The sequence below is a fragment of the Oryzias latipes genome, chromosome 22 (assembly GCF_002234675.1).
Source record: "Oryzias latipes chromosome 22, ASM223467v1".
Lineage (NCBI taxonomy): Eukaryota > Metazoa > Chordata > Actinopteri > Beloniformes > Adrianichthyidae > Oryzias > Oryzias latipes.
In genome coordinates, this window is record NC_019880.2 from 8,200,874 (window position 1) to 8,303,049 (window position 102,176).

General features: G+C 39.2%; 7 protein-coding genes across 18 annotated transcripts; 6 read left to right on the forward strand and 1 right to left on the reverse strand.

Annotated features, from left to right (window-relative positions):
- Nucleotides 1–1,450: 1,450 nt before the first annotated feature.
- atg9a (autophagy related 9A) lies at nucleotides 1,451–9,624 on the forward strand. Of its 4 annotated transcripts, XM_011490102.3 has the most exons (20): nucleotides 1,451–1,663; nucleotides 1,912–1,972; nucleotides 2,379–2,524; nucleotides 2,617–2,660; nucleotides 2,747–2,811; nucleotides 2,935–3,084; nucleotides 3,865–4,006; nucleotides 4,115–4,255; nucleotides 4,344–4,464; nucleotides 4,605–4,780; nucleotides 4,875–4,997; nucleotides 5,138–5,325; nucleotides 5,944–6,097; nucleotides 6,399–6,578; nucleotides 6,668–6,880; nucleotides 6,967–7,187; nucleotides 7,278–7,395; nucleotides 7,489–7,747; nucleotides 7,894–8,039; nucleotides 8,123–9,624. In XM_011490102.3, the coding sequence occupies exons 3-20, from the start codon at nucleotides 2,422–2,424 to the stop codon at nucleotides 8,129–8,131; spliced, it is 2,553 nt and encodes an 850-aa protein (XP_011488404.1). In that variant the 5' UTR covers nucleotides 1,451–1,663; nucleotides 1,912–1,972; nucleotides 2,379–2,421; the 3' UTR covers nucleotides 8,132–9,624. The 4 variants fall into 4 exon arrangements, with proteins under 4 accessions (XP_011488404.1, XP_011488402.1, XP_011488403.1 ...); XM_011490100.3 differs by lacking the exon at nucleotides 8,123–9,624 and having other exon boundaries at nucleotides 7,894–8,099; XM_011490101.3 differs by lacking the exon at nucleotides 8,123–9,624 and having other exon boundaries at nucleotides 1,451–1,629; nucleotides 7,894–8,099.
- A 1,310-nt stretch (nucleotides 9,625–10,934) lies between these two features.
- On the forward strand, nucleotides 10,935–42,886 carry LOC111946865 (A-kinase anchor protein 9-like). 4 transcript variants are annotated; one of them, XM_023951919.1, is made up of 62 exons: nucleotides 10,946–11,122; nucleotides 12,446–12,475; nucleotides 14,678–14,839; nucleotides 15,236–15,376; nucleotides 15,727–15,876; nucleotides 15,978–16,903; nucleotides 16,997–17,320; nucleotides 17,818–18,199; nucleotides 18,329–18,745; nucleotides 18,841–19,056; nucleotides 19,164–19,259; nucleotides 19,335–19,478; nucleotides 19,684–19,873; nucleotides 19,957–20,036; nucleotides 20,115–20,388; nucleotides 20,722–20,822; nucleotides 20,975–21,086; nucleotides 21,319–21,445; nucleotides 21,629–21,748; nucleotides 21,831–21,900; nucleotides 22,002–22,106; nucleotides 22,187–22,298; nucleotides 22,387–22,439; nucleotides 22,526–22,660; nucleotides 22,753–22,852; nucleotides 22,957–23,101; nucleotides 23,179–23,632; nucleotides 23,722–23,919; nucleotides 24,018–24,089; nucleotides 24,626–24,730; nucleotides 25,023–25,175; nucleotides 25,842–25,988; nucleotides 27,281–27,441; nucleotides 27,518–27,690; nucleotides 27,800–27,981; nucleotides 28,089–28,251; nucleotides 28,372–28,614; nucleotides 28,718–28,747; nucleotides 29,736–29,968; nucleotides 30,167–30,274; nucleotides 31,097–31,117; nucleotides 31,483–31,719; nucleotides 31,798–31,971; nucleotides 32,170–32,322; nucleotides 32,487–32,672; nucleotides 32,766–33,788; nucleotides 34,520–34,690; nucleotides 34,777–34,966; nucleotides 35,591–35,925; nucleotides 36,007–36,109; nucleotides 36,843–37,015; nucleotides 37,100–37,363; nucleotides 37,552–37,706; nucleotides 38,041–38,170; nucleotides 38,262–39,053; nucleotides 39,133–39,339; nucleotides 39,437–39,646; nucleotides 39,804–40,030; nucleotides 40,212–40,282; nucleotides 40,363–40,504; nucleotides 40,600–40,727; nucleotides 42,462–42,886. In XM_023951919.1, the coding sequence occupies exons 1-62, from the start codon at nucleotides 11,075–11,077 to the stop codon at nucleotides 42,491–42,493; spliced, it is 12,306 nt and encodes a 4,101-aa protein (XP_023807687.1). In that variant the 5' UTR covers nucleotides 10,946–11,074; the 3' UTR covers nucleotides 42,494–42,886. The 4 variants fall into 4 exon arrangements, with proteins under 4 accessions (XP_023807689.1, XP_023807687.1, XP_023807688.1 ...); XM_023951921.1 differs by lacking the exon at nucleotides 12,446–12,475 and having other exon boundaries at nucleotides 10,935–11,122; XM_023951920.1 differs by lacking the exon at nucleotides 28,718–28,747.
- Nucleotides 42,887–43,310: 424 nt separating this feature from the next.
- On the forward strand, nucleotides 43,311–50,455 carry LOC101165680 (sentrin-specific protease 2). Its single transcript, XM_011490259.3, has 17 exons — nucleotides 43,311–43,650; nucleotides 44,214–44,275; nucleotides 44,359–44,471; nucleotides 45,057–45,123; nucleotides 45,201–45,282; nucleotides 45,387–45,561; nucleotides 45,709–45,815; nucleotides 45,900–45,982; nucleotides 47,173–47,221; nucleotides 47,292–47,364; nucleotides 47,466–47,621; nucleotides 47,695–47,826; nucleotides 48,126–48,344; nucleotides 49,108–49,187; nucleotides 49,294–49,378; nucleotides 49,452–49,547; nucleotides 49,724–50,455. Exons 1-17 carry the CDS (start codon nucleotides 43,472–43,474, stop codon nucleotides 49,784–49,786), a joined length of 1,821 nt encoding a protein of 606 aa, XP_011488561.1. The 5' UTR covers nucleotides 43,311–43,471; the 3' UTR covers nucleotides 49,787–50,455.
- A 406-nt stretch (nucleotides 50,456–50,861) lies between these two features.
- On the forward strand, nucleotides 50,862–54,008 carry tra2a (transformer 2a). 3 transcript variants are annotated; one of them, XM_023951232.1, is made up of 9 exons: nucleotides 50,862–51,030; nucleotides 51,516–51,774; nucleotides 52,122–52,255; nucleotides 52,344–52,506; nucleotides 52,626–52,814; nucleotides 52,901–53,016; nucleotides 53,103–53,249; nucleotides 53,325–53,389; nucleotides 53,505–54,008. In XM_023951232.1, the coding sequence occupies exons 4-9, from the start codon at nucleotides 52,474–52,476 to the stop codon at nucleotides 53,513–53,515; spliced, it is 561 nt and encodes a 186-aa protein (XP_023807000.1). In that variant the 5' UTR covers nucleotides 50,862–51,030; nucleotides 51,516–51,774; nucleotides 52,122–52,255; nucleotides 52,344–52,473; the 3' UTR covers nucleotides 53,516–54,008.
- An 877-nt stretch (nucleotides 54,009–54,885) lies between these two features.
- Nucleotides 54,886–60,319, forward strand: LOC105356914 (obg-like ATPase 1). Of its 2 annotated transcripts, none has more exons than XM_023951847.1 (11): nucleotides 54,886–55,007; nucleotides 55,301–55,398; nucleotides 55,488–55,631; nucleotides 55,706–55,833; nucleotides 55,916–56,091; nucleotides 56,165–56,245; nucleotides 56,362–56,459; nucleotides 56,546–56,686; nucleotides 57,679–57,775; nucleotides 59,111–59,233; nucleotides 59,324–60,319. In XM_023951847.1, exons 2-11 carry the CDS (start codon nucleotides 55,301–55,303, stop codon nucleotides 59,423–59,425), a joined length of 1,188 nt encoding a protein of 395 aa, XP_023807615.1. In that variant the 5' UTR covers nucleotides 54,886–55,007; the 3' UTR covers nucleotides 59,426–60,319. The 2 variants fall into 2 exon arrangements, with proteins under 2 accessions (XP_023807615.1, XP_023807616.1); XM_023951848.1 differs by having other exon boundaries at nucleotides 54,918–55,007; nucleotides 55,283–55,398.
- Nucleotides 60,320–62,292: 1,973 nt separating this feature from the next.
- LOC101157986 (transcription factor Sp3) lies at nucleotides 62,293–69,328 on the forward strand. Of its 3 annotated transcripts, XM_020713548.2 has the most exons (9): nucleotides 62,293–62,492; nucleotides 62,779–62,876; nucleotides 63,390–63,620; nucleotides 63,709–64,302; nucleotides 65,069–65,260; nucleotides 65,330–65,534; nucleotides 65,617–65,806; nucleotides 65,908–66,104; nucleotides 67,648–69,328. In XM_020713548.2, exons 2-9 carry the CDS (start codon nucleotides 62,808–62,810, stop codon nucleotides 67,899–67,901), a joined length of 1,932 nt encoding a protein of 643 aa, XP_020569207.1. In that variant the 5' UTR covers nucleotides 62,293–62,492; nucleotides 62,779–62,807; the 3' UTR covers nucleotides 67,902–69,328. The 3 variants fall into 3 exon arrangements, with proteins under 3 accessions (XP_020569207.1, XP_023807614.1, XP_020569208.1); XM_023951846.1 differs by having other exon boundaries at nucleotides 62,293–62,876; XM_020713549.2 differs by lacking the exon at nucleotides 62,779–62,876.
- Nucleotides 68,475–99,422, reverse strand: uggt1 (UDP-glucose glycoprotein glucosyltransferase 1). The gene is made up of 40 exons (XM_011490262.3): nucleotides 99,161–99,422; nucleotides 97,302–97,434; nucleotides 96,862–96,941; nucleotides 96,477–96,607; nucleotides 96,290–96,402; nucleotides 96,030–96,204; nucleotides 93,751–93,847; nucleotides 93,587–93,665; nucleotides 93,297–93,397; nucleotides 88,245–88,344; nucleotides 88,106–88,166; nucleotides 85,921–86,012; nucleotides 84,381–84,531; nucleotides 83,996–84,115; nucleotides 83,827–83,912; nucleotides 83,368–83,503; nucleotides 83,130–83,261; nucleotides 82,293–82,457; nucleotides 81,503–81,623; nucleotides 81,028–81,126; nucleotides 78,451–78,545; nucleotides 77,958–78,164; nucleotides 77,273–77,404; nucleotides 77,040–77,170; nucleotides 76,876–76,971; nucleotides 76,572–76,674; nucleotides 76,367–76,446; nucleotides 75,703–75,892; nucleotides 74,032–74,190; nucleotides 73,842–73,927; nucleotides 73,674–73,758; nucleotides 72,819–72,907; nucleotides 72,490–72,594; nucleotides 72,276–72,360; nucleotides 71,959–72,141; nucleotides 71,704–71,864; nucleotides 71,501–71,615; nucleotides 71,121–71,237; nucleotides 70,178–70,322; nucleotides 68,475–70,090 (listed from the first exon to the last, which is right to left on the reverse strand). The coding sequence occupies exons 2-40, from the start codon at nucleotides 97,424–97,426 to the stop codon at nucleotides 70,071–70,073; spliced, it is 4,548 nt and encodes a 1,515-aa protein (XP_011488564.2). The 5' UTR covers nucleotides 97,427–97,434; nucleotides 99,161–99,422; the 3' UTR covers nucleotides 68,475–70,070.
- Between the last annotated feature and the right edge of the window lie 2,754 nt (nucleotides 99,423–102,176).

The following is a 102,176-nucleotide window of genomic DNA, read 5'->3' on the forward strand; positions in this document are numbered from 1 at the left end:
TTTCCGTACAGTGAACTATGGCCCAGCTGCCATTCGTCAGGCTCAATATTCACATATGAATATTCATCAAGGCCGTGAATGACAGAAGGTGCACTTGGCTTTGCAGAGCATAATCTTTGTTCTGTGGAGTCAGCGCTGCTACTCATCTCTTTGTGCTGACAGAAATACTGTGCACAGGAAACACTTGACTCATAAGACCATTCTCCTTCTTTAGCAGCAGATCTGATAACAAGAGAACATTCAAGCATATTTATTTACATTTACAATTATTTGTTCACTAGTCAAAAATATTTGGTGTTGCAACCAGAAAAGTTGCTCTTAAATTAAAAATAGTTGAATACAAATTTGCCATCATATGTTTTAGTCATATCTTTTTAAAGATGGCAAATATTGTTTTATACAAAGCCTATTATTAACCTCACACATAAAAATGCATCTGTAAAATGTAGCTAAATTGTTTAATGTTATTTTATAAGGGGGGTGACAATTCATATTTTCAACAATTTGATGTATATTGTGTTTGCCGATGCAATTCATAGTCGATATTGGTTCATTTTTAACGATCCGATTCACTGACCTAGAATCGATCCAAATCATCTTTAGTCAGTGTGGCTCAGATAAATACCTGGGTACTGAACGGTGAAGTGAAGTTTTATAGATTCCCTTTATTTCTGGCAAGATAATCATGTGTAAATTAAATGCGTGCACAATCAATGTTGTTTTTCTAAATCAAAATAATTCAAAGGGAACATTATTCAAACATTCTGCCACACTGTATGTTCACATGTCTTTGCAAAATTCAAAGTGTTTCCACACAGTGGACTGTAATGATGGATTTATCTTTTTTGCCGCCATCACATGTGTGTTGCCTCTGTGATGTCACTTGATCGTTTTTATGTTATAGTAAAATAAACCAACAGTGCCTCAATCCGAATGGTATTTTCTGACATCGATTATACTGTAACTAATTTATTTTATTTAAGAAACAACTTGCCTCAGACAGATCAATCTGTTTGAATTGTAGGAATACAAAACAATTTTACAATTTATTTTACTAATCATTACACCCCTATTATTTTCCATTTTTTGTTTTTAATTAAATGAGAACTTCACTTGAAATTAATGAAACAATTGGTTATATTAGTTATACTAATATCTTATTTCTAAATACCTAAAACAGCTTTATGTATTTTTATGGATTCAATTATTATTTTATTACAATATCTTTATTGAAATGAATATACGTCAACTCAATTATGATTTGAGACAATTTGACAGAAATGTTTGTAGTATCACCAATCTACCATGTGGTGGCAGTAGACACCACAGGGGTTTGTCATTGAGACAAAACGCTACTCTAAATCCCCGCCTCCTTAAGCACGTGATTGGCTCAAATTTCTTTGAGTCTGGAATCTCTCTTTCTGATTGGACGGAGTCTCCGTCCTTCAAACCTGACAGGCATCAGTGTTTGCTGTTTCGAAAATGAAACTGGCGAGTGTTTGAGTTCAGCTGGGAAGTCGGAAAATCGAAATTAGGACCAAATCGCAGAAAGAAATTCCTCATGTTTGAGTGACCCAGGGGAAGAAGGAGAACCGGACGGTTAGAGCTTTATGCTGCGGGACGTCAAAGGTGTTTTTTTATTTTATTTTTTTGAGAAAGGCAGGTAGGCCCGCGCTGTCAAAACACGACAACAAAGCACGAACCATTCTGTGTTGTTTCCTTGGTTTGCCTAATCACAGATAATATAATGTAAAAATAAAATGTAGCTATGTCTGTATTTTAGGGTGTGTTAGCTTTAAATTGTTGTTCCCACGATGCGAAATCCGTCTACCTCCTATCACTACGAGGCAGCAAAGGATCTTTGTGTTTTTGTTTTGAGTTTTTTTTGTAATCATTCTTATTTTTCTCCAGCTGGAAATGTGGCCCCCATTCCCTCCCATAGCAGGATGGGTTGCACTACTCTGATAAGGATGTAAGTCAATTTGATTTATTTACCTGCATAATGAAGCATCACACTCATAGACTCATGTTTTCCAGTCTTAGGTTCCTGTTTTGACCCCAAAATGACTAAAAATGCTTGACAGGAAAAAAAAACCCTGATGAATCAAAACTCACATGTAGGAAACAGTTGATCTGACTGGGGTTAAGGGTTATGGTTATAGCATTGTTTAAGTACACATCTTTTAAGACAACGCCCACTTAGTTTTGGTTAAAAGTTTCAAGTACTTTCAAGTTTATTAAAAAAACTGAGACAGAAAAGTATGTAGAAACACCCCCACTGCTAACCTATTAGAGAGAGAAAGTATTTCATTATCAATTAGCTACATAAATCTATCCATCCATTGTGTTTGAATCTCTCTGGGCTCTGTTTTTGACAGTCTGTAGCAGTGGCTGCCCCGTGAGGCCGAAGCTGCTGTCGCCATGGCACACTTTGACACGGAGTACCAGCGTCTGGAAGCGTCCTACAGCGACTCTCCTCCTGGAGAGGAGAACCTGCTAATGCATGTCGCAGAAGGAGCCAAATGTATGACACCCCCTGGGTCAAACGTTAGACAAATCATAGAAACAGAGACTCGTCTTCATGATGTACTAATTTTCAAAACGATTCCATTGCAGCCCACTGGCACCACATAGAGAACCTGGATCTGTTTTTCCAAAGAATATCCTTATACTTAATTGTTCCAACAAATAGCAAATTGAAATTTGTTGTACATTTCCATTCAGACTTTTCCTTAATTACTTTTACGTCTATAACCTCCATCAGAAAAATGGATTCACCTGCATGCTGTTGGGAGAGCTCTTTGAGTTGGTGTACGTATTCTGCCCTTCAGTAGTCCAACATGCTGATTTGAAACCTTTTTATTTTAAATTCCAGTTTTTTTATCTTTCCCCCCTCACCCCTTTATTCGCCTCCGTACTTCTGTTTTTGTGCAGTCAGTTGCTGTTTGTGGTTTGCTTCACTGTGTTCCTTGCCAACTGTGTGGATTATGACGTCCTCTTTGCCAACAAGTTTGTAAACCACACAGATTCTTCTAAAGTCACTTTGCCAGATGCGTTGATTCCTATGGATGTTTGCAGTGCTCGGTGAGTTTGACGCTTCGTTTGTAAAGCTTTTTATACCGAATCATAACTCTAGCACAAATAAATGTAGCTTTAATCACTCGACTCCTAGAAACCAGCTTACATTACCCATCTAAATGTGATTTTGATAAGGTAATGGAATGTCACAACCATTTTTATTCCATCCAAATTTAGGTCTAATTTTCTTTCAAGCTCCTGACATTGGAAGAATCTTCTTTTTGGAAATCTTTCCTTGCAAATGATATATAAGACATGATAATCATGGTCTCAGTCTAATCTCTGCAGCATGTGATGTTTTAGTTTTTCCATGTTCTCTGAACCACTCTTAACAATCTGAGCATCCCAGGTCTGAGCAGGATCATCTCTCAGTATAAATGTATTTGACAAGAACAATTATTGTAGAAAAAGACTAATGTTTGTATTCAAATCAACTAGTTTTTACTTACGAACATTTGCCCAAATACCTAAATCAAGCCTGGATCATAAAACTGTTACCAGAGGCAACCACTATAGCTGTTTTTTTGTTTGTAAGCTTTATCTTTTATCATTAATTGTATAATTTCCCTTGGTTATTAAACCAAAAACTATTTTTAATGATTAATATTTCAAAAAACAAAAGTTTTATCTTGAAGGGACATTGCTGTCTTTAAAAAAAAAAAAGAGTTGTTGTTTTTAGGGGACTTTTAAGCTCTTTGATAAATATCAGATATTTTTAAAGATGAATCAATTTAGTTAATTTTCACATCTGTCTAAGAAAACTGAATTCATTCTTCTTATCCTCAGTATTCGAGATAATGGATTTGTGATCTTTGTCCTGATCATCTCCGGGGTATTTTGGCTCCATCGCCTGGTCAAATTCTTCTACAACGTCTGCTGTTACTGGGAGATCCGATCCTTCTACAAAAACGCCCTGAAGATGTCTATGGTGAGACGGACAAATGTTGGAATTTTCCCACTAGTTGCTGCGGGGACATGAGATGTTAACAAGCCGTAGTGCCAAACCTCTTACAGTTTTGGTGCTTTTGTGCTTCAGTCAGAGCTTCCCTACGCAACATGGCAGGAAGTTCAGGCCAGGATCATAGAGATTCAGAAGGAGCACCAGATCTGCATTCACAAGAAGGAACTGACAGAGCTCGACATTTATCATCGCATCCTCCGCTTTAAAAACTACATGGTGTGTACATTTGTGGTGGAATCGTAGTGAGACCTGTGTATGTTTTCAGTGACTTTTATAGCAAACTTTTATTCTTGTGCTTCTTCAGGTTGCCATGGTGAATAAATCTCTTCTGCCTGTGCGATTTCGACTTCCTGTTCTCGGAGAAGTTGTGTTTTTCACTCGGGGTCTCAAATACAACTTTGAGCTCATCTTCTTTTGGGGCCCAGGTTTGTTTGTTTGTGACTTTTATTTTAAAAGTTTCATGTTGGTTTATGACTCATGTAAATGCATCAATGTATTAAGGTCATGTTTACACTATTTACAGGTGAATAAAAGTTCTATTTATGCTGTTTTTGTTTCCCTGTAGGCTCTCTTTTTGAGAATGAGTGGAGTTTAAAGTCAGAGTATAAGAGAGGAGGAAACAGGCTTGAGCTTGCAGACAGGCTGGCATCCCGGATTCTGTGGATTGGAATTGCCAATCTGCTTCTGTGTCCGGTCATTTTGGTTTGGCAAATTCTTTATGCTTTCTTCAGCTATACTGAGGTAAATCATTTCCACCCACCAAAAAATAAACAGGAGTTTTTTAGTTACTTAGCTGGTGATTATTTTGAGCGTTTTTGTTTGTTTATGTGTGCAGGTGATCAAGCGAGAGCCCGGTTCTCTTGGGGCAAGATGTTGGTCTCTCTACGGTCGGTGTTACTTGCGTCATTTTAACGAGCTGGACCATGAGCTCATGTCACGCCTCAGTAAAGGCTACAAGGTTACGGCAGACTGATTACTGCAGACTTGCTTATTTAGTTTGTTTTGTTTTTTACATCTATACCATTGTCTTGTTCTTGCTTATAAAGTTCACTATATTCTTCATTTTCCCTGTTCATTTTGTGTTCCTCTGTTTTTCAGGCTTCCTCTAAGTACATGAACTGTTTTCTTTCCCCGCTGCTGACAGTTGTTGCCAAAAATATTGCGTTTTTTGCTGGATCTCTTCTGGCCGTTCTCATTGCTCTGACCATCTACGATGAGGATGTTCTTGCAGTAGAGCATGTGCTGTCATCCATTACTCTGCTTGGAGTGTGTATCACCATTTGTCGGTAAGGATCAGTTTGCCCTTTCAGATTTTCCTATCAGTTATTTTGTATTCTTTTTTTTTAAAGCTAAAGCTGGTTTGTAGTTCATTTTGCATTACACACAGTCAAATACTTAAGCAACAGTATCATTTAACTAAGGAAATCTTAATTCTATTTATTGGGATATCCTTTTATAAGATTTGAGGTCTAGAGGAAGACCACAGAGGAGGTTTATGGATGCAGTAAATGAGGACATGAAGGTGCTAGATTAGAGGATGCAGAAGATCGGGTTAGATGAAGGAAGCTGATTTGGCGACCCCTGAGGGGAAAATAAGAGGTATTATTATTAATCTCATGTTGGTTTATTTTCTAAAAGTGTTCCCAATTAATTAGTCATTTAAGAAAATTATTTAGATCTAAAGCCTTATTGTAAAAATCTTTTGAAATTTTAAAGTTTTAAAGATGCTTTTATTTTTCAGCTAATGAATAATCTAAAGTCACAAATTGAAAAGGAATTTTTTAGGACTTTTAGACTAAAACTTTGTTTCTCTGTATCTGTAAATTGATTTTTTGTTTAATAATCAAAAAATAGTGTTAATAGTTCAATAACGTCCATGTGGTTGTTGGTATGTTTCCCTACAGATCTTTTATCCCGGATAAGCACATGGTGTTTTGTCCTGAGCAGCTGCTGCGGGTCATCCTGGCTCACATTCACTACATGCCGGACCACTGGCAGGGCAATGCGCACAGATATGAGACGCGAGACCAGTTCTCACAGCTCTTCCAGTACAAGGCAGTGAGTTAGAAAAGCTCTTGCAACAAATATCAACACACACTGTAAAACATTTGACTTTTGTGGCTAAGTGACAGAGCTTTCCAAAAGGCATTGACAATTTTTAGATCCTTTTCGGGTTAAGCTTTAAATGAGGTGACTCTCATGAACCTCTTTTCTTTCATTAAAAACAAGATAGGAGTCAAATGAACTATCAACATGTAAAAGTTGGAGAGTTTAGTCCTAATTTCTTCTGAAAACTAATCTTTTCTGGAACATTTCCGTTTATATTGTTGCACTATTTTGCTGTTTCATTTCCTTCCAGGTGTTTATTTTAGAAGAGCTGCTAAGTCCTGTGGTGACTCCCATCATTCTCATCTTCTGTCTGAGGAGGAAATCTCTGGAGATCATCGATTTCTTCAGAAACTTTACTGTAGAAGTTATTGGAGTCGGAGACACTTGCTCTTTTGCTCAGATGGACATTAGGCAGCATGGACATCCTGCGGTGATTTTACTGATAAAACTCAATTGTTTTTTTTAAACTATAAATTGTGGCATGTCAAGATTAATTGTTGTTTTATTTTCCTTTATTAGTGGATGTCGGAGGGAAAGACGGAGGCCTCTATCTACCAACAAGCAGAGGATGGGAAAACAGAGTTATCGCTGATGCACTTTGCCATCACCAACCCACACTGGCAGCCTCCTCAGGAGACCACACACTTCATTAGCCAGCTGAAAGAGCGAGTTCACAGAGAGGCTGCAGGGGCCCCTTCTGAAACACATCCGCTCTCTCTGTCAGAGTCTGAAGTAAGTCAAAAAACTAAGATTCAAGCATATTTGTTTGAACCTAACCCTTTCAGAGGTATAATGCTCTCCTTTTCTGCATGTCACAGCCAAGGAGCCTTGTAGCAAACCTCTTAGCAGGACCCTCCAGTCTGGCCTCAGTTCATTTTGGTTGTGACAACTCTTTGATCAACCATGCAGTGGCTGGCAGTGATGGAGCATCTGCCTTGCGTTCCCTTTCTCCTGTCAGCAGCAGTCTTCATCTGAGAGGCAGTCTGAGTATGGCTCAGAGAGCTAGTGGCTTCACTGGCAAAGCAATGAGTGGTTCAGGGTGAGCAAATCTGCTAATTTGGCTGCTTCTTTAGTGCACAGCTTGTCCGGTTTTTATATTTTCCTCAAATTTTTCTACTTCTTTCCTCAGAACTGATGCTCACACTGTAAGCTCAGGCAGCAGTGCATGGGAGGGCCAGCTTACTAGCATGGTTTTATCAGAGTACGCCTCTACTGAGATGAGCATTCATGCACTTTACATACATGAGGTAAATCCCCTGCCGTTTATGAATATGTCACTCATTTGATCAATCGTATTACTTTTACCGGTAATCCCCTTCGTTGTGCCTTGCTCCCTGAAGCTCCATAAACAACAGTCTCGGGGTGAGCTGTCCCGCCACACGTGGCACAGACGAGAGAGCGACGAAAGCAGCGACAGCATCCCAGACGAAGTAAGAAGCGACCACAATCCTCAGTCGAAAAGTTTCCCCCGCTCGCACACTTTTCCCACCGTGGTGTCCAGCCCAAGTGCCACTTCAACTTCAGCTAACAGCAGTAAGCCCAAAGGCCAGGAGGAAGAAAAATCACAGAGTCAGCGGCGCCACAGTGGACCCGCCACAGGTATTCTGTGCTTTGATTATAAACAGCTTTTTCATTTTTTTAAAATGTTTTTCTTATAGAATTAACCGAACAGTATTTAGGTGGTATAAAGATCTATGAAAAATCCTGGCACTTCATCATTTTTTTGTCTTTGTAACTGTTTTTAGATCATTTCAATGCGGTGGGAAGACCAGTAAGGGTGGCTCGTGTACCTATGGGTGGATGGGCAGTAGATGGTCAAGCAGCACCAAGACACCACGAGGCTGTGCCTGAAGAGAGTTCTGAGGATGAAATGCCTCCTCACATCCACAAGGTTAGCACCCTTAATGCAATAGATATAACTGCTTTGCTTGCATGTGCTGGACCTCAATAAATGCTCTCTTTGTCTCATTTCAGGTTACGTAACCCAGCCATTTGTGGCATACTGTTAACCCAACTCATCCACATCCTGGTTCAGATGTTTCCCAGAACTGACATTTTTTCTGACAGAGATATATACGTGCAATGTCTGCCATCCTTCCAAAACTCAAGTGGGGTAGCCGTCTGTCTACGTTTTTGCAGGATTGGAAAATGCAGTTAGCTCATGTAATGATCTTAATTTTCATATCAGCTCTAATTACTACAGCATTTCAAGCGGCAGAAAAACCAGACACATTTTAACAAAGAAAATCATGGAGCTTCTAGAATTGAGGGTACACAGAACTTCTTTTTTTATTATTATTGTTTTGTGTAAAACTGTTAAAATTAAATAGGGGCAGGGTATTGTACACAGCCTGTCCTCTGTCTGTACTTGCTTTTTGCCTCATCTTTTTCCCCCCAAACATTTTGGATGTTTACTGATATTAAATCTACATGACATTTGAATCTGTGGCTGCACTAGTAAATGTTCTTGGCTGATTAATTTAGCTGAAAATCCTTTGGTGTGGAAATATGCTTTTGTAAAAGATAACTGACACAAATGTTTTTTTGATTTTACATTAATCACAAAACAGATCATGGATCTAATACAGGGATCTCCAAACTTTTATGCAAGGAGGGCCAGATTTGGTGAAGTGAAAACGTGTGAGGGCTAACCAATCATTCTTTGAATCCTATTTTTAGAATTAAATGCAATTGAACTATTTAATGAAAAACAGAATGCCAGAATTTGACCAATCACTGTCAAGAAATCGTACACACAATTTTTAGAAAGTGTTCGGGGATCACATATAAATGATCTCATGACAGGAGCCTGAGTTCCGATAAATTTTTGAACGCGGGCCACATTTGGCCCACGGGCCGGACTTTGGACATGCCTGATCTAATAAGATTCACACAACTGTTTGGCTACATTCTGTGTCCTCTAGTCAAAGAATTTCATTTTTAGCTTTTACTTTTACCTTTCAAAGGACTTTTTTCAGTGGTTTGTTTAAAGGTATTCTTATGCATGTCATTTTAATTTTGCCACTAGAGCAACTGCAAATTCAAGTGCATGAACATTTGCTCATTCATCTATTTGAAAGAGCCACCCCACGTTCACTTCTTTTATAATTACTTGACGTCAGATTTTATTTATATCATTCTTTAAGCCAATTGATGTTGATGGATGTTGTTGAAAAATTAAGCACTTTAATGATTTGTAAATCAAGAGAATGCGACTTTACATTTTATATTTTCAAATACATATTTTTAAGTTATTTTTACCTTAAAAAAGGAGTGTCATGATACCCGACAGCTGTGAGTTAAGTAAACTTGGACAGAAATAGGGAAGCATTGGTGCATTTCATGTAAAGGGATTTGATGGTTAAGGATGCAGTGATTTATTTTATTTTATTTTTTAAATATTATTGTTTTATAAATCCTGTATGATGCCATTTTGTACAGTTGTGAATTCATCTATTAAATGCACTGCAACTTTGTTTTTCTTGTCTAAATTATTGTATTAATCTCAAATTAGATAGGAAGTCTCAATTATCCTCATTTTAGATTAAATGACAATAGGTTGTTAAAAGTACCCCTCTGAAAAACACTACTATTTTATCGATGAAAAATAAGATTTCACCTTTAAAATGGCTACTATTAAATTTCATGTTTGTTGAATCAAATGTGTAAAATTCCCACTACCTTGGTGTGGGATGCCACATATCAATTACAGAAAAAACAAAATTACATTAAAATGTGTTCACCTGGCCATAGTTTGTCTGTGCATTCACAAACTACTGTATGTCTTTAATTTTGGCAATTCCGGGCTTTTTGCAACTGTAAGGATCTTTTAGATCAGTTTAAAAACAAACTTTACATACTTTTTTATGGTTTATAAAACAATATTTACCTTCAGTTTTTTATTTTATTTTAATATTTAATTTTAGGCAATGAAGCATTTGATAACTATTGGATTAATAGCATACATAAAGTCTATCAGGAGAAAGACACATTAAAACTTAGACATTATGTTTTTTTATTATGGTCTAAGAAGTCAGGCCTTATTCTGCAAAAAAGGTATGAACTAAATGCAATGCCTTGAAAATCTCATCTAAACTATGTAAATAAAAAGAAAATCCTTGGCAGCAAATCTTTTTGCAAAACTATTATCTCTTTAAATGTTGTTGTTGTTGTTTCCCTTTCGGCTTTTCCCATCAGGGGTCGCCACAGCGAACGAGTCGCATGGTAAACTTGGCAATGTTTTACGCCGGATGCCCTTCCTGACGCAACCCTCTCAAGGCAACCGGGCTTGGGACCGGCACGGAGGTAGAGAGGGGAACAGGGAGCAGCCCGGATTTGAACCTGGGTTTCACGGACGGAAGGCGCCGCAAACCAGCACGAGCTAAACCGGCTCCATCTCTTTAAATGTATATATTTAATATTTAAGTATAGAAGGACATATTCAATCATATATTTTTTTTTAAATAGAAAACTTTGTTGATCCCACAAAGGAGAAAACAGTCATTAATAACAATTTACTATTATTATTTATTATTATTATTATTATTATTGTTAAAGGGCCTAACTTTGAATTGGCTAAATCAGTCGTCTGTTAAAATCCGGCGGCTCAATTCACTATCCTTATTGGTTATTAGTGCTCTACTTCTGATTGGTGCGCAGTACAAGGAGAGTAAGTTGTCCTAGTATAGTCTATTTTAATTGGCTGAAATCAAAATATATCGCTATTTGATTGGTTCTTACTTCCAAACAAACCCGATAAGGGCGGAGTTGAACAGTCTTGGCGGCCATATTGAATCTTATCTATTGACAGTTGTGTGTAGCCATAGAGGTTCAAACATTGTTGAGACAAGTTATTTTGATGTGCGATTTAACTTTTTTATTTTCCTTTGAACAATGTCCTAACTGGTAGCCTTATAAAATCAAGTCATGGATGAAGATGAACGGCAAAGGAAGTTAGAAGCTGGGCGAGCTAAGGTTTGTGAACATTGAAGACATGCTAACACATTAGTGCTAACGGCTAGCATCACGTTTATTTACCACAAAGTTATTCATTTTCAGGGGTTATTGTACCCTTTTAATAACACACATAGTTGGTGCATTACAATTGTTTGCTTGCCGATGTCCTCTTCGGGAAATCGGTTTACTTGCTTGGGTGGTTGGCTAATAAATCGAATGTTTTCTTATGAGTTAAGGGTAATGTTTTGCATACAATATATACATTCACTAAGTTCCTAAATAATCGAGAAATCTTTTAAGCTAAAAAAACAGTTCCGAGTTTCCCGAATTTTTTTGTGCAATTTCATCTGGACTTTTCATAGTAAAAACTTTGGCGTGAGCCTTTATTAGACGATTATACCAGGGGTCTGCAACCTGCGGCTCTGCCTGGACTGGAGGCTTTTATTTCTCCATTGTGGCTCTTTGGCCTGGAATAAAAATGCATTTTGAATAAAAAATGATTTTTTAATTACTTCCTTTGTTTTAGTTAAACAGGCTTTGTCATATCTGTTTAGAATTTTATCATGGCATGTAACTTGGTTAAAAGGTTTAACCTACTTTCAGAGTGGATGATGTTATTTGACACACTGTATTTTATTTTGAAATGAACTTGTATGAGCTGCTGTCTTAAGTAAAAAGAAGTTAAAATTGTTACAAATAAAATAAAAACTATGTTGATGTTCAATTATTGTATTTAAAAGCTAAATTTTTTGAATTAATATTTTAGTGGCCACAAAAACATAAATAGTGTAGTTTTTTAACAGAGAAAGTGTGATTTGTGGCTCTGGCTGGGTTATGGTCTGTAAAAACCTGGGCCAAATGGCTCTTTTAACATCAGAGGTTGCCGACCCCTGGACTAAACTATCCGTAAATTATATTTGAGCAGAGCATAACTTTGGAGTCAAATGGAAAAGTAAACTGTAGGAAAACTTAACTTAACTGTGGTCCAGTCTTGAAAACAGTAAATTACCTTTATAAACGTTATGGTCTTCATCTTAACAATGAATTCAAGTGTATTAACTGTTTTGCAAACATTTTTATTTATTTATTTTTTTTTTGCATTTTCAATCTAAAAGGGACATTTATAATTGGCAAACAATTAAGAAGATATGCCTACTATAATTCTATGATCATGTTGATAATAATTTTACTATATGCATACTTCTCAAATTATTTCATTTAATATCTATCCTGTTAAATATGTAATGTATAGCAGTGTGCCACATTGGTATATCATATACAATTTTTAATCAATTTACACAAATATTGTGGGTTTATTTTTGTTTGTTTTTTGTAAACCAGAGTTCTTCTATTTTGCAACAACGCCAGTCAGTAAGTATTGACGATGTGTGTGGTTGGCAGAGGGATTTACAGTTGCAAAGCAATAGAACTTTATTTCTTAGTCTTCTGTCCTTGTTTTTTTTTTCTTTCTTAATCATTTTTTGGGATGCAGACCTGTCTCAACACCTTCATTCTGAATTTATGTGTGTTCAAATTCTTTGAAAGATCTTTGGAACTGACCACAAATGGAAATTTTTGATGATACATTAAGTCTCACAATGTCATGTCTGGTCAGTCAATGAAACATTGGTATCAATTTTGCTTCAGTTTCATAACATTGTTTCAATAATAATTAATTAAGAAAGAAGCAGAGAAATATTCAGACAAAATGGTTATTGAGACAGGCCTACTTAGGAAGATGCTAAAATTGCTTATTTATGTATTTTTTTCTTCTGCTTTATTCTTTTCTAAAATGATGAACTTGAAACAGAAACTTACCATTTATGACACACGTCACTTTACCAAAATATTTGTGTTCACATTATCAGCGATGTTAGCTGGAAGGAATTCTGTCCATTTAAGTAGTAACTGCTGTGTCACTGAAATGTGCGCTTTGTAATGCTGGTTTGGAGCCATCAGGTGGTGCACTGGGCTCATGAGATTTCACGAGGTTAAACTAATGTGCTTTAGCCCGGCAAATGATGTTGCTATGGTAATGTAGACCTGAAGGTTGCCTTCTGTTTGTTCTGTTAAAATCTCTTGTTCTGTTTTGTTTTAGGCGTCACAAATGTGTAAAGATTAGTTAAACACAGACTAGAAATGTGGCCTGATGAATTCAGAAATGTTCTTGTTTAGATTTTATCAACATGGGAGCAGCATTAAGCTGCCTGGTTACATCTGATTCCGCTGGAGTAAACTCTGAATGTCAGTGGTGTGGAAATGGCCTTGGGCTACACACAGCTTATCAGGCAGATGTCTCTCTACAATTTGATATTCTATGGCAGCCAGTGTGATGGCAATATGGAAGCAAATATACAGCAATTGAGTTATTTTCTTGGTAATTAAAGAATAAAAATACAAAAGTAATAGTTCCTCTTTGAAAATTCAATTCATTCAACCGAGAAATTTTTTTTTTGCAAACTAAGAAGGTCTTTCAAGATTGATGTGGGAGTAATAAATAAAGTAATAAATGTTTATCCCACGTCATCTCACATTGAATTGAGCGCACTGATCCGGAGCTGTTTTTATTACACGGAGGTTTGTCTCCTCCTCTCTATGAATGCATCTCTGTCTCCACCCTCTGTTCTTGGTCTAGACATATGCCTCAACACAGTTTGAAGATTTCTCAGCTCTGTCCATTTGCTTCAGCTGGGAATTTTAGGATATGATAGAGAGAAGACACTTTGGTTGCCAGCTCTCTGCAAGAACTGCATCTGGAGCCGTAAAAAAACTACATTTTTTGGATTAATTTACTGTTGTGCTTACCGATAGAAAGAAGTGAATCACTGTCAGAAAATGATCCAGTGTCTTTTGTCACAATGAGAACTGCTGTAATCTGTTTCGCGCAGACTATAAAGGAGACAAACCAGAAGAGAGCTGCAATACAACAAGAGGTCTTCAGCAGAGAAGGGGATTGACTTTGTGCTCTGGATTTCAGGCTATTTTACTCTGCTTTATTCTGGATTGTATTTTTGCTGAGGAGTAACGTCCCATGTCCACGTTAAGATGATTTTTGTAAAAGACTTCAAGATTATCTCAAAAGTAGCAGGCATCACTTTGATTTGGACTTTCCCCCCCCCCCAAAGATAGAAAATGAAAACTGGCAGAGATGTGGCTACTTTTCTGTCTTTTTCCATGTCTTGTTTGCAGAAGTTGTTCATTCTGGGTTATATAAAGCTGATTGTCATGGGGCTGCTGTGCTCTTAAGAGATCTGAGAATTGCTGGCATTTTCACCTCATTATGAAATGCATGTCTTTGCAGATTAAGGTGCTCTCTATTTTGGGTGTAATTAGGAATTTCTTCTTGCTTTGCTGGCTTTTTCATACTCTATTAATATTTCATTTCTTTTTAAATATACATCTATGTATAAAGTGCATAATAATGTTACAAGGGGTTTTTTTGGTTGCTTGAAATCTTAACTGGATAAGCTCAGCCTTTGCTCCCTGACACCTGAGCGTCATCATGCTCATAGTTTGGTGCTCAGTCGTCTTGACCTACGTGTCCATCTACCTCTCGCTGTCCTTCCTGCGCAGCTTGCTAGCTTCAGACAGAAGCGCGCGAAAAGCAACGCGGGGGAGGCGAAAAAGACGCAGAAGAGGAAGGGTCCGACTGACCCGAAGAATGACAGCCCAGCGCAAGACTGTCACGTAGAACAAACGCCTCCATCAGCAAGTGCCACAAAAACCAACCACAAGGTATATTCACATCAGACTCTTGATTAATATTCTTTGTGTTTTCGTTGATCACTTTTCACAGTTAACTTTTTACTAATATTTTCAAAATCCTCTTCACTTTATGTTGTAGTTCAAATCTGTTGGATGTTTTTTTTTTTTTAAACATGTTGCCTGTTCCTCTCGATAAACGTAGAATGGAGAACTAGGTCACTAACCATTATACTGTCTGTTGGGCATGTTGTCATAGCAACGTGACCATGATGATTAACTGAAGCTGTTTGTAGTTTCTTTTTTTGTTGTTACAAAGGTTCACCAACTTTAGTAAATCATAAATATAAGTTGGCGGAAACTAATGCTAAAATGACTCTTGACAAAATGAAAATAGGAGTTCTTTATGGTTTGGGTTCATTTCTCCAGGACGCCTTAAAGCCAGATGATTCAGATGTTGAAGGGGATGAGTCAAGTAAACAGCCTCCCACTCCAGAGCGCAGCCCATCTCCTGTGGAAGTTTTGGGAGAGGGAGAGCTAGCTGCCCTGACTGGCAAAGAACAGCTCAAGGTATCATTTTTGACTAAAATGAAAAATATTTTTGTCCATAGTGTTGCATGATTTTTTTTTATTCACTGTAACACATGAGATAATGTTTCATACAAATCTAAAAGTGGGCACATGGCAGTCCCCGGAGAAAACCCACGCATGCACGAGGAGAACATGCAAACTCCACACAGAAAGGTCGCCCATTGGTGTTCTGTTTCAGGTCCCCCAGCCGGGACTTGAACCAGGAGCCTTCTTGCTGTGAGGCAAGACCGCTAACCTCTGCCCCACCATGCAGCCCATTATCTAAACTTGTGGTGTAAATATAATCTTTTTGAATTTAGTTCTTCACACCTCCATCCTTGCATCTTCAGCAGTTGCAGTTGGCTGTTGAGAAGCGTAATGATATCATTGCCAAACTCAGCTCCAACCTCCAGGAGGCTCTGGCAAGTAGAGACCTGGTTCAACTGGAGGCCCACTCTCTAGCTGAACAGATTCGAGCTCTGCAAAAACAACTCCAGCAGGTGACAGCTTTTTTTTTTTTAATGGTAGTATTTTGGCATCTGTCTGAATTGCCATCATGTCTGTTTAATTCACTCTGTTTTTCAAATTGTTTTGCACCCAGACGAGTGTGGAATTTCAGCGAATCAAAGTTCAGTCAGGAGCTGAGGTCTCCAGTGTCAGTCAGCATCATCATTCACTTCCTTCACAAGATCTCAAAAACAACCTAGTTGAGGAACAGACAGAAGATCCGACACATGAAAGTTCTGGCTCTTGTGCTGTTCCTGAAGGCTTCAATCTTGATGGGGACTCTGAGATTGACACTATACTACATAAGTTAAGGTTTGAGTTGGAAGAAGAAAAAAAGAAGAACCAACGTATCAATTCAGAACTAGCAGAGGAGATAGAGAAAAAACACCACGTGCTTTTGTTACTGGAAAAAGAAAAGCAAGGCAGAGAAGAGGAACCAAGGGAAAATGAGGCAACGCTACAAAATCTTCAGACTCAGTTAAGCCAAGTACAAACTCAGTGCCTTGCAGTTCAGCAGCACAAAGAAGAGAAAGCAAAGCTAGACAGAGAGATAAATGAGCTGAGACAAATACTTCAAAAGGAAGAAAATGGGGAAAGGAGATCCAGTGAGGATATTCCCGGCTCTGCCCTTTACCTGCAGAACATGGAGGATGAAAGGCAGAGACAAGAGGAAGAGATGAAGAAGCTAAAGGAGGAACACAGAAGGGAGATTGAGCTTGTCCGTCGGATTTTGGAACAAAGAGAACAAGAACTTCAGCAAAGAGAGGAGGAGGTCAAAGTACTGAAAGATTCTGCAAATCATCCGAGTCACACAAATGCTAGTATTGGCTCTGAGAGGACTTCTGTAGAGGAAGCCAATGTTGAAAGAGGACTTGATCAGGACGGCATAAATGCATCAATACAAGGAGATATTCTAATGGAGCGATATCTGGCTTCAGCCCCCCTGGCATACTCTCAATCTTCAGTAGTTAATGAAAGTTCTGAACTGTGCAGTCAGCTGGACCTTTCTGCAGACTACAGGTAAGGAAAGGATCTGTAGGTTTTAACTTTGCATTTTAATTTAGGTGTGTAATATTGAAATCAACTGACTGGTTTTTGGCTTTGATTCAACAGTTTTGAGCTCAACAGTGATCCGTTTCAAGATCAACCACTGCTGTCTATTTCAAGCCGTCCCTATGAAGAAAATGAGCACTGGCAAAACATCTCATCCCAACACAGTATCAAGGAAGCTGGGGATCATCAGAACTTCAGTTCTGATGATCTGGACTTGAGTCAGATGTCACAGCAGCAGTTTGAAAAGACAGACTTGGAGAAGGACTTGCTGAACCAGCAGTGTTTGGAGCTGCAAGAGGAACTTGCTCTGAAGGAGCGGGATTTGGAAGTCTTAAAGGAGGAGGTCCTCCAGAGTGCTGAAGAGCTGGAGGAAGCAAGGAGCAGGTGTGTAATAAGATGTACTTTGCATGTTATTGTTTGCCTTCCATAATCTCTGCTTGCATATAAAATGTACAATTTAAAATCCAAACGACTTGTGATTCATTTGTTTAATTTTTACTTTCAAAGGCCATCATAAAGTTAGAAATATCAACTGAACTAACTTTTTTTTTTAGGATTACTTGTATACCTTAACAGATTATTCTAACTGTATCAACCTCATAATGATTAATTAATTAAAGCTAGTCCACATTAAGTTTATTCAGGTGCTGCTCTGCATCTGATGTCATGAAGGAAAAACTAGCGTTGGAGTTTTTTTATCGTGATTCAGTTTCTGATGGAAGTCTTTTAACAGCTTAGTCAACGTCTCTGTCAGGTTTGAGCCATTTATTGATTAAATAAATGTAGGAGTGATGTTGCCGTCAAAAATGAGAATTTTTTTAAAAAATATGGACATATGTCCAGTATTTGCTTGAATTAAATAATTATTAACTTCTTTCCAGGTGGGCCCAAGTAACAGAAGAGCTCAGACATGCTCTCTGGGAGCTTGAAGAAGAGAAACAGAAGAGAAGAGATATCGAGGAAGAGATGAAGACGTATAAGGAAGACCATCTTCAGGAAACTGGCACCTTAATAGAAAGAGAGGAAGAAGACGGTTCAAAAGCTATGACTGTAGAAGAAGCTGAGAGCTCTACCGAGACTTTCCTGCTCACCTTTGTAGAAGCAGATGATAATACGTTAGTGAATGAGGTCAAGGAAAATGAGAACAAATCTGAACTGGCTTATAAAAATGAGCAAGAGGAGCTATCAAATCTGCAAAATATGACCGCAGGCTCTTCTGAGACCCAGAAGATTGGAGACAACTTCAACATCCAAACTTTGCTGGTAAGACAGTTATAATTAGAGGGCTTTTGTTAACACCTTAACAAGTAAATAAAAAAACTTGACCTTTTTTGGAACTTTAAAATGGCAAAGAATATTCAAATCCTGCTTTTTCCCCTTTTTTTCCTCAAGGAGCACAGTGACTGCCTGGTGTCAGAACTGGAGAAAACAAAAACCGAATATGAAACCACATCAGCACTGTTGAGTGAAAAGACAATTGAGCTTGAGACTGTATTAAAAGAACTTGAAACGACCCGTGTTCAGGTTGTAAATGTCCAGAAAGAGGTGGAGAAATTACAGAAAGAACTGCTAAGCAACCACGATTCCTTGCAGTGGGCTGGAAAAGTCAAAAGTGAGCTGGAAGCTCAAATCTCATGTTTGCAACAAAACCTCGCTAGTTTGGAGGAAGCTGAAGCTCAATCTGTGCAACAGAGGGAGGAGGTCAAGGCAAAAGAGCAGCAGATGGAGGAACAGATCAAAAAGATGGAGCAAGTCTTGGAGGAGGAACTTGAGCAGTTTGAGAACATATTAAAAGCAAAGGATGCCGAGGTGAGATTCGTAAAGTAATAACTTGTGTCTTTTATACTTGATGTGATTTTTTTTCTTCTAACAACTAATATGATTCACCAAATACTTTTTAAAAGTTGGCTGATGAGAGAGAGAAATGGGAGACGGAGAAACAGGAGAAGGAAAAACTCCTTGATGTGACCGGTCTGCTGAGGGAGCAGCTGAAGGAGAAAGAAAATGAGGTGAAGGCTCTCCTGGAGAAGCAGGTCCTCGCTGTGCAGGAGGCTACCGAAAAGCTCAACTCCTCTCACCAGCAACAGATCAAGCTCCTAACTGAGAAACATCAACAAGAGGCAAATAAAAAGAACAATGTTTATTTTATCAGACTTGAATGCTCCAGTATTATTGTTCCTTTAATTTACTGTAATTATATCTTTATTTCATCTGCATGAATGCCTAGATTTTGGAGTTGAACGCTCATTTAGAGTCGGAGTTAACGAAGCTTCAAGTCAGTATGGAGGAGGAACAAAAGCGACAAATTGGTCTAATCAAACAGGTATAAGTTCTTGCATGTTTGAAGTAGTTTACATAATTTTCCCAAGTTTTTTAGCACTCATTATTTTCTCTGTAGGTCACTGAGCGTGAACATGAAAGAGTGATATCAGAGCTCACAGCCAAGAACAAAGAGGAGCTGAATCAACTAAGGGCTGAAGTGTCCTTGGAGCTGAGGGAAAGCATGGAAGCTGCTCACCAGGCTGAGCTGCAGCAGATACAAGTATGTCATTCACAGGCTCAGCTTCTTCATATTGAATTGTATTCGTATTGCTTCATTAGATATTTTTCTTGAATCTTTAGAGTGATTTTCATTAATCATCACTTATCAATGTAAATTCTATTAAGCCCGGTCCTATCCATAGCTCAGTGTTTTATTAAAACTCTAAGAAAAGCTGTCAAATGGCAAACCATCTATTTGCATTTAGGTCCAGAAGGCCCTGGAGCTCGAAGCCTTGCGTCTGAGCCTGACCTCACTGCACACATCTCACATGGAGCACTGTCAGGAAAACGTGAAGCAGGATCAAACTGCTGCTCAAACTCTGCATCAGCTGGATGTGGACCATAGCAAACAGAGTCAGGAACAGGAGGGGCGACTTCTGCACCAACAGAAGATGGGTGAGTGTAGAGGTTTGGATGCTATTAACATATTTTGATGGCACTTTTGCAACTAATGACCTTTTTCTTGTGTGCGTGCTCAGATGGTTTAGAAGAGCAGTGGGACATCCGTGTTGCTGAGGAAAGGGCATTCTTGGAGGAAAAGCATTCCAAAGATATGCAGGTCAAACTTCAGGACATTTTATTATTGCATTTTGGCTCTCATTTGCTTTTAATTTAGAAGTTTTGCTTATGTGTTTAGGCTCTCAAGGCTCAGTGGCAGATGGAGAAAAAGGCTTTCCAGGAGTCGTTCTCTGACATTCAAAATACTCTCACATTAACTCAGGCTGAACTGACCAGCACCAAGAGCTCTCTCACAGAGACCACAGAAGCTTTATCTGAAGCCAAAGCAACTTTGAGGGAGGTTCAGGCAGAGCTACAACAGGCACAAGCGAGAATGCAGGAACTCCAAACCTCCAGTAAGGAACAGCTCCATAAACTACAAGAAGAACTGAAGCAAGTTCTGAAAGAAAGAGGTAATGCTTCCTGTGACTTGCTTTTTTTTATTTCCCAATTTCTCCACGTATCAACTATAGTAAATATCCATAAGAGCCAACTAGTCAAGATGTTAATAACATTTTTTTTGTAAGCTGCATTAAAATACACATGGAAAATATGCTGACCAGCAAAAACGAGCAACTGCTTTTGGCTCGCAAGACTGCAAATTTATTGTCGTTGAAACATTTTTGCATTGTTTTTTTTATTTTTATTTTTTAGTGGAATTTGATGTATTTGTCACGTTAATCTTTGTAAAATTATGCTGGTTGGGTTTTTTCTTTTTTAAAAACATGATTTTTCATATTAATCAGATTCCTTTGAGAACTTGGTTTTGTCTTACAAAACTGAGCTCCAGGAGAAGGAGCAACATGCCCTCCGCTGTGAAGAAAAAGAGCGGCAACTGAAACAAGAGGTCAGAAAACTGTGCAAACCCTGCAGTTAAAAATAAATAAATACATTTTGTAAAATCACACTATAAATAGAAGGTAAACCCATTTCTTTAAAGAGAAATGGGTTTACCTTAAAAAAACGACCAATAAAAGATGATTCCTCTTTCTCAACCAGGTTGTTCTGCTGGAAGAGGAAAAGATCTTGCTTAAACAAAACTCAGAAGAAGAAATGGGTCAGTTATGGACCCAGCTGGAGAGCATGCGGGCCAGTCGGCGAGAGCTTGGAGGTGCGTACACCAGCAAGACATCTGCTTGGCTTATAGCTTTGTTGTCCTAATGACAATTTTAGTGATATTTAGAGAATGAAATGTACCTTTTTTTAAATTTTTTACAAAGACTAATTTTTAATGAAGAAAATATGAAAGGAATGAAAATAAAGAAGTAATGCTAAGACATCAAAGGGCTCTGTGCATTTCTATTAATACATTTTTTTACGTCTGCCTAATTTGTTGTCTTCAGAGCTCAAGGAGCAACTGTTGGCTCGCTCCTCTCATGTTGATGACATTGAACGCCTCAAGGTAGAATTTAATGAACAAAAGAAGGAAATCAAGGAGCAGAATGAAGCTGAGCTGGAAAACCTGAGGAGGTATTGGAGCACAGACATGGGCTTACACAAAAAAGTTTACATCAACTGCAAGGACATTCTATTCAATTATGTAAACTTATCTCGTCTAGATCTGAAGCTTAATGTAATTTATACTTCAGTTGATTTGCCTTAGTCATTTTACTTTTTCTGTTTATAAAACAATGGATGTTTGTCATTTTCCAGGTATTTTGAGAAGCGCTTGCATGCATCAGAAGAGAGTTACAAAGAGGAAATTGCTCTGCTACAGATGAGACTTGTAGAAAGCGCCTTGGAGGAGTCTGTCATTTTAACTTCAGAAGATTGGTATGAAGGTTGCATAGATGCATGTCTCTTCTGTAGTCTTGTATCCACCATGTAATTTCTCTCTGTTTGGTGTGTATTTTAGTACTTTATCTCAGGTTCAAGTTGAAGAGAAAACACATGTTCCCGATGTTGCCAAATTTGAGGAACAAGTGGTAAGAAATGTACATGTAACCTTTTGCCAGTCGTATTATATGTTTTATAGTTGTTTCTTTTGTCATTTGTGATCTGAAACATGTTACTTTGTTTCATTCAGGGAATACTAAACTCTTTGAAGCTGGAGTTGGAGGAGAAACACTCCCTGGAGCTTTCTAATATAACATCTTCTATGGCTCTCTCCTTTAAAGAGGAACTGCAGCAGGTCAGACTCAGGTTTATAAGTTATTATAAGCTAAATTCTTTACCATTTAGCCTAAGGGCTATGAATTTTCACTTGAACAGACCCGGTCAGACATCACTCATCATTATCATAAAGAGCTGCAGGAACAAAAGACGATGCACGCCCTGGAACTAGAGCAGCTTAGAGCCAAAGTCTCTGACGTTCATTTAAAAGGTTTCATACACACACACACAAACACACACAGTTTTATCTTAAATTTATGAGACCTGTCACAAAATCAATGTTCAAATATCCGCCATAGACTTACAGGAACAACTTACTAGAGCACAACTGGAGGCAGCCAGGCAAGCTGAGGTGAGAAAACTGATTTTTTATAATACTTTTTTTAGTTAATCCGGTAACCACAGACTGCATTTAATTATTTTTAATATTTTCTTTAGGTGGAAATAGAGCAAAGGATGTGGTGTCTAACTGAGGAGCTTCACGCAAAGATACGAATCATCCACGTTTTGGAGAAAAGCCTGGAGAACCTCAGCAAGCAGCATGATGAAGAGATGCAGCAGAATTCACAAAAGGCAAATGAAAGTCATTTGGATACAATAAATGTACATATTATATGATACATGAAGGGAAACTTTTGTAACATCTTCTCTCTAACTCAAAACAGCTCGACCAGCTTGAGAAAGCTCTGAATCAAGAAAGAGAGATCCTAAAAGCGCTTCAGCAAAAGACTAAAAGTGAAGTCTCTGCAATAAACTCAGAGGAGGGTGAGAATAAGTTTCTGACCAGAAATCCCAAGAAAGAAAAGAAGCTAAAGTCTTTTAGATCAGATTCTGATTTTTTTGTTTTGTTTGTTTGTTTTGTCTTCAAGGCCCACAGTCCCCTATGATGAAACCGGAGACTCGGTATGACATAGAACTGGAAAAAGCAAAGACCTGCATGTCTGCAGAAATCAAAGAGCTCACCATTCAGCTTCAAAAGCAGAGTGAGGAGAAGCTACACCAAGCCCAGCAGAGGTGAGATCTAATGGGGATCCAGGCCCATAGAGATGTGCTTGAGAACCTGACTTTTCCTCTGCTGCTTTGTTGTGCAGGTTTCAGGCAGAAAAAACAGCCCTGGAGCAGCATCTGGTCCAGAAATATGAATCGTCTTTGGCCGAACTTAAAAACAAGTGCAAAGCAGAGTGGGAGCAGGAAAGAATGGCACAACTTAACAATCACTCTCAAGAGATGGATGCACTAAATGCCACACATACTGCACAACAGAATTCACTCAATGCCAGCCACAAAAGCCAGCTTGCAGCTGTAGTGGCGGAGCTTGAATCTAAGCACCGTGCAGAGCTTGTTGCCTTGGAGGCAACACTCCATTCCAAACGAAAGGAAGACCTTGAACGCCTGGAGGCCGTTTTTCAGGAGACCAATCAGGTGCAGTTGGAAGCATTAGAAGCAGAATTGTCTCGCAAACATCAGGAAGAGACAGATGAGCTAGAAAAGAGGATGCTGGGTAATATGGACACTTTGGAAGCCACCTACTTGAAGGAAGTCCAAGTAAGTCTAAGGAAGAGGCCTAAAGAAACATTTTTTGATTGGTTTTCTAGTTTGTGTTCTTTTTGGTTATTATACAAAATATTTTTTAGGCACTTCGAAATGATATCGTTCAACTCAAGGAGAAGCATAAACAAGAGCTTATTGTCAAGGATGCAGAACACAAAAATATTTTGGAGCAACTTGCTAGAGAACAGCTGTCCATCAGAGAGGAACTGCGGAAAGAGCTGGCTCAGCTTCACATGGAAAAGTTTAAAGCCATGGCAGCAGAGCTCAGCTTCGTTCAGAAGGTGAGAAAAGAGAAGGGGCAGAAATCAATAGCCAATTATGAAAATAGCAGCATCCTTTGAATGTTTTGTTCTCATTTATTATTGACTTGTTTTCATAGAATGAACTAGCTTCTCAGAAAGAAGCCCTGGATGCTGAACACTGCAAGGCTTTGGAAGCACTAAAGAAGCAGGTACCAAATTAACTGCTCTTTGATTATATACTATAAAGTCCTAAGTCTTAGTTTGTGTTTATTATGACTATTTATTTGTTCTTTTGTTTTGCATCACTACTTCGTAGGTTTGCGTTAAAGACAGCTCCTTAAAAATGTACTTATATAAAGCAGAACCTTTTATTTCAGTGATTTTTTTTTTTAACCCCTTGACGGCTGAATTTATTTCCAGTGATGGAAAAAAATGAATTCCTTTATGCTTTTTTTTTTTCAAGTAGATGCTAAATTAAGGTAAATTTGGAACAGAAGTGGTTTGATGCATATTTGCATTAATAGATATCAAGGTGTTAAATTACTTAAATTTTAAATTCTGCTGAATTAGATGAAATATGATGGAACAAAAGTCATACTGGATGTGATGCTAAAATCTACAATGAATGCTGAACATTTTTTAATAAGTATTTGCTGATTGTATTTTTTTTCTGCTTCATTGGTGTTTCTGTTTGTACACCAAACATATTACTTTTTTTAATGTCCTGTCACTTTTTTTTCTTAAGGTTTTTGATCTGGAACAGCAGCACAATACTGCCCTGCAGGATCTGACAAACACTTACGCTGCGGAAAAAGACCAGCTAACCCAACAGTTCAAACTCCAACTTCAGGTGTACTTCATTTGAATGACCATCTACTGTCTTGTTTTACAAATTCATCTCCACATGTGTATGACCACCCAGTGTTTTGAGTTTTAACATTTGCCTTTTATTGTTATCACTGGTTTGACCCTTTATAGCTTTTATAGACAACCACAACTGAGTTATTCCTTCCCTTTTGTGTAGTAATGTTTTTCAGTGCAGAGGTTTGTTTGTTTTAGATTTTTTTGTTCTACCAGCAATGACAAAGGGTTAGACTCTTTGTCTGACTGCGCATCATTTTAAAAGAATGTTTTTGCCGTAGGAGCTGAGAGGGACATCTGCGCGGGAACTGCAGGCAGCTCGGCGGGAGCTTGAAGAGGAGTCGTCAAGGCAACGGCAGCATTACCTGGAAGAGGTGGAGCTTCTCAAAGTCAGATCAGAAGAGAAGCTGCAGGACAAGATTAATCAGCTGATGGTAAAACAGGCAATGATTTTAACTAATAAAATGATTACTGTACTAATTAAATTTAAATTAAACTTTTTTTATTCAACAAACAAGTTTTGCAAAAAGATAAAGAAGCAAAAAGTCTCAAGTTTGAGATTGTTTTTCACATTGCTGCACATTATTTGCATTGCAGTCTATACTTGTAATTCAGGCTGGGCGTTGGAAGCATTATGTAATAGCAGTGGATTATTCGTGAGTGCCATTGCTCTGCTTAAGCTCCAGCTGTACCGGTCTAGTGATGGTTCTCAATCTTGGATTCTGTCCCACTTCTGCTTCATTCAAACCCAGTTTCCCATAATCCTGCTGTCATACATTTAGAAGTGTTTACGTCAGTATGCTCTAAATCTGTGTGATTGTGGTTTGTGCTGCTGCATCTGAACAGTGGCTAAATGGGATGGATCTAAGCTGTTTATCCTTTGATGCAGAAGATTTTAAAGCTGGAGGCTTTTTTATTTTTTAATAGAGATTCACATTTGATCATTTGATTTGTACAAGTCTGTTGTCAGTTGGATATGAGAAACAAATGAGCCTACTGGTTACTGCTATTTCTGTAAACAAATCTTCTTCTCATTTTTAATATTTATTAATTCATCATTGACATAACCACATCACTTCTTCCTTTTTTTTTTTTCTAAGACGGAATTTGAAGACCAGAAGGAGGTGGAGCTTGAAGAGTTAAGGCGGAGCTTCGCATCTGATCAACAGGAAAAGGAACAGAGCTACACAAACAAAATGAGCCAGCTCACTGTTCAGCTGCAGCAACTTGACTCTGTGGTCGCCCAGGTACTGGAAACACAACAGCACATTACAACAATCTCTGTTTGTTCTACAACTACAACAGAGTTTTTCTTTAGGTCGCACAGATTTAAACTCCAGCAGTGAATCGCATGTTAAGTTTGAACCAAGTCTTTACAGCCTGAGATACAATATTTGCTTAATACTTTTGGTTAATAAAATAAAAACAATAAATTTGAATGTTTGTTCAAATTCTGTGTACCAACAAAAATACTAACATTTCTACAAAAGCAAAGCAACTATAGATTTGATTTCTCCTCTGCATCTAATTAGATTAATACTAGAACTAGAAGAAATATTTTGAGAGGTGATTAGGTTGTTGTACTTAGTTTAATGTTACCTTTGCACTATTTCCCATGTCGATATTTTTTTTCAATTGCTTTTTGGGGTTCTTTTTCTGGTGCTTTAAATAATTTTTTCATATATTCTAAATTTGTCAGTACATGCAGAACTTTAATAATAGTTCATTAATCATCTTTATGCAATAAGTAAACCTTTTATCTTTAGCATAACTTATTTTTTCTTTGTATTTTTTTATTTCCTGGAACAAATCTTGGTTTTGTTGTGGTTCTTGTAAATGAAAAATCTGAATGTTTTATTATTATTTTAATATGTTCTTTTTTGTTCACCATGTTGTCCTGTAAGCAGTCAATAATGAAAAAGTCTAAAGTTTGTATTTTCTTTTATCTCCATGACACTGTCCAGCTAAGTAAGATATTAACATGCTCTCAGGTCTCCATTACTGAGAGGGCTTTAAAAGCCATTGGGAGGGGGTTGTTGTCATGGCAATGACATTGTTTAGATGAGACAGGTGTCTGCATAAGATGAGTCTGGAGTGAGATGGGAAACCAGAGCAGAAGGTTGGTGATAGAGAAGGGGCAAGAGAACGGAGGCCAGGGGAGGAAAAGAAATGAGGATCTGGAAAACAGCTCTTTACAAAGATTTATTGTTTTTTGTGTTTTTCTAATCTTTGTATTGTGGGACTTCCATCATGGATGGTTTAATGTACTTCTAGTATAGATCAGCAATAGAGGTAAACTCTTTGCTCATTTGTTCTGTTATCGTATTAAAGAGCATTTTATAAATGTTTTTAACTCGTTTCAGTCTTTGATTTTTCTGAGATTTAAACTTAAACTATGTAACTTTTGCATCAGTACTATAATATACTATACTTTGTTTTGTAGATAATAGAAAAGGAGTGGTAAGCTTTGCCTGAAGTTGTAAAAAAAAAAAAGTAGCATCATAACCATCTTAAAAGGTTTGCCAATTTTTGTTCTCAGCTCCGAGCAGAAGTCGGATGTCTGCAGGGAGAGTTGCAAGGAAAAAGTGCAGAAATGGAGACGATGGACACCCTTCTTCAGCGACGGGAGCGAGAAAGTCAGGAAGGAGCCAACCTTCTGAAGATGCTAACAGATGATTTACAGGCAGCCAAAGAGGAAAAGTAAATCGGCTTGTATTTATATGTGAATTCATTTTTTGTGTGCTTTCTTATATATGGTTTAATCTTTTTTCACCAGATTCAAACTTCATCATACAAATGAAAAGTTGGCTAAAGTCCTGGTTGAGATGTTTCGTGGCATTAGAGCAACAGAAGAACAGATCGGACAAAAGATCAATGTTAGAACTAAATCATCTGAGCAGGCGACCCAACAGAGGAGCTCAACAGAGAACAAAGATGCTCAAGAGTCAGGTATAATGTGTTACATTAACTCTCTGATGTGCTGGTTTTTAATGAGGGAATGATTGGATTTTTAATTTCAGTTGTAAAGTCATATTAATGATTTTGGTCTGTGTCTCAGGTATTTCAGTAGCAGATTTAACATCTGATGACTTGGAGATGACCCAACTCCTCTGTGAGAGTCTGCTGGTCTCCGACTCTCAGATCAATCCTGTAGGAGAAGAATCAGTTTTGAATGCTTGCTGCAGATTACGTCAGGCAGTGGACATGCTGCTTGACCTTCTCAACCAAGCAAATACTCAGGTAAAATAAAATGTTTGTTTGTAGGTTCATATTTCCAAGATGAAATCTTTCTTTTTCCAGCACCGAACATGCTAACTTTGTTGTGATTTTGCCTTTTTGTTTCTCAGCTTGAAGAGACTAGAAATGTCCATCTTTCTCTGGAGGAGAAGTTTTCCAAAGGTAAAGAAGACTCTGTCCAACTGTTGGAACAGCACAAGCTCCTTTTGGAGCAGCTTGATGAGGAGGCCAAGATGAAGAGTCAACTCCAGTTGGAGCTCCACAAGGCCGAGGGTAATTATGTCGTTTATAAAAGCTATCCTTGTTGCATTTATCACAGGCTCTGCTTAAGTCTTAATCAAAGTCACAAATTTGTTCTTCACAAAAGCGTATTCTGCCCATGTCTGTGTTCAGGGCTTCTGGAAGGATACGTGGCTGAAAAAGCTGTTCTAGAAGAGTCTCTCCAGCAGAAGGAGAATCAAGAAGAAAGGCTTGTGGAGGAGCTGGAGGACCTGAAAACACAGCTTCAGCAGATGCAAGGCTTTGCTGCAGAGGTGCAAAGCCTCAGATTGAAGCATCAGGAACTCGTGGAAGAGAATGCAATTCTCCTTCGCCAGAAGGAGCATCTTTCAGCTGGACTTGGGGAACGGGAAAAGGGTGAGCACAAAATGTTTGAAATAATTTAAATGTTTTTCTAGAAATATTTAAGTTTTACACTTCTCTGTAAAATCTCTGCTTAGAGATGTTTTTTTCTCCGTAGACCATTGCTTCATTATAAATCCTGACAAAGGTTTGTGAGTTAAAAAAAGAGGATGTTTGTGTATTTTTGTATTTTGCAGTGGTGTGTGACGTTTCTAAAGCTGCTGTTATGTGAAACGTTTTGGTTTGCGGCTTTTATTTTCTTCAGATCTTGTTTGTGTGCAGTTTTCTGAAGACACTTTGAGTATCTCACAGATCTAAATAAACTATTTAATGAACATTGTATTGCAATGACATACTTTTCATTTCTTTACAGAGAAAAGAAATGCTTCTAAATACGTTTTTATCTAAATTACCGTCAATTTTTCACACTGTTCTTTCAGAGTTAGCTAGTCTCATCTGCCTCCTTGAACTCCTTGAAAACAGTCACAGCCAATTTCAACTCGTCCTTGAAGCAGTAGCCCCCACGTCAACCTTTTTAGACATTTTAGAAACGAGTTAGAAAGTATCACAGAAGGATTGCACGACAGTTGTGCTACGAGGTTACAACAGCTTAAAACGTAATTTAGCCAACCGCAATCAAGAAATCGCACACACATCGCACAGTTTTTAGAAAATACTGGGAGCTGCATATTATTGATTTTATCAAAAGGAGCCTGTGGAAATTTGAATGCGGGCCGGACTTTGGACATTCCTCTGTTAAAAAGTCTGTTAGAGATCAGAGGTATAGCAGCTCTTGTGTGTGCAGATTTAAGACTTAAATAAAATGCAGTTGTAATAATTTTTCTGTAGTTGCTACACTTTTACTGCAGATTGTTGCTCACAAATTTCTGTTTGTTTTCAAGAAACGCGTGTTTTAGCATATTTGCTTTATAAGTATAAGAAACCAATATATTGGTATTTTATCAAGAGGAAAGAGGATTCTGTATTTATTTTTTTGGTTTAACCTTTGTGCTGTGTCGTTTTCTTCTTCTAAGTCCAGCTTGCTTATGTTTTTGCTCTTTGACCTTGTTAAATCTGTCATCTTTAAAAAGTTGACCTTTAAACGTCTTTTGAAACAGTGTTCTATTTTTCATAAGCTTTGTTGGCAGAGACGGAGCGTTTGACCCAAGATAGGCTGGATTTGCAGCGGCAGGCAGAAAAAGACCACAAGACTCTGACAGTGCGCCTCAGAAACGTGGAGAGAGAACTTGAGGAGCAGGAAACCATGGTCCTGGAAACAGAGATGCACAACAAGACCCACACCGAAGACCTGAACCAGCGTGTCCAAGCACTTGAGAAACAGCTAAAACACAACAGGCAATTCATAGAAGTGGGTTTTTTGTCCAAGTTTATTCATTATTTTACAAGTCAATTTATTGTTTATTTCCTACCTGCTGCTTTACCTGTTAGTTGCAGATCCAAACATGAATCGGCTTTTGTTGCATCTTGCATTTTTGTTTTTTAAAGGGAGTTTTATTTGCAGTTATTCTTATATGGCTACTGATGTAAATTCTTCTTCTGCCTCCAGGAGCAAGCTGTGGAGCGTGAACACGAGCGAGACGAGTTCCAACAAGAGATCCACAGGCTTGAGGCTCAACTCAGACAACCTACTAATGTGGATCACAGAGGAAGCAGGGTGAGGGCCGGAAGAGGACAAAGAAAACCTTGTGAAATGTTAAAATTTAAGATGTGCAACTGCAAAATGATCATTTCAGATAAACACAAACTGTTAAACATTTTATCAGCATTAAAAAAAAGCTGATTGAAAGAGAAAAGTGGAAAGAAAAATGTCAAAAAAGAATGTCAAAAGCAGCTGGACGCTGCTGATCGTCTGAATTTATTGATCATTGAGAAGAACAGCCGTGAGGATTTGGGTGCATTTCATGGTCACTGAACATGGAAATCTTATTCTGAACTTGTTGCCGAAATGTATTGAGTGTGAGACCACCTGGTTGACGGGGAATATGAGGCCAAAATAGTCTTTAATATTCTGGTTGAAATCCTTCAAATTATGAATTATAACAAATTTTAAATTAGTTTCTACAAGTCACTGTTTTTATGTTGGCCAGTCACATTTCCAGACCATAGCTCATTGACTTGGCAAACGGTCTAAATAAATGTGTAAAAACCTGCTAAAGTAGTAAAACTTTAGCCGAGCTGTGAATTGGATCTGAATTCCTCCACAATAATAAAAGGCGCTGGTGTTTATTAATTAAAAAATAAGTCATAAATATTAAGTTTTTGTGGATTACATGATGTTACAGGAATTCCAGATACAAAACAAAGATGTCTTCAGTATGTGACTTAGCTGGTTTGAGACTGTTTGGAACTTGCATCTATAGTTATAGATACTTGTAGTTTAGTGGACTGCCTATAAGGGTTTATTCATGAATGCTTGCTTGTCATTGTCGCTGACTGTTGCTATGTGTTTGTCTCTGTCCTGGATGGATTGCTGTAGTTTGACGACTTGGTTCTGCAGGTATGAATTCTAAATTTAGCTGATTTCTTGTAGGTCCTTTGGCGCTAATTCTTGACTTGTCCCACGTTTTCTTTTGTGCAATAGTTTGTAGGTTTTTTATTTACTTTTTCTGCATGCATCAATCTTATAGCTTCAATCTATTTTCTAATATTTAATCACTTTTTGCTCCTTTTGTTTCTTCAGCTGCATGCCATTTCTCCCTGGATTGGCTTCACATTAGTCTTTAATATGTGTTCCTCCTTTTTTGTACAGACTAGTAGATTTATTTATTTGGTTTCCAAAACTTTGCTTTGCTGCCTAAATCTTCTTTTAGCCTGGTTTTCTGTTGTATTTAACTTTTTTTTTTTCTTTTTCCATTTCTGCAGTTGGAGACTCTTCATGCCATCATCAAGGACAAAACCGAGGATTATGATAGTCTCATGGCAGCCAATCAGCAAGCCCAGCGCGATCTTACAGAGCGCAATGAGGAGATAGACAAGCTAGCGGGGCGCATCAGAGAGTTGGAACAAGCTCTCCTCAACAGCACTGAGAGTGTTAGAACTTTCCAGCAGCTGGAGCAAGAGCTGCACAAAGCGAAGCAAAGAGAGCAAGAGCTCACACAAGTAAGAAGGAATGAAAAAATGTTCCTCTAACTTCCTGGTTCATTCCGCACGCTGATATTTTCCTCCTCTTCCCGTCAGGATAAGCTTATATTAGAGCAGCAGCAGCTGTCCAGCAGGCTTCAAATCTCTGCCCTGCAATCCAAGCTGGATGAGACACGACACTGTTACCATGACAACGCACACGACCCCACCCACGAGCTTAGGGATGCCTTGGACACGGCTCAGCAGAAACTACACAGCAAAGAACAGGAGGTCAGAATTTGTGTAAAAGCAGCTGATGATGCTGTATAAAAACTCATGTGTGATTAGAGTGCCACCTTTTGGTACAAGTAAGCACAGTGTCCAGAATTTAGGAACCAGAACTCTTTACTGTGTTTTGTTTAGACCGCTTTACAGTTTTCAATTGGAGAAATGTCTGTCTAAACAAATATTCGATATGTATCTTTTCAGGCTGAAATTTTGCTTGACCAGTTGGAGACTGTGCAGAAAGACCTGACTATAAAAGAGGTTGAACTGAAGCACCTGACACTGCAGCTGGAGCTACTGACGGAAAGGAACACCGCGCATGTTCAGGAGCTCCAGGAGCAGATTTCTTACCTGCAGGTAAAAACCCTGCAATTCAAATCAAATCAGTCTGAAATACACAATGCAAATGTAGTTAGTCTCAGGTCAAATTAACATACCTCTTTTTCTGAAATGAGCCAATAACTTTAAGGAAAAAAACATTGTTTTCTTCTAAGTAAATCTGTATGTAAAACTGTCTTCAGGAAAAGGCTTCCACCCTCACTATAAATGTGGAGGAGGAGGAGGAATGCATCCAAATGGAAGAAACAGAGGAAGAGACTCTTCCCTCAGCTCTTCTGAATGAAAAAAACCAGGAGATTGACCACCTGAGCAGTGAGATCCAAAGACTGGAACAGGACCTGGAGAGTGCAAGAGATGACAAAATCAGTGTAAGATCACACTGAATGGCCGGGGATTTAGTTGCATGTTTTTGATCTCAAATAAACCTGCACATTTTTTGTCGTCTTATTTTATTACAAAAGGCTCTAGAGGGTGAAGTTGAAGACCTACGCTCTCAAGTTGAGCGTCTTCAGTCTGAAGTTGCAAGAGTCCGCCACGACAAACAGGAGGAAGAGGAGCGCCTTCATGAAGTCATCAGTACACTTCAAGCAGAGCTTGCCACATTAGGCCCCAACCTGCATGAAGTCAGTGACTCTCAGGATGGAGACAGCTTCAACCCCTCGCCTGCACCCAGCCCAGAACCTCGCTGTGTTATCCAAGAACAAGAGATGGGAGGGAAGCCCAGCAGCTTGAAGCACGAGCTCAACCAGACTCATTCTGGGTCCTCACATTCGCTTCGATCTCGCCTTAAAAGCCTTCAGAGTCAGCTTGAGACTGCTGCAGCGGAGAAGGAGAGTCTGGAGAGAATTCTTCTTACCCAGGAGGAAGAGTTCAGAGGACAAGGAGAAGAATTTGGAAAGAGGCTCAAAGCGGAGAGGAAAAAGCTTGATGAAATCCAAGATCTTCTTAAACAGAAAGAAGCTGAACTTGAGGAGGTGAAAGCTCAAGCTGAGGAGGAGAAGGAGGCAAGGAAACTTGCAGAGAAGGAGAGAGACCGTTGGAAAGCCCAAGCTGAAGATGTAAGCCCCTCACATGAAAAGATGGCCCACCTTCAATCCCTGGTTTTGGAATTGCAAAATACCAAACAGGACAGCGGAAAAGAGATTGAGATGTTAAAAACCAAAGAGAAGGAAATGAAAACAGAAATGGAGGTCCTTCAAGAAGCTGGGCACACTCTTGAGAGGCAAGTTCAGGAGATGAGGGCAGAGCTGGTGGACATGGAGAAGCTGGTCGCTGAGGGGCGGTCACAGATTAAATCCCTTGAGACTGTAAAAGGAGAGCTCTCTGCTGAGTGTGAGCTGCTTAGAAAGAGAGAAGATCAGCTGAGGGAGGAAATTGTAAAGTTGGATTCTGAATCGGCTTCAATGAAAGCTCTTATCCAGGACCTGACCATGAAGCTTCAAGATCAAGAAGCAAGACAAGAAAAGGATCAAAAGCCAGTCTTGGTGAGACTTTTTCCAATTTTTAAAGGCGCAAACAAAATTGTTACAACCATCTTCATGTCACTTTGCAGCTTAATTTTTTAACATTTTATAATAATTTGGGTTTGACATCTTAAGTGTAAATGCATAATTAGTTAAACCACAGAAAGTAAAGTTTTTCTTCAGGCCTTTTTACTTTAAATTCCATAAAGGACTAAAAAAAATAGTTTAATTTATTCAGAAACTTCCAGTCAGTAAATAGTTCTTACTAATTTCCCTGTAGCATGCAGCTTAGTGAGCGACTGCATGCAGGACCACATCTGGTTGTGCTTAGGAGGCGTTGCTGATGACGTGTGGTGAAAACTCAGCAACTGCAGAGTCTTACTTGTAGAGAGGAAGTGACATGAAAATGGGGAAGGAGAGAATCTCTGGTAGCTGTTGGATTTTAAAGCTGTGCTGTGTTTTCGTTTTGTTGAAGTCTTCTGCTCAAAGAGGATGGGGTAAGAAGCAGAGTTGGTTTTTGAAAAGAAATGTCAGGAGTTTGGGTTGTAGCGTGTCTGAATTCTACTTGTCTACCAGCCGTTTTTTTGCTTTTGGCAAATGTGGACGTTGTGGTTGAAGCGCACTCGTATGCTTTGTGCGCTAGTTTGAAATGTGAAACTGGTGTCTATTCAATGTTTTTAGAAAAGATGGCATATTAAAGATGCGTAGACTACTCTAATGATGCTGTAATAGTACTGCTTGTTTTCCCACAGACTCATGCTGATGGGACCCGAGCTAAAGCAGATGCTGCTTTGAGGCAAAAAGAGTTTGAGTTCGATGGCTTAAAGAAAGAGAATCAAGCACTCAGATCAGAGTTAACTGCAGTGAAACAAGGACTGAGTACCAGCTCAGACAAGGCTCACAAACTCCACGAAGAAGGACAGGTGAGAACTAAAGCTAAAACTCAGAATAGGAGATGATATTTCTGTAGATATAAACTTCTAGTGATGTTCTTCCACTTTGTTTTAAGATTAAAGACAGGGCTCTCTTTGATCTGGAGACCGACAATCGGAGACTCAACGCAGAACTCCAGCGTCTTCAGAAAGACCTGACCGTACAGGAAGAAGAAGTAGCCTATCAGAAGAGAGAACTACAGCTGCTGCGACAACATTGTCATGAACAGAACATATTTTCTCATCACCAAGAATACTCACAGAAAAGTCAGTGTTTATTTTCTGAGTCTACATTATTTGAACATTTTTCACTATGCTTTTCTGTCTTATTTATCTCAAATTCCATAATAAACGTTGAGTGGGTCGATTAGATCTTTATTTTGTGATATTTAAGACACACTCCATTCATCGTCTGATTGTAAAAGAATTCCCAGTGGTCTTTTAGTTATTACCGGTACACCGTTTCTAGCCAAAATAAAAATAAAAACTGTCTGTTTAGAACATAGTTTCTGCAAAGTAGCAGTAGTTCAGTAGAAATTCGCCTCTGGGATTTGGGTGGGACCGTTGCTGCAGAGTCTCCCCGCCCCACTTCCCCTCCCTGTTGCTGAGAGCCTGGAGCAGGAAGCTTGTGGCCTGCCCTACATATTTTCTATGTCACAAATAGGCTCTTTTTCAAACTGCATTTTTTAATTTCACAATGTTTTTGATAAAGAAATCCTCAAAAATTCCATTTTAAACTTAAATGTCTTTATATATGTACTCAATTATCAGAAAGAAACCACAAGAAGATGTTAAAAACACCAAAGACTCAATAAATTGGGTGAAATAAACCTTTCTTGAAAATGAAGTTGCAGTAAGAACCCACATTAATCATTTTGCTTTCAATGTCAGATATTTCTCACGCAGCTTTCAAGGATACTTTGGCTGCGTCTCGGAATGAAGCGTTTTTGAGTTCTCCAGAAGTCTTGCGGAGACTCGAATGCTCTGAGGACAGAATCCCAGAACGGTTCCACACCTCTGTCCTTGATTGTCATCTGTCTGGGCTCAGCGGTCTAAACAGCAGTGGTCTGGATCCCCATAAGGTCAAAATCTCTCCAAGAGTTGTAATGGAGCCTCTGCAATCCAGAACCATCACACCTGATCAGTCTACACAGAGAACCCACTCCCCCGGCTCTTTGTCAATATCTGACAACTTCTCATTGGTTGACTCAATTGATGCTGAACAGGTATGCTGTGCAAACATGTTCTTTTTGAAGAAACGCCTTATTTTTTTCATAAAATCCTCACAAGTAATTATTTTTTCTTAGGTGCATGAGTTGGAGGGAATAGACCAGACAGCACCTCCATCTCCACTTGGTTCCACCTCATCCATGTCTGCACAGGAATGGGCCAGTGACGGCTACGGCAGCAGTAAGTCGTATTTCTGCACTCTTAACATCTGCATTTCTGAAAGATGAACATTTAATATCACTTATCTGTGGTGTGAGAAAAATAATCATTTACCGTAGCTTTTATTTTAAAAAAAACGCTTCACGGATAATCAAGTAACACTTTTTTTATTTCTTAGAATGATGCACTTTAAACTGTTTTAATGGAATGTATTGTTTTGTGAGGCGATTACAATGTTCGATCTTTATTTAAAGAAAAAAGAAAGAAAAATGGTCGTCTTTGAGATAGTTGAATAATTAATGTGTGGAAATAAATAATCTTTCAGCTGAGAACATTTTCTCCATCTTTTGTTTTTTTTGTATTTTATTTGATGTATTTCTGTATTTCAAGCATAAAAAATGATGGAATAATGCAAGATAAAAAAATAAAAAACCCTTATTTCAGATTTTAAGTAATACTGCCCAAATTCAAACATCCTTATATTTGGAGTTTGAACACCCAATAATCTTTAAGCCCCGTCATCTTCATATTGTGAAACAAAAGTTTCTCTATGCATTTTCTTAAAATGTATGAATATTTGAAGATTGTTTGAGCTCATTGCCTAACCTGTTCCAAAGTTTAGTGCCGCACAACAACGCCTCAAAAGTTCACTTTGTGGTTCTTATCAGTTGGATTTGGAAGTTCCTACATCCACTCCGCTTGTAGCCTCCTTTGTGTTTGTGTAACTTGTAACTCTTGTGTTCTTGTGGTTCAGATGTGAGTTCAGAACTGGGTGCCAGGCTGAGAGTGGAGCTTGAACAGACCGAAAGACTCGATGCTCAGTTTGTTGAGTATCTGCGCTGTAGAGGAATGAATCCCACGGTGAACACTGATAGTGCCGCTGGCAGTATGAGCTACACTGAGGATTTGTTGTCACCAGAGCTACAGGTACGGTCTGCACATGATTCGTAGTACCTTTTTTTTTTTTAAGATATTTTGAAATATTTTTCACTTGGTTTTAAATTCTTTCAGGGTCTATTGAAGAAGGTCTATCACGAAAGCTGTAAAATTCTCACTTTAAGCCAGCGCCGTGTCAGCGCTTCAATCAAACCACAGGTTTTGGCCTATTCGTGCAGTCAAACTCAGTCTAAAGACAACTCGGGTCCTGTCGACTGTGAGAATGAATCACAGCTGCCTCATCCTCCCATGAGCTGGCAGCAGGAGAAAAGAGCGCTGCAGGAGACTGTGATTGCTCTCAGAGAGCTGCTCTGTCGAATGGCACAGAGGCACTCACAAGTGAGTTCTACTGGTTTATAGTGAAAATTTGATTTTTATGAGTTTTTCTGGTTCTTAAGCAAAAATTTAAGGAGGTCCCAGTGAAAGGTCTCATTTTTATTACCGGTGTGTTTAGGTTCTGAGTAAAAAAGTGCCACCTTTGCTGTTCTGCTGAATTTATGTTTTAATCTTTATTCTTGTTCGCTTAGATGGATTTTTGTGAAGATAACTGGCGGACGGCTCAGCTACAAATTGATGGAACAGTTGATGTTCAAATGAGAACAGAGCTGGAGGAGAAGCAGAAGCAGCTACAATGTGCCCATGATGCTCTGAAGGAGCACAAGAGCAACATACTTTCTCTCAGGTAAGTGATGCCATCTGTAAAACAAGGAAACTTTTGACTAATGTTAAATTTCTTTCCATATATAACACATTTAGGCAACAAATAACTGCATCAGACTTGGTGTCATGTAATCTAATTATGGAAACTTGAAGTTTGCAACCTCTGGTAATGAAGAAAATCATCAAAGCTTTATATCTCTTAACTTGATTAAATCTCAGACATTTGCTCTCACCAGAATATTTTATTCAGCAGACGGATAACGGTTTGTTTTCATCAAAAGCTGAGCCGTTTGTTTTTTTTATGTGGAAATTTGCTGCCTTAGTTATATAAATCTTTTTTTTTCTTTTTGTTGCAGGCTTACTATAGAAGAAAACGATGAGGCCTTACAAAGAGAAAAGTCCAGAGTCCAGGAGCTCCAGTGTGAACTGGAACAAGAAAAGGCTCTAAATCTCTGCAAAGAAAAAGATAAGGAAGAACAGAGAGAAGTTAGTGCTTTGTTTGTAAAGAAATTAAATGTTTTGGCTCTTTTTGGGGAAAAGGCTTTTGCTTAAAAAATGTACTGTTTTTACATTCTAGGCTTTGCAAGTGTCTTCTGAGGAGCTGAAGGCAGAGGTGTTGTCTCTAAAGAGTCAGGTGAAACAGGAAATGGTGACCTGCAGTAACCTCAGGCAAGAACTCCAGATTGAACAGTCCCGCAGCGCGCTGCTGGAAAAACGCCTAGAAGACACCTTGAAGATGCTTGAAGATGGACGCCAGCATTCTGTCCAACAACAAGAGCTCAACCTGAAGGAGAAAAACCACCTGGGGCAACTCCTGGATGAAGCAGAGTCACGACTGGCTGACATGCACTCAAAGCTCGCGGATTGTCACAGGAAAATCGATGACGAGAGAGAACGTTGCTCTCAAGAGATGAATCAGCTCTGCAGAAGACACGAAGCTGATGCAGCCAGAGACAGGAAGTTCATCTCTGATTTACGCTCCCAGTTGGAGCAGGAGAGAAGGCAAGGTGAAGGCTTAGCAGACGCTGCAGAGAAACTGAGGACTGAGCTGCTGGAAAGCAGAAGGAAATGGGAAGAAGAGGATAAAACTAAGAGAGAAGAGTTTCAGAGGGAGCAGGAAGCTGCTGCAAAGCTCAGGGTTTTGATTCGGACTTTAAAGGAACAAAAACGTGAAATCAGTTGGGCTTTAGAGGCTGAGCAGGAGCGACGCAGACAGCAGGAGAAGGAAGTGGCTGAGCTGAAGGAGAGGCTCCAACTGCTGAAAATCAAGGAGAAGGAGATGGAGGAGCAGTGGGAGAGGGAAAGGAGAAAGACCAGGCAAGAGCAGATGGACCGAGAGAGGAGACAAGAGAAGACCAAAAACAAACTGGTGAGAGAACCTCAGCTATCTTTTTTTTTATATATATATATTTTACAAACATGACAATTTCTTATATTTCTCACTTAAGTTGGAGTTGCAGTCACTGAGGCAGCAGGACCATCAGCGTGTGCAGGAGCTCCAGCAAACTTTGGCACATCTTGAAAAAGACAAAAAAGAAATGGCTGCTCAAAGGCTTATCATAGAAACTTCAGGGCAGCAACAACAATCTGCTTCAGCTCATCTGCACTCTGAAACTGAAGGGACTCATTCAAGCATCTCACAAAAACCCCAACAGGTATTTCAAAAATTCTCACCACTAGAAACACTAATAGTTTGTCTTTGTTTATACCATTATATATAGCAACTTGAAATGTTTACATTTGTCTTAACAGATCTCCGCATCATCATCTAACCTGCTGGAGAAGTTACTGAAGGAGAACTCTGAACTGAATGAGCGCATAACCTCCCTCAGTCAGGAAAGGTCCACCTACAAACATAGACTGTCCACCTTGGAGAAACAGCTTCGTCGCACAGAAAGCGATCTCTCTGCTGCGAACACCGAAAGGGAGAACCGGCCAATCGGTGACCCGAGCTGCAGCAGGGTCAGTAAACGCATGCATGAACCCTCAGACAAACTTGAAAAATGTTGTTAAATTATATTTTCTATGGTTTAAATATTTGGAAGTCTAAAGAGCGTGTGGTTAGGTATTTTTTGAGGAGAAAAAAAAATAGTGACCAGTTGTATTTGTTGCTTTGCAGTTGCAGCGTTACTATGAGCGTTATCTGCGCGCTGAGAGCTTCAGGAAAGCTCTCGTTTACCAGAAGCGTTACCTGTTACTGTTGTTGGGAGGATTCCAGGAGTGCGAACAGGCCACTCTGTGTCTAATTGCTCGCATGGGAGCGCGACCTTCAACCCCCCTTTCAGCCCCCCGCAGACCCATTAGACGATTCAGAGCTGCTGTTCAAGTCATCATTGCACTCTCAAGGTCAAGATTGTTTACTGGAATACATATTTAACCCCATAAGAACCCAGTGGATATACCACATAACACATTTCTAACGTTTTTTTTTTCTCTTTCTTACACTGATGTCACCATGGGTTCTTTTGGGTTAACAACTTTTTTATCACATTTACAAAATGAACACAGAGCTTTTCTTTATTTTCAGAATGAAGTTCTTGACCAGGAAATGGCAAAAGGCGATCCGAAGGCCATCATTGTCTGCAACTGGACATGCTGGTTAGTTCTCTATACACAGGTTATATTAAACCTCTAATTGTGATTAAGAGACTTTTTTCTTTTTTTCTTGTGTCTTAAAGGACCTAAAGTGGATGTCTTAAGGCAGCAACAGCCAATATCTAAATCTGACTTGATCCAGAACAGAGCAAGTAATGCCGTCCAAAGAGCCACTGTTTCAGCTCTGGTGCCTCCAAGTAAATCACCCTTCAGGTTGCACAACAGGTTAGAATTTTGTTTTCTTAAGAGTACTGTGAGTGACTCAACGAGTTATATATCCACTTGAGTAAAATTAGATATACTCTCATCTTCCCTGCCAGGTCCCACTCCAGTTCCACCATGGCCTCAGTGCATTTGGATGGAACATCTCAGGATCCAGAGCAATCGCTGACAGAATACATCCACCATCTAGAGAAAGTCCAGCAACGGTTGGTGGGAGCCAAGCAAAGTGAGCAATGCTAAGTTCAAAAAAAGAAAAAGCGAAAGTTTGCAGGACAGGAGAATTTCTTTTTGGAATTTTACACGTTTACTTATTCGGTGGACAAAGGCCGTTGGTAGATAAAATATGGTTTACAGGTCAAGGGATCAGCTCACCGTCTCCTCCTGTTAGTTTATTTGTTGCCGAAAAAAGATGGAAACAAAAAATACCCACAGAAATGGTGATGGTTTATTAGCATTTCCTTTGCTAGCTGCACTGCCGCAAAACTGAATCTTAGTGGGTTCTGAACACCTGTGTACACCTCAAATCAGGAAAAGTTCTGAATGAAACAAATAAAAATTATGAAAGAAACTCATTTTTTTACATTTTTTCTGTTTACTTTACAGTTCCCAGAATGTTTTCATTCCAACAGCAATGCAGACCTGTTAAATTTTGGATTTTGTTGGTCAAATTCTTTACATGCCCTCTTCCTGGAACTCTGTAGGATAAAGTGTGGACTGATATTGGTACAAAGATTTCACCTTTTTCTGATTTGGGGTTTAGATTGGAATGGTCACATTTACCATCACTCTGGAAAACTCCTATAGAAACATCAGACTACACTACATTGATCCAAATGAACAAAAATAAAAGCCGTTTTAATGAAAAAGCTGATAATGACAGCTACAAAAAAATTAATTTATATTCATTTATCAAACAAAAACAATGTGTAGTCTGATACTGGCCTTACCATTGATAATCTGGCAATTTTGGGACCTTGGTAATTATTTTTCAAATTCAACCAAATTTGTGTTTTACCATCTTCTAACCTAGTAAGCAAGACTAATTTAGTCCCGCCCACTAAAGAGGGAAGGAGGACACAGTCAGCCTGTTCCCCTGACATGATTGGCTATCGGCAGCGCTGGCTGCAGGAGAATGGGACATGGCTGTACCTGAGCTGCTTGTCACCCCTTTACCTATATGGTCCAGGTGAGTGTGAGTGCAACACTCACCCACCAAATGACAAAACTGACTAATGCATCTGAAGACTGGCTTTTAGTCCAACTGCATTCACCGAACACGTTAAGCAGCTCTGCTGACTAAACAGTTTGCTTTTGTTCAGTGGGTGTGCATTTTTTCATTCGAACTTTTAAAATACTTTTTTTTTTGTATAGACCCACCCACTCGCCGTTTTTAGCTAAAATAAAAAAAATAAACTGTTGTTTTCTAGGAAATAGTTTCTGCAGAGCAGCAGGAGTTCATGTGAAATTTCCCCACGGAGTTGTGGGCAGGACAGAGTACCGTAAACCCAATCCTACTTCCCATCATCTCTTTGTTTACACCCTCCCGCTAGCTTACAGCCCCTCACACCCCCAACCCAACATTTCCGGTCATGAGAAAAAGGCCACAAGAACATGTTAAAAACACAAATTTTCTTTCTGAATGGGTCTTTCAAAGTCATTCGCGCTGTTTTGAAGTAGTCAACTTATTTAAATCTTACAAATCACATGGCAAATTTAGTGATTCATCAAGCTAGAAAACTGAAAATAATTATTATATGTCATAGAATAATTAAAGCAGTTAGTTAAGCTGACATTAAAAGAAGAAATTGGTATGCGCTTCCATTTTCACACTGATGAGCAGGTAAAAAATGGTTATAATTCTAGCTGTAGCTTTACTGGTAACAGGATGTAGCAGAAAACTGAAAATGATGGTTGCTTGTTTTACTAATTTTACTTTTGTTTTTTTTTTGTATCTTGTTAGGTTCAGCTGTCCTCCAGACCCGGCCAAAGTAGTCTGATTACTCAGACTGAAGTCTGCCTGCCCTAATATTGTTCAATGTATCATGCCTTACTCCTGTGAAATACCAAAATATCACCCTTGTTCAATTTTGTTCAGATGTCATAACTTTAAACATGTTTTCTAAGGGATTATTTTTTATTATTATTTCATTATTAAACAGTTTACATATTTTTATTTGTCATGTCCACATAAGATGCTGTAATAGCAAATGTTTTCTGTGATTTTATTGTTTTTAAACTAATGTTTAGTACTATTCTAATAAGACTGACTGTATAAATGTAAACATGTGTCCCCCCCCCCCCCCATACTGGAAAACACTCGACATGTATTGTTGAATAAAGATAAGTTGTGTTTTAGTTATTAAAGACCTTTTATTTGATTTCAAATCCAGGTCTTTATCAAAAGACGTTCATTTGTTTCAAGATTATTTTAAATGTGATGAATTGGCAAAGATTATTGATTTTTACCAACTAACACAGATTAGAGTAACTGGTTATTTCTAAGTAGCATGTATCTGTTGGAGAAAACCATTTTGGCCCTTCATAACAGTACCTTTATCTTAAACTACAATAAATTAGCCTTTGATATTGCTTAGGTGTGTAAATCTTTGTTGATAATTATGTAAACAGTTGCCCAACACAGCCAATGAGCATCAGCGTTTGTAGTGACGTTTTACCCCCTCCTTCAAGAATTGTTCGTTTACTATACCAGAAGATACCGCGGACGGGCGGAAAACACAACTACGTGTCACCGCAGGACTCCACCCTCCCCGGTTTCCTCTAACGTTCACAACGTTCGCCATTCGCTGAAGTCTGCGAAGTGACGCACGAATTTCGCATCGGTACAGCAATGCTAAGCTAAAGTAACAGTAGGCGCGTGTCGTAGGTTCTTATTTTAACACCTTACCTGTCAAATAAACCGTCCTGGCCCGCGTGGAAGACCTCGTTACACTTTTCTCGCATTTGTCTGGGATGTATAAATGGATAGTTGACTCCATTTCGTCGTTGTTTGAGCCCATATCGAGCCAAAACACACCAGACTTACCCGGGGAAAGTATCGATTGCGAGGAGGAATTCACTCGAACCTGCGTGAAAGCTGCTGGACAACGGCTGGGTAGCAGCGCGAGACCGGCAAAACGGAACTATCAGAGGTCGGTAAATGTCAACAAACGTGTAGTCAGATGTTACTTAAATGCATTGTTTTTCGGTAACAAAACTACGCACACTAATTTTGAAAGTCTAACCACGTAAAAAGCAGCGTAACTAGCTAGCATCAAAGTAACACTACTACCAAAACAAGAAATAAAAAAGCTATTTTTAAATCTATTAAAAACCTCTTGCTGGATTCTTAACCGTCTGCTGAAAAAATCAAAAAGACTAAATTTTCTTAATTGTTTTGTTGATAATTCTAGTTTTGGTTGGAGATATACCATTTACTTACTGAAATTAATTGAATTGAATTTTCTTCTACTAGTTTTCCCCAGAAAATGATGCTGGTATAATTAGTCGTTATGTGATTATTTGGAAATCTAGATATTGTAGTAAAGGTGATAATTAATCACAGAAGTGATACATTTATATTTTTAAGTGAGTGATATACAAGTATCCTCTCTCTTAGTACAAAACAAATGTTAAACTGCTTTCTGATACATCTTAATAGGGTTTTTTGACTATTATAAGGTATGCTTATTTAAATATTGTTTTACTGTCACAGTGTTTACGTCACAGAGGATTTCTGCCAGAGCGACCAGATAGAAGCGAAAAGACGAAAGCGAGGTTTGTCAAACATATTTCTTGAAGCTTTAATTCATAAAATCTCTAAAGACGCATTATACGTTTTGTTGCTGATGGTGTTTCAGATGTAGTGATCACCTTTGTGAAGAAGACTTTTGCTGGGGTGACCCGTCTACTCAGGCTACATAAACCTCCTACATCCCAGTGTGAGAAACGGAATGGATATGAAGGGTGGCAGGTGTGTCCACTACACTCAGATGTTGGCTTAGACTCCATTATATTCATGATGATCTGACTAAACGTTTAAAGACCCACTCTAATGAAAATGGTGTTTTTAACATGTTCTGGTAGCATCTTTCTCATAAAGGAGGGCATATATAAAGAAGCTTAAAATAGTATTTCTTTTTTCAAATCATTGGGAATCATGAGCAGGTGGAAAAAATGCCATTTGCTAAAGTTTGTAAAATCTACAATCGTAACGGCCACAAGCTGTCCTAGACGACGACACGTTTTTCTTTTTTATTTTGGCTATAACTGTCATATTCATGAAAAAAAAACACTGGGAAAACTTTTACAATAAATCAAAGGAGGATCAGAGTGGGGCTTTAAATGAAGGTGTCACAACTTCTTAGAAGATATTTTGCATCAAGTGTTGATGCGAAACACTTGACTTGACTTTAAACTTATATCTTATGAAGGTTTTGATCTAGCTAAAAATGCATTTTACACAAAATACTTGTTGTTTGGTACATGATATTCTTATAAAATGTGTCGAACCCTGACTATTATCGTTAATTATCTTTCTCTTCCATTGTTAATCCAGCCTGTCACTCTGATGGGTATTGATGAGCTTCAGATGTCATGGCTCCACAGTACTGAGTCTGGAATGGGTACGTAAACATACATCTTACTACAGAGTAAAAGTACTGTCTGCAAATAATCAGCATGTTTTGTTCTTTTGTCACAGATAAGGCAGTGAGTGGGTTCAATGAGAAGAGCGGGAATAATCCCTTTCAGAGCTCCTTGCCTCCCTTAATGAGGAAATACAGGTAAGTGATTCTGAATTTTAGATCAACTTCATTCATCTTTGATGCAAAAAGCAACATGTTGTCTGTGCTGTATTACTAATGCCGTTTTTTCTTTTTGATTTAAGTGGGACGGCTCTTACTGCAGGGCTACCAGACAGAGGGAGGGACAAGGAGAGGAGAGGCTCTCTCCAGCTGCTGCCTTCCAGACCAGTGTTCAGGGTGGGGACTGCTAACCCTGACCTGATGTGCTCTGCCACTGGACACAACCGCTGCTCTAAACCAAGTCTTACTGTCGAAGAGGTAACTTTATCTCCACCTTTATTTTATGCAGAAGTGCCTTTATATTTACTGTTAAGGGGTTAGATTAACTGCTTTTTTAAAGATGTGTTATAAAATAACACAAACTTGTCAAGATTTATTACCTGGCTCTTTGCTTTCTTTCACCAGGCCATAAAACAGAATGACAAGGAGCACTACAGGCGCTTATTGGAAACAGTGAGAGAAAAATACAGCAAAAGTCAACCTCTACCCTTTAGTCAAACAAAACCACAAGAGTGAGCATCCCCGTTGATTCAAATGAAGGCTGACACGTTTCAAATCTATTGCTGATTAGTCCTGGATTTCTTTTCTGCTTGTAGTGAATTGCTCTCACAGGTTAGCCACAAAACTGAAGCCTCTGGAAAATCTTTTGATTCTGTGTCCTGGAGAGTGGGAAATCCAGGTGGGTCATGTCTCTTGTTTTTTTTAGTCTTAAATAATGACTTAATCCTGTGTGTTCCAGCTTAAAGTCACTACCATAATTGGTTTGTCTTAAGCTTTTTGTTTTACTTTTACTTTCATCTTAGATGGTTTGTCATATTTGCTGCAGCTCTTAACCCTTTGTTTACATTCTTTGGACAATTGTAATTCTTTAACTGTTAACGCAATGAACGTAATTCCAGCAAATTCTGAAGGGAAGAAATAAGCCATGAACTCATATTTCACACTTTACTCAATCAGCTGATTCTGTCATGTTAGAATCAGCTGATTATCATTAATCGCACAAACAGTTGAGGAGTTTCGGTACGTCAAAAGACCATTTGTTAATATGTAGGGGTGTGACGATAACCGCATCACCGCGGTGTGATGACCTCATCCTCGCACTTTTTTTTAAACGTTTTTTTCTTTTCTTTTAAAGTTCTGCATATGGTGCGTGATTGGAACTATAATAAACGCATTAAACACACTCATATTTGCTGATAATTTACTTTTTCTGCTAGTCCTGTCTTCAGACTTCAAGGGCTTCTGGGAGAAACCTTTCATTACTGTTCTCCTTCACTCCCTGCGCCGCGCCTCTCACTCCCTCTTGTGCTGTGCGCGCTCCCTCTTCTTACACACACGCGGTTTCAGCAGCACATACACATCCTCATTCTACAACAGAATTTTCCACCTCGCGAGGAAATACGACAAATTTACTATGTTGTAATTATTAATTTCCATTGTATTCATCATTATTACAAGCTGCGTGCGTTCTTGAGTGCGCAACGCGGCCACCCGCCGGAGGATTTTGTGTTGGGGGGAGGGGGGGGGAATCACACCACGGCTCTTGTAGCTTCATCACAGCGGTGACCAAAAATCCCACACCATCGCGGCTGTACTCCAGAGCGGTTTAATAAAGAATCAGTCACTGTTATTCTGGAAACCTTTTATTACTGGTCTCCTTCACTCCGTAACACCAAATATGAACGCGCACTGTTAGAGTGTGTGTGTGTGTTTGTGTGCGTGTGGGGGGGGGGGGTAACCACGACACCGCGGCCCCTGCTGGTTCATCACCACGGTGATCAAAAATCCCACACCATCACAGCTCTATTAATATGTTCAATCCATTATTCATCATGAATTCCAGCTGAACAGTGATGTTATCTTTTACAGCTGCGCCAAACGTGTTCACACACAGAAACATGTCAGCCACTACAAACAGGTTAGTGAGGTTTTCCTTCAAGTTCTGTCTAAAATGATCAAGAGTTTACTCAAACTTCATCTTTCTTCAGGTGGGGGAGCTTGACCTTAGGTAAATCAGTCACTGGAAGCTTTGAAGACACACACCCTGTTAGATGTGCAAAGGTAGCTGATGCTTTCTTTCCTTTTCTAGCATCTGAACCTGTTTAAATCTCTGCATATCTGGAGGTGATCATGCATGTTTCCTGTGAATAATTGTGTTGCAGGCTAAACAAACGGCAGAGCTGGACCTTTCTGCAGAAGTAGCTACACGGCTGACTTTAGTGGACAGAAGTTCTTCTGCTGGGAGCATTTATGACGCACAACCTTTATACACAACATATGCAAGACACAGTGATGAAGACTTACCAAGGCTGACCAGGGTGAGAGAAAATGTTCAGCTTACTCAGCTGCTGGCAGAAGAAATGCACAGCTTCATCTCCTGTCACTTTACAGGAAATGGCAGCAGAGGTGAGTGGAGCTCTAACCCAAAGTGATCCCAACCGGGTTTTAAGTTCCGCTTTCAAGCTGCGAATCACACAACGAGACCTGGCCACGCTGCAGGAAGGAGGCTGGCTCAATGATGAGGTGACATGTGTGTTAAACTTTGTTTTTGTTTTCAATTGGAAGAAAGGTTTTTTTGTGTCATATTTACCGGTATCAGCTGTGTATTTTATTTTACATTATTTCCAGTTGTGAGAAAGTATTATGAATTGGACTGCAAGATATTAAGTTTGCAAATCTCTGTACATTTTTTTTCTTGTAATGTTTTTTTACATTAAAATATCATCCTTCTTTATAAAGATGTTGATTTATTCAAGGTTAGTGTAAATGTACATTGACTGACGCATGTTTCTCTGTTTTGTGTGTTTGTTTTTTGATTAAAGGTTATAAACTTCTATCTTTCCCTGATCATGGAGCGCTCCTCCGGAGAGCCGAGCAGGCTGAAGGTGTACTCCTTTAGCACCTTCTTTTTCCCCAAGCTGCGGGGAGGAGGGCAGGCTGGAGGGCATGCTGCTGTGAAGCGCTGGACTAAGACTGTCGACCTTTTCCTGTTTGATCTCATTCTGGTTCCTCTGCATCTTGGTGTTCACTGGGCAATGGCTGTAAGTTGATTCACCACAGTAGAAACTGTTTATTTTTATTTTTACATAAATCTATTTTAAAGACCCACTCTGATGAAAATTGTGTTTTTTTGGGTGTTTTAATGTGTTCTTGTAGCATTTTTCTGATGACGGAGGACATAAAAAAACAAAATTAAGCTCAAATTGCATTTCTAAGTATTTCTTTATTTAAATCGTTGTGAATCGGGAGCAGACAAAAAAAAAAATACCAAGCCCCAATGTTTGAAAAAGATCAAATCTGTTCTGCAGAAAATGTGTTGGGCGTACCACAAACTCCCTGCTCTGCTCCATTCAGAAGCATCCACTTGCAGACAAATAGACCCATGTACGTCTTTGTTTTCCTCGCCTGAGCTGACTTCTGGCTCAAAGCTTTAGCTCCAATAGTGTTCACCATTGTTGCTGCAGCAGTAATGTTAGGATGAGTGTGTCAGGGGCTGTAAGCTAGCAGGAAAACGTGTATACGGAGAGCTCTTAGCAAACGGGAGTGTGGTCCCGCCCACAACTCAGAAGTGAATTTTAATCAACTCCTGCCGCTTTGCTAAACCTAGAAAACGACAGGTTTTATTTTTAAAATTTGACTAAAACAGTTTGATAATAAGTAAAAGAACCCTGAGAACTCTTTTGATATGGATCAACAGAGGATCAGAGTGGGACTTTAAAATAAATTGACACTATAATAATTTGAGCATCAAAATGGGAACCCACAATAAAGATCTCCATGTCCTGATTAACATTTTATTCTTAGGTTATAGATTTCAGGTCAAAAACAGTGAAATCATATGACTCGATGGGTCAGAGACACGATGACATCTGCAGTCTACTTTTGTGAGTCCTTTGCTTTTATTTGTGTCTCATGGATCCATTCTTTGGCTGCTTGAGAGATTTTGTTTTTTTGTGCTTTGAAAATGTCTTGTATTTAATTCTTTTGCAGACATTACATTAAGGAGGAGCACAAAGCAAAAAAAGGCAAAGAACTGGACAGTGCCAAATGGACGATTGGGAGCCTAAAGGCCTGTGTAAGTAAACCCATCAAGAACCACATGCGGTTTCCTGTCACTGTGACATTAATGACCTGTGGTGTTTGAACAGGAAATTCCCCAGCAGAAAAACGGGAGCGACTGCGGTGTTTTTGTTTGTAAATATGCAGACTTTATTGCAAAAGAAAAGTCCTTCACCTTTAAGCAGGTACCTACATTTACTTCTATAAAAGTAGTGTTATTGGGGTTTTGTTAAAAGATTATTGTCCTGTGTTTTAAAGCACATTTTCCCACAAAGTTGAAACTCCTAAAGGAATGTTGACTATTTGTTAAACTTTAAATGCAAATTTGAATCAAATTGAAAATATCATCTTTCTTTTTCAGTGCCACATGCCTCTCTTCAGGAAATTAATGATTTGGGAGATCCTCCATCAGAAGCTGCTATAAAGGGTTGCACTGAAAAGGTCCTTTCAGTGGGATCATCAGATTTGTACACGGATGTCATGAAGAATGAATGGACCAAAGAGTTGGACTTGACTGGTTGAAATTTCATCCAAGAACATACAAGCAAAACACTAGTCTTAATATTATGTTTGTCTCTTCCCATGATGGGGACATTAAACACCATTATCTGAATGAATTAGAGATTCTTGCCGCGTGGTAATGGGTTGCGCAAACTTTGGCACTACTGACTGAATGAATGGCTTTTTATTGACTTAGTTCAAGTTAATGTTCTGCCATAATGTGTTGCTAAAAGTGCCTTTAGCCCTCTAACACATATTTTAAGTGTGCGTAAGATATTTGGGATAATGTTTAGATTTTTGAGCTCAGAGGAGCCAGACTCACAAGTCAATAAATACAATTGCTGCAGTTCACTGGTGTTGCTTTCTAATTGTTTTCCTTCCAGGAAAGTTAAAGTGGAAGGAAAACAATGACATTACAAAAGATTAAATACTTTTATGTTAGACAGACGGTGAAACTTTGGAGACACTTGATGTTTGGATGTTCATTTCTGAATAAAAAGCATGACTGAGAGCTTAACATTTATTTATTAATTTTCTGGATGAGAAATTGCTTTGTGTGTAAATGTTTGTATAAAGTTGTACTTCCAAAACATGTAGTCGGAGTTTTTTTTTTTGCCAAATTTAATGCAGTGTCATTTTATAACTAAATTATTAATTAAGACTTTATTGTAAAATTACATTAATTTTCATCCAAGTAATGGTCTTTTTGCAGACATTTCTACTAGGACATTTAGTAGAAATTGTGAATTAAAAAGCATCAATACTTTTTCATTAAAAAAATGATATTTAGTAAATGTTGCTAAAAAGATAAAACACTGACTTATTTTATGATCTATTCTTGGAGAATTTTTTTCTTATTGTTAAAAATGGCTGATAATTAAGGGAAGAATACATTAAAAGTGAGGTATTTTGATCTCAAGTTTATAAAAATTACTGGTTTAGGTATTTCTTTAAAAAAAAGGAGGGAAAATCTCACCGGAAGCGGAAACGTGCGTCATTTACGTCACTCCATAGAATATTGGAGAAGGTCGGTTAGGTGGCTCGGTCGGTGTGCGCAGCGCTTAGTTAAATTTAGTGATCTCGCGTGTTACGCTATCATTCCTGTTAATCCTTATCAAATTTCATAGTTTCAAAATGAGTGACACCGAAAAAGAATTCAAGAAAGAGGTGAGTTGATTATATTCGTTTAAAACATCTGCTTGGATGTGATTAGCTTACGAAGCTTAACTAGCTTAGCATCACGATGCAGCGGTAAACCTTTGATCGAAAACACTGTAAAATATTTAATACCTACAGTCACATATTTACCAAGTTTATTTGTTTTTTGCATTTTTTAAATATATTTTCGTGTTAAATTTGTATTTCTAGCTGTAAATATGTATATTTATATCAAATAATGAAAAACCATGCGGCCTTCAGCCATTTTCTGTCGAAGGTGGCCGCTAAATGCTGCTAGTACCTTGTTATCTTAGATGTAATTAATTGTAAAGTTAAAATGAAAATATTTTGTCTTTACATTATTTAAATGTTATCTAAAAACTGTTTAAGCTAATGCAACATTTTGTTGTTTTTTCTTGTATTTTGTTGTTTTTTCTTTTTGTTTTTAAACGAAACTCAACATGCCTTATCACCCTTGTTTGTTCTTTGTCAAGGTTGAGGTTGGAAGAATGCAAAAGGCTCAAGATGTGAAGTTTTAAATGTTTGAAGCTGATGGTGTTGATGCATGCTAATGTATTGGAGACTGAACAGAAGCGATCAAGATCTGACCCCACTTCTAGTGTTGTTATTGGCGATGGGATGGTAAAAATGGGGAAGAGGAAGAGGAAAAAAGAAGTCAGAAATTCAAACGGAAGAAAGAAGAAATGAAGGGTTGTTATGAAGTAATGAAGTTAAGATCAGAAGTATACCTGGGTATGAGTTATTTCCTAACAGTCTGTTTGTTGTACTCTTTCACCCTGTTTCTTTCTCCTTAGCATGCTTCCTTTTTTCTTCTTTTTATCAGACACATCACTGATCAATCCCTCCATTGTTGTAGATTTCATTTAAATCCAGTCTCTCAGCTAAATTATTTATACATTTTGTCTTTGTTAAAAATTCATTTTAGTTTACTTTAAAATATTTTTAAATTTGTAAAACAACATGAAACACTACTACTGGAACATTTGAGGCGCAAGCACCACCTCTTCTTGTGCTAGTAATTTTATTCTTTGTTGTAGATTTTTTTTCCGACACCTGACTTTAATTTCTGCTCTGATCAGGATTCGAGAGGTCACTCGAGGAGTGCATCCCCTCGGGGTTCTGCTAAATCTACTAGCCACTCACCAGCGCGTTCAAAAGATGGCTCCCACCATTCGAGGTCCAGATCTCGTTCTCGTTCAAGATCAAAATCTAGGTATAACAGTTTCAACTGTTCCTTTCTGTTTTAAAGCTTTTTTGTTTTAAATAATGTGTTTTGATTATTAAATAATTTTCTTTTTTAGGTCTCGGTCTCATCGCAGTTCGCGCAGGCGCTACTCCCGTTCTCGTTCCCATTCCCGTCGCCGGCGTTCCAGAAGCCGGTCTCGTAGCTCAGACTACCGCCGGCGACATAGGAGCCATAGCCGCTCTCCGATGTCAAATCGCCGCAGACATATTGGCAACAGGGTAAAATGTTTGTCCACTGAATTGGTATTTTTCTCTATATATATAAATATTTCTTAAGTAAAGTCATGAAGCGTTTTATCTTTTGTCTCATCTTTTCCTTCCATGTTCTTATCCCACAGGGGAACCCGGACCCTAGCTGCTGTCTGGGTGTGTTTGGTCTGAGCCTGTACACCACAGAGAGAGACCTGCGCGAAGTTTTCTCCAAGTACGGCCCACTGAGCGAAGTGAACATAGTTTATGACCAACAGTCTCGTCGCTCGAGGGGGTTTGCCTTCGTCTATTTTGAAAATTCTGAGGATTCCAAGGAGGTAAAAAAAAAGAAACTGAACCCAAACATGTGTATTTTTTATTAATTTAATCGTTTAAAAACATTAGTTGCAATGATTTGTTCTAGGCCAAGGAGCAAGCTAATGGAATGGAACTTGATGGGCGCAGGATCCGGGTGGATTTTTCCATTACCAAAAGAGCCCACACGCCAACCCCTGGAATCTACATGGGACGTCCCACGTAGTGAGTGTTCTAGAATCAGACATATAAAAAAAAATATATCATTTTTGTTGGTGAGGAGTAATAATGACCCTCTTTTCCATTTTCAGTGGCGGAGGCGGTGGAGGTGGTGGTGGTTCTCGTCGTGGTTCAAGAGATTATGACAGAGGGTATGACCGGGGCTACGACAGAGGTTATGATAGAGGGTATGATCGTGACTATGATCGATATGATGATCGGGAGTACCGATCATACAGGTTAGTTTATCGCATTGTAGTACTTCTGTGAAAAAAGAAATAGTTTTGTAATGAGATTTGTTTTGTTGGTTTTAGGCGCAGATCTCCGTCTCCATACTACAGCAGGGGATACCGATCCAGATCTCGATCCTATTCACCACGTATGTATTTTATTTTTAACACCAGTAAAACTGCAGAAATGCTAGTTTTAATTAGTTATGGACTCATTTCATGAAATATTGTTATTTTACTAACTTGTTGACTATTTCTTTGCAGGTCACTACTGAACCTCAGTGGCCATCGGTGTTACTTCTCAATGCTTTTTTTCCTTTTTTTCAGTGTTTTGACCAGATTTTACATGGAAAGTCATTTTGGACATGTTGGTATATAAAACATGCGAATGTTTTCATTAAAATGTTACACATAGTCGCTCAATGTCACAAATTTATTGTGGGAAAACAGTGGATCATGTGAGAACCGGTCATGGTGTGGATCAGGTGTGCCCCTTATCTCCTAAATAAGTCTTTTTTTCTTAAAGTGGATATAAGACAGATATTTGTCAGGGAACCTGTTACCATGTGTAAAATAAATTGCTGAATTTGTTAAACATTCGCTCTACCGATTTTCTTTTTATCTCACGCATTTTTGTCACTTGTTCTTTTTTTTCCTTTTTTTTTTTTTACGATAAGTGTCATGGTCCTAGTTTGTCATATTTTAGATGTTGTTTGTTTTATTTTTTCTTTGTTTTTGTACACAAGTAAATAAAGTCAATAGCTGTCATCCTGTTGCCAGTGTTGCCCTTATTAAAAGTAAAAAAAAATACAATTTTTATTGTTTTAGCAAAACATTCTATAATTGTAAAATATTTATGTAAATTATCGATTTGTTAATGGTAAGAACAAAGATATACATTTAAAAAAAATGTTAGGTAGACATGCAGCTGTTACTGCTAGTAAAAGTCATCTTATTTTAAAAGCCCCCCTTTTATTCTTACAGTCTAAATTTAACATTATTTACAGTTATGTAACCCTTGTGCTGTCCTAGGCACTTTAACATTGGGAGTTGGGTCATCTAGACCCTACAAGACAGTGCGCTGAACCTTTTTCTTCAATGACTTGTGATCTTCACTGGTGTCCATGGATTACATGAAATCCTCTTCACCTTTTTGCACCTTTGTCATGGTAGGGAGAACACATCAATGTCAGGGTGGGTCATAGGATAGCACAAGGGTTAAAGAGAGGTCAAATATTTCAGAAAACAAAATCCAGTAAGAGTTGTCAAAGTGGGACTGTAAATTTAAACAATGTTACTACTAAAATGCAGACTAATTCAACAATGCAACATCATTAAATTAGAATCTAAAATGAATGTATATTGTAAAAGTTTTTAAACATGAAAATTAAGCTTTAACTCCGTTTGACCAATTGTGCATATTTTCCATCAAACGTGCAACGGCCTGACAAAAATGCACTTTTATCTCCGATATTATGCATATCAGTTATAGAGTATTTAGATATTAAGCCACATAAATGTGATTTTATGTAGGTTTCAACAGTTGGCACTATTGTTATTTTATTCCTTTAATTTCGTCTGCATCATTATAGACGGTGGTTGGCACGCGTCTTACGTAACGTGTGACTCCATCTGACCAATCAGCGTCGTCCTCGTCAAAACACTTCCGCTTTGCTAACCAGTTTGCCTTTCCAGCGTAACTGTCGGTGTGAGCACACATCTGAGTTGAACATCCACGTAGCTCTGAGGCTAAAAACACTCATAAAGGTAACAGACACGTGTGTATTTCAGATGTAGAAAACTTAAGTTATTTGTAACGACTGGAAGACACAAAAATTAGAACGTTTAGTCCTATTTTCTTGTTTGGAGATGGGTGGCTCCTGTTAGTTACGAGCTAATGCTAGCATCATCATGCTGTATGAATGAGCTGCGTCCACATGTCCGCAGTGTTGATAAATATTAATGAAGCCTTTGCTTGGTCAGTTTAGACTAAATTGTCATCTCAATGTTGTAATAAGAAGATGAGACAAACAATTTGTTAGTTAAATCAATTCTTGCAGATGCCTCCGAAAAAGACCGAAGCCCCGAAACAGCCTCCATTAATCGGTCGGTTTGGAACATCTCTGAAAATTGGAATTGTGGGATTGCCTAATGTTGGGTAAATGGACATTTGTGGTGACGTTTTGTATGCTTAAATCAGGTTGCTTAGGCTGCTTGACTGTCTGTGAAACCTCTTCATTGTTGCAGAAAATCAACATTTTTCAACGTTCTGACTAAAAGTCAAGCGGCAGCAGAAAACTTCCCATTCTGCACAATCGACCCAAATGAGAGCAGGGTGCCGGTACCGGATGAACGCTACGATTTCCTCTGCCAGTATCACAAACCAGCCAGGTGAGTGTTCTGACAGCCGGCTGTATTTCGGCTGCCCTGGTGGGCCTCGCCTCTGATCCCGTCCATCTCTTCAGTAAAGTTCCTGCCTTCCTGAATGTCGTGGACATTGCTGGTTTGGTGAAAGGAGCTCACGCGGGGCAGGGACTTGGAAACGCCTTCCTGTCCCACATCAGTGCCTGTGATGCCATCTTTCACATGACTCGTGAGTTGCCATTAATGCACCCTTCAGCTTTACGTCGGTTTAGAGTGATTTTAGGGGATTTTGAAACGTCTTTGTATTTAAGGTGCATTCGACGATGAAGATATTGTCCACGTGGAGGGCAACGTGGACCCAGTGAGAGACATTGAGATCATCCACGAGGAGTTACGACTAAAGGATGAAGAAATGATCGCTCCGATTATCGACAAGCTCGAGAAAACGGCTGTGAGGGGAGGAGATAAGAAACTCAAACCTGAATATGTGAGTACAACAACTTTCCTGTTCCCATCTGCATCAGCTTTGGAGCCTGTGATCTGTCATTTCTCCCCTGTAGGATATCATGATGAAGGTAAAGAACTGGGTGGTGGATGAGAAGAAGCACGTCCGATTTTACCATGACTGGAATGACAAAGAGGTATTTATTCATTTCTGTTTTTTCTTATGTTGATTTCTTAGAATCTTACACAATATTTGTCTAAAGTTTCAGATCCAGAACAGTCCAAGTCATGATTTTTCTGACTGTCTCTGCAGATCGAGGTTTTGAACAAATACCTTTTTCTGACATCTAAACCCATGATCTACCTGGTTAATCTTTCAGAGAAGGATTACATCAGAAAAAAGAACAAGTGGTATGTTTGGGATGTTCTAAAAAAACTGATTGTTTAATTATTTTTTTATATATGTGATGCATATATGGGACCTTTTTTATTTTCAGGTTGGCAAAAATCAAAGAATGGGTAGACGTTCATGATCCTGGTGCCATGGTCATTCCCCTGAGTGGAGCTTTGGAGTCCAAACTGCTGGACATGGAGGAGGAGGACAGGGATAAGTATTGCGAGGAACAAAAAACACAAAGGTAAGACAACGGATGCCTCTATACTTCAAACTTTATTCCAACTGTCTGACTTTTTGTCTGTGAAAGCACAGTGCTAGTTTGTTTCACAGATTCCGTTGAAGGTCCCACTCCAATCATCTTTTGATCTATTTTCAAAGTGGTCTTTTAAATTATAATTATGCTGTTATTTAGCCAAAATCAAAAAACCTGTTTTCTAAGATGTGTGTGCCATTTGTTCATTAGAAATTCTCCTCTCCCCGTTGCTGAGAGCTCTCTGTTTACATGTTATCCTACTAGCTTATAGTCCCCACACAGCCCCAAACTAACATTAGTGGTGCAAAAGAAATGGCTAGCAATATCTGAGCTATCCAGCCGCACGGGTTAGAGCCAGATGTTAGGTGGGACGAGGAACATAAAGACGTCCACGGATCTAGTCGTCTGACAGTGGATGCATCAGAATGGAGTGGAGCAGGAAGCTTGTGGCACGCCCACCGTATTTTCTACATAACGGATAAGCTCTTTTTCCGACTCCATTTTTCTTTTTTCTCCTTATTACAACAATTTGAATAAAGAAATACTCTGAAATGCAATTTGAAGGTTAATTTTCTGTACGCATGTCCTCCATCGTCAGAAAAATGCCACAAGAATGCGTTAAGACTTGAAACACAATTTACATTTCAGTGGGTCTTTAAAAACCAAAACTTAAAAGCAATTCAATCTTATATTTTACTCTGACATTTATGTAGGCTTCGGAAAATGGACTTTTGATGATGGGGAAATTATTAAGAGGGGATTTCATTAAGTTTTCACTGTTCTGAAGAGCATCATTGTGAACTATGGAACTAGGAAGGAAGTTTATAAATCAGTGCAGATACCGGTACTTTGAATAAAATAAAGACAGACAATAAAACACTCTAAACACTTCTAAATGATTTTTCTCTGACAGAGACTTTTGGCTACACTGCAGGTTTAATAGTTTTTATATTCCTTTTGTTTTGTTTTTTTATCTCTAGTGTTTTGACCAAAATAATAAAGACTGGTTATGCCGCGCTGCAGCTGGAATACTTCTTCACAGCGGGGCCAGATGAGGTGCGAGCGTGGACCATCAGGGTAAGAAAAAAAAAAAGTAAATATTGACCTAAAATGTTAAATTCGTATGTAAGACTTTTTTGTAATTGAGCTGATTGATCTTTTTAGAACCAAGCTCATTTGAAGTTAATGTAATAAAAGCAGTTGTGAGGTGTTTCTAAAAGATCCGTTTAAGAATTGAATGCAAGATTTATAATTGTATGTGAATTAAATCAAAAGCAGAGGAATAATAAATAAGATCATATACAAGACATGTGTCAAACTCAATGCCCGCGGGCCAAATGTGGCCCGCCATGGCATTATATGTGGCCCGGGAGAGCATAAGTAAGGGTTAATGGCGACAAAGTGTGCATTATCACTTTTTAACACGCCGTGGAAGCCTTCACTTCGGTCGGTTGCTTTCGCGGAGTGCGTTAAAAAGTAATAATGCATACTTCGAAGGCCATTAACCTGCTTATATCATGGTCACTTACAAAAGAAATAAATAGTAACCAGTTTTAGTCCTTAATTCTTTTTTTTTTTTTCCGATTTGGATTGCTTTTCTCACAAAAAGTGGACTATTTGTTACGTTGTGCAAAAGTCCGCCTCGCGCCGCACCACCGCTGCAGTCAAGATTCTGTGATTATAAAGCGATATATACATGCTGATCATCCCGATGGGTTGAATAAAGCATCAGTTCAGAGAGAAAGTTCACCTTTTACCGCTTGTTTTTGTCCAAATGATGAAGCTAAAGGTTGTTTTAAAGAAACCGGCACATTGATACAAAACTTTTTTCACCGTGCGGTTATCCTGTTGTATATCACTTTTTAATGCACACCCAGCAGCAAATCAGAATAGAGTATTCACCCGGGCCGTGGTATAAAAGTTTTTAATTTCTTGAAATAAAAAAAAAATTGGTGTGTATTTATTCATATCTAGGGGGAATCTGACTTGAAATATCAGATTGGGCAACTTTACATTAGGACTTAAACACTGTGCATATAACCTAACCTCACAGAATCAAACTTAAAAGGATTTATGCTAAAGTAACAAGCAAACACATGTTTTCTATGCAACTGTAATTGTCATTTTAAAAAGTTACAATAAATAAATAATGAGTTATTTAACATTAAGTAGTAGTTACATTTATTTTTCATACATTTAGTGACATTTATAAGTTATATCTGGCCCTTTGAGGACAGACACTATGCTGATGTGGCCCTCGGTGAAAATGAGTTTGACACCCCTGACATACAACATATGATCTTTCAATGATGATCTACAAACCCTTGGAATAAAAACAAGTTTTAACCTAAATAAAATGAATAAATATGTAATGGTACTGATGTACTTTTGAATTATATTGTGCTCCAACAGAAAGGTGCCAAAGCTCCTCAGGCTGCAGGAAAAATCCACACAGACTTTGAGAAAGGCTTCATCATGGCTGAGGTGATGAAGTACTCCGACTTTAAAGAGGAGGGCAGCGAAAGTGCAGTTAAGGTTGGTGTTTGGACGGGAGCTCGTTGTGTTCCCGCCCGTCTAACATTCTCCTGTTCAATTCGCGGTTTCATCTGAACCTCATCCTTTCAGGCTGCTGGGAAATACAGACAACAGGGCAGGAACTACACCGTGGAGGACGGCGACATTATCTTTTTCAAATTCAACACACCCAACGCACCCAAGAAGAAATAACAGCCTTTTTACCTGGGGAGGAACTCTCAGTACAGTCTAGTTGAATCCCAAGGAGTTGTGCGGTGTTGGTTTTCACTCTTCTCTTTTGAATTTTGAGTGGTCGTGGTTCTGAGAACAGGTAAACGGACTTCCAATTTCCAAACCAAACCTGTCCGTCTGTCACTTAAACTGTTTAACTCTACAGTCTGAGGGAACAACTTAGGTGAGCTAAGAGTGTGAGTATAAATTTAGTGTGGTAGAAAGGAAGCCACTGTTTGTTCTGAAGTTCCTGACTATCATGAAGGTCATCTGCTTTTCTTTTTCTGTTCATTTGTAAGTATTTAAGACCAAATGCTCGCCATGAATTGACACCAGAATGATCAAATAAGTTTTATTCAGCCGTTTTCTTTTCCAAGCTCACTTCTTCTGATCTCCTTTATTACATTTCGATTGTGACTCAGTTGATTTAGCAAATTTTAAAATAAATAACCAATAAAACGTCACAGAATTATTATTATTTTTTTTTATATAGAAAAGAATGAAAACCATCATTCCTTGTATGGCTGAGGAAAATGCTGTGCTATGAGTTTTTAAAAGAGCAAGTCTGGCCTTCCAAGCAGTGCTTGATCAAATGCCCAAACTGAAATGTTAGATAAGCTGCTTTTATGGACTCCTTTTTGGTTTAGAAGAAAAACACTTTTTCACGTTAACCTCACCCGGCCGGTTGGGTCTGTATCGGACTGCAGAACAGAAAAGCCACTGATGTAGGTTCTGGCTGCATCCGCTGTGTGAATGTGTTTATTTACGCTCGATCACCTTTCAAACCTCCTGGCACATCCTGGATTCAAATGGAGAAAAAAAAAAGTAATGTCAGCTGATCAAGGTGCATGTGCCAATAAAAAAGAGGGAACAAAATCTGTTTTTTTTCTCTTATTTTATTTTTATTAACTACTAACAAAAACGAGGTCATGCTAAAAATGTGCTTTTTTTGTGCCGGAAAATTTCCTTATTTTGAAGATTAAAGCAAAAGAGAACAAGTACTGGAGCTTGAAGCTCTTTTACAGCAAAGACTATTTAAACTGGGCTAAATAGTGGGTCTAGTGGTTAGCACTTCCATCACAGCAAGAAGGCGCTGGTTCAAATCCCAGTTGAGTTCTTTCTGTGTGGAGTTTGCATGTTCGTGTGTATTTATGGTCTTTTTTTTTTCCAGGCACTCTGACTTCCTCCCACAGTCCAAAGACATAATAATGACTTTGGGCCGCAGTTTAGCTCAGGCGGTAGAGCAGATTGTCCAGCAACTGAAGGGTCGGCGGATCGATCCCTGCTTTCCTTAGCCAGCTGTCGCCCCCCCGAGCGCGGCTAGCCTGCAGCTCACCGCCCCAACCCCCCAGGGATGGGTCAAAATGCGGAGCAGAATTTCTCCATTGTGGGATAAAGTATCAATTATTGATAAATTGTCCCTTTTGGTGTTTGTGGCCCTGGATTGGACTGGTAAACTGTCCAAGATGTACCCCAGTTTTGCCCAACAGTAGCTGGGTATGATCCAATGACTAAAGATTGAGCAGGTATAGAAAGTGGGTGGAACATCTTTTTAAATGTTAAAAAAGTATTGATTATTTTCAAGGTAAGACTTTAGGAATCAAGTACTTCTTTTAGTTTGGATTGTTAGAAGAGCTTGCTGTGTACTGAGGAATCCACTCAGGGGAAGCATTCCTTTAGTTACATGTTTTGGTAACTGTAGATGCAGCATAGCAGGTTGTGTTTTCTTGAGGGTTTATTTTTACATCTTTATTCCTATTCAGGAAAAAGTAGTGATTTAAAAAAAATAAAAATGAGGGTTGTCTAGGGTAGTTCCTGCTTTGGTAACATCTCATTTGTTAATATTTTTTGGAAAAAATTGAAAACAGTTTGATCTAAATTAAAGAAATGGGAAGTGAATGGAAGACGGGGCACATAATACACACGTCTTGACGTATTTCTTCAAACCAAAAATCTAAAAACTATCCAGCTTTGCATGCACACTAACCTCATCAAATAGAAAAAAGGCAAAAACCTGACATTTAAATAGGTTGCTGTAAACTTGGAAATAAATAATTGAAACCTTTAAATATGTAAACAAATCAGAAAGGATTGCTTATACAAAAGTGTAACATTGCTGAAGCAATGCAGCAGAAAACATTAAAAGTTTTTCATCACATATGTACAAAACAAGACTTTATAACTGTCAGGAAAATGTAATTTACCAAAAACATGATGTAAATCGCAGCATAAAATAATAAATTAGGTCATATGGCAGTTGTCTTTATAGAAAAGAAGTTTTTATAATAATCCATTATTTGTAGCTTTTATTCACAATATCCTTGGGATTACAACCAGTAACTTATGTCTTTGTTGGAAACCTTAAACATCATAAAATATTGTTTTCTAAATAATTGATATAACTTTGTGTCCGTTTTTCTTCTTCACATTCTTTAAGAACAGAGAGCGTGAGTGATTTTCTGCTTCAGGGAAATGCGAGCAACAAAGAACATCAGGTTAATTACTTAAAGAACTCTTGTCGCTCATTTATTGGAACTTAGCCGGGAAAAAAGGCATTTTGCTCATATAAGAATGTTTAAAAGTCGCTCGCTTAACTTTTATGTTCTTGAAAACGTGTAAAAAGACTATCCATTTGAAGAACACCTCATTACATGCAGTAATGTCTGTTAGGGTTTAAACTGCATTCCTTTTCGTGTAGTTTAATAAACAGGAAACACACGTCCTACAAAAAGTGATTGACGTCTCTATTAGCCAATTATATTTTAGTCAATCTCGTACTTAGCCAATAGGATTAAAGGAGAAAGGCGGGACTTCCTGGAATGCGATGCACATTCGACGGTGAAGCTTTGTTAGTCCCACCTTTTTGTGTTTCCCGCACCGTCAATCAAAATAGAAAAAAATCGACCCGAATTCACCGAATCAACACTAGCCCGCCTTTGATAAAATAATCATGTTCGGAGTTTAGTTCAACTGGTAATCTTTCCGCTTACTACCATTCACGATATGACTGGTACGTAAAGATTTAGCGCATCGAATCTGCAACTAATCGGTGAGTTTGAGCGCTGCGGCGGAGCGAGCTGCGTCTTTTTTCATCGCTAGCGCTATTGCTAACTAGCTAGATATGGTTAGCTAACACAGCTAGCTGGCTGGCCTCGGAGTTGACAAAGTAAACAGTCGATCTGGGCCAAAATTCCCCGTGAATCTCCGCTGCAAAGTAGATTTTTTGCTGTCAGCCCCCTTTGGATTGGAGAGTGGGGATGCTTTGTGGGCTTTTCTGGCAAGCAGGAGTTGAAGATTACAGAGTTTTGCTGAGTTTCCCCCCCTCTCCCTGTTAGCGCCAGAGCAGCCTCTGAAACAAGGAGAAATGGCGTCCGCGGACGTGGACAGCAGTCAAAGCGAGTTTCTGCAAGCCGGCGGCGCAGCGGAAACACAGGTATCCCATGTTTTCTAGCTCGATCGCTATCGGGGTTCTGGTTGTGATTTATGAGAGCATGAAGTTCACACGTTTTACAATTTTGATGGCATGGGGTGAAAGCCGTACACTTCCTGTGTTCCCCTCAATAACGGCCACCCACTTTACTCCTGTAAAACCCGCCCATAGTGGGTAGGACACCGAAGTCAGTCGCTTGGGTCGGCTCTCTGGAAGATAGCCCGTCTACCGTAGACTAAGGATGTAATATTATAGCATATTCGTTACAGTAGCGTTCAGTAGTGTTGTAATAGCCGCCCATCCCCCACTCTGCTTTTATCTTCTCCACGTTTGAATGGCCACTTCTGTTTTGTGACTTTTCACTCTGCACTTCAAAATCCAACTATCTGCTTAAGCCTTAGTGATTTTTAATTTTTTTTTTCAAATGACAAAATAATAAACTTGCTGTCTGACGTGATTGTTCCAATTGGAAGAGCGCTCTTATTTTGTTAAGTGGAGGCTCCATTTCTCTTGCAGGCGTCAGATATGTCTGCCGTTCAGCTGACCGCTTCAAACCGATGGGAAGTTCTGACCCCCGTTTCATCTGGGAAGGAAGACCAAGGAGTTGTCCACATTCCGAACTCTGGCATCGTCACGTCCAATGGACAGTACGTGCTTCCAATCGGGAGTCTTCCCAGCCAGCCCATTTATGTTACAGCATCGGGGGGCGAGGCTGCCCCCAACGGCCTGTCCGGCATTCAGTATCAGGTAGAACCAAAGAGACCCGCTCGTACATTTGGTCCAAATGGAGTTGAATTTACTCAAAGGGGCTCACGGGTGTCCATTTGTCTTGCAGGTCATCCCCCAAATCCAAAATGTGGACGGGACAATTGCAGGATTCCAGACACAAGGGTTGGACGACGGTACAGGGCAAATACAGCTCCTCCAAGATGGCAGCCAGGGCGCCATTGGAATTAGCGGCGCAACAACAGCGACCTCAGATCTCCTGACACAGGCGGGTCAAGTTCAGTCAATCCAAGGCGTCTCGTTGGCTGGGGGTTCGGCTTACACGGGCACCGTACCCGTGGGTCTGCCCGGCAACATAACATTCGTCCCCATAAACAGCGTGGACCTGGAGTCTCTGGGGCTAACGGGGGCTCAGACGGTCCCCATTGCAACGGGGGTAACTGCGGAGGGCCAGCTGATCATGAGCGGTCAGACGCTGGAGAGTCAGGGACAGGAGGGTGGTGCCAAACAGAGCGATGCCAACGCCAACCAAGATCTCTATGTGCCAACCACCACCGCTTCTTCTTCTTCCAACTCCTCTCAGCTTCCGGAAACCATCGACGGCACCGGGGTGCTCACCCAGGCAACAGCCGTGTCTGCAGGCGTGTCTGACCCCTCATCCTCCGAAAACTTCCACTCCCACAATCACATGCAGCAAATCCAGGTCAGCACGTGCTTCTGATTACAGACACTTAAACGATACACGCGTGTGCGTCAAGTCATGTCTTCACACAACTTAGATGACAAAATTGACAAGAAAAGGAATTGAAGTTGAAATTTTTGGTTAACTTTTTGCCTGAGATGGAAAAAAAAAATTTGGTTACAAAGTTTAAACGAAAAATGTAAGTTAAAATGGTTTTAAACTTACATTTTAATGTTAATAATACAAACAAAACCAAGAATGTAAAACAAAACCTATAAAACAACATGTATTTATGCAAATACTTAAAAAAATAATAGTTATAAGATAAGATAGTTATTGAAAATAGTCAATGACAGTCTGATATGATTGGAAATTTAAAATTGCAGCCATCAATGTCATACTGAGTGCTTCAGGGTCTGGATAATAAAGGTTTAGTCTCTGCTGTTGGGTTTTTAGTTTACACTTGAAGAGATAACTACATATTTGTAAATAACTTAACGCTCATCAAAGCTTCAGCCTTATCTTGAACTTTTTAAGTTGCAACCAGCTTTAAAGTATCAAGAACCCACTTAGTCCCTTTTGGGGTCATGGGGTTGCTGGAGCCTATCCCAAATACTCACTTTCAGTTATTTCAGTTTGTATTTTTGAGCATCAGAACTGTTTGGCTATCACTAAATAATCAACTAAAAGCCTTTTTTCCATCCTTCAAGGCCTCTCTGATAAAAGCTTGACACAAATGTTGTTTTTGTTCCGGTTTCTAATTGGAATCTGTTTTTTTTCTCTGTAGGTATCGTCGTCCAGCGCCTCCACAATCTCCCAGCCCATCCTGCAGCTGTCCGGGGACAGTCAGGCACAGGCCCAGGACCTGACTGCGACAGGCCAGACTCTGCAGAGCGTGCAGCTGGTCAATCCTGGGACCTTCCTCATCCAGGCCCAAACTGTCACGGCTACTGGACAGATCCAATGGCAAACCTTTCAGGTAGTTTGAATCCTCTAATTCCACAGCAGAAGTCTGCAGAACACAGACTTAATCCTGGTCTCCCAACAGGTTCAGGGCGTCCAGTCACTCCAGGGCCTGCAGTTACCCCAGGGCCAGGGCCAGGCCCAGCAGTTGACCCTCGCCCCAGTCCAGACCCTTCCCTTAACCCAGACGGGCCAGGTCAGCCTGCCCAACCTGCAGACGGTCACAGTAAACTCTGTGACGCAATCTGGAATTCAGTACACACAGGGAGAAAATTCCGGCAGTCCCGTTGGTACGGATGCATCTAGAAGGTCTTGGTTATTATGTTTCCATGGCAACAGTCCATTCAGTCATCCTGCTTCTGTCCTGTTCAGGTATCCAGATAAAAGAGGAGCCGGACTCGGAGGAGTGGCAGCTGAGCGGAGACTCCACGCTGAACCCCAGCGACCTGAACAACCTGCGGGTCCAGATGGGAGACGAGGACATGGAGAATCCCGGCGGGGAGGGCAAGAGGCTCCGCAGGGTAGCCTGTACCTGCCCCAACTGCAAAGAGTCCGGAGGAAGGTGGGTCTCTGCAGAAACCATCCCCGATGTTGAACTTTGAAGCGCGTCCTCTCCGTCACAAATATACGTCGCTCATTCCACGCCGGCTCTCCGTCTCACAGAGGCTCCGGCATGGGGAAGAAGAAGCAGCACATCTGCCACATTGCCGGCTGTGGGAAGGTGTACGGCAAAACGTCTCACCTGAGAGCTCACCTGCGCTGGCACAGTGGAGAGAGGCCCTTCGTCTGCAATTGGGTGTACTGTGGGAAGAGATTCACCAGGAGCGACGAGCTGCAGAGGCACAGGAGGACACACACAGGTCAGCCCCTCCTCACAGACAGACTCAGGGGGCGGGGCATCAACATTCCTACGGGGCTGAAGGTTACCTGTCCATAGATCCGTCATTTCAGGTTGAAGGGAAAACCAAAGAATTGAAGAGATTTAAATTCCTTCACTTAGAACTAGAACTACAGGTTAGCGGAGTGGAGCTTTTCATTTGCTCATAATGTTCTCTATTCATCTATATCACCAACTGTCTTTAAATACATTCTATAAAAGGATGTTTTAAATGAAATCGCCACTTTAATTTCATACAACCTTCTTATAAATATGAAAAGTTTCTCCCAAAAATTTCCTAAAGCTGAACCTTAAATGCTAGAATCTTACAATGAAATAAACTCCCATGAATGGAAATTGTGCTGAAGGATTTAAAATGCAGGTTTTAGATCAACATCCTAGATAATTTAAGTTTTATAAATATACGATTGAATGAGACCATCTTTATTTTTCTCTAGGTTTAAGATAAAACAAAGCAAAGTGCAAAATGGATTCTAAATGTGAAATATTATTTCAAAAAACCTTCAATAATGAGTATGTAATAGTTTTGTTGTTGTTTTGTTTTGTCTGATTTTGAGCTCTGAAAGTCAGAAAAAACCCAGAACAACTGTTCTGATATTTGTAGGAAATGTATTATTTTAATTGGAAGGAAACAGTTTGAAGCTCATCTGCAGATGTTAGAAGCAGCTTCACGGAAGAACCATCGTTTTCACAGAAAAGGTTTAGAAACGGTTCAATCTGGATTTAATGGTTTATTTTGTGAACTTATAAAAAATAAAACAGTAAAAATTAAGAGGGAGAAAAAATGAAATAACTGAGATTTCAAAATAAGTAATTTTACAAAAGGTTAAAAGTAAAAAACATGGAGTTACAACAGGTGATCCAACTCCACGACTGAACCGCAGATGGAGAACATTTGGGTTGTTTTGGCAGCCTTTATAGATTTAAAATACACATTCAAGTCGTTTATTATGTCCAAAGTACTGTAAAATGTATATTTGTGCATTTTGTTTTCAAATAACACGTTTTGAAAAACTTTTAACGGCCCAACATGAGTTTAACCCTTGTGCTGTCTTAGATGACTCCACCCTTACATTGACATGTTCTCCCTACCATGACAAAGGTGGAAAGATTTCATGTAATCCATGGACACCAGTGAAGAAAAAAAGGTTCAGAGCACTGTCTAGTGGGTCTAGATGACCCAACTCACGGAGTTAAAGTGCCTAGGATAGGACAAGGGTTAAGTTAAAGTATTTTGGATGTATGTGCACAAATGGCCACTAGGAGGCGCTTGACGCGAAATCTGTAATAGTATTTTTGAAACAATTAGGTATTTTAAACTTAAAATCAATATATATTGATTTTAAATTGAAATTAAGATTAGATTGCGTAAAAATGGCATATTTTGAACTCTTTATTTTATCAGTTTTGATGTATTGTCCCCTGATGGGTGAAGATTTTATCCTGACGGAAGTTTCTTTTCCTCGCTGATGCGTGACTCCTCCTCTCTCCCGCCTCCTCTGCAGGAGAGAAGAGGTTCGTGTGCACGGAGTGCGCCAAGAGGTTCATGCGGAGCGACCACCTGGCCAAGCACATAAAGACTCACCAGAACAAAAAGGGCGTGGTTCCCTCCACCACGTCCCCGCCCACCACGGACACCGTCATCACCGCAGACGGAACCACGCTCATCCTCCAGACCACCACTGCCCACGACCTCGTAGCCAATCAGGAGATCCCTCTGCAGCTGGTCACTGTGGCGCCGGGTGAGGTCATGGAATAAGAAGGGGGGGGGGGGCTTTTTCCACAAACTGGCCAATCACAGGGACCTCTTAGGCTTTTCTTCCCCTCTTACCTTCCTTTTTTTTTGTTTTTTAATATGAATATATACGTAAATATATATGACAAATATATATATATTTTAAGTGAGAGTTATCTTACTTTGTTTTTTGCAGTCTTTTTATAGGGGGGCAAAAAGAACATTAAATTGTGGTTGCTATGTACTCAAGCGTAAACAAACACAAGAAAGTTAACACTCAAAACCCAACGTGAATACTCAAGAAGATGAAATGCCTTAATTTGTATGATACTCTTGTATAAGATGCTGGAGGTGCATGTGTTTTTAAGCTTTGCAGGAAATGTAACTGTAATAGAGTTAATCGTGTTTGTAAAAAGAGCGGGCGGGGGGGCGGGCGGTAGAACCTCAGCGGGATCATGTTTATGTCACGCGTGTTCTGACTGAACCCAGCTCTCTGCTTGAAGCAGCGCAGCCCCTCCCCTCCCCCAACAGTCTGTTTTTAGTGCAGCTCCTCCAGAAACACATTTTAGACTCATTTCTAAAAGGTTATTTTTAAAAAAAAAAGCTCTCTAAACTGTCCTCAAACGTGAGTTCATGCTTACATCCTATTCAGTAGTGCACGATGTCAGTTTTTATCGATGCAAAGCCTCGTTTTAGCCATTATTAGCAGGCAGCAGGTTTCCCATAATGCACGGCTGCAAGCAGAGCGCAGGTGTCTGTCAGAACCGGACGGCGGTGCCACAGTTCTGGAGGGAGGGAGGGGGGAACACGGATGCAAGCCGCTCAGAGGAAGAGCTTCTTCTCTGGTCATTCTGAGCAGAATGTCCCATCTGTCCTCACGAGCACTCCGTCCTTTTGTCTCTGTTCACAGAAACACTTTTGAGTTTTCTCCTGTGTTTTTGTTGTATTCACCCCCACGTCTCGGTTTTCCACGTCTCCATGCTGCTCTGGACAGCGTCCGACTCGTTTTTAAGGCCCAGAAGGAAGTGGGCTGCTGCAGGTGGAGAGCATGCACTAAAGTGTGGAGGAAACTCCACCGAGGCGTTTTTTTTAGTTTTCTCTGTCAGCCATCATTCCAGTCGGACGCCACTTACAAAAATGGAATAGTTTTGTAAAAAAAATGTCTACATCGGGAGTTCTGGCCAGATGTCAAGCAAAAGGAAAAGCTCGTTTTATTTGAACTAATGTAATCATTTCCTCAGTTTGTTCTCTTGTCTGTAGCATCATTTACATGTATATTCTCTTGTTTTCACCATGTTTATAGAAGCCATTACTTAGTTAACAGAATTTGTTGTACCAAACCTTATTTTAAGTGATTTTACTTTTTTTTTTAATGAATTGGTGTAAAAATTGAATGTTACCTTTTGTAAAACCTTTTTTCAACTGGATCACAATAAAAGTCTGAAACCTTCCACAGACGGCTTTCACTTTGTGAAAAGACACAAAAGTATTCTTTCCCAACTTTTGTTTACGTCGTCAGAAACGTAACGAGAATCAAACTGAGCAACTAACCATAAAAATGCCCTAAACATGTGACTTTGATTTGTTTATGCCCCCTAGTGGACGGGAGACAGATTGCATGGATCAACATAAAGGCTGTGATGGAAAGAAGTTTGTAAATGAAGGAAAAATGCCCCAAAAAAGTAATAACACCCAGAGTTAAAGACTTTTTTCTTTTTTTAAACAGGATGATGATGATTATTATCCCAGGAAAATTACAGTGAAAACAGGTGTTTGAAAAGTCAGATAGTCATGGCTCCCTTTCATGTTGTAAAGTCTAGTTTTGGATGACAACAGTTACAACTCGTAACTGATAATCACTCATTCTGCAGGTTTTGTACCAATACGCAGTTGTTTTGATTTCTTCCAGTGTTTTTTTTTGGCCTCCTAAAACCAGAAGTTGAAAACATTAGGACATTTTTGTCAAGTTTTCCTATTGTGCTTCAACCTCAGAGGAAAAAGTCTGACAATCAGTTACAGAAAAAAAAAAGATTGACTTAAAAAAAAAGCTTTACTCCTTTACCCAAAAAAAGAAAAATCCGTTCTTTATCAGTTCTTTGTGGTGAGTGTGTCAGCAGTCCAGAGGCACACGAGGATACTCTTCGAGACGCAGACTCTTTAAACAGAGTCCTCCCTGGCGCATCACGGCGACCCTCACAGCTCTGTGTGGACGTCTGACAGAGGGACAGTCAAAACAGAGGTGTGAGTGTGAGGACACGGGTGTGCTGCAGCTCTCTGCTGCTGCGATGAATGCTGGGTACCTGTGCTCTGCTGCCTTGCTGTGTGGTTTGCTCCCTCCTGCACCCTCGTCTGCAGGCGTTTGATCTCTTGGTCATAGTTGGTCCACTCCGCCACGATCCTCACTGCAGCCTGGAGTTTGGGCTCCTTCGTCATGGGGTTGTTACACTGTTGTTGGGTAAGAAACGGAAAAAACTTCTGTAAATTTATTACACATTTTAAGTCTATTTAGTCTGAAACGAAGACATCAGATCAGTTTGATCTGCTGATATAAACCGTCGTATTTGTTTTCTGATTCAATCTTTGTTTCATTATCTTGGCTTGGTGTTAAAAACAATATTTTTTTCTTTAATGGCTTCTTTTTCTTTAATGGCTTCTTTTTGGATTTAATAACTCATTTGGTTCTTCACGTTAAACTGTACTGCCCTCTAGTGGCTGTTTGGATGCACTGCAGTTTCCGTATCTGGAAATCACATCAACAAATCACTTAACACAAAAACATATTAAAGATCACAACGACAATTATCAAAGCACAACAAAAATAAAAAAAAATAAAACATTTTAGAAATCAAAACAAATTTCTAAAAAAATGAAATGAAATAAAAAAGATTAAAAATGTCCAGAAATGAAAGGTAAATGTTAAAAAATGAAAGACAATACTTATGGGACATCGCTGATAGGATAATGCTGTTAGCTTTTTGAAGTTTCAGTTGTTTCAAAGGCATCTTCAGTGTCCGGATACTAATAAAGGCTTCATGATTAGTATATTCAGTATCGCTTCATGCCAAATAAGGTTTGGTTGAAATGATGGATAAACTCCCATAGTAACAACCTTTTCTGTTCCCGTCAAAACAAAAAGAAATTAAAAAGAAAAGAGTTATTTACAGAAATCAAAATAAAATGTTATAATAAAGTCTGGTCTGTGTGTTTCACAGTGAACAGACCCGCACACAAACACACACTCACCAGATCTATCGTCTTGGCTTTCTTCTTGGAGCTGTCGTCACACCAGGTCTCGCACCACAGCCACTCCTGCGGCAGAGACTTTATGGGGACCTGGTGGATCATGTTGTTGGGGAGATCCTGAGAAAATACCAACAACACAGGAACCGTTATATGAGAATGCACAGAATACTGGCAGGAGACTGAGGCAAGGATGAAGTACAGAAAATGTAGATTTGTTTGACATGTACAGAACTGAAGTGATCTTTTTGTTCAGAGATTCCAGATACTTTCAGAGGAAACATTTCCCAGCTCTTTTCATTCTGGAGCAAAACAATGTCATAAGATCAGTTCATGGGAAGGTCTAAAGGGTTGTAGCCATGAGGCTGAGCAGACAGACACACCTGGTCAAGGTTGGACAGGCTGTTGGGGTCTTGGCTGAGGCCTTGGTACTGTCCTCTGAGTCTGTCTCCGGCGGCGATCTTCCTGAACTTCTTCAGGTCCACCACGTACAGGGCGCTGCAGAGGCACACGGCGAGGGGGAACAGACCATGAAGTAAAGGCGCTACGACACGGACGGCAAGCGGGAATGTGAGCTGGCACGTGCCTGATGTGGTATTTGCGCCCGGCGAGGTGGCTCGCCCAGTAGCCAGACTTCCAGAAGCGATATCCGTCCATCTCCCTGCGGCTCTCGCAGAACGGAGTGTAGCCGTATGGAGCTCCCTCCAGGTCAAAGTCACGCAGCTCCTTCAGGTCTGTGCGCACAATCTGAAGATCAGAAGCAAGAAGTCAGAGGAGCTCATGAGGTCCACTCACGCAAATTCAACTACAAGAGGAAAGATGAAGCTTTCTGAGGCCGAACCTGATCAGCATCCACGAAGAGGATCTTATCGACAGCCAGCGGGAACAGCACGTCCAGGAAGAGGATCTTGTAGCCCCAAATGATTCTCTGCTTCTCCGTCTGTTGGTGCAGCCAGCGCGGCCAGTTGTACTGGACCAGCTCGTACTGGAAACCATACTGCTTTGCCATGTGTGGGATGAAATCCTGTCAGGTCATATGCAAACAGAACCATGTTAAAGAGAATTTAATCAACGCCAGCTGGTAAAAAAAAACCAAAAAAATCTGCATTAAAGGAAATTATAATTGAATTTTAATGACAGAAAAAAAAAAACTCCAACCTTGAAAGTTGGGGACAGATAGTTCTTTAGGAACCAGAACTTGACAGGCGTTTTGGTGTTTTTTAGAACAGACAGCATCATAATCCTTTGAGGGAAGCAGAACAGGATGAAAATAATGGTTCGGACAGGACTGGGAACAAAGGAGCAGCCCGATCAATAAGGTCTTTGTGCAGAGGAGGCAGGGATGTCAGGTTTGGAGAATGTGGAGCCTCACCTGAGGAATCTCTCATACAGATGCCCTGAAGCTACAGAGAAAATGTTGATCACGTCATCCTTCTCCTGCTTTGGCTCCTCTGCCTTTCCTCCACCTGTAAAACCTCTGAAAGACATCATTTAAAGTCATTTCATCTTTTATTCCATGCTTTTTTTGTGGTCTGTATCGTCTTTCTGGACATAAAATAACATTTGCAACATGAGGTGCCAGCTCGTAGGAAAAAAGAAGACAAAGCTAACAACATTTGAGTTTTTTCAAGTCAATAGAAGCAGTTCACCTAGTATAAATAACAGAGAAATGCCATTTTTAAAACAGTTTTTGAGACACACCTGGCTAAAGACTTCCAGAAGCCCGTGTCATCTTCATCTGTTCCATCACTCAGAAGCTCCTCGTTGAACTTGTCCGGCTTCTTTTGGACCTAATCATCAGCAAACAGATCTAACTCAGTTAACAAAACAAACAACAGCAATTTATTAAGATGACAAAAACATCAACTCTTAGTAAAAACAGATTTTCTTCACTTAATTTTGTCAGATTATCATTTGATCTATTTTAAAAGTGTTCCCAGTGGTCTTTTTTATCAGGATTATGACAGTTTTAGCCAAAATCCAAAAAACCAGTGTCGCTTTCTGCACTAAGCTATCTGTCTACGCGCGTTCCTGCTTGAACCTAACATCACCGGTGAAACACAATGGCATGCACTATTGGAGCTATCCAGCCGAGGCTTGTGGTCCGGCCGGTGTATTTTCTTTATCACAACTAAGCTCTGTTTCAAACGACGTCTTTCCTTCTGCTCTTGATTCCCAACTACCGTACTTGAATCAAGAAATACTCAGAAATGCAGTTTGGACAAGGAGCAATATCAGTGTTTAATTTAAAGTGTTCAGTTCAGAAAAAGCTTCATAGCATTTAAGAAAGAAAGTCTGAAAATTAAACACCTAAAATTCTGCGTTCTACCTTATTAGTTTATGATTCCACTTTAAAAATATCTAAATTTACTCATAAATTTAAGCTTAAAATTGTGATCTAATAATAAAAAACTTCCTTTTGCTGTGTTGACAGTCAGCCTTTAGCTCTTTCAAGTTTATTGTCAAGCTGGTAAATTGCTGTGTGGATGCACATTTAAAAATAAAAAATTTAAAAAACAGGAGTGGTCGTCATGGCAACAACCCAGGTGAACTGACCTTTACTTTAATGATTCTACTCTTGAAATTGTTCAGCACCACTATGATGTCATCAGAGTCAGTGGGAGAGTCTGTGCCATCATGACTGCAGAGGGAGACACGGGAAATGAGAACGGAGGCTCTGCAGCATGGAAGGAGCTACAAAAACCCTTCCACTCTATGCCTGACCTGTAAATCTTGTAGATTTCATCAGAGCGCCCTTTTCTCAGCTTCAGCATCCAGGCGCCAGGACTGGCTTTCAGCTGAAAGTAACCCTGCAGAGAAAGAAAACAACAACAAAATCATAAAAATAAGCTTTAAATGCCAGAAAATTGTATTTTTAAGACAAAGAAATCGAAACAAAGAATTGACTTTTCACCAGATTTGCCATGACGATTGTGTCCACGATGACCGGCTCGGAGGCAGTTCCCAGGGTGAACTGGAGGCCACGTGGAGGCTGGCCTGAGCTCACGTCAAAACAATGGCCTTCCAACAGAAGATGCTCCAGCTCGTACTCAGCTGCCACAATGTTCTCCACCTGTGAGCGCAGAGGCAAAGGAAAGTGAAGGTCCTCTCCAGGAAGAAGGGGTTGTTAGGGGGGCATGCAGACAGAGGAGGCTTTCTAAACTATGTGTGAGAAAGAAAAGACAGCAGGAGAAACTTTGAACTTTGCAAGACAAAAAGTGTTTTTTCTTGGCAGGAACAAGAGGTTAGAAAAAAGTCAGTAGAGATGGAACAAAATAAAGAAACACAGAATTTCATGTGGAGGTTATAGAATATAAAGTTAGTGCTAAAATTCTCCTTTTTTACATTTAGAAGAAAGTCTTCTTGGCTATTTAGTATATTAACAGCTTTCTGGAATAAATGTGTCAGAGAATGTGGAAAAAGACTAAAATGACTAAGGCCGCATTTACACTGCATGGTTCAAGTGACCCAATTCCGATTTTTTCCTCTCATGCGGCACAGATCGGATCTGATCGGTGAATGTGTAAGCAGGACAAAAGCGCATGGATTCCGATTTTCTCAGATCGGATACAGGCCTCTCTCATATGTGGAAATAAATCGGAAACAAATCGGATACGTGCATTTGCGTGTGCCATGTAAGCAGACAAATCGGATATTCCCGTCAATACGAGTCGTACGTCAGTGACGTAAATTCAGGACACCACCAACTGAGATCACATGACTTATTAAGGTGCTTTTTGTGCGCTGATTTTGCTGTCAGCGTGTTACCTTTCAGCCTCAGGCTTCAGACCGTAGTCGGAAACCGCTGTTATGTCCGGCCCGATCCCGGTCGGGACGCAAACGGTAACTAATGAAGCGGGACACCGTTGCTATGGAACAGGCTAGAACCGTTTATTTCTTTGGGGGGCGTGTATGATGGGGACCGTGTGTGTGTGTGTGAGCGCGTGCGTGTGTGTGTGTAAGGAGAGGAGAGGGGGTGTGAGCGCGGAGCAGGAGAGTGTCGGAGAACCGTAAATTAAAAATAAGGTGTCTCGCCCAAAAGTTTTGGAGTCTTTCTTAACCCACTCTGGAGGCTGAGGGTTCAGAACGGAAAAGTGAACCCCGAGGAAATCTCCCGTGTGTTTCTGACTACGGTCGGAAAAGAGAAGTCGTCGCGCAGGAAAGCTTCAACACTTGGATCAAACTGTTAGTAAAGCACATCTGCAAACACTTCCTCATTCAAAACTCAGAGAGAGCCGACCAGCCCTCCCTTTTACTCTCCTGTGCATCCCCTCAGGAGCGCCCAAGACAACGCCTCCTTCCGTCGCTGCCTTGCCTCCATGACAACCACAGTCACAAAAGTCAGAAGGATGTCCGCGGAAGGCGGAAATACTGCTAAGTAGTCCTCAGAACGTCTACGTTTGATAGTTTCAGCATTGTATGGTGTAAATGCAAAAATCAGATACGGGTCACTTTTAAAAGATGATGTAAGCGGGTCATCAAAAAAATCGGATATAGTCAGAAATTTGGATATGAGCATCAAGACCTGCAGTGTAAATGCGGCCTAAATGTGCCCAACAAATCCTGATCAAACGAGACCGTTTACCTCTTGCATGTAGATGTTGTCCAGGTCGTAGCGGGTGCGAACGGACTCCACCATCCAGTTCTCGGGAGTGTGGAGGTTTAAGGTGAAGAGCGGAGACTGAGGCATGTCCAGAAACGTGGCCATGGGGCCGGAGGAGAAACTGCTGTCCGCCTGGAACGCCACCTCTGGCTCCAACACGTAGCGGTAAAAGCTAGAATGTGGCATGAAGGCGTTAGCACAGAGGTCCCCAACCCCCCCTGGTACCGGTACCAGTACCAGTCCAAGGGACAGGTGGTACCGAGCCACAGAGAAAGAAAGAAAAAAACACAACCTATTTTTTACCCGTTTTATTTACAATCTGATTCTGAAGGAAGTTTTATTTTGAAAAACTACTGGATTCTCCCCCACCGCATCCGACTCATTCTTGATGCATGTGAAGTCGTTCAGTCACGTGTTGAAAATCCAACCACTGCTTTCTTAAAGCAGCAGCACCAACCGCTAAATTGATACCCATCAATATTTGGAAAGTTTCTTTTCACAGAAAATAGCCAGCGAGGAAACAGAAGAAGGACCTTTGGTTTCAAAATAAAATGCAGCTGCATATATGTTGCTGAATACTCAAATAAAAAGAAACTTGGTTAAAAAAAAAGGTGTATGGCAGGTGTGGCTAAGGAGCGTTTCTCACCTCTTTAGGGGCAAATCTGACAGCTTTGACTGGCAGTTCATGAAGACGCGTAAGTTGACGTTAACCAGCTGCTTCAGAACCTAAAAAACAAGAAAAGTTAGAACAAAAACTGCAGCAGAACCAGACAGACTTCAGATCAACCCGTTACAGAAAGAAGAAAAGAAGAAGGGTCTCTCTATGAACAAAGAGACGGTGGGCGACCCACCAGCAGAAGTGGCGTCAGTTTCTGAGCATCCCTCGTTACTGGATCCACCACTGCGACCACATCAAAGTAAATGTCTCCCTCTTTGGGGCGGATCTTCACAGCACTGCCAAGGAGAAGCAAATCAATGCATGAGTGAAGTAAAACAAAAAGAAGAGTCCTGCTCTGCTAAGAATAACATTGACTTTAATTATTTTCCTTTCTTCCTTTCTCTATAGCAGTAGTGGAAGTGAATCTGCATTGTTTCAGTAAAGCGGCTCAATATCTCTAAAAAAAAAAAACAAAATCACAAGAGGTCCATCAGTACCTGTGACGGTCATCTGCAAAGCCGTAGTCCACTCGAGCTTCTCCTTTAGGCTGAGAGGAGAGCAGGGCATCCACCTTCATCACGAGATCGCTGGCCCTGAGGGGAAACGCCACATTAGCGCCCAGCGGCTCCTCTGTATAGAGGAGAACATGAGGAGAACATACCTGTCCTCCTCAATCCCAAAATGTTTGACTTTGCTCTTGATGCGTTCTCCAGATGTTTTCAGGATGATATTCTCCAGAAGCAGGAAGTCATCCTGGTTGAACACTTCCTCCTCTTCCAGCGGACCAATGACCTATGGAGTGAAGACACAGGAATAACTGCATTTTTAAAAACGCGAATGTTCTTCTCATCAACAAAAACGATTTTATAGGTCGTAGTTGAAAAACGGGCTCACTCTTCCGTTGCTGATCACCGCCCTTTGGCCTTTCTTCAGCTTGAGAACGTCTCTGCAGTAGGCGGCGTGGGAGAGCAGGAAGTCAAACTTGGGACTGTCGTATGCACTTCTGAAGAGCGATAAATCCATTCCCTGATCAAGAAAAAAGAAGAAATGACTCGAGAATTAAATGTTTTGATGATGACACAACATTTTTATGGGCCGCAGCAGTCCAGAACTGTGAAGACAATCTGGTCCTCAATTGTTTTCACAGTTCTTATTGCAAAATTTCACCCCCGCCACTCACTCAACTGTTAAAAATAACCGAATCAGGCTATTTAAAAAATGTCATACATGAATCGTTGGCTAAAGCTGAATGAAACGACATAATATACAGTATGAACACATTAGGAATGTGGGCGTGGTTAACAAAAAAACCTCAGTTGCCAAGGAAATAAAAAATGTACTTTTGCCAAAGCTCGTATAAATGACGTATTTGTCATTTCCAGATGATCAAAACATAAAATGGTTGCTATAGAGTTAAAACTAACAGAATAGCTGCCATTTTGAAAAACTTTTTTTTTCCTCCATGAATTTCTCACATGCAGATCTGACCTGGATGGCGGGGGCAAAGGGGTGGAAAACGGTGTGTGTGGCAGCCGCTCAGCCAGTTAGGTAAAGTCAAAGGGGGCGCGTCTCTCTTTACCCCGACACTGAAGTCTGCGATGTCCACGCCTTTCTCAAGCGCAGCGGCAGTCTCCTCCTTTGTCATCTTGGTGATGAAGTTCTTGGCGTTATTTGCCGACTGCGTCTGCATGGCGGTCCAGATGGCCCGCGTGACCCGGCTCGTCTCTGCAGAGGGATTGGCTGATGGGTTGTTGATCATTCCCAGGCGGACATTATTGCTGGTTTTCTGTTTTGAGGCAGGTCAGAGAAAAACAACAGTGAATGCTACAACTGTACAGCAGTTAATTAGAGTTTTTGGGAAACACTATTGTTTATTCATTTTTTCCTCTGAAGTTTGACATTTTGGAAACCATTAAACTAACATTTCATTTGTGGCTTTGGTTCACTTTTTCCAGAATATCAAATAGACCAATAAACAACTGTGTTGCACAAGCCTGGTTAGAAATCTGTTTAAAAAGCTTTGAAACAGTCACATTTCTGTCAACAAAAGAGTTGAAAAATAAAGTTTTCACCATGTGCCTGATTGCATCATAAAGGAGTCGGCGTCCCGAAGGCTTGTCAAAGTCTCCGACCACCCAGAAGGTGACAGGACGGATGTATCCATCATCTGTCGAGGAGAAAAAGCAAATGTTAAAAGTGGGATTTACAGCGACGGACTGGTTTCATGTGAATGGAGGGGATGGAGCAAAAGCTGCTTTTCACCAGCATGCTTTAAAGGGTTCCAAGGTGCATTCCTATCAACCATAACACCCCAAAATGAATAAAATGTGATTTCAACGCTCTGATATTCTATCAAAATCAATTTCTTTCACCCATTTCTTCTGTTCTTCATGGTTGTTTGTACACTAATAGTACTACTATACTTTCATTTCTAAATAACAATAAACATTTAACCTAAAATGTTAGACTGTACCGCATTTTAGACAGAACAGATTGACGCACTTATTCAGGCCACAAACCGCTTTCATGGCAGACAAAACTTTCAAGGATCGGCCTGTACGAGGCCAAATAGTGCACCAGATTTTTTTTAAGCTTCGGGTTTCTCTTAATTTTTGAGGGTTACGTTTATCTTCATCCTCTGTAAACTCTTTGCAGGTGGTTTAAAATTTCCTTTGTGCACTAGATTTTGAATGGAAACGTTCAAACATGATATCAATTTTCTCTTAATCTAAGGCTACGTTCACACTGCAGGCTGAAACGACCCAATTCCAAATTTTTTGCCCCTATGCGACCCGTATCTGATCTTTTCATGACAGTCTGAACGACACAGATCCGATCTTTTCAAATGTGACCCAGGTACTTGGGTATATGGTCCTGAATCCGATACATATCCGATCTTTTGAAATACGACATCCGTCTGAACGGCCAGGCCACATGTATCCGACCCGGATACAAACGTCATCATTCAGTGTTGTAGTAGGCGGGAACGAGAAAATAAACATCAACCGTGGTGGACGATTTAGAAAACATTTCCAGCGAAATGGCGTTGAACCTTTCCCGCAATGACTTTTTTCCCCCTTTCCGACCGTGGTCAGAAGCGCGGGGGACAGAAGGCGGATCCTCCTTCGGGCTTCACTTCCCCGTTCGAACCCTTGGATTCTCCAGAGCGGGTTAATAAAGAGTCAATAGCAGTTCTGCTGGGGGGAGCCTTCTTTTATTATCGTTCTCCTTCCTCTGTAACACACAACATGAATCCGCGCCCCCAAAGCTGCCCTCTCACTTCCTCCTGCGCTGCACGCGCTCTCTCCTCTCTCTTACACAGGAGCGCGCGGCCTCAGCACATAAACATCCCCATTCCACAACAGTGGGTACAGACGATCCCACCTCCAATGCCTTCTTAAAATGAGAAGATTGTAATTCTGCTGGCTCCTTTGTGAAAATAAATGAATTTAATAATGCAAAAAGAGCTCCGCTGTTGACAACACTGTTGTTGACATCCATTGTTAACGTTAGCTACTTCTGCAAACAACGAGTGACGTCGTTACCTGTTGAGAACTCTTCTGCGCATGCAGGTCACTTCCGCGTCATTTCACGGTCACACAGGAGATCACAAAAGTTTGCATTTAATTGGAAATGTGAATGGCCTTGCAAAAAAAATTGAATTTAAAACAAAAGTCGGAATTGAGCACTAAGCCCTGCAGTGTGAATGTAGCCTAATACAAATACATGAAAAACTGCCTTAAAACCTGGTAAGTTGTGATAATAAAAGGGTATGTGAAAACAACTGTCACAATAAATTTGTTGTTTTTTGTCTGTTAAATGGAGCTTTATGGTTTTAAGTCAAAGACTTTTCTTCTGTTTCCTCACTGGCCCTTTTTTTGCTAAAAGAAACTTTCCAAATACCGTATGTTTATTTTTTTTGACTTTCTATCTGGGAGGTTGCAATTTAGCGGTCAAAGCCGCCGCTTTCAGAAGGTAGGGGATGGATTTTTGAAACGTGACCGAGCGACTTCGAATGACTCGTCTGTGGGGGGGAGGAATCCCTTAGTTCAATATTAAAATTTGTTCAGAATCAGATTATATTACGGACCATTACCGGTCAGCGACCGGTAATGGTCATCACGAGATCGCTGGCCCAGATATTCACAATTTGAGACTATTTCTGTTTTTTAGCTAAATTGTTTGGATCCAGACTTCAACCTTAGAGGAAAAATTTGTAGCTGAAAAAAAGGAGTTGACACAAAAATGTGGTAGTGTGTCTCCCAGCTGTAAGTTTTTCCTGTCAGATTTGTTTAGCAGATGCTGAATCAGCCATCATGCGCTTTCCTCCGAGCGGCAAAAAGATAGAGGCATTCCAGCTCCATAAACAGGTTTAAGCACTGATGCACGGAACCAACATGCATAATGACTGGTGTTCTCAGAGAAAAGCAGTATGGTGTGTTCAGGAGTGACGTGGATTTAAAAAGTCATACTGCCATGTGTGAGAACAGGAAGCCGAGGAGAGGAAAAGGATGATTACCGTGCCTGTTGGCAGCGGTCATTCCTAATGCAGGGAAGTTTGAAAAACCAAACGGGTTAGAAGACGGACAAGGAGAGTTTGAGCTTATGGGGGTTTAAAAATCCAAACATATTTTTCCTCCTAACCATACCTTTCTTAGTCATGTAGTTCATGCTGTTGGCAACAGCGCCGTTCTTCTTCTTTGAGCTTAGCGTCGAGAAACGAGCATAGTCGTCTATGAAGAAGTTGTCTGGAAAAAGAGAAAGAAAAATGCTCTGCAACGGATTGGATTCATGAATAAAAACTTTTATTACTCTGATTTGTAAAAAACAGAAGCTTGATGACATCATCAAGTGAAATATATGAACCCATTTTAGGCTGGTTGTCGGTGCTACTCAAAATGCAGCATGTATTTTTATGTTAAAATCTGAAAACAAGTTTAAAACATGGGTACTTGATCATAAAGAAGCCATTTTTGCAGTCTTTAGTGCATTAATAATATCAAATGTTCATTTTATCAAGTAGCTGCACTGCTTTCCTGCAGACAGGATACTTGTACATCATTTGCAGTTTGCAATAGGAGAAAACATTTATGATAAAGAGTGATGCATGCGGCGTGAGCTCACTGGTATCAGACAGGTCCAGGTATGTTCTGCTGGTGGACAAAACCCTGGGGTTGATTCGAGGAACTACGTTGGGCTGATTCATGACAAAGTCCACAACGTCATGGTCTGTAGCCAGCTCCCCCTACAGGCGGAAAGACACATTTCATTTCACTACAGAAGTGAGGATAATACGTTTTGGCTGAGCGCAGAGCTGACAATGATGGAGGAGGTCATTTTCTACTGAGCTTAAAAACCTGTTTTAAGAGTTCTCAAATGTCAGTGGTTTTTAAAGTGGACTTTTACAAGTTTGTAAGTTTAGATTTCTGGTTAAAATGAAGTAAATTCTGCAGTGATGAGCAGATGACTTCCTCAGGGAAATCCAGGGAGGAAGTTTATTAAATTAAACAACCTAAAGATATTTCTGCAAGCATGTTCAATTTTAATTCTACACAGTGTTAATATTCAAACTTTATTGTTCTACTAGATGGATCCGTTGTAGTTATAAATATCGTTTAGTTGCAAATGGGCACATCTGATCTAACTTTACTGCAGCGTTAGAATAAAGTATGGCTACTTTATGTATTAATACTTACAGGATTTCATACTTATATCTTTATATCTTCTGCTTTTTTATATTTAGTTTGATTTTCAATTCAATATTCTAGATAAAGTGCTGCACAAAAGGTCTAAAACTTCAGGCAAGACTATTAATTATGATTATAATGTAATAGAGTCCAGATCACTTCAATAAAGTCAGACTGTCGTGTAGCATGTAGTAGCATGTAGTAAACATGTGCATGTTTTGACTGACCAGGTAGACGGCTCTCTGGTATACGGAGGTGGTCTCCAGGATTTTCTGCATGGTGACGGTCTCCAGCTCATCCGGGTCCAGCTGTTCCTTTCTGTAAGGTATGCCGTTGTACATGACCACGGGCAGTGGGCCCACGCCTGTCTGCTCGTAGTACGCCCGACCTTCCTGCAAGAGACCAAAATCCATGATGCTTTGCATTTTTACAATTGATTAATGAAGAACAAAGATGATAGATTCACAAGAGAGGCCAACTATATTAATCTCTCTTTGATGTAAAAGATTAGAAGACAGAAAAATAATGATAACCGTATTAATATAGAACACTGATGGAGGTTTGGCCCTTAAATATTGTTTAGAAAATAAGTTTTAATAGTCCCTCCATCTGTAAGGGCTTATGGGTAATGGAACATGTTTATGCCAATATTTAAAGCTCACCATTCAACACACACCTAAAATCTTAGACAATTTATGGATCCAGACCAGGTGAAACAACATTAATTTAAGGAGTATTGGTTTGGTGAAAGTCCTCTTTTTGTTTTAAATGTGTGAAATGAGCATTCATTTCTTACTTCATTTATTTATTTTTGGTTTCACAAAATATATATATATATATATATATATATATATATATATATATATATATATATATATATATATATATATATATATATATATATATATATATATATATATATATAAAAGAACATTGGAAACAAAAAAGTATGTGCCAGAAATTAGACAAAGAATTTTATTTCATTTCAGATATTACTGCGGCACAATACCTCCATCCCTAACTTTTTCTAGAACTTCCTGTTTTGGTTGCTTTTCCAGACTCACCTTTCTGTTGTTGTCGTAGCTGGAATCGGCTCCTAGGATGCTGCTGACCTCTACGTATGGAAACCTCTTCTCCAGCACCTTAACTACATCACTAACACTCAACTTTCCACCAGCCGGCACTCGGTTGAACATCTGGAGAGAAGCATGCCGAGGCAGAAAGCAGCAGTGAAGTCTCATCCCTGATGGTGTCTACATTCTTACAGAAAAGTTTCAGTTCTTCGGACTCTGATGATCTCACCGTGATCACACCATCAAATGCAGCCTGGCTGTCCACCTCCTCGCTGATGTAGTTGTAGGCTCTGACGAGCGCCACTCCTGCATCCTGCATGCCGTCAATGTCATCTTCATCGGACACGACGAACACCAGCCCGATCCTAAAGCAGAGATCAGTTTAGATTCTGAAAAACAGCTGAAGTTCTGAGTCCTGTCTTCAGAATCCATTAAAAATGCTTCACTGCACAGAAATAGTCAATTTGTTTCTCCAATCTTGTTCCAACTCTAAAGCACATTTTAACTTCATGTTTCATTGAGCTGCAACATCTCATTTCAATGCTTTTTTTCCCTCAACTGTTACACCGTAAAATATACATAACGTCAAATATAAAAAAAAAAAATCAATTTTACTCATTTAAACTGTGTGGCTCCATATCACACGAAGACTGTTGTTTAGACTGACATAGATGATGCAAACACCCACCTGAGCGGGATGTTGTTGGAGTAAAACATCTCAGCCACACTCAGCAGTTCTGCAGAATTTTCTTGAGTTGGGTCCAAAATTACCACCTAGAAAAAAATTCATTTGTTGGTACTTTTAAGGATTCAAGTTTGTTTGGATTTAGCTGGGGATTATGAACCAACAAGGTTACCAGGTTGTGAAAATTCCTGCGTATTTGCCTGATGACTCCAGGAAAAGTGGGTCTGAGCAGCTCCTGGACGTTGTAGGGCCAGGAACTGTACCTGTGGTCCGTCTCTAAATTGTTAATCCACTAAAAGAAAAAAGAAAAAGGTTGTATAAGTGAAATAATGGCAACCAAAGTACAAGCTTCAAACTGCTGGTAGCTGTGAAGTAGAAATTGAAAGAAGCTAGGATTTCTGGGTAAAAAAAAACGGAATTAATGCCTAAAAGTTTTCAAAAAAAAGAAGTTTCGTCCTGAAGATGAGTCTCCACTTCAAGACATTGTCACCTGGAAGAAATGCATGAAAATCTGCCTCCAGTAAAAGATGTTTCGTTACAGATGACTGCATTCTTACAGAGATGGCGGGGTTGCGGATGTCGACTGCGTAGTCGGAGTCAGCAGGCTGGACGTTGAGCTTTAAGATATCGTGGATGTAGGGCGTCTCGATGAGCAGCGAGCGCAGACCCTCCATGACCCGCGCTTCACTGCGCAGCACGTCGAACACGCTGCAGGAAACACCGCAGAGTTCAGTCAGTGTGCAAACGGATACTCTGACATCTCAATTTCATCGCACTGTAATTAAGAGTCAGCAAAACATTAGAGACGTAGGACATACAGAAGAATTAAGATACAAGTAAAAGATCCACTAAAAACTTGAGAGCTTAAAGGGCCGAAGAATGCCGTGCTTGATGTTGATGAGGGTTAGAATGATTTCAATAACTATTCACTTTCAGAATTGTTTAATTTTTTTTTACTGATTACTGTACAAAACTTACTGCATTGTTTGATAAATACACCTTTCTGTTGAGTGAGTTATAAACTAAACTCTTAATTGTAATTTTACTAAAAATATATATTTTTTAAATTGTATTTATTTAAGTTTTTAGTTAGTGAAATTGTAAAATAAATTACAAAAAGTAAAAAACACAGAATAGTTTTGACATTCAAACCAGACATCTGCTCACCTCAACTCAAACCTAGTTGGACCTTTCTGGAAATATGGTCAGAAGAATAACTTAAGGTAAGGTAAAGTTGACAACATTACTATTATTTACATTTTTATTCTAATATCTAATCATTATAATTTTTATTAGTTAACAAAATAGTGGTCTTATTTCAGTGAAGAACATCTTACCGCGTGCAGACATTTCAACCTTTAACAGTGAAATCCCATGTTAAGTTTTTTTTTTTTGGGAATTTGTGTATAAAACAACATAGGGAACATACAGCGCAAAACTAGAAGCAAGTCTGAATTGCTTGCATGTATGCATGCATAGCCTTCAGGGTTTCAGTGTTATGAATGAGGGGCCAAAGGGTCAAAGCTGAGGGACAAAATAATCATTTAGCCTCAAACATGCTGCTAGAGACCAAGCTAAAGCTTTCGCCCCAACAGCAACACTTCATTTGCATCAAAACATTTGAAATACTCAGAAACTGTATAATAGTTCTTCATTTGATGGCTAAAAGTATTTTTGTTTGACTAAGACCCACTCCGATGGGTAATCGGACATTTATAAAGAAAATTAAGCTTATTGTTGCACCGCTAATGTTAGGTTCGGGCAGTGATGGGGCAGTAAACTAACGAGAGAGCACGTAAACATGGAGCTCTCAGCAACGGGGAGGGAAAGGGCGGTGGGGCTGCTCCATGCCAACAGTCTTAGTACATTTCTAATGAACTACTGCCGCTCTGCAGAAACTATGTCCTAGAAAATGACTGTTTTCCTTTTTTTGTGGCTAAAAACGACATCATCATAATTAAAAGACCACCAGGAAAGATTTTCAAATAGATCAAAAGATGATCGGAGTGGGACTTACAAGAGTAAAGCTTCGTTTCTGTGCTGGAGTTAGAATGGAGACAAATGGGCTAAATTTAGCTACGGTTCTTGTGTGTTTACCTAAAGATATCTTGCGTTTCCAGATCTATATGTAGTCCATTGATGAACAAAACCGAGTCCCCTGGCTGCAGCCCCAGATTTCCTTTGAAGAACTGAGGAGAGGAAAGAAAAAAAGTCAAAATGACTGAGGCCTGTTGTCATCAAAGATAAAAGCTCCCACACAACACAGTCCAGATCGCCACACAGTCACAGAGTCAATTAGGCTGTAAAACTCAAGGCAGCAGTCAACAGAAAGATGTAATGAGGCAGGTTGACAGTTTCAAACAAGCGCTGCCGGCTCCGTTCAAAGTCAGTCTGTTTGGAGCGATCGGAGCCCTTGAAACAGATGCAATTATTAGAGAAAGTGTGTTAACCCAGTTTGTCTGCATGGGCAAAAACAGAGTCATCCTGGCACAGTCAAATCTCATTACAGAAAGACAAAGACATCAGATTAATCATACTCCAGACACAGCAATTACAAGAAGACATGATCAACACAAATATTGTTCATCCCACTTAGCTGTGTGTGTCTGCATGCATATGAGAGGAAGAAGTGCTGTTGTCCAAACTGTTTCAATCAATAATCATTTCCCGCTGCAGGATCCAGCACACCTGCTGAATGAACCACCGCTTTAGTAATTAGGATGTCGGTCTGAACCCACGCTGGCCGCGAGATAACGCAGCGCAACAAGAAAAGGGGGTAATCATCTGTTCATCATTAGCAAGGCAAAGTCATAGCCATTGTCAGAGCTGAAATGCTTCTGCAGTCAGACGTTTTTTACAATTTTTCACACGGAGCAGGCAAATAAAAAACGAAAACTGGAGTTTCTCATTTTGAGAAATGTCCCTAAAGACTGAAGCCGGGAGCCAGAAGAGCTGTGCTTTTGCTCGTCTGCAATCATGCCGTTCTTCACATTGATTAATGGCCAAATCCAAATGAGTCTCGACTGCCAGAAAACCCAGCCAACAGGAAGGAAAAAGCTAAATAAGAACACGCCGTATCATAGAAAAAGAAGGGATATGAGAAGTTGGGATATAAAGGCCCAGACCAACGAAAATTGTGTTTTGGGTGTTTTTTACATGTTCTTGGGGCATTTTTCTGATGATGGAGGAGATGTATTAAGAAAATTAATCTTAAAATCACAATAAAATCTGATTAAAATCTAATCAGGAAAAGACGAAAAAATGCTGTTTGAAAAAGATCATATTTGTGGGGTAGAAAACGTGCCGAGCGGGCAGCAAACCAGATCCCAGCTCAGATGAGGAAAGTTAAGACTTGAATGCATCTATTTGTCCGCAAGTGGATGCATCAGAATGGAGCATCAGAATTTTTTTTTTAGATGACGTTTATTTCTTCTGCTCCTGATTCACAACGATTTGAATAAAGAAATACTCAGAAATGCAATTTTAAGCTTAAATTCTACAACATATGTCTTTCATAGTGAGAAAAATGCTACGTGAACATTTTAAAAACTTCTTCAGTGGAGTGGGTTTTTACAGAAAGGTTTGTTTTTAGTTAGTTTAAAAGGTGGAAACATCCCACAATGAGTGAGATGTCGACTAAAACATGAACAATTCAACTACTTCCTTAATCAATAAGTCATTATAAAAGAAAGGAAAAAAATGTTGTATTTTTATCCAACGCCTATTCACTTCACCTTTAGGCTGAGGTGAAGCATCCAAAGATGAATCATGTCTGCTGTGCTGCTCACTGGCTAACAACAAATCTCTAAAGGTTTATGATCCCGAGAGCACTAAAACTGTAAAACACACACACATATATAAAAACCCTTTTCAGACCAAAATGAGTTTAAAGGTTCATCTAGAAACAATTCTTGCAACAGTGAGTTTTTGTGCAGCAGCAGCATTAAAAATGCTAACCAAGAACACATTTGAGGAACTGTAAGCAGCTCTGCTTTCTAAGAGTCCCTTCCAATTAGTCCAAAGGGAAAGTGTTGATGTGGGGTCATTCGCCTTTTAGTAAAAGAAAGAAAACCTTTCAATTGCTTTAAAATCAATAAGATATTCATGTGCAAAGCTAACAGACATTTGAAAATAAATAAATGTGTAGCTCAACAGCTGTGCATCCTTACCTGATTTTTAATGGCCATAAAAAAGGAATATTTTACTACTTTAAAAATAAAAAAAGAGAAATTCAGAAACACTGACATAGATGGATAAATAGACAGATTGAACAAGCATTTACCTTCTGGTTTTCGATTATTTCTTTGCGGATTTCAGAGTTGACGACTGTTTTAGTGATGGACCTGCGACAAAAGAAGCACGCCGGCTTTTAAGTTTGAAACACGGAAAAACCTTTTTTCATTTCTGTCCCTCTCTTCTACCTGGCTTTGGTGGGGAAGTTCTGACTAAGGTCTTTCATCACGTTGAGGGCATCGACTGCAGGAGCAGCAAGAATGCGAGCCGCAGTCTGGAAACTCAGATCTGCAAAAGAAAATAGTAAAAGACAGGAAAAAAGGAGGGACAAACAAAAGAAAATGTCAAAAAGTGAAACAAAGGTTCTTTTTTTTTTTTTTACTTTAAACAAGCATTCTGGATACATTTAACTAGGATGCCTTGAAAATATTAGGCTTACAGTCAATTTAAAGTTTAGAAATGTCATGGTAATTCATCTAACTGCTGTTAAAACACTTCCATATGGACATCCATGACTAAAATAGTCATAATTCAACAAAATTACCATATTAATAAGACAATTTTTTCAAGTTATCATGCTTGTCTTCACATCTTAATTAAAATTATCCTTAAGCATGAAAACATGGGAGGCTCAATTAAAAATGCGTGCTAAAGTTTACAATCCCAAAGCAGTAAAAAGGTTGTAAAAGCAAATTAAAAATGAATTCAACTTTATATCCCAATTTAGAAATCATTGCAGGTAGTTTTAAAACAAGATCCTTAATGCTTACAGTTCATATTTTTCTTCCAAAAATACAATTTTTTCAAACCATTGTTTGTCTTCAAGATCAACAAAACCTGAAATAATTCTGAGAAAGTGTAAGAATTTGAATGCAAAAGGGCAAAGAATCAAACCTAAAGGGGCAGTTTTTCCTCATTAGTGGTTTACATGCAGCATACACACACAGACACACAAACACCTCCTTTATAGTCTAGAACGGGCATCGTCAAATGGCGGACCGCGGTCCGAGTCCGGACCGAGTGACGAGTCTGCCCGGACCCGTTAAAACTTTTGATATTAATAAAAATATAAATCATTTGTTCATGCGCAGCTAATCTAGTAATTATGACAGGAGCGTCATCAATAGCCAAGCCAATCAAATCGATTGTTTACCTTTCAGCAACAGCGAGTGTGAGAGAGAGATGGAGAGGAGATGAGAGAAAATGGCTTGCTCAAAAATGAAAAAAGTAGATGCTGAAAACCGAACTTTTAAAGATGAATGGACGGACAAATACATGTTTATTCTGCCTGCAGCCAGTTCTAAACCTTTGTGTCTCATATGCTGTGAAAATGTGGCGTTAATCAAAAGTGGCAACGTTAAGCGTCACTATGAGACCAAACACGGGTCGTTTGAGGAAATGTACCTGCAGAAGTCCGCAGTGAGGGCAAGTAAAATCATCGAATTGAAAGCACAGTATGACAGGTCTACTCGTGTCATCACGCATGCATTTACCGGGCAGCAACGTGCAAATGAGTGTTCGTTAAAGATCGCGTGGATTTTGGCGCAACACAAGAAAGCATTCAGCGATGTGACAGTTGTAAAGGAGTGCTTAAATGCGGCTGCAGAAACCTTACTTGATGGTAAACTAAAAGATGACATGTGTGAAAAAATAAAAAAAATCCCATTGTCAGCTACAACAACAACTAGAAAAACTGAACTATTAGCAGAGGATGTGCTGGCACAGCTTGATGCAGCTGTTCAGAACGCAGCATGCATATCCTTAGCCATTGATGAGTCCACAGATGTAACAGATAATGCCCAGCTTTTGGTGTATGTGAGATTTCCTCACAAAGAGAAGAAAGAGATGTGTGAGGACATGTTAGGTTCAACACCACTTGAGACACACACAAGAGGAGAGGATATATATGAGGGGATAAAGGAGATGCTCACAAAAAGAAAGATTAATCTGAAGCAAGTAGTGTCAGTCACCACGGATGGTGCACCTGCCATGGTTGGGACAGAGAAGGGGGCTGTTGCGCGGATGAAACAAGACAACCCTGATCTCATAGCCTACCACTGTATCATACATCAGACTGTTCTCTGTGCCATTCTGTCTGAAGAATTTGCTGAAGTAATGAATACCATGATGAAACTTATAAACTTCCTGAGGGCTTCCTCATCCCATCAGCATCGACTGCTGAGAGAATTTTTGAAGGAAATGGATGCAAATGCAAATGACCTACTACTCCACAACAACGTGAGATGGCTGAGTAAAGGCAATGCACTGGAACGCTTCTGGTCCATCCGAAAGGAAATAGCTGCTTTCTTACAGCAGCTCAAGAGTCAAAAAGCAACACAGTTTGCAAACTTTTTGCAAGATCAGCACAAGATGGATGTGGTGGCTTTTTTGGTGGACATCACAGGACACCTTAATGAGCTCAATTTAAAGCTGCAGGGTCAGAAAAATTCTATCTGCGATTTGATGAAAACTGTCCGCTCATTCCAGATTAAGCTGGACATTTTCAAAGAAGATCTCCAAGCAGATTGTGAGCATTTCCCACAAATGCGTGAACAAATTCAGGGTGAGAGAGACATTTCCCCTTATGTCGGCTTCATAGACAAGCTGATTGGAAACTTCTGTCAACGATTTGACTGCTTCAACCTTGGACACGAGCTCCTCCTGCTAATTGAGAATCCATTCCTTATCAGAGAAATCAGAGGATTTTCAAAGGAGGTGACACAGACCTTCAAGTGGGCACATCCTGGATCTTTACAGTTAGAGCTCACTGATTTGCAAGCAGATGTTGCTCTAAGGAGGCATTTTGAAACAACTGACTCTGCTACTTTCTGGTTACAGATTGTGCCAGAAACGATGTTCCCTGGTCTAACCAAAGTAGCACTACACACCTTGACCATGTTTGGATCAACTTACAGCTGTGAGACAGCTTTCTCGTCAATGAATATTATTAAAACAAAGTACCGTTCTAGGCTCACCAATGAGCATCTCCACATGAGCATGAGACTTGCACTAACCCCATTTAAGCCAAGATTCAAACTGCTGGCAGGACAGTTACATGCCCATTTCTCTCACTAGGAAAGAAAGATTGAAAGGGAGTAAGGAAAGGTTGAAAGGAGAGATGAAAAAGGGAGCTGCTCAAAGTTCTGCACTTTTTTTATTCAGTAAATTCTGCCCTGTTCTATTTTACTTGAAAAGTTTCCTGTGTTATTTTATTTAAAATGTAGTTCATTTTTTAAAAAGGTGGCAGTTCAAATGTCTTGTTTATTTTTTTCTTGAAGATTAAAAGCACTTTTATTTTATTCAAAATATTCTGAATGTTTTACATTACTTGAAATAGGCCCTAAGTTCAGGCTGCTCAAAGCTGTGTTTGCACTTTTTATTTATGTTATTCAGAATAATTTCAGTGTCTGTTAATTGACATGTAGTAAAGAGAACTACAGTATTGTTTTCCATTCAAGTACCATACAAGTTCAGACTTTTCGGTATGTTAAAAGCATATTACTTTGAAAACACTTGAAATGTAACAATAAATTATGTAGAAATGTATGTGCGTTATTGATTTTATTAACATGAGGGTACATTATGTTAAGTGAAAACATAAGATCCGGACCTTTGCTGGGAAAGATTTTTAGTAACTGGACCTTTTTGAATTTTAATTGAATACCCCTGGTCTAGAAGTATAAGACGCACAAAGAAGCTGAGTTTTTAAGAAAAGAAAAGATGCAGTGAGGATTAATTCGATGCAGCGAGCATCCCTGTAATGGTGTTGTAGCCTGTGTGATTATCAGCCCCTTGAGGTCCCCCTCTCTTTGTAAACAGGCTGAGCTAATGAGCCCCAGTGGGTTGGAAGATAAAGACAGGCGCAGGCATGTCAGTCTGACAGTCGAGCTCAGCCCCCTCATCACCTCGCATCCTTTCTTCCGCTCAATCAAAGCAGCTGCAGGCTCACATCCTGACCACACTTCATGATTCACTTCATTCTTTTAGAAACTATGAGCTTGCAATTAAGGTGAACTCAATTGTTCATCTCTAAAAAGACTTTTTCCTTCAGTGGTTCAAACCAGAAAACAATCAAGTTTAATGGAAATAAACGAAATAATAAATGTGCAACGTTTGCCACTGTTGTGTTCTCAAAAACATTATTTTCAGCTCATATTATGCGTATACTGCATTGATAGTTTAACCCCCACAGCTCACTGGTGGGTTTTTCCAAACACATTGACTGTTCACAATGACGCAGGAATTAAATTAACATTGTTTTTGTTCGAATGTTTGGTTTAAATTAAACATAATGGGACGCAGAAATGTGGACATCGCAGGACACAATTGTGATTTCCATTGGATTCATCGTTGAAACCTTGTAGCTTTGCCTGTTTATTAAGGCATTTTTTAAATTGTTTTGACCTCTACTTTGCTTTGTTTGTGGATTAATACATTTATAAATCTGTCTCTTCAATTTGATCTTTTGTTATAAAAACCGTTTAATCTCAATTTTTGCAGCAAAAAAAAAAAGAAGACAAAATTCACTTCTAGGAATTAAGATTTATTTTTAAATAGTTTTAGGCTCATTGTGAAATTATTCTATAGTATAATCTAAAAAGTATCTGTAAAAGAAAACAGAAGCTGGGGTTGTACTAAAAAAATGAATTTCAAGCACACAAAACCACAAAAACGTTTTAATGCTAACTCAATAAAGCAAATTGTAAAGTAGAACAAAAAGATCAAAACGGCTCCAGGCTACAAACAAATCTAAACCATATCAGGTTTGTATCATTTAAAGAAAAAGAAACTGACATTTGCTAAGCCTCCAGATTGGATATGTATTTAATATTTAAGATTTGCACTTATTATTTGCCCCAGAGTCTGCAAGGACAGTAATGTTATCTGTGCCATAGGTTAAAATATACTGCACATATGACAGTAAATAAATCTTTAACTTTACAGGTTTCAAAAAACCATCTACATTGGTTGTTATGAAGGTTAGAACATTGCAGTTCTTATATTTGTCACGTTTCTAGGGCTGATTTCATAAATGTAAGTAGGAAAAAAAAGTGTAGGAATTTACTGTAAGAGAACACAGCCTCACAGTTTACACTTTGGTCTGTTGAACATATTTATAATCCCACAAGCAAATACTTCCCACCGCGGTCTGTTTGAACGTACAAATCTAGTCAATCAAAGGGAACGACCATAACATTTGCACAGGCATAAAGGGAAACATGGCTTGGAGGGAGGTCTACCTTGCATTTGCCAGACTTTCAGAGGAGCCATTTCATTGGTGCTTTCCACCAAATGCTTCCTCAGCTCTTTTAGCTGCTCCTTCAGCTCTGGATAAAGGGTTCTGGAGAGAAACAACAGGGAAACATGAAATACAGTGCTTAAGAAGAGGTGAAATTAGTTGACTGATGCAGTTTGTTGCAGATGAGGTGAGCAGTTGACATATTTGAAGAGATCAAAAGATTAGACAAAAATAATACAAAGATGGGATATGGTGAGATTTTGATATTCCAGCTAACATAAAGTCACTGACTTGAGTTTTCCAAACAGGAATCCCTGGACCTCATCCACTGGATCGTTCTCCCCGATCACGGTGGCGTTCACCTCCTCCCCTAAACAAGGATCAATAAACCCAAATATCGTGTCAGAACAACAGCAATGTATGTATTAAGAGTGTATTATCCCTAGTTAGTTCACCTTGGACTTGTGTGTCATCCTTTGCTTTGTACTCCTGGCTCTTGATGGCCAACTCCACTCCATATCCAGACAGATGGACTCTCTTTCCATCTGAGTTCTGGAGGGGATAATAAGAGGAGGAATAGGTCCTTAATGCATGCATGTCATATCCCTGGATTCGTCTTGACAAGCAACTGGTGCCTTAAATTAAAGAAATGCTTAAATATAATTTTAAAAAAAAGAGGATTGAACAGTAGTTGGTGGACTGTGACAGAAACCACGTCGCTGTCTAATTTTCCACACCTGCGTTTAACAAAGTTTTTATTGTAAAAAGTTCCATCAACGTCTTCGTTCTTTTACCTACAACAGAAACACTCGTGGAGGATGATTTAGCAACAACGTTCAACGATCAATGTCAGCTGTTGCTTGCTAAGCGATGAAGAAGCCGACACCTCATCACCTTCAGAGATATGCAGAGTCATAGTCAGAAACTTGACTTGAATATTCTCAGCTGCTGAGAATATTTTAGCATACTTAGACTGAACAAAAAAGAGAAAAAGTTGGGATGAAAACCAGAAATCTTCTCTGGCTTTCCTTTAAGGACACAAGTGCAAGTCCATAAGGATGTAGAAGTCAGTAAAAATCCCTTTCAGTTTCCACTGGGACATGCATGCACTGCTTGTGGACTTGCCATAAAAATCTCAAAATTCTGGCAATGTGCTATAAAAGAAATCGGATCCACACTGTAATGCAAATCTTCTATTATTACGAACCGGGTCAGATCTTACTTGGGCTGCCATCTTTAGACAAACTAGCAGATACAAATACATCTAAATTACTTTGTAAGCTATACTTATTAAAACCAAAATGAAAAAAGTTAAATATTAATGATGATATCTTTATGGGTTTGTGGTGGCCTCTATAGGAACACTTGTTCAGTAATCAACTGGAATTATCTAAAGAGGTTTGAGTTTGACTGATTGCTAAACCCGTCTCACATATCCTTATCAACTTCAATTTTAACTAGAATATTTCTCAAGTTTTGTATACATATGAGACTGAAATATATGCAGGTATTTGTACTATGTTCGAATAAAGATTAGCTTCATTTATTTTGCTTTTCTTTTGTCTTACCTCAGACTTCTTTATGTGCTCTGTATGTTTGTTTTGTATACATGAGTAAAAATGTCAATAAAATCTGATTAAGAATAAAACTCTTCCACTTAACCAAGAGTGCAGCAGCGATGGTCTTCAAGAAGCCAAACATAACCTGTTTTTTTTTTTGCCTCTGCGCAGAAATCTAATTCAAATTCTCCTTATGACTTCTAAAGCTCTCAATCATCTCACTCCACACCACATCAAATACATTTCATCTCCTCATCATTGCATCATCACTAAACAGGACCCTTAGGTCCAGAATCAGCTGCAGGATATTCGGATTTCAGGTCCCGCTCTTCTAAAGTTCCCTGTTTTGGTGTAAAATGTTTACTCTCTGTGTACTTTAAACCAAAGTATGATTTTTTTTTCTAAAAAGTGTTAAGCGCTTTTTTTTTAACTATAATTATCTGCGTGTCTTAAGTATTTTCTTTAGCTAATTTTTGACAAATTTTGGAATTTTATTCTTTCTCAGATTTGATCCTGAATTGTTGCAATTTTAATTTGTAAAACAGCTCAACTCATGTTTGCTTGTTTGTAAAAAAAAAAGTTTTACATGAATTTCAAATAAAAAAAGATGTTTCTATGAAACTTGTAAACTCTGTATTTCATGAAATCAAACTAACAGACATCTAAGGTGCAATAATCCCCATCTATGAGAAGGTTTTCTGTTTAGATCATGACAAAGTTCTGTTTGCAACAGGAAACCTACATATAATAAATTACATATTATTTAGATTATTAGATGAGATAAGATCAACTAAATTATCCAGTAGTTAAACAATCAGGTTGCTTTATTTAACTTTTTATGAAAACTCAATTATGAGACTTTCAGTACAGTAAGCAGCAAATATTTAATGCATGATTGCCCCATAGAAGCCAATATTTTAGGTATCAGAAAACAAAGGCTCTGTGATGCCTGTATGGATCCACTCACAAAATGTAAACAAATTTGCTCCTTTACTGAAAAAAAAAACTGATGATATTTTAGAATGACAGACTGTTCAGAAACAGACCATATTCTAGTCAAATAACTTGTGTTACTTTACCAAAATATAGTATAGTTGGCACCAGCAACAGGAAAATTGTGTTCATTTCAGGTTGTGTGGACAAATATTATCTAAAGCGGCACTGTTCTCACTTACAGGCACATAATGACGGAGCACATATGTGACCGAACCATCATTGACTTTTGATGTTAAGACTCGATGAAACTGCTGGAAATCGGATTTTCCGATCTGAGCATAGAGGATGACTACAGGGGCGTCTGGATTTGACCCGGGGTATCTATGGTCTCCTTTGAATAAGTACGGCTTTGGCCTAAAAGAAACACATAATTTCACAATTTAGCCTCAATGCTTGAAGCGTGTGCACATGTGCGTTACTTGCTTGTTGTCGTTTTCACCTTTCAGATGCAGTTTTCAACAGTGATTCCAACTTTTCTTCATCACACGTCTTCTCTCCATGGACGCTGATAAAAGCTGAGCAGCCAGAAGGAGGAGGCTCGGTAGAAGCTATCTACAAATATGAGTTGTGTGATCAAAATGCTAGCAAATAGGCAAATAAGATGTTTCAAGTGATCCTCCGGTTACCTGCTGGAAGGTATGTACTGTGGAAGAGTACGCTCTCAATGAGAGGGCAAACTTCAGCATGTTCAACTGGACGGAGGTGAGCAAGGCACCAGCTTTCTTCACAATCAGCTCATAGTAGGCCTGATCTGTATCTGTGTCCAAAAAAAGGTAAGAGTCAACACCCTGATGTCTTATATTAAGCAACACATTCCTTTTTAAACTTTAATTTGATATTTTAAAAGAAGTAAAGCTGTCATGGTTTGATAGAAATGAAATTACAGCGTTCAGCTCCATGCAAGGATGCACCGACACTGTAATTACTGCCAGGACACAGCGCACGCATCGTTTACGCAGCTGCTCTCAGCACAGATCGAAAGTGAAAACTGGATGTCAAAGTCCAATTTACCATCATGCTCTCCTTCAATGTTTTGATTGGCTTCCACAAAATCCCAGAACTTTTCCTGGCTTTCCTCAGCCAGAAACTCACTGACAAGAAAAAGAAACCAAGCGTGTCAGTGTCAAAAGCAGAAAATGTGCAGATTAAAATATACAGTTTTCAATTTGCCTTCCAAAGTCAGAAAATAAGTCAAAGAACACAAAATCTAACACTGTAAACCAATCAAATTCTTGTTCTCTCTTAGGTGTGACAGCAGTTCAAACACGGTCACAGCAGACAACTTAAGTTGTCTTTGGACATTAATTAACTTACGAAGTGTTGCAAAAACTGGATTCAACGATTCAATTATATTTTATTGTCATTTCACCACAGGGCTGAAACAAAATGTGTGACTCTGGCCCCAAAGTACAGTCAAAACAGGAGACTAGTGCAGCAGAGCAAGGTCATACCTGGCTTCCAGAAGCAGTGGTGTATTTGCCCATTTGGTTGTAAGCGTGGTTGTGATTGCCTTTGAATCTGAAGCCCCAGAAACATCAGATAACAACGAAAGCAGCAGAACACAGCAGAACCACATCCTCCAACCTACACCAGGGAGGAAGCCGTCAGACAGATCAATGATGCATCATATATTAGAAAAAAATACAATGTTTGCTTTTCTGTTTAATGAAGATTTTTATCATATAAACAAATATTTTAGGGAGTGATGGCTCTGTGCTTTGGTTGCCACAATGCATTATTCCTAAAACAATATCTGGTTGGCGTCTTTTAATCAATCAGTGAACCAACAGGGTCCATCCATCCACTTTCTGAACCCGGTTTGCCCCTTTTGGGGTCACGAAGCCTAACCCGGCCTCCCGTGGGCGAAGGCAGGGTACACCCTGGACAGGTCGCTAATCTGACACAATCATTCACCCCTATAGGGACAATTTAAAGTGACCAATTAACCTATGAAGCATGTTTTTGGATAATGGGAGGAAGCTGTGAGGACACCACTGTGCCACCACACAGCCCAACAAGGTCATAATCCAAAAAGTATTTAGTGATACTTTTAATAACTATGGAAACACAGACTAAATAAAAAAAATTCCTATTGATTGAATACTCTTATAATGTCGATAGTGTGCATTTCTACACAGCAAAAAAGATTACCGTACTGCACAACCATAAAGCTTAGACTAGCCTTATTGACAGAGCTTCTCTATACAAATAGGGCTAGCTTAGCTGCAAAAGGAAAGCTTTTGTCCACAACAACTAAAGTAAATAACAAGACCAAAGTTTAATGTTGCAAACAGGTTTTCTTTTTACCACCACCACCACCAGTCATTTTATTTATTTTATTTACTAATTTTGTGTTTCATTTATGACATACGTTCCTTGTGATACAAGTCAGGAAAAACAGCCACAATCAATGCAGCTAATTGTTCTTTATTTTTATTAATACTTTTTTCATAGCTAAAACATACCCCATTGGCCCACTCACTGGTTTCTTTTTAGTTCAAATTATACCCCCAATTGTTACTTTTTTCTTAAAAAACAATTGATCAAACAATCAAAATATTTTATCATCCATGCCCAGTACAATAATTCTTATTCAGGACTTTTTATTATTATTATTTATATATATATATTTTGCCCTCTTAGTTTAGGAATTCTATCATTGCTCTTGATTTCTTAACCCTTGTGCTATACTAGGCACTTTAACATTGGGAGTTGGGTCATCTAGACCCACTAGACAGTGCTCTGAACCTTTTTCTTCAATGATTTGTGATCTTCACTGGTGTCCATGGATTACATGAAATCTTTCCACCTTTATCCGCCTTTGTCATGGTAGGGAGAACACGTCAATGGAAGGGGGGGTCATCTAAGATAGCACAAGGGTTAAGCAACACAAACCCAAAGTCTATTAGCTCTATACAGATCTAATAGCAAGATCGTTTTACATCTGAAGATTCAATCTGAGTTAAACTATTTTAAAACATATTTCTATAAAAATGACGAGAAACTGCGAAATCACAAACTCTTAATAGAAGTTGTAGATATTTTAAAACTAAATCAATGTCTTGGATGTTCAGTGTTCTCTTATAGTAAACAAAAGGGTCCAATAGAAAAGTTGAGCGTGGATTCTCTATATCCAATAAGCATTCAGCTTAAACATCCGGACTGTTTTATCGTAGCAGCTGTCATTTAAGTAGGAATCTAACCCTAACCACAAACACAATAATCCATAACAGCAGTGGAAGTCCCAGTGGTGCGTTAAGCACGTATTCAAATAAGTCAGATATATGAATTCGAAATGAGCTAACGTTACCTGAGTGTTGCCGCTAGTTAGTTTCACAACCGCAGGTGCTACTAGCTAACTCAGTCTGCTAAAGAATGAAGATATTTAGGCTCTTTTTCCTTATTATAAGACAATAGACCTCATGGTTCCTATGAAAAAATGATATCAATTTTAAAATAAAACATTTGAGGTTTAACAGCAGAAATAAACAAATAATTGTCTTCCTAATAGCAAAGCCGGCTCTGTAGCTTCCGTGATTCGCGAGCCTGGAAGGGTCCTCCTGTCATCATCGATAGGTATGCCGACACTGCCTGATCAAAATTCTTGACCTACGTAGATTTAATAAAACTTTTCTTAGAAAATGCATTTCTGATACAACAATTCTGGGAATTTGATTTCTTTATAATTGTTGAATTAAAACTGTCCATTTTCATTGAAGATCGCAAGTTGTATGACAATCCCTAGTATTGTGGACTACAATTCTACTGTTATTTTATTGTATTTTATTATTTTCTTAATTTTTTATTTCTTTCTGTTATAGTTATGTGAATATGTGTGTCATCTTTTGAAGTTCTAATAAAAAAAACAAAAAACAAAAAGAAAAAAACAGTAAACTAAAATAGTGGTATTTACATTTGTAGTTTTTACTTTTTGCCTCTTCGTTAGCACCCACCCCCCACTACCCCCGTAACTTTGCACAAAATCCAGTGAATGTTGCATTTGGTAGTGTTTCTTTGTTGTAACACTTTTCCTTGGCAATACATTATACAATCGGAAAGCGTTTGTGTGGTAACACATTTGTTAGTAACATGCAAATGTGACGGGCTGCAGTGCCAAGAAGCCTTGTTTCAAAAAAAGCAAATGATTAAACCTCAAAAATGTTTAATGTCGCAAAACAAGCAATTCCTATTGCTACAAAAAACACAGATTTCTTTTATTTTAATTCTCCCTCTTTGCTCTGTGCTGCGTGTTTTTCAACAAAGTGTTCAAATGGAATCATTTCCATATCCTGTGGGTGTGAAATTTAGCTAATAATTATGCAACAGAACATACGATATAATTTGTTCTGACCCTCGCATATACTCATTTCCCACTCCAGAATACCTACATGTTCACAACCATCAATCAAAAACCAACACACTAGATGAGGGAAATAGAAATCTAAGTCAAATCATTTTCAGTCTGATCCCCCTCAAATCAGCATAATGGTACACTTACACCCAGTTTTTGAAGGAACCTGGCTAGTATTGTTCCAATCATCCTGGAATACTAAACCTATAACCTTCTCTGTACGGAGACTTTCTCACATCCCTTCGTTGATTTGTGTAATCACAGTCACACTCGATCATGTTGAGATCACGGCTCTGTGGGAGCCATTCTATCACTTCCAGAACTTCTTGTTTTTTCTGAAGACATTTCTCAATTACTTTGGCTGTGTGTTTGGGGTCGTCCTGCTGCTGTGTAAATTTATCCTATGCTGGCCTCAAATGCATTCAATGGTATTGCATGATGAAAGAGTATCTACCTTAATTTTCAGCATTGAGAACACCAATAATCCTGACCAAATCTGCAACTCTATTTACAGGAAAAAAGCCCTCAACGTGCAAGGAACCACCTCCATGCTTTACTGTTCTCTAGATTAGTGTTTTTCAAGGTATGCTTTTTTCCTTGACAAAAAACCCCCGGCACACCAGCAACTAACATAATAATCGAGGCACAAAAAATTTCAAGTTGCACCTGATTTTCCTAGAAGTTGCAATAGTTTTCAATAATAATTTTCAACTAAATTTTCACTAAATTTGCCCAGGTAGTTGTTTCACCCCCAGTTTTTTAAAAATGGAATTTCATGTAAACCTCACAACAAAAACAACAAATAAAATGAAATTCTTTTTAAACTAAACTGTAATTTATTTTAAAATATTTTTTATGACTGTGCAAAAGCCATTTTTAAACAAATAAATAATCACAACATGCTTGATAAATTTTACAGCAAAAGGAACAACATTATACTCATGTTTATAAGTTTAATTTTAACTACAGGAAAAGTGAACATGCTGACATTTTATCAATTTTTCTTTTGTCGAAATCAACAATGTAACTTTAACAAAAATGTATTTTTATTTTTCTGTGATTAAATTGTTTCATTTTAGTTATTAAATTTTGTCAGTTGTTAGTTAAATTTGTCTGTTGCCCACTTAATCGTAATGCTGTTTCTTTGATCTTGTTATTACTCATATTTTTAAACTTAAGTTCAAGTTTTTCAACAGTGAATAAAGTCTGAAATTGAATTTATTCTTTAGTCCAGACATTATTAGGAAGCAACTGTTTCTTTTTTAAAGATGACTAGGACCAAACCTGGAATCCTTGACTTTAATTCTTTTGTGCTCCAACAAAAACCTTGAAAGAGAAATAAACTCTTTTCCTCCTGTCATCATAAATATTTGCAAACTGTTAGAGCAGATGTTTGTGTTTTTTGTGCTTTATTACAGTTAACAGCAGTGCAGTAACAGACACCGTCACATTAACCCAATGCATCATGGGAGATAGAGGGAAAAGCAGTGGTGCTGATACCGGACAGACTCACGCCTCCGAGCTCAACTATTTTATTCACTTTTTACCCAATGGATCCATGATTTCATGTTGAAGTCTAGTTCTGACCCTACCAGCTGGATGTGGCAGCAAAAATGGAGACCCATCAGACCAGACAACGCTTTTCCAATCTTTTAGAGTCCAGTTTTGGGTAAGCCTGTGTGAATTAGAGTCTCAGTTTCCTGTTCTTAGCTGACAGGAGTGGCACCAGGACAGGAGTGTGGTTTTCTGCTGTAGTCCATCTGCTTCAAGGTTTGTATGTTCAGAGATGCTCTCCTGCAGACTTCGATTGTAACCAGTGGTTATTTCTGTTTTAGACTATAACAGGGTTTCTGTGTGGCAAAATAAAGTTAATATTTGTTGAAAGTGGATTTTCATTGCTTTCTTTTTTTGTTAATGTTAAAAGAGACAATTTTAGGTATATTTACACAATTTTTATAGATACTGATCTTATTTA

Coding starts and splice junctions, on each gene's coding strand:
- LOC101157986 (XM_023951846.1), top strand. CDS start 62,808: ATGGCGTCCGCGGACGTGGACAGCAGTCAAAGCGAGTTTCTGCAAGCC. Junction 65,261..65,329: donor TCCAATGGCAAACCTTTCAG/GTAGTTTGAATC, acceptor GTCTCCCAACAG/GTTCAGGGCGTCCAGTCACT. Junction 66,105..67,647: donor GCACAGGAGGACACACACAG/GTCAGCCCCTCC, acceptor CCTCCTCTGCAG/GAGAGAAGAGGTTCGTGTGC.
- uggt1 (XM_011490262.3), bottom strand. CDS start 97,426: ATGTGGTTCTGCTGTGTTCTGCTGCTTTCGTTGTTATCTGATGTTTCT. Junction 88,345..93,296: donor GAAAGTCTGGCAAATGCAAG/GTAGACCTCCCT, acceptor TTTCTTTTGCAG/ATCTGAGTTTCCAGACTGCG. Junction 71,238..71,500: donor GCCTGTCCAACCTTGACCAG/GTGTGTCTGTCT, acceptor GTATTTTCTCAG/GATCTCCCCAACAACATGAT.
- atg9a (XM_011490100.3), top strand. CDS start 2,422: ATGGCACACTTTGACACGGAGTACCAGCGTCTGGAAGCGTCCTACAGC. Junction 2,525..2,616: donor TGTCGCAGAAGGAGCCAAAT/GTATGACACCCC, acceptor ATTCCATTGCAG/CCCACTGGCACCACATAGAG. Junction 4,007..4,114: donor ACGCCCTGAAGATGTCTATG/GTGAGACGGACA, acceptor TTTGTGCTTCAG/TCAGAGCTTCCCTACGCAAC.
- tra2a (XM_023951231.1), top strand. CDS start 50,998: ATGAGTGACACCGAAAAAGAATTCAAGAAAGAG. Junction 52,256..52,343: donor CGTTCAAGATCAAAATCTAG/GTATAACAGTTT, acceptor TTTCTTTTTTAG/GTCTCGGTCTCATCGCAGTT. Junction 53,017..53,102: donor TACATGGGACGTCCCACGTA/GTGAGTGTTCTA, acceptor TTCCATTTTCAG/TGGCGGAGGCGGTGGAGGTG.
- LOC101165680 (XM_011490259.3), top strand. CDS start 43,472: ATGTATAAATGGATAGTTGACTCCATTTCGTCGTTGTTTGAGCCCATA. Junction 45,283..45,386: donor CCCTTAATGAGGAAATACAG/GTAAGTGATTCT, acceptor TTTTGATTTAAG/TGGGACGGCTCTTACTGCAG. Junction 47,827..48,125: donor GAGGCTGGCTCAATGATGAG/GTGACATGTGTG, acceptor TTTTGATTAAAG/GTTATAAACTTCTATCTTTC.
- LOC111946865 (XM_023951919.1), top strand. CDS start 11,075: ATGGATGAAGATGAACGGCAAAGGAAGTTAGAAGCTGGGCGAGCTAAG. Junction 23,633..23,721: donor CCTACTTGAAGGAAGTCCAA/GTAAGTCTAAGG, acceptor AATATTTTTTAG/GCACTTCGAAATGATATCGT. Junction 39,054..39,132: donor AGAAGACCAAAAACAAACTG/GTGAGAGAACCT, acceptor TTCTCACTTAAG/TTGGAGTTGCAGTCACTGAG.
- LOC105356914 (XM_023951847.1), top strand. CDS start 55,301: ATGCCTCCGAAAAAGACCGAAGCCCCGAAACAGCCTCCATTAATCGGT. Junction 56,460..56,545: donor ATCAGAAAAAAGAACAAGTG/GTATGTTTGGGA, acceptor TTTTATTTTCAG/GTTGGCAAAAATCAAAGAAT. Junction 59,234..59,323: donor GCAGCGAAAGTGCAGTTAAG/GTTGGTGTTTGG, acceptor TCATCCTTTCAG/GCTGCTGGGAAATACAGACA.